Consider the following 131,906-nt stretch of genomic DNA (forward strand, 5'->3'; position numbering starts at 1 on the left):
ACTTACGTACTAAATGAGTTCTTAGAATTGGTGACTTCCTATGGGTCTTTGGGTTGGGCCTTTCCAACAACTTACTTCTCCTTCTCCTACGTTGAGGGCTTAATTATTCATATTTTTCCCCTGCCTCCAGATTGGCTCTTTCTAAATATTTACTTTGTAGATAGACTTGTATACAAACAAGAAAGCTTCTATCATGGAGTTTATTAGGTTGGCTTCAAAGATGCATGAATCACCGAAGCTGTGAATAATCCATTGTATAAACTGGGGTCATCATATGGAAAAAAATACCTGTTTGGGAAGTCCAATTGTACATAATTTGAGCTGTTACACATCACAGTATTTAGTTCATTGGCTTCCAGAAAGAAAGAGTTTTCCATTTCCCAGATAATTCTATTCTATTCTATTCTATTCTATTCTATTCTATTCTATTCTATTCTATTCTATTCTATTCTATTCTATTCTATTCTATTCTTCTACTATCAATTGAAGGTTTTATTAGTCACTCAGAAAATAATGGGGAAATAGTAAACTTTACAGAATAAAGAATAATAGAGTTGGAAGGGACCTTGGAGGTCTTCTAGTCCAACTCCTCCTCAAGGAGAAGACCATATAACCCCCCCCTCACCACAGGCTAACATGTCTGTCCGGCCAGAAGATGAATAATTGTCTGCCATATCTATTCATCTCCATCCATTGACTTTTATTTCCCAGAGCTAGAGTGGGGCTTTGCTAGCAGTGGTGGCTCTTCCATCCCAAGGACTGGCCCATAGATTTCCACTGCTCTCCTCTCCTCTGCCTTCTAGACATCGACATGTCAGGCACTGGATCCAGCTGTTCCTCCTCTTCCTCATCAGCCACCTCCAGACCTGGGGGCTGTTTACTTTCCCTCTGAGGGCTGATGGACAGCCCAGGCTCTGCCTGCCTCCCTCCTCCCTCCCTCCCCCCCTCTCTTTTTGACAGCTCCATTCCCTCTTCCCCCTTGGAGCTCTCAGGTTGTCTTGATGCTGGCCATGACTCCCACGTTGCCTCCTCCTCCTCCTCCTCTGAATCAGCTGGAGCGGCCAGCAGCCAACATGCTACAACACCAGTGTTGAATTTAATCAGGTCCTCGAAGCCACCACCACGCATGACTTGCCTTTCCTATGTGCTAATTTTTAGCAGAGCCGTATGGTGTAATGAGGAGAAGAATGATGAATGCACCGACAGACAGCTTCCTGTTCTAAATAACTTTATGAACCTCTCAAGGCCCTGCCCCTCCCCTCTCTCCCTTCTTTTGCATCTGGTGGCTGGTGATTAATGCGGGATAATCAAATGAGAAATCATTCAGACAGCCAAAGGTCTGGTGACCACAACATGGTCCACTGCCTGTGACTGAGATTAGGAGCCTGGATGTGTAAATCACAACCGATGCTAATCAACTCCAGATGTATGGATTCTGATAGGTCACTTGGAGGAAGATATTCGCAGAGATTAGCCAGCAACTAAGTGGTTGGGGGGAAAAAATGAAATTCAATTTTGTTTTCGGGTTGAAAAAAGATCTAAGGAAGGCTAGACAAATTTGGAATAAGCTTACAACAGACAATGAATGATGTTGTTGATTTATCATGCACACTGTGGAGCATTGCTATTCTAGATTTAAGTTCCACTGATTAATTGTTCTCACTGTCAGGAAATTTCTCCTTAACTCCAGGTTGCTTCTCTCCTTGATTAGTTTCCATCCATGGCTTCTTCTCCTGCCCTCAGGGGCTTTGGAAAATAAGTGGATCCCCTTTTCTTTGTGACAGCCCCTCAAATATTGGAACATTGCTATCATATCCAGTGGTGGGATTCCATTTTTTTAATACCAGTTCTATGGCCGTGGCTTGGTGGGCATGGCAGGGGAAAATCTCCATTCCCATCCCACTCCAGAGGGAAGGTTATTGCAAAATCCCCATTCCCTCCCCACCCCACTAACCTGCTTTCCAGCTCCGTTCTCCTGTGCAGGGCAACCAAAGGAGACCCAGCCAATCAGCTGAGACTCAATGGGAGGCAGAGAAGAGATGGGGGTGGGGCCAGTCAGAGGTGGGATTTGCCAGTTCTCCAAACTACTCAAAATTTCTGCTACCGGTTCTCCAAAACTGGTCAGAACCTGCTGGTCATGTTTCCCTTAGTCACAAGATGTGGTTTTATTTTCCATTTAATCTTTTCATTTGCTTGTTTGTTTTTGCTTACATTTTAAATTTGACAGAAAGAAGTTCCTGGATTAACTCGCATCCGTTAGTGGACATTGGCTGTTCTAAACAATGAAGAGGCCAGCATTCAACATTTTAAGCACTGCTCAGATCATTGTGAGGTCTAAAAAGAAATGCACTTCTCAAATGTACTTCTTTTCTTTCTCTCTCTCTCGTTGCTGTGATGATTTGCAACAGGACTTCAGGCACCCATTCTCTGCAAAATCGGATAGTGACTGAAGTCTCACAAGATCATGTTCCCAGAAGCTTCCAATCTCCAGACCGAAAACAGAGGTGGTATCCAGCAGGTTCTGAGCAGTTCAGGAGAACCGGTAGTGGAAATTTTGAGTAGTTCAGAGAACCAGCAAATCCCACCTCTGACTGGCCTCACCCCCATCTCTTCTCTGCCTCCCATTGAGTCCCAGCTGATCGGCTGGGTCTCCTTTGGTTGCCCAGCACAGGAGAACGGAGCTGGAAAGTGGGGTAGGGAGGGAATGGGGATTTTGCAGTAACCTTCCCCCAGGTGTTGGGAGGGAATGGGGATTTTGCAGTATCCTTCCCCTACCACGCCCACCAAGCCACTCCCACAGAACCGGTAGTAAAAAAAATGTGAACCCACCACTGACTGAAAAGCATTTGAGTGGAAACTTCTCTAGACCTTAGAACCATGATCTCATAAGCTTTCAGGATTCAGGAGCCACATTCAGAAAATAGGAGTGAAAGCTCGTCTATCTTACTTACCTTATTATCCAGGTGAATGGATAAAGCCAGGTACAGTTGCAGGAATTGGGTTTTTCTAATCTAATGAAAAGAAAGACCAGGGGTGACATGATAGCAGTAGTCCAACATATGAGGGGCTGCCACAAAAGGAAGAGGAAGATCAACCTATTTCCCAAAGCATCTGAAGGCAGGACAAGAAGCGATGGAGGAAAACTGAAGAAAGAGAAGCAACCTGGAACTCAGGAAAAATTTCCTGACATTTAGAACAATTAATCAGTGCCTTCAGAAGTTGTAGGTGATCCATCACTGGAGGTTTTTAAGGTCCCTTCCAACTCTGTTATTCTGTTCTGTTCTGTTCTGTTCTGTTCTGTTGTTCGTTCGTTGTTGTTCGTCGTTCTGTTCTACTCTACTCTACTCCACTCCACTCTACCACTCCACTCAACTCCATTCTTTCTATTCTTGGTTTTCCATTTTCTGTTATTTTGTATTTTGTATATTCTGTTCTGTTCTATTCAGAAGGAACTTTGTGTGGTTAGGCTATAAAATTATGGCTGCAAATTGCTTCCCATTTATCCATGTAATGCACCATTTTTGAATTTGCCAGAACACCAGAAAGTCAGAAAAAGTAAGAAATGAATTCCTTCCCTTATAGTATTAATTTTTCTTTTAAAAATGTGGATTTTTTTTCATTTAAATGAGTACTTGTAAATGTCTTCTTTTAAAAAAACAACAACACATATTTGTAAATGCAGATTTATTTCATCCAGTTGTGCTCCACGCATTTCAATTTCATATCAAAGCATTTCCCATAGGGATTCACGGAGAATTGAATTCCTGAAGCATTTCAGTCCTGACTTGTATCAAACTGCCACTCTTTTCTTCTAGAATGTGCGTCCAAATGTTACAGCCGTGTGATTTTATATAATAAAACCCATCTCAACTCAGTATCATGAGAAAATATTGTCTTTGGGTTCAAATGACTCTTCCTCCAGATCCCTTTATAACTTTGCAACTTGTCAGCTGAGTTGACTTTTAAGTGAGCTAATGCCAGATGAGCTGGGCAGAAATTACTAAGAAAAACAACCCCAAACATTTCATTGTGGCTTTTCTTTCTTTCTTTCTTTCTTTCTTTCTTTCTTTCTTTCTTTCTTTCTTTCTTTCTTTCTTTCTTTCTTTCTTTCTTTCTTTCTTTCTTTCTTCCTTCCTTCCTTCCTTCCTTCCTTCCTTCCTTCCTTCCTTCCTTCCTTCCTTCCTTCCTTCCTTCCTTCTTTCCTCCCTTCCTCCCTTCCTTCTTTCCTCCCCTTTTCTTCTTTTTTCTTCTTCTCTTTATTTATTTCTTCCTTTTCTTTTTTCTTCTTTCTTTCTTCTCCCTTCTCTTCTGCCTCCTCCTTCTCTTCCTCTTCCAATTCTACTTCCTCCTCCTCCTCCTCTTCTAAAAGATTAACAGAGTTGGAAGGTACCTTGTAGGTCATCTAGTCCAACCCCCTGCCCAAGCACCCTACACCATTTCTGACAGATGGCAGTCCAGTCTCTCCCTGACAGCTTCCAGTAATGAAGCTCCCACAACTTCTGAAGGCAACTTCTGTTCCATTGGTTGATTGCCCCCTTCCTCCTCCTTCTCCTCCTCCTCTTCCTCCTCCTCCTCCTCCTCCTGCAGGAGGTTAGACTAGAAAACTTCCAAGATCTCCTTCCAACTCTGTTATTTCTCCCTCCTTCAGTTTAAGGCAATTTCTCATGCTAGTCTACTTTGCAGGGTCCTAGCATTTGAGGGGCTGCCAAAAAGAAGAAGGGGTCAACCTATTTCCCAAAGCACCGGAAGGAAAGACAAGAAGCAATGGATGGAAACTAAACAAGGAGAGAACCAACCAGAGGTTTTATTCAGCAGGTTCTGACTGGTTCTGGAGAACTGGTAGCAGAAATTTTGGTTAATTTGGAGAATTAGCAAATCCCATCTCTGACTGGCCCCGCCAACCCCATCTATTCTCTTCCTTCCATCGAGTCCCAGCTGATCGGCTGGGTCTCCTTTGGTTGCCCTGCACAGGAGAACGGAGCTGGAAAGCAGTTTTATTAAAACCATTTAATAAAACTTATTAACATTATGTTAAGCAGGCTTGAAATCCTGCACTTTGGATTGGCCCTTGGATAGCGAACTGGGATTGGTCCTCACGGAGCAACCTGATTGGCTATTAGTTTAACATCTCTCATTGGGCAAAAGTTAAGCATTTGGACACAGGTCATTGGTTAACAGGTCAGTAGCTAGCTCTATAAAAGGGCTACTGCTGCCCAAGGGTTTTTTTCTCATCTTTAATAAAGAGTTGAAGTTCACTAAGTCACTGACTCGCCTCAATTACTTGCACCCATGCCCAGAATATAACAGGGAGGGAATGTGGATTTTACAGTATCCTTCCCCTGCCGCAACCACCAAGCCACACCCACCAAGCCACAGAACCGGTAGTAAAAAAAATTGAATTCCACCTCTGGAACCAACCTGGAATTAAGGAGAAACTTCCGAACAGTGAGGACAGTTATCCAATGGAATGGCTTTCCTGCAGGAGTTGTGGGATCTCCAATGCTGGAGGTTTGTAAGAAGAGACAGGACCACCACTTGTCTCCAATGGTCTAGGGCAGGGATGGATTCAAAAACTTTTACCCCCGGTTTGGTGGGCGTGGCTTGGTGGGCGCGCTTTGCATGTGTGCACACACTTTGCATGCATGTGCACACCAAGCATGCATTTTGTGCAGGCACAGAGGCGTTCCAACTCACTTCCTGCAAACCTACACACTCCCGGTCGCTTCAGCAGCTGCCATGTGGCACTTTGCTGTGCCGCGCAAAGCAGCTATGCTTCAAAAGCAGAAGACAAAGGTGAGTAGGGGAGCCCAGGCAGGTGGGTGGGCTCATCGCCGCTACCCGCTTGGCAAAACCGGGCCAAACCGGTAGCATACCACCACTGGTCTAGGGTCTCCTGCTTGAGCAAGGGGTTGGACTAGAAGACCTCCAAGGTCCCTTCCAGCTCTATTCTGATTGACTGTAGCCCTCCAACCCCACGTTTTGCAGTTTCTGAGCCTCTCTGACCCAAAATCAACAAAGCAAACCAAAATCAACAACCCACTCCCCCAAATGTCTTATTTTAAAAACAAGACATCTTCCAACTTTCTCCACCAGAGTCTCAGCAGAAGAATCGCCACCCACAAAACCAGTCCCCACGCCAGACATACTTGCAGTCAGTTCCAATGCTGGCAATCGTTTCTTAACAAAGGCCTGATGTTTTTTGTACCACCCAGCTTTTCCAGTGGGTGCACGCATGTACCAAATTCCAGAGAGTGACAGCTGCAGCCGCTAAGGATAGTTCACGTTGGCCAGTAGCATCCTCATGACCCACACGGATCAGATACGCCTTGTTGATAACTGCTTGAAACATGATGCCTAAAAATAGTTCTGTTTCCAGACTCTACCGGACATCTGGAAAAGCTCTGCAGTTTTGGCCTTTTGCTGCTCTGCGATGGTGCTCCCTTCTAAACAAAGACTCTAGACTCTAGACTCAAGAGTATACATTGGTGTTTGGTTTTTGTTTTTTTTCCTTGAGGCTGTGTGTTCTCAGCCAGAGATTGGGAGAAAAGACATTCAGTTCATCGAGCTTTTAATCAATGTCATAAAGGGATGTAGAATGCACCTATCCAGACAAATAGATATCTCCACTGAGCCATGGTGTTGATTGACAAGGACCAGTAAGGCAGTGGTGGTAATAGATGGAGCTAGGCCAAGTGATAGCAAGTCTATTAGATTGTGTGTGTGTGTGTGTGTGTGTGTGTGTGTGTGTGTGTGTGTGTGTGACGTGCGCGCGTGCGCGCATGTAGATAGAATAGATAGATAGATAGATAGATAGATAGATAGATAGATAGATAGATAGATAGATAGATAGATATTTAGATAGATGAAAGATAGATAGATAGATAGATAGATAGATAGATAGATAGATAGATAGATAGATAGATAGATAGATAGATAGATAGATGATAGATAGACAGAGATAGATATTTAGATAGATAGATAGATAGATAGATAGATAGATAGATAGATAGATACTGAACATGATAGATAGACAGAGATAGATATTTAGATAGATAGATAGATAGATAGATAGATAGATAGATAGATAGATAGATAGATAGATAGATAGATACTGAACATGATAGATAGACAGAGATAGATATTTAGATAGAGATAGATAGATAGATAGATAGATAGATAGATAGATAGATAGATAGATATGATAGATAGATAGATAGATAGATAGATACTGAACATGATAGATAGACAGAGATAGATATTTAGATAGAGATAGATAGATAGATAGATAGATAGATAGATAGATAGATAGATAGATAGGCAGATAGACGGATGGATGGATAGATAGAGAGATAGATAGATATAGTTAGATGATAGATAGATAGATAGATAGATAGATGAACATGATAGATAGACAGAGATAGATATTTAGATAGATAGATATTTAGATAGATAGATAGATAGATAGATAGATAGATAGATAGATAGATACATAGATGATAGATACTGAACATGATAGATAGACAGAGATAGATATTTAGATAGATATAGATAGATAGATAGATAGATAGATAGATAGATAGATAGATAGATAGATAGATACTGAACATGATAGATAGACAGAGATAGATATTTAGATAGATATAGATAGATAGATAGATAGATAGATAGATAGATAGATAGATAGATAGATACTGAACATGATAGATAGACAGAGATAGATATTTAGATAGATAGATATTTAGATAGATAGATAGATAGATAGATAGATAGATAGATAGATAGATAGAAAGAATAGGATATTCTATCTATCATTATATCTGCAAAATGGACACGATACATAATGTCATAAACATAGATATGAATACCTTTTATTCGTATCCATTTCATGTATTAATAACCATGTTTATACTTATATTTGTTGCCTAATACATGCTCGACAAACAAAAAAATAAATAAAGAATAACAGTAGTTGAAAAGAATCTTGGAGGACTTCTAGTCCAACCCCCTGCTTAGGCAGGAAACCCTATACCATTTCGGGCAATCTCTTCTTAAAAACTTCCAGTGTTGGAGCATTCACAACTTCTGGAGGCAAGTTGTTCCACTGATTAATTGTTCTCACTGTCAGGAAATCTCTCCTTAGTTCTAAGGTTGCTTCTTTCCTTGATTAGTTTCCACCCATTGCTTCTTGTTCTATCCTCAGGTGCTTTGGAGAATAGCTTCTTTGTGACATCATGATGATGATGGTGATGATGATGTAGGTAGATTGATGATAGATGATAGATAGATGATAGATAGATAGATAGATAGATAGATAGATAGATAGATAGATAGATAGATAGATAGATAGACAGAGGGAGACAGAGAGAGATAGACTGAGATAAACAGACATAGATGGATGGATATAGAGAGAAAGACACAGAGAGACAGAGATGATAGATGATAGATAGATATAGATAGATAGATAGATAGATAGATAGATAGATAGATAGATAGATAGATAGATGATAGATAGATAGATATATAGATATATACTATAGAAGAATAAATGATAGATAGGTATAAAGATATGATAGAAAGATAGATAGATAGATAGATAGATAGATAGATAGATAGATAGATAGATAGATAGATAGATAGATAGATAGATGATAGGTAGATGATAGATAGATAGATGGATAGATGGATAGATAGATAGATAGATAGATAGATAGATAGATAGATAGATAGATGATAGGTAGATGATAGATAGATAGATAGATAGATAGATAGATAGATAGATAGATAGATAGATAGATAGATAGATGATAGGTAGATGATAGATAGATAGATAGATAGATAGATAGATAGATAGATAGATAGATAGGTGAGAGAGAGATGAGAAAGAGAGGGGAGAGAGACAGAGAGAGATAATAGATTTAGTCAGATGGATGGATGAGTAGATATAGTGCAGTCTATGCAGAGAGGCCCCAGAGACACTTCAACCATAGTTGTAAGATGCAGATTGCACATCCAAATAGCTACCTTTGTGTACAGGAACATCTGCACAGTATATGTGCTAGACTCTCTCAAATCCGATGGGAGATCCCACCAGAGGGCTAAGTTCCCCATCCAGGCAGACAGGCAGGTACTAGCCAATCAGAACAGAACAGAACAGAACAGAACAGAACAACAGAGTTGGATGTAGCCATGCCAAGTGACAGCAACATCAGAAAGAAGAATTAGGAGAAACTGGAGAAGGACCAGGGACTGAGGGAGCAATTAGAGAGGATGTGGAAGTCTAGGCCAAAGTAGTCTCAAGGGTGGTAGGAGCACTTGGGGGCTGTGATTCCTAAACTGGTAGAAGGGGTCCAACAGATCCCAGGAATGACATCATGGTTCTCTGTCCAGAAGGGTGTAGTGCTAGGAACAACTGAGATATTAGTACAGGGGTCTTCAAACTTGACAGCTTTAAGACTTGTGGACTTCAACTCTCAGAATTCCTCCTCCAGTCATGTTAGTTCAGGAATTCTGGGGGTTGAAGTCCACAAGTCTTAAACTTGCCAAATTTGAAGACCCTTTATACTAGTAGAAGGAAAACTTGGGAAACCATAAACCATTCCTAGGAGTGAGAAGGATATTGTTTATATAGAGTGCATACAAGAATGTCTTCTGTCAAGGTAGAACGTGAAGATAGACTTTCTTCTAACGATGAGACATACATCTGTACCTCCTCCTTTCTCTTCCCCATAACAGAACAAGCCAGGTAAGTGAAATCTAAAGCAAAAAATATAGAAAGTTTTGAGGTAGGTGAGTTTTAGATGATATATGGGAGAAAGAATGAGTTCTAATTTTTCACGGTGGTTGGGAGGTTAATTCGGGTTGTCTCAGAAGACCAAAACTATTCCTTGATTTTTTGCAGGAAAACAGATTGGTTTATTTCTCGGCCAGATTGATACGAGTTGGAGGGAGTTCGCCCATCTCTAAAAAAGAAAAAAAATACAGATTTTTCCCCCCCTTCATGTAGACTTGTGTAGATAGCAGCTGTTCTTCTGAAGGCAAGGACCTTAATGGAAAGCTGTCCGCTGTTTATATAAAATTGACAGTTCCTAATTCAGTATCACTGCTCTATCCATTCGTTTGATTTAGCCAAGGAGGGAAAAGGTGGATTGGGAATTCCATATCTTGGAAAGATTTCAACCACAGACTAATTTTGATACACTTCAATCAAACAGTTCACCCACAGGGATAGAATTTTTTTTTTCTTTTGTTTTACTATAAAATACTTTAAAGTACAAAGCTATCTTGTAGCTCCTGTGCCTGGGAATAACTCCCTTTTAAACTCAAGGCAATCTGAGCTGTAAGAGAATTTTAGAAAATTACCCTGGAACACAAAAATCGAACAACAGTAAATTTAATTGTATTTTTTTCCCCAAAAGGTGGGACATTCAGAGGACAGCTGCTAACGCAGATCCATCCTGTAGTCAAATAAAGCAGCAAAAATGAAATAAAATCAATTCTGTGTCTTTTGCTATCAACATCATTTTTATCCCATCGAGTAACTCGGTTGGGATTTAATTTATGTGTTGGTGGATCAAAACTGGCGATTATCTGGAAGGGAGAAATTATAAAGAACAGGCTTAGTTTGATCTGACAGGAAAACAAAGCAAAATGTGCAGGAATCATGAACATTTCCAAAATTCACAATGAGGCAATACCTCTGTTTGGTCCTCTGATTGTCTGATTGCTGGAGATTCGCAGGGGTTCGGGAGAGCCCCATGCTAAGATTCTGTGCAGTTTGGAGAACCCCCAAATCCCACTCCTGGCTGGCCCCGCCCACCCTGCCCCACTCCTCACAGGAGTCCCAAAGCTGCCAGTTTTGGATGCAGGTAGGTGCAGAGCATGTGCAGAGGCTTGGGGAGGCTGAAAAATGGGCCTCCCTGAAGTTCAGAAAGGCCTGAAATGGGCCCATTTCTGGCTTCCAGAGAGCCTCCGGAGCCCGGGGAGGATGTTTTTGCCCTTTTGGAGGCACAAGGAAACCTCTGGAGCCCAGGGAGGGCAAAAATCCCCCCCTCAGTGGTGCAGGAGGCTGACTAGACCACACCCACCATGGCCATGCCCACCCGGCAACTGGGCAGCAAACCGATTGCTGGGATTTTTGAATCCCACCCCTGGCCTTAACAACTCTCAGAAAGAATATGTCATGCCCCTGGTGGAGACTGACTCTGAAGGGAGAGGAGGAACAGCCAACAGGGAGTGGAAGTGTGGCTCCGGAGGTTGTGGAGGAGGCTGGGAAAGGGCAGAGGCCGGCTGGGCAGTCAGAGGAGGACCCAGGCCCATCCCTATCCATCCTAGGGCACGCAGGGAGGAGAGGATAAGGGAGAGACCTGGTCTACTCAGGAGGAGAGGGCCTTGATCCTCTTCATGGGCTGCAGCTGTGACAACTGAACAAGAGGACGGACATGCGTATGAGCGAGCGCTGGAAACAAAGAGTGGAAATATCTCTACTTTATGGTTCTTCTCTGAGTTTGGAGCCTTCCCAGTGTGTGTTATCTGTGGACATCCTCCAGCCCTTATCTTGCCTGGTTTGTGTTGCTTTTTTCCTTCTTCTTGTAACTGTTTGTGTGGGAGTTTTTTGTCTTCCATCAAGAATATTCGGAGCTTGAAGCAAAGTGAAGGAATAAAAAGGGGCTTCACCTGTTTTCTGTGACTGTGTTTGTTTTGTATCCCACCCTGGGTCATCACAGAATACTAACAACCAGGTGGCTGCAAAGGAATATAAATCCTTCTACCTTCTACCATTCAGTTAGAACTGAAGAAGCTTCTTGGGTGGGAAGTGAAATGTCTTCAAGGAACAAAAACGAAAATCCAATTGTTTTTTGAAAAAGCACCTTTGGGACAACCATGACCTGGATGACTGAGAATCTCTGTAGAGTAGACAGTACAGGGATATAATGGGTCAATTTCCATTTTGGAAGGTATTTCCTTCTGTTCTGGAAATTTAATGTTAGCAACAAATCTGACAATCTGTATACATTTTGTGCTTTCTTTTTTAGCTTCAGTAACAGGTAGAGAAACAGATTGGGATGAATTTAAAGATTCAGAGAGAAACCAACAAATGAGCCAAAACACTGACACCTTCACCCACCTCTCCTCATATATAGAATCATGACATTAAAAATCTTTCAGTTTTGTTTTCACATTTTTTTGGGAATATGTAATTTGGTTTGTCAGCCTTGGTTTTTTTTTTTTGAAAGAAAAGGTTAACATATGTGTATACATGGGGGGATAATACTCCACATTTATCAATTTTGGCTTGCTTTAGGTACACATGTTTTGTAGCTACTTTCCCTAACATAATGCATTTTTATAGACTTTAAAACAGTTTGCAAACTTTTCCCTAACGTATGTAAAAAAAAAAAAAAAAAGACCAGCTCAACAGCACTGCAATATTTTGAGAAAGCAAACTCTGAATATTAAACAAATTCTAAGTTTTGAACTAAATATTAGTGCAGAGATGAAAAATCAGGTAAGAATTCAGCTCCATGAGTAAGAGATCCTTTGCAGGAATGATTATAATGAAATAAAGAAAAACAGGAAGAAAGAGAAAGACAGAGAGAGGAGGGAAAGAAAGAAAGAAAGAAAGAAAGAAAGAAAGAAAGAAAGAAAGAAAGAAAGAAAGAAAGAAAGAAAGAAAGAAAGAAAGAAAGAAAGAAAGAAAGAAAGAAAAAGAAAGAAAGAGAGAAAAAGAGAAAAAAAAGAAAAAGAGAGAGAGAGAGGAAGAAAGAAAGAAAAGGAAGGAAGGAAGAAGAGAAGAAAGAAAGAAAGAAAGAAAGAAAGAAAGAAAGAAAGAAAGAAAGAAAGAAAGAAAGAAAGAAAGAAAGAAAGAAAGAAAGAAAGAGAGAAAGAAAGAAAAAGAAAGAAGAGAGAGAAAGAAAAGAAAGAAAGAAAGAAAGAGAGAGAGAAAGAGAAAGAAAGAAAGAGAATGAAAAGGAAAGAAGGAAGAGAGAGAAGAAAGAAAGAAAGAAAGAAAGAAAGAAAGAAAGAAAGAAAGAAAGAAAGAAAGAAAGAAAAAGAGAGAGAGAAGAAAGAAGAAAGAAAGAAATAAAAGGAAGGAAAGGAAGGAAGAGAGAGAAAGAAAGAAAAAGAAAAAGAGAGAGAAAGGAAAGGAAGGGAGAGAGAGAAGGAAGGAAGGAAGGAAGGAAGGAAGGAAGGAAGGAAGGAAGGAAGGAAGGAAGGAAGGGTTCCTGATTTTTATTTATTTTCACCACTCAAGAAACAATTGTCCGGTAAGAGAGGCAGCATTTTTAGGTATTTTACCTCTTCTGTTTTGAATCTGTACCCTGAATTTTTGTATATATCTCCAGTGGCACTGAAGGGTAACACTTGATATAGTAGATGAACCGAGATGTGGTCCACAAATGCTTACTTTAAAATAAATCTGTTAGATGTCAGACTGCCAGGCTTTTGAAAAAATAACATGGGGTTTCTTTTCCTTGTCATTCCCTGTTTCCTTTTCTTTCCTCCCAGCATTCTCTCTACTTTATTTATGCTACTTTAATTCACCATGAATTTATTTTTTTGTTCCTGTTGGGATTTTTTTCCCCCAAGCATTCCCTCACGATCAAAATGATTGAAGGCAAGGCAAGGAAGAATGGATGGAAACTCATCAAGGAGAGAAGCAATGTGGAACCAAGGAGAAATGTCCTGACATTGAGAAAAATTAATCAGTGGAACAACTGGCCTCCAACTTCCCTCTCCTTCCTTCCTTCCTTCCCTCCCTCTTCCTTCCTTCCCTATTCCTTCCCTCCTTCTCTCTTCCTTCCTTCCCTCTTCCTTCCTTCCTTCCTTTCCTTCCTTCCTTCCTTCCTTCCTTCCTTCCTTCCTTCCTTCCTTCCCTCTTCCTTTCTTCCTTCCTTCCCTCTTCCTTCCCTCTCCTTCCTTCCTTCCTTCCTCTCCTTCCTTCCTTCCTTCCTTCCTTCCTTCCTTCCTTCCTTCCTTCCTTCCTCTTCCTTTCTTCCTTCCTTCCTCTTCCTCCCTCTCCTTCCTTCCTTCCCTCTCCTTCCTTCCTTCCTTCCTTCCTTCCCTCTTCCTCCCTCTCCTTCCTTCCTTCTTTCTTCCTTCCCTCTTCCTTTCTTCCTTCCCTCTTCCTTTCTTCCTTCCTTCCCTCTTCCTCCCTCTCCTTCCTTCCTTCCCTCTCCTTCCTTCCTTCCTTCCTTCCTTCCTTCCTTCCTTCTCTTCCTCCCCTCTCCTTCCTTCCTTCTTTCTTCCTTCCCTCTTCCTTCCTTCCTTCCCTCTTCCTTTCTTCCTTCCTTCCTCTTCCTCCTCTCCTTCCTTCCTTCCTCTCCTTCCTTCCTTCCTTCCTTCCTTCCTTCCTTCCCTCTTCCTCCCTCTCCTTCCTTCCTTCCTTCCTTCCTTCCTTCCTTCCTTCCTTCCTTCCTTCCTCTTCCTCCCTCTCTCTTCCTTCCTTCTTTCTTCCTTCCCTCTTCCTTTCTTCCTTCCTTCCCTCTTCCTCCCTCTCCTTCCTTCCTTCCTTCCTTCCCTCCTTCCTTCCTTCCTTCCTTCCTTCCTTCCTTCCTTCCTTCCTTCCTTCCTTCCTTCCTTCCTTCCCTCTTCCTTTCTTCCTTCCTTCCCTCTTCCTTTCTTCCTTCCTTCCCTCTTCCTCCCTCTCCTTCCTTCCTTCCTTCCTCTTCCTCCCTCTCCTTCTTTCCTTCCTTCCTTCCCTCTCCTTCCTTCCTTCCTCCTCCCTCCCTCCCTCCCTCCCTCCCTCCCTCCCTCCCTCCCTCCCTTCTCCATTACTGTAGGTTTTCAAGATTGGACAGCCACATGTCTGAAATGGCATAGGGGGTCTCCTGCTTGAGCAGGGGGTTGGATTAGAAGACCTCCAAGGGTCCCTTCCAACTCCTATAAACCTATTAATAGTTTAAGAATAATCCAGTGTCCGTCTGTGCTTCACTACATTCAGCACTTGGTTCCCACTCAAGCCCACTTCACTACAATCAGGGGACATCTCCCTCCTTCCATGGCCGCAGTCCAGCACATGGGTGGGATCGGTGATTTGGTGATTTGGTGAGTCACACATTGTGTCTGATTCCTCTGTTGGAATCGCCTAGAGGCCTCCATGAGCAATAATGCTGAAGATCCATGGCGCCTTGAAGCAGAAACCATGGGAAATGAGTAATAGTGCAAAGTGTAATTTATAGGATGCTCAGCCCTCTCACAGGGGCTTCAAAATAATATAAAAATAATAAGAGAATAAGAGTTGGATGGGACCTTGGAGGTCTTCTAGTCCAACCCCCTGCTCAAGCAGGAAAGCCCATAACATTTCAGACAAATGAAAGAAAACATACAATTTCCAAATCAATAACAACTCTGAATCTACTTGTCCTTGAACTTTAAAGGAGGAGGGGGGAGGAGAAGGAGAAGGAGGAGGAGAAGGAGAAGGAGAAGGAGAAGGAGAAGGAGGAGGAGAAGGAGGAGGAGGAGGAGGAGGAGGAGAACTCTTGACTATCTGTAGCTTGCAGATGGCTTTCAAGGGCAGCCCCACCAAGAATGAATTGTAGAGTTCAGAGTAGGCATGTTTTCTTTAAAGCACCAAAGGAACCCTTACTGAAACTCCAACTTTCCTCCTCATTCTTGGTTGTGTCTGAGCCATTTTGCAATATGCCGTCCATTGTGACTCGCCCCCTACTCACAACAACGATGGCGTTCAGTCAATGAGACGTTGCCTAAAACCTGTTTGAATGGGAAAGAGTTAAGTCATGTGAAACCTCCCTTAAGTATCCAGTACCTTTGAATCACAATCATCCATCCTATTCAGTGGGTTTTTAGGCCTAAAAATAGAATTTCAGTTCTGGGATCACTCTGCCTTGGTCTTCCTGTTTTGAGAAGTCTAAAGTTAAAAGTTAAATGTTCCTGAAACAGAATTTTGAACTCTTTACTCAGAGTGAGGAAAACCATATTTTCAATGTCAATTTATTTCCCAAAGCACCAGAAGGCGAGACAAGAAAGAATGGATGGAAACTAATCAAGGAGAGAAGCAACCTGAAATTAAGGAGAAACTTCCTAACAGTGAGGACAATTAACCAGTGGAACTTCTTGCCTCCAGAAGTTGTGGGTGCTTCATCATTGGAGGTTTATAAGAAGAGATTGGACAATGAAATGGTATAGGGTCTCCTTCTTAAGCAGGGGGTTGAACTAGATGACCTCCAAGGTCCCTTCCAGCTCTATTCTGATTGATTGAAGGTTTCTTTTCATGCTTGAACAATATAGGAACAAAATACTGCAAATACAGAAGAAAAACATCCTGAACATTCTCCCCACTTAAAGTAAGATTTAAATGCTTGCAAAAGGAATGTTTAAGCAGTTTATCTAAATATATTTAAGTAATCTGAGAGAGAGAGAGAGATAGAGAGAGAGAATTTTTAAAAATTAATGTTCAATAGTTCTACCCAACAAGGTATTTATATAGATGGAGGTCATTTATTCGGAATTACTTTGTTGATAGGTAAAATATTGAGGAAAAGCAATCTGAATAAAATGATCATTAAGCAAAGGATATTTCAAGTTTCTTTGTTATTGTATAAATTTGTCATCAGTGCTATTTCCCTCATTGTAAATACCATTTATGGAAAGAAAAATATACTTCCATTTTCCCTTATTTTACCAAATTTGGCATGTAATCATTAATAGTGAAACAATTTCTTATGTTGCATAGCTTAGGAAAATAATTATCTGCACTAGAATTATTAACTAAAGGTAGATAAATATTGTCTTCTAATTTCCTTTTTTGTAAAAAATGAACCAAAATGTTTTACTAGATGGATATCACCACCAGAGATGTTAATATGTGCCAGTTTAATTATAATCCTCCCATGCAGTCTAGAAAGATTTATAAGCATGAAATTTGAAGAAAGTATATTTGGTCTGTGAACAATTACCATAACTTTTTGATAAGTCATCAGAATGGATCGAAAGAAAATGTATACAAAAAAGGAAAAAAAACATCTAAAATGACTCACTGTTGAATTTCCTCTTTTCTGATGCTTTTTTAAAAAGTCCCTGAAGAAGTTTTTCTGCATTTGATAAAGCTGCATTTTTAGGATGTTCTTCTAATTTTCAAGGAAGTGATTAAACATCAGGCTCTTCCAATGTAATTACAAATACATTAATCTTCTTGAAGGCGTAAAATCTCATAAACTTTGGAAACTATGGTTCCTATGCACTATGCAAGATCTACAAATTCTATGCAAGATCTAAAGGCCAAAGTTTTTCCAAAGTGTATGTAGAACTTCTACACCTGATTTACTCCAGCCATATCATGCGTGCAAATTAATTGGAGAATATCTTATGAATATCTTCATAAATGACTTAAATGAGGGAATAGAAGGGAACTTATCAAATTTGCAGATGATACTAAGCTTGCAGGAATAGCTAACACCCTAGCCTAGAAGATAAGCTCAAGATCCAGATGGATCATGACAGACTTGAACCCTGGGCACTATCTAACAAAGTGAAATTCAGTGTAGAGAAAAATTAAGTCTTACCCTTAGGCAAGAAAACCAAAAGTACACATATAGAATGGGAATAACCAGGCTTAATAGCAGTAACTGTGAGAGGGATCTTGGAGTCTTAGTGGACAACCAATTAAATATGAGTCAACAGTGTGCGGCGGCAATCAAAAAAGCCAGTACAATCCTAAATTGGATTAACAGAGGGATTCAATAAAAAAAAAAAAGATGTTGAGACTCTAGAAAAAGTGCAGAAAAGAGTGACCAGGATGACTAGGGGACTGGAGGCTAAAACATACGAAGAATATAATAGAATAGAAGTCTTTATTGGCCAAGTGTGGCTGGACACACAAGGACTTTGTCTTGTGCAAATACTCTCAATATACATAAAAGAAAAGATACATTCGTCAAGAATCATCAGGTGCAACACTTAATGATAGCCATAGGGTACAATAAGCAATCAAATCATACTAGGAAACAGTCAATACAAATCATAAAGATACAAGCGACAACATTACAGTCATACAGTCACAAGTGGGAGGAGGTGGGTGATAATAGTAATAGTAATGCAGACTTAATAAATAGTTGGACAGTGTTGAGGGAATTATTTGTTTAGCAGAGTGATAGCCTTCAGGGAAAAACTGTCCTTGTGTCTAGTTCTGGTGTGCAGTGCTCTATAGAGTCGTTTTGAGGGTAGGAGTTGAAACAGTTTATGTCCGGGATGTGAGGGGTCTGTAGATATTTACACAGCCCTCTTTTTGACTCGTGCAGTATACAGGTCCTCCATGGAAGGCAGGTTGTTAGCATTGTTTTTTCTGCAGTCCTAATTACCCTCTGAAGTCTGTGTCTGTCCTGTTGGGTTGCAGAGCTAAACCAGACAGTCATAGAGGTGCAGATGACAGACTCAGTAATTCCTCTGTAGAACTGGATCAGCAGCTCCTTGGACAGTTTGAGCTTTTGGAGTTGGCGCAAAAAGAACATTTTTGTTGTGCTTTTTTGATGACGTTTTTGATGTTAGGTGTCCATTTTAGGTGTTTGGGTTCAGCTCGACCATTAATATTGATAGCAATCTTTTACATTTCTATTTAAAACATTTCCATCTTTTAAGAAACATTTCATTACCTAATAATATCAGTTGTCATTCACTTTAATCACCTATATTTCATATTTTACTCATTACTATCTTTAAACAGAAAACCAAAACAATAATTATTAACAGTAGTCAATAAAATTATTCTTCTTATTCAAATTCATCCTGTCAACTGATATTAATTTCATTCAAAATCTTTCATGTTTCTTTTCAATTATATACTTTTTAAAAATCATTGAGAGCCTTATTCTGTTATCCTTTGTTTCATTTAATTACTAACAGTCTTAAAAAGCAAAGTAAACCCCGCAATCTAGAAAGCTTGCCCCAAAATGTATTCTTTCTGTATAAAAACTGATTATTGCACTAGATTGACTCAAAAACTCCCCTTTTTCTTTTTCTCTCTTTCTCTTGGGCTGTCATTCCAGAAAAAAAAAACTTGCTGCCTTTATGTGAAAATAAGCTAAAGCTGCATCCCAAATTGCATCATTTGGATCAACTTTATAACTGTGGATAACACCTGTCATTTGAACATAACATTTTCAGCTAAAAACCCTTGACTGAATATTTAAATTTGTATTTGCCACTGTGGAGCTCTTGAGGAATCTGTAAACGGTATTAAGTTTCTTCTTAATATAGTTATATAGTCTCATGTCATTTCCTCTTGAGACTGTATATCAAATTTGGTTTATACTATTTAGGTCAGTGGGTGCCATCCTCACAGAGGTGAACAATGTTAAAATTTAAATTTTATTCAGTATTTTCTTTTTGAGAATTTTTTTCAAATTTGGTTTATTCTATTTGGTTCGTTGGGTCCCTTCTTCCCGGGGTGAATGTTATTTCTTTTCTTTTCTTTTTAAATATGACAAACACAAGAACTTAGAAATGTAACATTGATTCAGGCAGGTTTTTCATTTCATACTACAGGTAGTTCTTGATGGATGACCATTCATTTAGCAACTGTTTGAAGTTACAATGGTGCTAAAAAAAGTGGCTTGATCCCATGGTCACATGATCAAAATTCAGGCCCGTCAACACTGAGCTACAAATATTCCCTTCCATTGGTATGACACATGATCGTCAGATGCTTCAGAAAGCATGCAATTGTGAGAATTTTGCATCCAGGCAAACCTCATCCAAGGAATACTGATACTATTACCTGGTTGAGTAATAAAGCACCTGCAGAAAAACAATCAAGGTCAGAGAGCACCCTCAAATCCTAAAAATGATTGTATGTGGTCTGCTGTAATACAGGTGGCGGCCATGAGATGGCATCAAAAACATATAGGAAACTCTCACTCGATCCTAAAATCCATCATAGAGGTCATTCAGGTTTTTGCAGTTATAATTATGTCCTATACTGCAAAGTTGAGTGGAATTCCTTCTTTCCTTCCTTCCTTCCTTCCTTCCTTCCTTCCTTCCTTCCTTCCTTCCTTCCTTCCTTCCTTCCTTTCTCCTCCTCCTCCTCCTCCTCCTCCTCCTCCTCCTCCTCCTCCTCCTCCTCCTCCTCCTCCTCCTCCTCCTCCTCCTCCTCCTCCTCCTCCTCTTCTTCTTCTTCTTCTTTCTTCTTCTTCTTCTTCTTCTTCTTCTTCTTCTTCTTCTTCTTCTTCTTCTTCTTCTTCTTCTTCTTCTTCTTCTTCTTCTTCTTCTTCTTCTTCTTCTTCTTCTTCTTCTTCTTCTTCTTCTTCTTCTTCTTCTTCTTCTTCTTCTTCTCAGCCATATCCATCATCAGACATTGGCGATCATGTTGGGGATCATGTTTCCTTCCTTAAATTAGATGAAATAGCTGGAGGGGAAAGGAAATTATGTTTTAAACAAAGAGAAGCCAGAAAAACAAAATCAATTTAAAACAGGTGGTTTTGCGGGCAATTTCTGCAGCTGCTCTTCAATTTCCAAACAGAATACAAGAATTCAAGAGTGACCACTGCTGCCAGCCACTACAATGTGTTCAATTCAGTTTGAATATATCAATGAAATTTCATTTTATGCATACTCTTTCTCATTCCCACAATCACCAATAACAGAGACTGCATAAATTAAAGTGCTAAACGGCTAGCTAGAGATGTTACAAAAAAGTCAACTAATTGGCCATGACTTCCCGCCTTTAAAAAAATGCACCCCTCATTTCATTTATTTATGTTACATTTATTTATGTATTAAACTTCTATGCTGTCCACCTCCCTTATAAAGCCAGTCTAGGCAGCTTATGGGTTATAAAAAGGCAAACAGGTAAATGAGGAAACTGTTAAAGCTACGCAGCTTAAAAATTTTAAAACTAAAGAAAAGAACAGGACTAAGAGACAGATGGCATAAGGATGAGATCTTCTAACCGGTCAGCCTCCTTCAGTGGGGAGTGTCCACTGGGGCTCCAAGCAAACCAACAGAAAGCAAGCTTTGATATCCTTCCAGGAGGCCAAAGGGATAGGAGAAATTCTTATTTCCGGTGAAAGAGTGTCCCATAGAGATGGGGGCCATAGCAGAAAAGGCTCTTCTCCAAGACCCTGCCCACTGGAATTTCTTACTGGGTGGGGTCCATAGGTAGCCTCCTCCGCTAGTGCAAGTAGGGTGGGCTAGTCCCATTGGAGCAGTGGTGGTATTCTACCTGGTTCAGCCTGGTTCAGCCAAGCTGATAGCGGCGATGAGCAGCGGAGACTGAACCGGTTCTCTCTGTCACTCTGCTGTTGAGCCCACCCGCCCATCTGGGCTCCCATACTCACTTTTATTCCCTGCTTTTGAAGTGCTGCTGCTTTGCACAGCACAGCAGAGTACCACGCGGCAGCTGCTGAAGCAACCGGGAGAGTGCAGGCTTGCAGGAGGTCAGTTGGAATGCCTCTGCGCCTGCGCAAAGTGTGCATTTGGCACCCATATGCATGCAAAGTGTGTGCACATGTGCAAAGTTCCCACTAAGCTACGCCCACCGAAACAGGGATAAAAATCTTTGAATCCCACCACTGCATTGGAGGGAGGCAGAGGTGGTATGCTGCTGGTTTGCACCGGTTCTAGCGATCTGGTAGTGCCAGTCAACAGTTGGCCCCACCCACCTACCCCCACCGTTTCCTGTCCTTTGTATTTCCTTTGTTTGCAGCTCAGCTGACCAGCATGGCAGAGCAGATTGCCATGCCTCAGCTGTTTCACTCTCCAGCGCTGAAGGTAAGGTAAGTTTTCATGCTTAAAATTCCACTTTTTAGAATGCTCCATGCATGTGCAAAGCACACGCCTACAGAATCAGGAGTAAAATATTTTGAATTCCACCACTGGAGGGAGGGACAACTTCTCAGGTACTCTAATTTTAGCAATATTGGTAGCATTTAGACTTATATACCTCCCCATCATATTTTACAGCACTCTCTAGTGCAGGGGTGTCAAACTAGCTGCCCGTGGGTGATATGTGCCATGTACAGGCCATGCCCACCGCAGCTTCATGAAGGGGGAGAAAACATTGTGAAACATCATGTGACAGCAACATGACACCACAAGTTTGACACCCGTTGTCTAGTGGATTTAAAAAGTAGAAGCATGATTTGCATATAATAACAGTAACAGTAACAGTAACAGTAACAACAACAACAACAACAACAACAACAACACTTCCTAGGTCCTTGGTTAGGACTCGAGCTGTTGAGCTACCAATTAGACCCAAAAGCTCTGAATCTCACTAAAGATTAAACAATAACAATAACATAATACTTTACTGTCGTTGTATGAATATACACAGTATGCACATACAATGAAATTCATATAACACCCAGAGACCAGACCCAACGCACACACACATATGACAATCCCCAAACATACCCCACCCACCAAGGTTCCCCACCTCCTAAAAACACACAAGCATCCACACAACAGACCAAGAAATACTGTCCAATAGCTCACTGATGCCGCCAACAATCTGGATCCTCATTTTACCAACCTTAGAAGGATGTAATTTTGACTCCATCTTAAATCCCGTCAGGATCAAACTCCAGGCTGTGGACAGAGTTTGCCTGCAATACTTCACTTTAACCACCAGGGCTCTTTCACAAGGTAGGAAAGTCTTTCAAAGTTTTGTTGTGGCTATTTTGATATATATTTTTTTACTCCCACCAGATGATGGGTACCCAAAAAGACAACATTAGCTCTAATTTCACAGCAAGCAAAGGCTTCAGGTATTCACCAAAGCACCTCAGGGCAGGACAAGAAGCAACAGGTGGAAACTTAAACAAGGAGAGAAGCAACTTAGAACCAAGGAGAAATTTCCTGACAGTGAGAACAATTAATCAGTGGAAGAACTTGCCTCCCAAAGTTGTGAATGCTCCAACACTGGAAGTTTTTAAGATGAGATTGGATAACCATTTGTCTGAAGTGGTGTAGGGTTTCCTGCCTAAGCAGGAGGTTGGACTATAAGATCTAAATGGTCCCCTCCAACTCTGTTATTCTATTCTGTTCTGTTCTGTTCTGTTCTGTTCTGTTCTGTTCTGTTCTGTTCTACTCTACTCTACTCTACTCTACTCTACTCTACTCTACTCTACTCTACTCTACTCTACTCTACTCTGCTTCTATTCTATTCTATTCTATTCTATTCTATTCTATTCTATTCTATTCTACTCTACTATTCTATTCTATTCTATTCTATTCTATTCTATTCTATTCTATTCTATTCTATTCTATTCTATTCTATTCTATTCTATTCTATAAAAAACAGTTCCCAGTAATTGAAAACTGGTACGAAAACCAATCATTTTTACATCTCCAGATTTTAGCTTTTATTTATTTTATTTCTTTAATTTTAAAATTGATTTTACTGATGTTCATTGAATTTGTGCTGATAATTGCAGTGGCTGGGAACTGTTTTGAGAAGTTGCTTCAGGAATCCACTTTGGTTGTTCAATCCCAACACACTCCCTGATCTTAGCAAGGATTTACGGCATGCCTGCTTAGAGATGTGAGCCAATTCAGATTTGGGAAACAACCAGAGTGAAACACTGGGATAATAATAATAATAAAAACCTAGAAAGCCAGACAGGAGGAAAAAAAATAGCTTCATCTCTTTTGATTCTAATAAAAGTTTGTTAGGGTATCCTCTCCCTTTGCAATTAATGAACAAAGCTTTTTTTTTTCAGTCATAAAATATGTCTTCATAATCTCATTTTGATTTGGCAAGAGGAACGGAAGAAGGAAAAAAAAGAGATAACATTGTTCCACCAGGATTTAGCTGTTATCCTTCCCATCATAAAGAAGTAACAGAGCTTCTGGTGTGCCATTAGATCTTTTTTTTTAACAATAAGCCTAATAAAGTTGATGGTTTAATCAATGTTGGTTTTGTAAGCTCAGCCAAAGCTATGAACTAGATTTGTGGGGTTTTTTTTTTACATGTATGTACCTTCGATGAAAAACATTCTCAGGCAACTTTTATTTCATATCTGTTCTTTCTTTCTTTCTTTTTTTTAGGGAACGTAGCTGGTTTTGAAAGCTGCCTTAGGCCTCGTTAAATCAGATTCCAGACACCACAGAGCATCTTAAACAAACTTACATCGTAGTTTCCATCCTCCAACAGCTGTTTTGGGTGGGTTTAACTGTTCGTGCAGACATGGGAAGGGTGGAGGAAAAAGAGACATTTCACCAAATAGAGAACAAAGGCCATTTGCTCTCAGAGATGAGCTCAGAATATGAAAGTTTGGGTTAGATTAGATGCCAGTTTGCCTGCTTCAAAAGAGAAAGATTACATCTAACAGTAAACAGCTCCCCTGAGGTAATAATAATTTTTAAAAAGCTGAATTTTACGGGGCCAGTGGGGTGCGCTTTCAAAAGCATTTTTAAAAATATTTACAAAATTTGCTTTTATTAGAGGGGCATGACCAGCCTTGACAGAATGATTAACCTAATATTAGAATGTGCAGAAATTAACAGGTTAACCCTTGCAATTAAAGAGAAGGAACAAACTGAATATTATATGATAGGGGACCTATTTTATCGACGGCTTGAGAATAAATATGAAAATTAGAAAGTAAAGAAGATTAGTGAAATATAAGAAAATATGTTAATAGAATTAAATATGTTAATATGAGGATTGTTGTAATAATTAGATATCATATGCATAACAGTATACAGTTAAGAGAATTAACACTAGTATAATGAATAAGGCTGTAAACTTCAACTGTTATTGCACAAGAAATTTGTACCCAAATGACACACTGTTTTAATGGAAGATTGATTGTTTGTATTAAAAATAAATTTATATTTATTTAGTGTATGGCATATTAGACTAGCAGTGAGAGGGGTGCAGTGATCTAGGCTTGGAGTTCTTGCCTCACAATCAAGAGGCTGTGAGTTCGATCCTCGGTAGAGGCAGATATTTCTCTCTTTGGGCACAATGCTGTACAAAATTCCGCATTGGTGACAGGAAGAGCATTAAGCACTCTGCTAGTTCCATTCAGTTGCCAATACTCCACCCTGCAAGGGATTATGGGGTCATTAATAGAAAAAAACATCAGACTAGCAATGCATGTTAAGAGTTCACCTAGATAAGGAAACCATAACAAAAATATCAATCTTAAAAAGATCTATGTTCAAATACCAGTGTCTAGAGAGACGACCTAACCATTGAAGCACAGTTTCATTTATATTTTTTTTAAAAAAAATCAGATACTGGACCGGTATCTACCCTTAGTTTACAGTCATGTCACAATGTAATAGAGGTCCTAATTTAATTCTAGAGGGTAAGGCATTTATCTCTGTTTCACCTAAGGCAAGGAAGTCTCCCACAGCCAAACAAGGCCGATTGTGAGCCCTTTTAAATTTAACCTCATTTTTGTTTTTATTTTCAGACAGAGAGCAAATCAATCATCTAATCCAGTTTGGCCGGAAGCCTACTTCGTCTTAGTTGTGTTCCGTACCGTTGCCAAGATGGTGCTTAACTCTAATCTGATCCTGTAATTCTAACTAATCCATGGTTTGGTAAATCAGAGAGAGAGAGTAAAAGAAGACATACAGGTAGGCCTTGACTTACAGCCACAAGCGAGCCTAAAACATCTGTCAGCAAGCGAGGCAGATGTTAAGTGAGTTTTGCTACCTTTCTTGCCACAGTGGTTACATAAATCACTGCAGTCATTTAGCGAGCGACATGGTTGTTGTGTGAATCTGACTTCCTCGTTGACTGTGCTTTTCAGAAAGTTGCAAAAGGAGATCTCGTGACCCCGGGACAGTGCGACCGTCATAATTATGAACCAGTTGCCAAGCATCTGAATTTTGATAATGGAATAACACAATTGGAAGGTGTTGTAGAGCGGCGGAATAACCTGAGGCAAACACGGAGCGAACTTCAGCTTTTACTTTATTGTAACAATAAAGGGTTGCCGCGGCTGCCGCGCTAACAAGGCAGCCAGCTGGCGGACAACAGCTGATGCCGTTTGACAGCTCCCTTTTATAGCCGGCTGTCAAACGGCATCAGCCAATAGAACGGTCCGTGTTCCCGCTGGAAACACGGACCGGAGTGAAGACTTCAGCTCAGTCTTTTCTGAACGCCACAGAAGGAATCTTGGAGATCTCCTAGTCCAACCCCCTGCAAAAGCAGTGTTAAGGTATTAAGATTTAGAAACTAACCAGCAGAGAGTAGCTGCACGATGCTGTGAAGTCTGGCTGGTGTAACAAGAGTGATGCAGCAGAGTATGGGTATTTCCCTTTAAGGCTGGAGATTAAAATTCCCCTTAAGAGGTGTGTATATAAAGGCAGCCATTAGAGGGCATGGTTCTCTTTCCTTGTGGCCAGTATTCAGTGCAGAAGTTCTCCTTGTGTAAGGAAGAAGAAAAGCTTGCTTGGAAAGGTATTTTGCCTACCGTGTGCATATTGTCTGTATATACCTATCGTATATTAAGCCACTGTTAATGTCTAAGTCTCAGTGTACTATGTGTTGCTCCTGGGTTATCTCACAAAGATAGTCACACTGCCAAATGCTCCAACAAGCAGGAGATTCTATATTATTTGAGAGAAGTAGCTGTCCAGTTTCTTCTTGAAAACCTCTGGTGATGGAGCATTCACAACTTCTGGAGGCCAGCTTTTCCACTGGTTAATTGTCCTCATTGTAAGGAAGTTTCTCAATAAGAATAAGAATAAGAATAAGAATAAGAATAAGAACAAGAACAAGAACAAGAACAAGAATAAGAATAAGAATAAGAAGAATAAGAATAGAGCTGGAAGGGACCTTTGAGGTCTTCTAGTCTAACCCCCTGTTCAGGCAGGAGACCTTCTACCATTGCAGACAAATGGCTGTCCAGTTTCTTCATAAAAACCTCCAGTGATGGTGCCAGCTTGGAAGCCAAGCTTGGAGGGGGACTTCAAGGAGTGGTGGAAAATTACCCACAACAGCATTCCTTTCTCAGAGAGTCAAGGATATGTTACTGTGCACCTGGCCATAGTCTCCAGTTGGAACGAAGTAATGATTGAACCACGTGATGAACAATTGGGTGCAGGGGTTGGATTTTGGTTTCCCTTTGGGCTAAGGAAAACCCAGAAAGCTCAGATTTGGGTTTTCGTCAGATGTGCCAATATGCATCTCTAATAAAATGGATCTTTGAGAAGATGACAGTCTCAGAATCTTTTAATTTGAAGGTTGTTACTTGGAACGCTGACATATGGAGCACCCAAACTTCTAAAAGCAAACCATTATGGGGATTGTCATGCCCCTATTGGTGTCTGAATCCGAGGAGGAAGCTGAACAGCTCACAGGGAGTGGGAGTGTGGTTCCATTGGCTGTGGAGGAAACTGGGGAAGGGCAAAGTTTGACTGGACAGAGCAGGGAAGAGGTAGAACAAAGCAGAGGGAATTCAGAGGAAGACCCAGGCCCACCCCCTCTTCATCCTAGGGCACACTGGGAGGAATGGAGGAGAGAGTAACGTAAGTTGCATGGCTTATGGGGGAGGAAAGGGCCCTGATTCCCTTCATTAACTGCAGCTGGGAACACAGTTTATAAAAAGGCAAGCTGCATGCAGCAAGCTGTTGGGAGCAAACATGACTTTCTTGTATCATAATGGCTTACCTGTGTTCCTGGTGTCTTCCCAACTGTGTGAGTTTTGCTGTGCTTTCAAGTCTGAAATTCTTGCTCCTGCCCCGCCAAACTAATTACTTCAGTTTGGCTTGTTTGGACTTTAAGTTACAGTTTGTGTTTACCCTGTTTTGGACTTGATTCTCTGCAGCCAAAGGCTGTTCCTGGGAGAGTTTTTCTCCAGCCGAAGGTAACCTGGGCATTGGGGGCAAAGTTGGAGACAATAAAGGGACTCCTACTGATTATCTGACTGTGTTGCCTTTGTGCCATGCCCCGTGTCATCACAGGGATGTTGCAATGGTTGTAAGCATGAAAAATGGTCATAAGTCGCTTTCTTCAGTGACTTGTTGTAACTTTGAAGGGTCAATAAATGAATGTTAATTCAAGGACTATCTGTACTGGCAGTATTGATCATGAATAAGTAGATTAAAGACATTACCTACCATCGGCTCCAAAACTTTGCCTGATCTTGAAAGCTATTTCCCTAGTCACAGATTATCCTTTTACTGAGCATATTTTAGTAGCAAAAAAGTTAAAGGGAGACTACTATTTATTCCAAAACTGTCCTGAGCCAATGGAGAAACTTGTGTTTAACTCTGAATTAGTGCCACGAGACCCGCAGAGCGTTTTGATAAAAGACACACTGGAGTGCAAGCTGTCTTTGAACTGAAACAGAAACTCAGATGAGTTTTAAGCCTGGAATTCTCATTACTATACTCACAAACGACCTCCCTGCAACACCCACAAACATATGTGGAGAGGTGTATGTTATATGCACCGAAGGTTTGCTTTCTTTGTGTGAAGGCCAACAAACCGCCACAGCTATGATTTACCCCAAAATTAAAAGAGACTGTGTAGACAGAAGTCATGTATGTTATTTGCTAGGGACTGGTCTGGTGGATTCCTTAGTTTTTCTAAATGTACTTTTTCTCAAAGGATTAAGAGCCGTGGGGGTGCAGTAGTTAGAATGCAGTACTGCAGGCTATTTCTGCTGACTGCCGGCTGCTTGCAATTTGCCAGTTCGATTCTCACCAGGCTCAAGGTCAACTCAGCCTTCCATCCTTCCGAGGTCGGTAAAATGGGGATCCAGATTCATCATCATCATCATCTTCTTCTTTTAATGATCCCATAATCCCTTATGGGGTGGAGTCTGGGCAACTGAATGGAGCTGAGAGTTTAGTGGCTGGATGCCCTTCCTGTTGCCAATGCGGAGTTATATTCAGCAGATATATTCTCACTGTGCCCAGAGAGAGAAATATCTGCCTTTACCTAGGATCGAACTCACAGCCTTCTGATTGTGAGATGACAGCTCCACCTCTAAGCCACTGCACCACTCAAAATGAGGACCTATATCTGTGGTGGCGAACCTATGGCACGCCGGCACGCAAGCACTCACCCAGAAAATATTTATTGTGTATGCGCGTGCACCACATGCCTGACCGCTGATTGTCGGGTAACTGGAGTGCATGCACAAGGGCACAGCGATGAGTAGAACACACTCGCACATGCCCAGAAGCATGTGGCGCATGCGGGAGGGCCGTGCGCACATTCACTGAAGTGCGCAGTGTGAGTCGCATGGGTTGCACAAGTTCCATGTGCATGCACAGAAGTGCACAGTATGGGTTGTGCAGGTTGCGCAGGCTTTGCACTCATGTGCAGGAGGCATGGGGGGGCCACACACATTGTATTCTGGGTGATGGCATGTGAGAACGAGCAGGCAAGCATGCGCACAATTATCGACATGGGAGCCCCAAAAGGTTAGCCACCACTGACCTAGATTGCTGGGGGCAATATGCTGACTGTGTAAATTGCTGAGAGAGGGCTGTAAACACTGTGGTATATAAGTCTAAGTGCTATTGCTATTATGAAACTTGATCAATCAGAATAGAGTTAGAAGGGACCTTGGCCTCGTTAGAGTTCCCTTGGCCTTCTAGACCAGAGTTCCCCCAATTTTTCCAGCTATGTAGAATGATGAAGGAGAGGAGGAGATGGTTTGCACAAGCCAATTTTTGCCTCATTTTGTGACTTTTCTTGCCACAGTTGTTCTGTGAATCATTGCAGTTGACAAGTTACTAACCTGGTTGTTAAGCGAATCTGGCTTCCCCGTGGGCTTTGCTTGTCAGAAGGTCGCAAAAGGGGATCATGTGACACCCCCCCCCCAGGTTGCAAACAGTCATAAGTATGAACCCATTGCCAAGCATCTGAATTTTGATTACATGACCATTACCAAAGTCATCAATGTGAAAAATGTTCACAAGTCACTTTTTTTCCACCAGTTTATTGTATGCCGGTGCTCTCTACACAAGAATCTGAACTACTAACAGTCAAAGCAAAATGGCGGCACATAAGAATCAATGGAATTCAAAGTGGGCTGGACTAGAGGTGGTATTCAGCTGGTTCTGACCAGTTCTGGAGAACCGGTAGTGGAAATTTTGAGTAGTTTGGAGAACCAGCAAATCCCACTGGCTGTTTGGCTGGGTCTTCTTTCGTTGCCCTGCCCAGGAGAAAGGAACTGAAAAGTAGGTTAGTGGGGTGGGGAGGGAATGGGATTTTGCAGTAACCTTCCCCCTGGAGTGGGGAGGGAATGGAGATTTTAAAGTATCCCACCACCAAGACACGCCCACCAAGACACACCCACAGAACCGTTAGTAAAAAAAATTGAATCCCACCACTGGGCTGGACTTAGATTTCTTGTCGGCGTGAAGGGACTCGAGACAGATGACATGTTTGACCTCTCTTTCAGGTTCAGCCTGGTCATCTCCTACATCTTTATTTTAAACCTGGATTGTTTCTGCTTCTCCTCTCACTGATTTGGGGTTCAGTATCATACCAGGCTTTCCCTACCAGAAATTTCCACATCACAGGGGGCTCTGAAGCAGGACTGGTTGATGCCTGAACTGTAAAACCTTCCAGCTACTATTTCTCTCTTTTAATCACCCCAGCAATTTGCAAGAAGGATTTAGGACACTGCATACTGCAATGAGATGTTCTCATCTTCCCACTCATAATTGCTTTCTCCCAAAGGAGTATTGCAGATTAAAAAAAAAGATCAGGGTTTATTAGGGTTATTTTATTATTTTATTTTATTATCTTAATTATGTGTCAGGTGCAGACTGACACAGTTTAAACTAGCTAGTACACTGTTCTCAAGGGGAAAAATACATGCTAATGCTTATATACGTTCGCTCAAAATAAATTAATAAAGCTAATCCCATGTGTGCAAGGTTTTCAGATCTTCAGATTGACTTTTGAGTTAACATTGCTTTGATTTTCAAAGAGTTTGATTCCCATGTTGTTGTTGTTTATTGCTGTAGGTCATCACATTAAAAAAAATAAACATGCGATGGAATTTCAAAAGTAGTTTATTTTTCTGTACATTTGCAGTTCTAAGCCACCGGGAAGAATTGTAACCCAAAAACCCTACCCTTAATCAATAAAATTAAATCATCACCCCGGATTGTGAACAATTCTTTTTGTCCTTATGGAAACTCACCGGATATAAGCAACCATTTGAGTTCATCTTAGATCTTATATGGTTTAAACCCCTGAACTAAATTGAGTATGTCTAGTTTAATGGGGGAGGAAGACTAGGGGTGATATGGTAGCAGGGTTCCAATATTTGAGGGGCTGCCACCAAGAAAAGGGGGCCAATCTATTCTCCAAAGGATTTGAAGGAAGAAGCAATGGATGGACATTCATCAAGGAGACAACCAATCTAGAACTAAGGAGAAATGTTCTGACAGTTGGAACAATTCATCAGTGGAACAGGTTGCCTCCAGAACTTGTGAGTGATTGAAGAGTGGAGGTTTTTAAGATGAGATTGGACAACAGAATAACATAGTTGGAAGGGACCTCAGAGGTCATCCAGCCCAATCCCCTGTTCAGGCAGGAAACCCTACACCATTTTAGACAAGTGGCTGTCCAGTCTCTTCTTGAAAGCCTCCAGTAACAAAGTTATAGCCATGCGAATCCTAGGACGTAGGTAATAGGACAGATGCAGAGGTGGTATTCAGCCGGTTCTGACCAGTTCTGGAGAACTGGTAGTTACATTTTGAGTAGTTCGGAGAACCGGAAAATCCCACTTCTGACTGGCCCTGCCCCCCATCTCTTCTCTGCCTCCCATTGAGTCCCAGCTGATTGGCTGGGTCTTCTTTGGTTGCCCTGCACAGGAGAACGGAGCTGGAAAGCAGGTTAGTGGGGTGGGAAGGGAATGGGGATTTTGCAGTATCCTTCCCCTGCCATGCCTACCAAGCTTTGCCAACCAAGCCAGGCCAGAAGGAAATGTCTCTTTTTCTGCTGTGTGAAAATCCAGTCCAGTCTAAGTTCCGTATTCTTCCCTCTGCATGCATAAAAGATGTTCCCAATGATTTCCACACACACACACCCTACTTGGCATTCTGGTTAGCAAAACAAGGATGCTCAATAAATATTGCCTCTGCAAATGACGCCCACCAAGCTACAACCACAGAACAGGTAGTAAAAAAATTTGAATCCCACCACTGGACAAATGAGAAGGATAATAAGTAATACAGCCCTACTAGACAATGTTGTTTAACACTGCCCTACACAGCCCTACTAGATTAGTTGTTGAACAGAGTGATAACTCACTGTCCTTGTGTCTAGTTGTTCTGATGTACAGTGCTCTATAGCGTCGTTTTGAGGGTAGAAGTTGAAACAATTTAAGTCCAGGATGTGAGGGGTCTGTAGATATTTTCACAGCCCTCTTTCTGGCTTGTTCATTTTACACAGGTCCTCAGTGGAAGGCAAGCTGGTTGCAACTGTTTTTTATTTTTCCTGCAGTCCTAACTGTCCGTTGAAGTCCGTGTCTGTTCTGTTTGGTTGCTGGGCCAAATCAGACAATTGTAAAGGTGCAAATGACAGGCTTCTGAATCGTCTTTAAAATAAAAGGAAGGTGGTTTAACTTTAAAACAAAGGAAAGCAGGCCAGTACCCAAGGCATTGAAACAAAACAGCAAGTACACGAGATGCCAAACTATGTTGACTTAGCAAGTGTTGGCACAGGAGAGAGATGTATAGCCAATGAAACTTGGCTGGCAAAGCAATTGCTCTACCGCACAGGGCCATCATGGAAGCCTCAAAGAGTCTACGCACAGCTCTGGTCAAAGGCTGCACATGGATCTTATAAAGTCTACCACCTGGCTCTCACGTTACCATAAGTGCTTATGGAATAAACATGAGAAACGAGGCCCCATGCCACTTCAAGACAGGTTTCCACCACATAAAACAGGGCAGCCTTCTGGAAAAGGAAAAGAAAAGAACTCCAGCTTTTAAATGGTTTACTGGAGATGGATAAAGTAAAGGTAAAGGTTCCCCTCGCACATACATGCTAGTCATATGTGTGAGGGCCAGCTCTCTGTCTGAAGACGTCTCCGTGGTCATGTGGCTGGCATGACTAAACGCCTTTGAAGGCACACGGAACGCTGTTCCCTTCCCACTAAAAGTTTCCCTGTTTTTCTACTTGCATTTTTTACGTGCTTTCGAACTGCTAGGTTGGCAGAAACTGGGACAAGTAATGGGAACTCACTCCGTTACGCGGCGCTAGGGATTTGAACTGCCGAACTGCTGACCTTTCGATAAACAAGCTCAGCGTCTTAGCCACTGAGCCACGGCGTCCAACGGACACATTTGTTCAATTTGTTTCTGCATCATAGGAGCACCGAAGGAGGTGGGGCAGTCTTAAGTGGCTGACCTTTTCCCCAGCGGCATGAAAAATATGCTTTCAGCGTGAAGCAGAAAATGATTTTACAGGGAGGAGAATCTATGGGTAACGCTCTTGAAAACAGGCAGGCATCAAAAGTTCTTCAAAGCCAGGTTTTCAAAATCCCAACATTACAGGGTTATTGTGCGGGAGATTATCACACTCTAAAAGCATGTAGTGACATGAAAGGATGTTTCAAGTTTTTCCCAAATGACTTGCTAACGTATCCCCCTTCTTATAGCATCATGTTTCTTGTTCTCCTGTAATATTTTTACTTATCCAATTTAAACAGCCTGGCTGTTCATACTTGATAAAAATATTCTAGGTTGAACATTAAAAAAAGGTGTCTGATTAGAGATAGATAGCTAGATAGCTAGATAGAAGGTAGATAGAAGATAGATAGGTAGATAGATAGGTAGGTATGTAGGTAGGTAGAAGATAGGTAGGTAGTAAGATAGATAGATAGGTAGATAGATAGATAGATAGATAGATAGATAGATAGATAGATAGATAGATAGGAAGATAGGTAGACGATAGATAGTTAGATAGATAGATAGATAGATAGATAGATAGATAGATAGATAGATAGATAGATATAGATAGACAGACAGACAGAGACAGAAAGACAGACAGACAGACAAACACACTGTGAATGGATGGAGATAGATAAAAGAGAGAGAGAGAATGAATAGAGATATGGATGAAGATATGGATAGAGATATAGAGATATATGTGTTTGTATGTGTATCTATCTATATTATTATATCTATTGAAAGAGGGGTCAAAGAGGCCAACTACACTAATATTGAATTTTTAGTTTATTGTTGTTGTGTATTTTTTGCATTTTGCATAAATTTATAAATCACTTGAAATTATTTTTGTATAGGAGATAGCATAACTCTATTAATACATTACCTTATCAAGATTTTCAGGTCATTCTTTCTTGACACACTGCCTTTATATGATAAATAAAGGACATATCCATTTTTTCATAAAATATTTTATTCATTATAATAATCAATATACAAAAATAGCAACTTTAATGGCTAAGGGATGCCTTTACTTACAGAATTATTATAAAGTCAGAGCTGTTGTTTTACTACACTTCTAAAGAACACATCAATAATCAATTTCTATTGGAAAGACTCAAGGGAAAGAGACTATTATTTACAGCACTAAAAAACTGGAGTAACTGTGAATAATAATTTCTTAAAGAAGTAAGATTCTTTTCTCTGATGGCCAACATTCATGAATCATTAATCATACATCACTTTTTTTTAATATGGCTAAATATATATGAACTGAACCTACCTAACGGATAACCTATTCTAATTCCTAAGCTAACCAAAGTCCATTTATTTATTTATTTATTACCTTAAATGACAGTTCGGTCTTTTTAAAACACTTTCTCTCCAACTCTGGTGCCTAAACACTAAGAAGAACAGATAGGTAGTAGTGATTAAGGAGGGGAAAATAACAAATCAAGCCTGAAACAATTTATGCAGGGAAGGTTCCATCCTCAAGACACATCAAATCCATTTCATGTAAGGAATTACAGCTTTAACCTTGAACAAGAAGTTTGCACAGTCCCCCTCAATGATCCCAGGTTTGCATGTTGGTTGGTACAATTGGTGGCTACAGTTTTCTGTGCCAGGCAGTAAGTGGCAAAATGCCTTTTCGTAGGAAGAACTTCCATCCATGTATGACCAAAATGAAAATGAGTGTTTTCAAATTTTCTCCTAGGTATCATCACCATCATTTTCATTTAACAACCTCATAATCCCTTGCGGTGTGGAGTCTGGGCCACTGAATGGAGCTAGCAGGGTGTTTTAATGGCTGGATGCCCTTCCTGTCACCAGTGCGGAGTTTTGTTCAGTAGATATATATTCCGACTGTGCCCAAAGAGAGAAATATCTGTCTCTACCTAGGATCGAACTCACAACCTCCTGATTGTGAGGTGAGAGCTCCACCGCTAGGCCACCTCACCACACCAAATGTTCTCCTAGGCATAACTTGTTCTAATTAACAGTCCTTGCGGGAGGCTACAGAATCATGGATGCTACAGCAAACACGGACATGAATCCATGAAATATCATCCTTTCCCTCTTTCTTTTGTTTTTCGGCATCGTCGTTTCCAAATAATAGGAGTCAGGAACAATAAAGAGTCTCGTTTTTACGTAATTTGCTTCTTGCTCACTTACCCAGGAGGACAAAGTGAGGGGTGCTTTAGGAGGCCACCAAGAAAATCGGGGAGGTCCAGGTTGAGAATATCAATAGCCCTTAGACTTATATACCGCTTCACAGTGCTCTCTAAGTGGTTTACAGAGTCAGCCTCTTTACCCCAACAATATGGGTCCTTGTTTTACCCACCTTGGAAGGATGGATGGCTGAGTCAACCTTGAGCCTGGTGGGATTCGAACTGCCAAATTGCAGGCAGCAGAAGTAGCCTTCAGTACTGCACCTTAACCACTGTGCCACCGAGGCACTTCTTATTTTTCCCAGTGATCTTTCACAAAATCCAGGATAGCAGCTCAGCAGAAGGGAGAAGTTCGCTCCAAAAGAAACCTCCTGAAGTTGCTGATGGATAGAAAGAAAGAGTAGCATGGATGGAAGACACAATGAAGGATAATGCTCCTTTGGCAAGGTAGACAATGGAGTGTTTTTGGTTGGGTTATCTCCAAAAGCTGATGATTCTTCTGGCCAGGGAGGGGAGTTTCAAAAGGATTTCACAACGGGACTCTGAATAACAGAGAGTCCTTGATTTAACTAACCGTTTACTTAGTGTGATCATTCGCTGAAAAAAAGATACGTGTTCTTATGACCATTGCATATCCCCAGGGTCATGTCATCAAAATTCAGGAGCTTGGCCACTGGTATGGATTTATGACAAATGCAACATCCCAGGGGTCATGTGCTCACCAACTGCGAGACCTCCAGCTGGCTTCCTGTTGTCCAAAGTCAAAGCTGGATTTGCTTCATGACTGCAGGACTCACTTAATAACGGAAGTGGTTCCCTTAGCAAAAAAAAAAAAATGGAGAAGACTCAACTGTCTGCTGAGCCACGAAATTTCTAATCCCATCTGTGGTTGTAAATTGAGGATTATCTGAAATCGTTTAAATTAAAACAAGGGAAAAATCACGGAAGTGATGCATGAATTCTATCTGTAATCTGTAATTTGCAGAAATCAAGCATCTTTCTTTCTTTCTTTCTTTCTTTCTTTCTTTCTTTCTTTCTTTCTTTCTTTCTTTCTTTCTTTCTTTCTTTCTTTCTTTCTTTCTTTCTTTCTTTCTTTCTTTCTTTCTTTCTTTCTCTTTCTCTTTCTCTTTCTCTTTTCTTTCCTTCCTTCATTTTCTTTCTCTTTCTTTCCTCTTCTCCTTCTCCTTCTTCCTCTTCTTTCCTTCTTCTTCTTTCTTTCTCCTCCTCCTCCACCTCTACCTCTCAAGAACACACGACAGATTGCAAGGATTAGTGATGGTTTGCAATTGTCAGAAAGAACCTAGAATCATGTATACTTGGGATTTGAATATTACGTGCTTTTGAATATTTCTGGGCCTCAGAGCTGCCTGAACTGAGCAAGTACACAATAACTGATGCATCTCAGATTAATCTGTTGCCATATATATATATATATCTTTGTGTGTTTGTGTGTTTGTGTGTGTATATATACACACTCCCTGCAATCTCAAGGACACACATTACATTTCTCCACATGACAGTATATTAGAAAATGAACCCCAGAAGATGTTCCGAAGTGCCAGAAATTTTACAAGTAGTCAGATCTATAAAGTCACTGTAATGAGACTCAACTCATAGCAAATATCCTACGAAGCCTTACACAATATATAATAATACCCCTATACATATTTTATATATAAATTCATATTGTCTTCTGCCCCGCAGAAGCTTATAATATTTCAGAATATTATTTTTATTACACTGAGCAGAAAGGCATATACATAATACATAATGCCTGCACATATTACGGAGAATACATAAACCTTGACAAACAAAAAAATGCAAAACGAATTACATTTATAGTGTCATGAATATTCTTTTCATGTACATCATACAAATATATACAATTTGAAGAAGAAATAGAGAAGCAGAGAGGGAAAACATATGCAAAATATCTTACAGTTTGGAAAAGTGACAGTAATTTACCCAAGTTGAAAAAAAAAACCTGACTAAAGCAAAATCTTGGATTGGATTATATTCTGGTTCAGAGCTGGAAAACATTAAATTAACATTAAAGATTGGAAACACGACTTTCATTAATCCATACCCTATTTTGCATTTGATGTATTTTAGTTCTCATAAAATTCTGGATATGTCACCACATAATTAATTACAAGTCCTTTGAACAAAAGGCCAGCAGAAATACACAAAAGCCTTATAGAGCTGATTAGTTGATATTTGTCTGCCTGTTCTGATCTTAAGAAGCTAATATAATAGAGCATCCATTTACTAGGAAGTTAGTGTAATAGGTACAACTGAACTGAAAATTATGGAACTTTCACACATTACTTATAGAAGTGCATACTTAAAACATATTTAAAACGTGAATGCAAGAACGACATGGTGTAAAATCCATGTATTATACAGATTCTTGCATAAGAAAACTAAAGTTAGCAATGACTCTCAATATACAATTGAGAAAACAGGAGTTTGTTTCTATACAATAAACGTTTGTGTGCTTTTAAAATCTGGATGTGGTTGCAAACAGAAGTAAACACGCTGCTGAAGAAAACACATCACAGCTCTTTCAAACTGTAACACGGATGGGTTTTTTAAATTGCTTTTTTTAAAAAAATACAAGCCAATATCTGACAGTTCATTCGATGAGAAAGAATCCTCAGATTTAAATCTTGAAAAACGAAAGATGGAAAGTGCAAAGATTTGTGTCACATACAATTGCATCCTTTGGAAAGGATTGGCTGTGGATTACAGATAAAAAATGTACTCTTATTTTTATAAAATTAGAATCAAAGATCAGAATCTTGGAGGTTGAAGAAATGCTAATTCTTAATAAAGAATAAATTTTACTATGCTCCTTTCTTTAAGCCCTTCCCTCAATCTGGACCCTTAAAGTCAAATCAAGAAACATCAAACCGGGAGGAACTAATTTCTAAATTCTAAATAATTCTCATTTTAAAAAAAGATCAAAGTATTTTATTTTTTGCTAGATTAAAATTATCCATGATGGCTTTTGTTGGGAAACATGAATATGAATTAAGGGTTTTAGATTAGGACCAGCATTCACGATCTGCTGGAATTTTAAAGGGAACAGCAGATATTGATGGAATCACCATTTCTATGAGATAATTTGAAATTTCTGTGCCCAATATTATGTAACAGGGTGATCAGCTCTTCAGAAAACTCTCTACCATTCCTTGCTTTTTCTCCCATGCCAAATCCTAGGTCTGTACTCAAATTTAGAACTTCCGTGGGGAAGACTGTCAAATAGGAAGGAGTGTAGGAATGAATGAGGGAATGAAGTGAACTAATAATATTTTACAGCCAAAAAGGTCAGAGATAGTGGCGGAAACATTTAGAAGGCAAAGTTGTTTAGAAAATTAACGTTCTAGTGGAGAAGAAGCAGTAGCTGAACTTAAAAGAAATGAGGTGGAGTGAAATTATAGGTCCGAAACAATAAGAGCAATAAGATTTGGCTTGAAGGAAACAATACACTTGGTCTCAAAAGAAATCCTTTAGATAAGCCTCACTAGATGTTTGTTGTTTTCACCCTACTTCCTAATGGTGATTCTTCATCCGTGTGTGTCATTGCATCAGCGAAGAAGGATATGGCTTTCAAAGTAAAAATGACCTTGGACATAGAGAGGAGATAGACATTATTGGCTCATCACCCAACCCAAGTTGGTATACATTTATGGACTCCTCAAGAAAAACTACATTCTCTTTGTTGGGATAACTTTCACTCTCACTATAGAATGGACTTTGTGAATTAATTGCTCAACCGGGTCACACATCCAGAAAGTGTCCAATAAAGGAATCCAAGCTCAATGAAACAATATACGAGATAACATTGTCCCTGACTTATGTACATGTTTCATGGCATCTTAAAGATGAGTTCAGAGCTGGGTGTAGGAAAGGGACAATTCTGCAAATTTCATGGGGTGTTTACGCCTATTAACAAGCTCTCCTAACCAGCAGCCTAGAAGAAGAAGAAGAAGAAGAAGAAGAAGAAGAAGAAGAAGAAGAAGAAGAAGAAGAAGAAGAAGAAGAAGAAGAAGAAGAAGAAGAAGAAGAAGAAGAAGAAGAAGAAGAAGAAGAAGAAGAAGAAGAAGAAGAAGAAGAAGAAGAAGAAGAAGAAGAAGAAGAAGAAGAAGAAGAAGAAGAAGAAGAAGAAGAAGAAGAAGAAGAAGAAGAAGAAGAAGAAGAAAAACCTGGGCTAAGTGTAGAAAATGTGCATTTATCCGGCCACCATGTTAGCAGATTTCGCTTTTCCTTTTCAAGTATATTCAGGAAATAAGTCACGGCGTTCGGCTTACCCCACGCAACGCAGCCAGAGGCAGAATGGGACAAGAAGAGCCACAAACATCTATTAAACTTGACTATTATCAAGTTAATATTTGATGGACGACCATTTTGTTTTTCCCAGAAAAGTCCAAATTTTCTCAATGCAATTTCCCACTTTCCTTCAGTGTCCCTAGAACTGGCTTTTTCCACCACCCCCTTGGTGGGGTTCTTCAGCTATGACCTGTATGTCATTAAGATCTTGTGTATCCATTTGGAGTAGTAAGCCACCTTGACGAAAATCCCGGGCCGTTTGGGAACTGCACATCCTCGTCCAGGGATAATCACTCCCACTACAATCTTGATTCTATTCTGTTCACAGACCAGTGGGCCACCGTAATCCCGCTAGTAAGATAAAAACAAGACAAATTGCATCGATGCATTTATGGAAGAGAGATTAAGACGAGAAAAACTAATTGTAAAACAAGGAAGGACTCGCCTGTAGTATGTATAACAGTAGCATAAGAACGCTTGATGGCAAATTAATCTTGATAATAGATTCTATTCTATTCTATTCTATTCCATATTTTCTATTCTATTCTATATCCTATTCTTATTCTATTATTCTTATTCTATTCTATTCTTATTCCATTCTCAATAGATTCTATTCTATTCCATATTTTATATCCTATTCTATTCTATTCTATTTTTTCTATTCTATTTTCTTTCTATTCTATTTTATATACTTTCTATTCTATTCTATTCTTATTCTATTCCATTCCATATTTTATATTCTATTCTATTCTATTCCATATTTTCTATTCTATTCTATTCTATTCTATTCTATTCTATTCTATTCTATTCTATTCTATTCTATTCTATTCTATTCTATTCTATTCTATTCTATTCTATTCTATTCTATTCTATTCTATTCTTTTTCTATTCTATTATTATATTCTATTCTTATTCTATTCTCAATAGATTCTATTCTATTCCATATTTTCTATTCTATTCTATTCTATTCTATTCTTATTCTATTTTCTATTCTATTCTATTCTTATTCTTATTCTTATTCTATTATTCTTATTCTATTCTATTCTCAATAGATTCTATTCTATTCTATTCTATTCTATTCTATTCTATTCTATTCTATTCTATTCTATTCCATTCTATATTCCATTCCATTCCATTCCATTCCAATTCTTATTCTTATTCTTATTCTTATTCTATTATTCTTATTCTATTCTATTCTCAATAGAGTCTATTCTATTCTATTCTATTCCATATTTTCTATTCTATTCTATTCTATTCTATTCTATTCTATTCTATTCTATTCTATTCTATTCTATTCTATTCCATTCCATTCCATTCCATTCCATTCCATTCCATTCCATTCCATTCCATTCCATTCTATTCTATTCTATTCTATTCTATTCTATTCTATTCTATTCTATGAGCTGTACTGGCACAATGGAGAATAGAGTATTGCAGGCTACTTTTGCTGACTGCTGACTGCCAGTGATTTGGCAGTTCGAATCTTGCTAACTCAAGGTTGATTCAGCTTTCCATCCTTCTGAAGTCAGTAAAATGAGAACTCAGATTGTTGGGGACAATATGCTGACTTTGTAAACCGCTTAGAGAGGGGCTGTAAAGCAGAGTGAAGTGGTATATAAGTCTAAGTGCTATTGCTATTGTACCTCACAAGTTCCACTGCCGATGCTCTCAGCTCGAGCGCACATTTCGGATTCCTTCAGGACTACGTTTCCTCCAAAATCTTGAATGCAGCGTTCGTTCCCCATCATGATCATATTTGCTTCCTGAAGTTGCCCATCAAAATTTCTTGCTGTAATTTTGAAGAGAAATAACTGTTCTTTACTCCATCTCATTGATTGATTGATTTGGGGCTATCAAATCATGGTCAACTCTTAGAGACCACAGAGAAAGAAATTATGATGATCTATCAATGTCCCAAAAGATAATACTTTCTCTTATGCACACTCTACTCCCATCCATGACAAGGCAAGGCAAGTTCTATTGTCATTTTTTGACTCTGAGCACACTGGCCCACATTAAAAATGAAATTCTGTTGCCTGCTCTCAAAAGGAAGCATATATCTACCCATATACATACATTACAGACATATACACTTGCTACGCACACACACACACACATACGCACACGCACGCCTTTACACATATTATGTCTCTCTCTGTGTGTATCACTGTCCATTTTGAATACATAGCAGAAAGAGGGAATTTGAGAGTTCACAAGCTTGACACTATATGGAATGAAACTATGGCTGAATCTGGATGTTCTGCTTCAGATACCACAAATCCCCCTCCCAGAAGGTAACAAGGAAAAGAGGTCATGAAAAAGATGTGCAGCATCCCAGACAATCCTGTGGACCCTGCTCAAGCATCCCTTATACGCCATGCCTTGGATAGAAGGAAGTGAACTCCCAATAATATTTTCTGCTGTCCTCACCACTCTCTGCACCGCCTTCCTGTCTGAAGCAGTAATGCTTCCAAACTAGACAGTAATGCAATGTGACAGGATGCTCTCGATTGTCTCTCTACAGAAAGTGGTAAGTACAGGAGAAGGAAGGAAGATGTACTTTTATCATCATCATCATCATCATCATCCTCTTCCTCCCCCTTTTCATCTTTTAATGACCCCATAATCCCTTGCGGAGTGGAGTCTGGGCAACAGAATGGAGCTGAGTGTTTATTGGCCGGATTCCCTTCCTGTCACCAATATGGAGTTTTGTTCAGCAGATACATTCTCATTGTGCCCAGAGAGAGAAATATCTGCCTCCACTTAGGATCGAACTCACAGCCTCCTGATTGTTAGGCGACAGCTTCACCTCTAGGCTACCGCACCACTCAAGATGTACTTTTCTCAAGTGAAAAAATTCTGATAGAAGAGGAAGTGATTAAGAAAATAATAGAATGTGCAGAAATGAGTAAATGGACATTAGAAATTAGAGAGCAAGAAGATTAAGAATATTATTAGATATGGGATTTATTTTATCAATGGCTAGATAAGAAAATACAAAAAAAGATACATTATAATATAAATATAACATAATAGTAAAGATAAGACAATGTAATGATATGTTACAATTGATCACAATGAAATGAATGATATTATGAACTAGGCTTTGTAAAAGTTGAGATTTGCTTGAAAAGGATGACGTGAATTTGTAATAATAATGACCCCATAATGACCCTAATAATGATTTGATAATAATATAATATATTATGCATAGTTGATCTATATAATATGAATTTTAATTTAAACTCAGAAACTGTTGATATCTGCACAAAAGATATGTACCAACCGATACACTATACAATGGAAAGATGGTTTTATTTGATGTTTTATGTTTGTATTTGTCAATGTTTGTTGTCAAAATTAAAAAAAAAATTCTAAAAAAAGATATACTTTTCTCACATGACAGAGAAAATGCAGGTGCTGCTATGCCCACTTCACCAGTGTCACAATGTTGAGCAACCAAGCCAACCTACCTTGTCACCTGCTGTACAAATGAACACATCATTTACCCTGGCCCGATCAAACCCAAAGTTAGTTCAAAGAATGATCGCACATATTTCATCGCGAAAGTCTTATGTGATCAGAAGAAAAATCATTCTAGGCAGCTCTTGTAGATTTCAGACAAGGTCTTGATCTGATTTCTGGGTCCAACAAACAAACTAGGATCTGGGGGAAAGACGGTCTGTCCCAAACTTGAATTACTTACTTCCTGTGTGTCCCCATCCATAAACACTGCACGTGATCCCATCTGGAATGGTGCAACCAGAAATGGGCAGGCGGATAATAGCTACGGCGTTATTGCTTACTGCAGGTCTAAAGAAGAAGACATTTATGGGAATAAGTAGGCAAATGTAACATATCTTTTCAAATCAGATGAAGACATCAGATTCTTATGATGCATTGCATAGCCAGCCAGGTGGTAAGACTGGATTTGGGATTTTCATCCTCTAATCAAGTTCTTCCCAAGGACCTGGGATATGCAGATATGGATGTTACATGGTGTTACAAGGTATTGTTGCAGGATGTAAGATGCAAAGGGTAAACACCTTTCCTTCCAGTAGCTGGCCCTAGTTGCTCAACCAACAATCCAGAGCCCTACTGTGATAACCTGGGGCGTGGCACAAAAGCAACAAAGTGACAAAAGTAGGTAAAAGTTGGCCCCCAATGTCCAGTTATCATCGGCTGGAGAAAAAACTCTCCCAAGAACAGTTTTTAAAGGGAAGAAATTAAGTCTGAACCCAAAGTACATATAAATTATAAATAAAAATCAACACAAACCACGCAATTAACGAGACAGGACAGGATAAGGAATTGCAGACTTCAAAAGATAACGAAACACACACAGATGGGAGGATGCCAGAACCCAGATAAGATTTGACAAGCAAAGATAATTCACACTTTACTTCCAGCAAGGTGCTGTGTGCAAACACCCTTTTTAAATCCTGTTTTCCCAGCTGCAGCTAATGAAGGGAATCAGGGCCCTTTTCGCCCCCCATAAGCCATGTTGCTCCCTTCTCCATTCTTCCCTGTGTGCCCTAGGATGAAGAGAGGGTGGGCCTGGGTCTTCCTCTGAATGCCCAGCCGGACTGTGCCCTTCCCCAGTTTCTTCCACAGCCACCGGAGCCACACTCCCCCTCCCTGTCAGCTGCTTGACCTCCCCCTCAGAATCAGATTCCACCAGGGGCATGACACCTACAGTCCATTGTTCACCAGATGTCCAGAATGGGGTCTATGACAATTCACCACAGCCACCTTGCTACAGCCAACTCAGTATGGCCATCTCGCAAAGAGCCAACTTGCCATGGACAACTCACCGCAGGACAATTTGCTGCAGGACAAGCGTCACACTAATATCAAAGAAATGATGGAATAGAATCATTAAGGAAAGGAGGGACAAAATGAAAAGGCAAAAATTAAAATATTGTTTTATTTATTTTAAATAATTAAATTGAATTGTTAAATTGTCCCATGGCAAGTTGTTCCATAGAGAGTTGGCCATGGCAAGTTGTCCCATAGCTAGTTGGCCATGGAGAGTTGGCTCATGGCTGTGGTAAGTTGCCCATGGCAAGTTGGCTGTAGTGAGTTTGATGCAGCAAGTTGTCCCATTCTGGTCCAGGAATTCCAACATTTAGTGCAGTGCTTGTTGATCTGAGTGACAACCGAGTGAGTATAGGTGGCGGTAATTTACATCTCATCATATTTTTTTAAAGGAAAGGTGCTCTTTGTGGGATTCCTCTGATGAGACTTGTCCAGTATGATTGAACCTCTGACATAGTTCTCATCCTTTTCAGAGCACACAATCTCCCCAAGCACATCAACGTTTGCAGCAAAACTCCAAAAGGGATAATTATTAGACCCCAATGCAGGCCCATCCCTTCCAGGGACATTATTACATTAGGATGCCAAAGGTATCTATGGAGGAGGAGTATTCAAAAAGGCAAATCTTCCATTAACAGAATAACAGAGTTGGAAAGAGACCTTGTTCCAATCTTCTCAAGCAGGAAACCCTATTCCACTCCAGACAAGTAACTGTCCAATCTCTTCTTAAAATCCTCCAGTGATGGAGCACCCACAACTTCTGAAGCCAAGCTATTCCACTGATTAATTGTTCTGTTAGAAAATTTTATCTTATTTCTAGGTTGCTTCTCTCCTTGATTAGTTTCATCCATTGCTTCTTTTTCTTGCCTTCAGGTGCTTTGGAGAATAGCTGGACTCCCTCTTCTTTGGGGCAGCCCCTCAAATATTAGAAGCTATTATATCATCCATAGTCCTTCTTTTCATCAAGCTAGACATATCCAATTCCTGTAACCGTTCTTCATATGTTTTAGCCTCCAGTCTCCTAATCATCTTCATTGCTCCTCTCTGCATCCTTTCTGCGATGGTGAGTGACAATTTGACTTTTTGGACAGACCTGGACAACACTCTTTATGATTGCGATGGTGAGTGACAATTTGACTTTTTGGACAGACCTGGACAACACTCTTTATGATTGCATGCAACTTAAAGCCTTCAGCAGCCTTCAGTAGCATGGTTTCACCCTTCCATTAAATCCAACAAACAGAGAATTGCCTATGAAATATTAGCGTAACTTCAACCCACCTGGAAAGCTTCAGTAAAACTATATCCGATCCTTCAGGCCCGTAGACCAACTGGGAAATATTTAGAACTTGCTTATGCTTTTCTTCATGAGCTCTTTCCACATTATGGATACCAAGCCAAGCCTGATAGTCTTTGAGGTTATGCCTAAAGAAAGCAAACATAATTGGATTAGGGGTCAATAAAAAAATAAACCAGGATGGAAGATAGATTAGATAGGCTCCCCGCCACAGACTGCTCATTCTGCTTATTTGCTTTGTCGTGATCTATTTAGATAACCATTGCTCAATTTAAACAAAGGTAGCTTAAGCAGGGGTCAGTTCATTCCCCACCCCCAAACAAAATAAATCACTGAAATCATAAGGCTGTTGCCATATTTTAGTCTCCCGAAGTGGAAACTGGAACTATTCCAGCAGTTCACGCTGTGAAAATGGTGCCATCTGGACTAACCTCTTGGGTTTTCACTCTGAACAGACCTTGAACTATAACAACACCAGTGCGAATAGTTTAAACCCTACCGTTATTGAATAAAAATGTGTCCAGTTCCTAGATCGAGCTTCAACCAAGAAAAAGGAGACTTGTCTAGATATGGGTTCATCTAGAAAAGCAGGACATTTCCAAGAAAATTCACAAAAATGTGACCCTCACAAGACCCTCATATGATGTGACACACACACACACGACCCATCACTAGATTCTCACTTGATGTGATCCTTCCATCACAAGACCTCCTGCCCACATGAAGCCCTTATCAGCAGAAGAACACCGACACTGGCCTCCCCTAAACTCCCCTGAAGATGTTACCTAGCCAGGTAATAAAATGTTCAGAAACCAACCCACAAGCTTGAAGAATGAACCTCCACTTTCGTCCTCCACCCAACTGCAGATATTCACCACCATCACAAACTAAAATAACGGTTCTCTACTCAAATGCTCTGAATAGTCCAGAGTTGCATTGTATTAGAACAGGGGTGTCAAACTCGATTGCATTGAGGGCCACACCAGAGTTGTGTTTGACCTTGGAGGGGTCAGGTGGGCATGGCTGAGGTGGGCATGGTTAACTCGGCATCACTTATCGAGGCTCCGTTTTCAGCATGATGGCCTCCTGCAGCCCTCTGCCAGCATGCTGCCTGCCTGGGCTCTGTTTTCAGCTATGATGGCCTCCCCAGGCTCCATTTTCATTGGCAGAGGGCTATAGGAGACCATCGCGGCCAAAAATGGGACTGGGGGGACCACAGGGGGCCTTCTCGAGTTCCATTTTCACTGGCAGAGGCACCGCGGGCCGGTCCTTCGCTGTTTCCAGGGTGCCCACATGGGCCAGATCCAAGCAACTTGCGGGCCAGACTTGGCTTGCAGGCCTTGAATTTGACACCCCTTGTTCTGACCCAAACCCTTGTCCAATAAAACAAACTTGAACCAAAGGGAACAGAAACCTTTTAATGATTCTTACGAATCCCTGGTTAAAAGGCTGCTGCAAACTAATTAACTTTGATAAGCACAAGCCTCGCCAAAACTGTGCGAGGCTGCCAAGAATAACAGATAAGAAATATTTCACAACACAAGAGTCTTCCAATGCCAACTGTAATGTCCACAAGGCTGAGTTTCAAAATGTCTTTGCTTCCTGCAAAGAACGTCCGATTCACAGCTGGCTTTTATCTTCTTGAAGGAGGGGGCATTACCTTGCAGCCTTACTCCCGAGTCACCCATGCTACTGCAGCTTCTCTTTCCTACAAGCAGTCCTGCATGCACGTGCACTTGGCACAGGCCCCTCAGGAACCTCTTCATCGCTGCTGCCAGCCCCCACAACCTCTGAAGGCAGCAGTCCACTCCCTAATGGTCTTAGTCCCTCATCTGAGTCCTCGCTCTCCTCAGCCATCCGCACCTGCTGCCAGCTAACCACAACACCCCTGTTATAAAAGTTGGGAATAATTTAACCTTTATCCCTCCCTTCCCACTGCCTTTTTTTTGCGATGTCAGAAAACCAACATTTCTACCCAGGGGCCAACTGTAAAAGGTGGGATCCTGCTAGAAGATCTTATAAAAAGTGAAATAGATACCGAGAGAGGAAGCACTGTTTGGCTGTTAGGACCCAATCCTCTTTCACCAGTGAACCGCCACAGAAATGTCTGCCCCTGCTGGAGAAACCAAGGAATGAACAATTATTTGGGGGCCAATCTGCTTATATGAGCTTCCCATTTATATCATGCAGTAGTCCTCGATTTACAACCACAATGGAAGCCAAAATTTCTGTTGCCAAGCAAGACGGTTGAGTGAATTTTTCCCCATTTTATGACATTTCTTGCTACAGTTGTTAAGTGAGTTGCAGTTGTTAAGTTACTGACGTGGTTGTTAAGTGAATCTGGCTTCCCCATTGACTTTGCTTGTCAGAAGGTCACAAAAGGAGATCACATGACCCCGGCACATTGCAACAGCCATCAATATGAGTCAGTTGCCAAACATCTGGATTTGGATCCCTGGGGATGCTGCAATGGTCATAAGTGTGAAAAAATGGTCACTATGTGACTTTTTCAGTGCCGTTGTAACTTTAAATGGTCACTAAATGAACTGATGTAAGTTGAGGATTACATTTTACTTTAGCCACTGATGGAAGCAGATTTTGCTTGGACATGTCTAGAGGAATGTAAACAATACATTGCTTATCTGACAGTCAACCAAGAGGACAATTGTAATGTCCAAAATTTTAAGGTGGCATTGCTAATTCGGGTTCATGGACAGGAACTAGGCAATACCCAAGACAATAAGTTGAGAAAAGATTGCAATGGTCCACACAGAGACCTGAGAAACAATCCTTGAATAGTTGTTCCTCAAGACTGAACAATTGGCTTCTCGAATAAAAATGCAAAGAATTTTAGTTGCGACACAATCAAAAACTGGCATTTCTAGACCTCAAAAAAAAAAAAAAAAATCATCTGATGCATAATTTGTATTTTGGTTTTGATGACCATGGAGGGAATCAACCAGGGGTGGGATTCCACCGGTATAACAACCGGTTCGGTGATCGCATGCTTCTAGCGCGCGCACGCTTCCCGCACCAAACACACTAAACGCATGCTCCATCTGCACGCTCCATATTTTAAAAAGCTCTTACTGTCAACTAAAAAATACTCCTTTGGGTTTTTTAGTTGCCAGCAGAAAGGGAGTGGGGGAAAGCAGTGCATTCCTTAAATGCTTCAGATAATCGCCTTGGCAGACGAAGCTGTTGGTGCGCAAAATTATTACTGGTTAACATGATTGATGACTCTTGGCTATGGATGTGTCTCATTGGAGAATGTACATCCAGAGGGTGGGGGGAAAACCAGGGTCAAGGGTGAAATGAATGATGTGTCAGAGAAACAATGTGATCGGAAAGAGTAAGGCTGGGTGAGCGGGCCCACATGCTTGTTGCAGCGAACCGGTTCACTGCCAGCTGATCTTCGGAGCAAGGGGTTCATCCGAACCAGTCCGAACCAGTTAGAATCCCACCCCTGGAATCAACATAGAGAAGAGAGCTATGCCTCGGTTCTCACCTGTCTTTCAAGCTGACCATCCATCCTTTATCGGGTTGTGTTGGGATCCCATTCACGACTCGTAGGTGCTTTGTCGAAGCACAAGGGATGATGGGAACTGGAATATTGATAATTGATTAGGGGGTTACGTAGAATCCCCAAATGAAAATTCACCACTTTATAGAACTATGTTCAAACTTCTAAAAGCTAATAAGTAACCAAAGACATTTGGTTATATGCATATAACATATACATAGATTATATATTCTGTAAGCCTTTAACCCAGGGGTCTTCAAACTTGACAGCTTTAAGACTGGTGGACTTCAACTCCCAGAATTCCTCCTCCAGTCATGTTAGCTCAGGAATTCTGGGAGTTGAAGTCCACCAGTCTTAAACTTGCCAAATTTGAAGACCCTTGCTTTAACCATTCCAACGACTCCTGTATTAAATTGTCTAAATCAAAACTAAACCAAAGAAAAAGATAACCAACGATAATATACCTAATCTTGTTTAGAGTTTTCTCAATTACACTGGGTTCCATATCTTCTTGTTTATTGGACTAATGTAAAGGCCACTTAGGGTTAGATCCATAACCAAGTCCAGTCATAAAAAAAATAACATATCATCATCATCATCATTATCATCACCATCAGCACATTGTAATGGCATTGTTGATTGAGTCATGATGTCATGATTTACTAAGTTTTTATCTGTGATATATCCCAAATATGTTTTTTTTTTCAAAAGGCAACTGGACTTTGTTTTTCCTTGAAGACGTTTCACTTCTCCTCCAAGAAGCTTCTTCAGTTCTGACTGAATGGTGGACGATGAAAGGATTTATATTCCTTGAAGTCATCTGGTCATTAGTACTCTTTCTGAGAGTCATTGGGACAGACAGATGGACAGACAGACAGACAGACAGACAGACAGACAGACAGACAGACACACACACACACACACACACACACACACATATATATATATATATATATATATATATATAGAGAGAGAGAGAGAGAGAGAGAGAGAGAGAGAGAGAGAGAGAGAGAGAGAGAGAAGAGATGATAGAGAGAAAGAATGAAAGAGAGAGAATGGCAGGTAGGTGGCGAGAGGGAGGGAGAGAGACAGACAGACAGAAAATGGATGGATGGATGGTTGAATAGATGAATGGATGGAATCTTCTTGGGACTGCTGAAAAGGACTGTCATCTAAAAGGAGATATGTGGTGTCATCTCTCTCTCCCTCTGTTGAGATAGACCTTTTGAATCTTAATGTAGATGGCCTCCTTGACCCCTCTTTCAAACCAGCGATCCTCTCTGTCCAGAATGTGGACTTTCATCCTCCACCATCCAGCCAGAAGCTTCTTGGATGAAAAATAAGGAAAGTCCAGTTGCTTCTCCAAAAAAAAGCATCTTTGGGACAACCATGACCTGGATGACTTGAGAATCTCCATAGACATTCATCTATGAGATTGTGTCATTATTTGGGTCATCATTCACCACCCCTCCCAGACAACCTCATCATGAAAGGTTCTGATTACTTACTGTCTAAACTGCTCATCATAGAAACTGGTTCATTGTCACCTAAAAAGACAACACAATGCAATCACGTTGAGATAACTTCATTTAATAACAAGAAACATATCATGCAAATGAGAGCTCTCTACTGCCTTGTTCCGTGACAAACATTCAAGAATCCCTCCTTTCATCAATACAGGTAGTCCTTGACTTATGACCACAATTCAGCCCAACATTTCTGTTGTTAAGCGAGACATTGGTTAAGTGAGTTTTGCCCCATTTTATGACCTTTCTTGCCACACTGGTTAAGTGAATTATTGCAGTCGTTAAGTGGATCTAGCTTCCCCATCGACTCTGCTTGTTGGAAAAGGTCGCAAAAGGAGACCCCTGGTGATTGTCATAAATCTGAGTCAGTTACCAAGCACCTGAATTTTGTTGACGTGACCATGGGGAAGTTGTAATGGCCATGTGTGGGGTAAAAAATGGCCATAAGTCACTTTTTTTTCAGTGCCGTTGCCACTTTGAATGGTGACTAAATGAAGTGTTGTAAGTCAAGGACTGCCTGTCTTTGGACAAACATTTACTGAGAAGAACAATCTGATTTGTTTTGTTTTTTTGGTTTTGTTTTAATTTGGTTTGTCAATTGCTTACAAGATAATAGGTATAAGTAAAAACATAGTTATGAATAAGAAAAATAAAAGGAACAATAGGACAGGGACTGTAAGCACATTGGTGTGCTTATGCATGCCCCCTACAGACCTCTTAGGAAAGGGGTGAGGTCAACAGTAGAAAGTCTAAGGTTAAAGTTTTTGGGGTTTGGGGAAGAAACCACAGAGTCAGGTAGAATATTCCAGACATTGACCACTCTGTTGCTGAAGTCGTAATTCCTGCATCCTCCTTCATCAGTGCCCAAACCATTTCGAATGACACTGTTGCAACTATTGCATCTCTGACTACTAGAAATCTCTTAAATAATCCCACAACACTTTAATTTCTCCTTTTCAGATTATCAAGTTTAGATCCTTCCTACTATAATGTCAATCATGAAGATTACCGGAGGAGTAACTGTTGGCGCAGTGGTTAGAATGCAGTATTGCAGGCTAACTCTGCCCACAGCCAGCAGTTCAATCCTGACTAGCTCAAGGTTGACTTCCCTCTTTCCAAGGTCGGTAAAATGAGGACCCAGACTGTTGGGGACAATAGGCTGACTCTGTAAACTGCTTAGAGAGAGCTGTAAAGCACTGTGAAGCAGTATATAAGTCTTAGTGCTATGGCTATCTCTGCCAAAGTGGCTCAGTTGTTAGAATGCAGTATTGCAGGACACTTCTGCTGACTGCCAGCTGTCAGCAGTTTGATTCTCACTGGTTCAATGTTGACTCAGCCTTCCATCATTCTGAGGTTGGTAAAATGAGGGCCCTTATTGTTGGGACAATACACTGATTCTGTAAACCGTTTAGAGGGGGCTGTGAAGCGGTATATAAGTCTTAGTGTTCTTGCTATCTCCGCTGCAGTGGCGCAGTGGTTAGAATGCAGCATTGCGGGCAAACTCTGCCTGCTGCCAGCAGTTCGATCCTGACTAGCTCAAGGTTGACTCAGCCTTCCATTCTTCCGAGGTCGGTAAAATGAGGACCCGATTGTTAGGGGCCATATGGTGACTTTGTAAACAGCTTAGAGAGGGCTGCAAAGCAGTGTGTAGTGGTATATAAGTCTAAGGGCTGTTGCTAAATTACTAGCTGCTCAGCTGTTTCTCCCCAGTGGACAATCTCAGAATGTGAATATTTTAAACTCCCTCATGGAGAATCTCAGAATGTGAAGGGGGATTTGCACAACAAATAGCAGTATTGTTTGTCCAGAGCCACTTCAAACAGCAGTGATGTCAAAATAACCACAACATGATGTCACAACACAAATGCTTGCTTATTTTCGTCCTTGTCTTATGTCGATCAACAACCACTAGGCATAATTCTTATCATTGCAATGCCTTTTAATTAGGCGATTCCAGCTCCTTCGGAGTGACCCAAATACATACATCTAGATATACGACAGTAGTCCCAAGGCATTTTAGGATTGCTGGTGTAGCACCAAGGGCCGTGAGCATCGTCATCTGGATTGCGACAGTAATTTTTCTTCACCTTGCTTATATCTAGGTCTTTATATATAGGGAGGTGCCTAGAAGGGGAACGAAAAAACACACACACAGCCCTAAGATCCCCACTTTTTCAGAAGCATACACGTTATTGCAGAAATGTATACCGTATAATCCTAACCGTGGGAGAAAGAACTGGGAGGCAGTGTGAAAAGATGAATCAACCTAGAATCTCAACGTAGCTGCAAGTGAACAAAGTCCAACCTCTCCTTGAATTTGATTGGCCTTTATTTAACTCGGGTTCAGACAGTTAGTTGAGAAGATTCCTAGGCATAGGCTATTTGGCAACCATCAATTTAATTGGAATAATTAAAATAATGTTAATGTCCCACCTCCTCTTAATTTTTAACTTTTTAAAAAATATCTACTGCTTTATATTTTAGCATTTTATGGTATACCATCCACAGTCGTTCTTTGAGAAATGTGGAAAATTAGACAGACAGACAGACAGACTGCCAGATAGATAGATAATGATAGATAGATGGATGGACGGACAGACAGACAGACAGATAGAAGAGAGGGAGGGGGAGAGAGAGATGACAAAACTGCCAATGATAGCTAAATAAATGGTTCTTGTGAAAAAATGTATGTCAGGCATAAAGAATCAGGTCTATTCACAGGGTTGCAGCATAGAAGATTTCTTCAAGCTTATACACAAGAATCTGGTCAGCTAAAATTCAATACTAAATTGGTGCCAGATAAGGGTCAACAGGATCCAAGATTCAAAGTTGGACTTGGAGCACATGTGGAAGCGCCATAACCCTAAACTGCTGACATTCTTCACTCCACCCTCAGCTCTGCCTGCCTCTTCTCTTACAATTTACCTACAATTGGAAGCCTTTTATGGACTTTTGCCAGGAAATAAGAAAAGTCAATTTATAACATAATGGAGTTGATGATTGTTAAAATTTAGGTGGGAAAAGATTTTCCCTCTTTTGGGGGGGAAATAGACAGTGTATTGCATGTTAAACTAAGAGCTGAAGGTGTTTCTTATATCCTTGGAAGAAGAAGTTGGAAGTAACTCTTTGTATATATTTTTGTTTTCCTTTCTTCTTTATATCTTACTGCCCTTCTATTTCTACCTCTCCTTTTCCTCTTTATCTCTCTTCCTGGTTATTAGTTTATTCTAGTTTTCATTCATACATTTTTTTAAAAAATTACTAGAATTATTATGAAAACAGGAGTATACATGTTATCTAATTCACAATGTGGTTATTCAATGAACCTGGTTGGGTTTTGAGACAATCTTAAATAAAAACATGATGCAAATCTATTTGTAAACCCAAGAACCGCAGAAGCCAGAGAAATGTCAGAGGAAAATTAGGACAGAAGAAATAGAAATCAAGAGTGACAAAACAAGCCACTTGTTGTATAACCATGAACTTTAAAAATATCTATTGAAATGCAGATGTGCACACATTTTGTGCTCTTTGAGATGGAAAGCAATAAATAGCAAAATCCTTCCCCACAAATAAAAACCACTTTAAATTAAACGCTTCTACCAAATAACCCTGCAGAAGAAATTTATGATGTCACTTCTCACATTTGAGGCCAAGATGTTATGATTGGGGGGAAAATGCATGTGTCTTAGAAGTGAGTGTGTCTTGGTGTGAGTGTGGTGAAAGAATTGTGAGTTGGCTTTCATAAGTGTACTGGAGAAACTCACAAAAGAACATTGTGTATTCAAAAGTGAATTTATGTAAAGGTCAGCCCAGCTGATCATCACATGAGGAAGGAATAGCTTTGTGCCAACCACATTCAAGAAGATGGTTGCATTTAATTCAGAGAAACCTGGATTCCAACAAAGCTAGTTCTGAAATAAATCTGGACCAATCCCTGTCTCTTAATCCTGGCTTGTCACAGAGGAATGATCAAATAGGATGTAGGAATCTCACCTGCTTTAGCTTCCTTGCAGAAATGCTAAACTTTACTGCAATAAGCAAGCCAGGTGTGATACACAGCCTTGATTTAAAAAGATTCACCTATGAAATCTGACTCAAAAGAGGAAATGCAGCATGGTGGATTCTAAAGTTCTTGCAATGTTTTAATGCTCCTTATTGTTCTCATTGTTTTACATTGCTTTTTAAGATTGCAATTTTAATACGTGTTTCTGAATTGTGAGCTGCCCTGGGTTTTTTGCTGAGATGGGTGGCTATAGAAATCAAATATAGATAGATAATAGATGACAGACAGACAGACAGACAGATATGATATGATAGAGATAGATAGAGATAGATAGATAGATAGATAGATAGAGACAGACAGACAGACAGACAGACAGACAGATAGATGATAGAGACAGAGAGAGAAAGAAAGAGCGACAGATAGATGGATGATAGATAGATAGATAGATAGATAGATAGATAGATAGATAATAGACAGATAGATAGATAGATAGATAGATAGACAGACAGACAGACAGATGATAGACAAACAGATAGATGAGAGAGAGAAAGAGATAGATAGATAGATAGATAGATAGATAGATAGATAGATAGATAGATAGATAGATAGATAGATGGATGGATGGATGGATGGATGGATGGATGGATGGATGGATGGATGGATGGATAGATGGATGGATGTACATACCTTCTTAAATCTTGGATGTTTTTATCCCACATGGAGCAAGTCAAGCCGAACCGTGTCTGGGCTAAATTGCCCATATAGTTTGTCCCATTCCCTCGGAAACAATCTGTGTGTTTTGGTTTAAAAGAAAAATCAAGTTAGTTAAGAGAAACCCTTGTATTATCATTGCTGCCATTTGAGATACAGAAATTCTTTCTGGATATTCCTTAACTCAACTTCGAAAATGTTTACATTATAGAGTACACCTTACCTTGTTCAAGTTAATATAGCATAGAAATACAGGTCGATTGATACTTTAATAGGGCATATGAATGAATGTGTAAAAATCCATAGGCAGATGGGTTCAAGTGAGGTCAGAATAGCCGAATAACAGAGTTTGAAGGGACCCTGGAGGTCTTCTAGTCTAACCTCCTGCTTAGGCAAGAAAGACTAGACCATTTCAGACAAGTGGCTGTCCAATCTCTTCTTAAAAACCTCCAGTGATGGAGAAGGAAGGGAGGGAGGGAGGAAGGGAGGAAGGAAGGATAACAAAATAACAGAATTTGAAGGGATCTTGGAGGTCTTCTAGTCCAACCCCCTGCTCAGGCAGGAAACCCCATACCATTTCAGACAAAGGGTTGTCCAATCTCCTCCTAAAAACCTCCAGTGATGAAGCACCTACAACTTCTGGAGGCAAGTTGTTCCACTGGTTAATTGTTCTCACTGTCAGGAAATCCCTCCTTAGTTCCATAGTCAGGGGTCACCAACCTTTTGGACCTCAGGGACCACCAAACTCATAATTTTAAATCCCACAGACCAGAGACCGTGGGAAAATCCCCCCAAAAAGTCTGCAGGAAAATCCCCCACCCCATTTTCCTACCCATCGATCATTCTTAATTTGGGATCGCAGGATACTGTCTCCAGCTCCATTCTCAGAGGGAGAGAGAGAGACTTTTGGCTTCATGCAAGGAAAGCAGCAGAAGCAGCAGAAGTCTTTCTTTCTCTCCCCCAAACTTCACCAGAAATGAGTCTTTGCCGGCACAGCCTCTTGGAGCAGGAGGCCTTGCAGGGTTCCAAAGACTCATTTCTGGAAGAGTTGAGGGAGACAAAGAAAGACTTTTGCTGCTTTCCTTGCGTGCAGCCAAAAGCAGAAGAAGAAAGAAGCAGAGAGAAGCAGCCTGGTGGCCAGGCCAGGCACATTGGGTGAGTGGGGCAAGTTCTCCCCCTCCGACCTTCCCCCCTCCCCTCACTAATTCATGTTGTTCACAATGCAAACACCACAAGCCTTATGTTCCCACGCAGCCTGGATTAATTGCTTTGGAGGTGACATTTCTCTGCGGACCACCAAAATTTTCTCACAGGTTGGTGACCACTGGACTAGATGACCTACAAGGTCCCTTCCAACTCTGATTATCTGTTATCTGTTACCTCGCAGCATTGCAGTGCCTGCTACTTCTGGAGACAAGTCATCCCACTGATTAATTGTTCTAGTAGTTGATGAATAGATCTGGAGCTCAATAAATATGTCCCAAGATATTAAATAAATAATCCAGGAATAAGTAAGTGACTTCTTCTTGCCATCTCCTGCAGATAGACTGGAGATGTTTCAGTTTAAATGGTAATTCTGCTGACTGTGAACTTGACAAGGTCAGCCAATGCATTAACGTATTTGAAATCTGCCAGTGTATCTTCAGCACTGCAGTTTAAATCCAGATGTTCTCAGCACGCTGCAGCAGAAACGGAGGGGTTTTCAGTTTGTAGGAGTGCCTTTGCTTATTTGTTAAAACCCAGAGACCACCAGCTAGATAAAAGAATCCCTTGAGTCAACTTTGGCTCTTGATGGCTTTGTAGGCAGGTCTACGAAGCTTTCTTGGCATCACTCCAAAAGTGAATTACCCATGCCTCCTTCCACAAATTTTTATTTTTAAAAATGTTACTTTGGGTTTGGGATTTTAGGATCTCCCCTGAAAGTAGCTAGGTCTAACTCTGCTTAACTTTTTCAACATCAGTCAAGATTTGGGTAGATGCTGCCATCAGCTATCACTAAAAAAAATAAAGATTCTATAAAGTTTCTCAAACTTGGGAACTTGAAGCATTCCTCGGGATGCTGGCTGGGAAATTCTTGGAGCTGAGGTCTACACATCTTAAATTTGCCAAATAAAGGAATACTCCTTCCTTTCTTCCTTCCTTCCAAAATAAAATGCAGATTGAAAACTTTTCTAAACTAAAAGCATGGCCCTTCCTTCCTTCCTTCCTTCCTTCCTTCCTTCCTTCCTTCCTTCCTTCCTTCCCTTCCCTTCCCTTCCCTTCCTTCCCTTCCTTCCCCCTTCCCTTCCCTTCCCTTCCCTTCCTTCCAAAATAAAATGCAGATTGAAAATTTTTCTAATCTAAAAGCATGGTCTTCCTTCCTTCCTTCCTTCCTTCCTTCCTTCCTTCCTTCCTTCCTTCCTTCCTTCCTTCCTTCCTTCCTTCCTCCTTCCTTCCTTCCTTCTTCCTTCCTTCCTTCCTTCCTTCCTTCCTTCCTTCCTTCCTTCCTTCCTTCCTTCCTTCCTTCCTTCTTCCCTTTCTCATTCTTCTTCCTATAGTGGTTAGAATGCAGTATGCAGACTAACTTTGCCCTGCTGTTAGGAGTTTGATCCTAACTGGCTTAAGGTCAACTCAGCCTTCTGTCCTTCTGAGGTCAGTAAAATGAGGACTCAGATTATCGGGGGCAATAAGTTGACTCTGTAAACTGCTTAGAGAAGGCTGTAAAACATTGTGAAATGGTATATAAGTGGTATTGTTATCCCTCCCTCCCTTTCCTCCCTCTTATTCTCTTTCTCATTCTCCTTCCTGGTGGCACAGTAGTTAGAATGCAGCATTACAGGCTAATTCTGCCAACTGCCAGCAGTTCGATTCTGACCGGCTCAAGGTTGACTCAACTTTCCATCCTTCCAACCTTCCGAGGTCGGTAAAATGAGGAGCCAGATTGTGGGGTGCAATAGGCTGACTCTGTAAACCACTTAGAGAGGGCTATAAAAGAACTGTGAAGTGGTATATAAGTCTAAATGCTATTCTTATTATTTTAATTTTTTTCTTATCTACGTAGCAGGTGTTACCTTTTTCAGTGGATGTATTGCATTTTGGTATCTGGGAACAATCTCCGATCCGAATATTTGGATTGGTCGTAAAACACCAGGGTACCTCAGCTCCATCTGGGTTTCGGCAATAGTTCTCTCTCAAATCCCTGCAAAATAATAATGATAATAATAAGACAATAAATGTGCTAACATATGTCTGGCAAACTGCTGTGTTTCTCCCCCATAAGCAAGAAAATTTATTTGATAACCATGTCACTAATTTGGTTTTGCAGAAAAAAAATGAATGTGTTAAAACAACAATAGCAAGTGCACACACACACACACACACATTTTTGTAAAACAGGAAATTCCAAATGCTAGACAGCTACTAAAATTATTTCAATTTGTAGTAATCTGGGCTTTGGCAACATTGACAGAAATAGTTCCATTTCATACATTCGTTACCAGAAACTGTAAAACCAGTGCTGCCCAAGATGCTTGCTTTAAAAAAAACATTTCTGTCTGAGTTCTGTATCCCATCTGACTCTTAATAGATGAGGATTTTATTTTACTTTATTAGTTTTTTACATGTAACTCAAGGCGGTGAACACTTCCAATATTCTTCCTCCTCCTGTTTTCCTCACAACAACAACCATGTGAGGTGGATTGGGTGGAGAGAGAGAGAGGGAGTGGCCCAAAGTCACCCAGCTGGCTTTCATAGCTAAGGCAGGATTAGAACTCACAGTCACCTTTGATTGGTTCAAAGATATCCAGTTGGCTTTCATCTCTAAGGCGGGACTAGAATTCGTGGTTTCCTGATATTTAGTCAGGTGCCTTACCCACTAGACCACACTGGCTTTGTAAGATAGATAGATGATAGATAGATAGATAGATAGATAGATAGATAGATAGATAGATAGATAGATAGATAGATAGAGATACAGATGATAGAGAGACAGAGAGATATAAACTATAAAAGATATAATAGACAAAGCAAAGGAAAAAAAGGGAAATACATAACATAATGAGACACCATGAACAACTAAATGCCAAAAAGGTGTTCAAATAAAATGATTTTGACCGATTTGTAAAATGCAAGGAAAGTGGGATCACCCATACTCTCAGATGGCCACCATAAAATGGCTTGTTACTTTGTCCCGTGAACTTCACACGCACAGGTAGTCCTTGACTTACCATGACAATTGGGCCTAGAAGTTCCATTTGCTATGCAAGGCCAAATGAATTGCACCCAATTTGATGGCCTGTTTTTGGCCCAGCTGAACAAATCACCACAGTCATTATGTGAATCGCGTGAATGTTAAGCGAATAGGGCTTCCCCAATGAGTTTGATCACATGACCTCAGATATTGTGCATTGGGTTAGTTCAAGGACCAGTCATAAATCACTTTTTCCAGGGCCATCCTAATTTCAAACACTTGCTAAATAAAGGATTGTATGTCAACGACTACCTATATTCTCCCCAAATATCCAGTTTCTCAGGTCTTACACTGTGTGGCATTGCTTGAGATGTCTACGTGCAAGAACACAAGCAAACAGTCAGTCAAGGAGACCCAAACTCATTGGTAGCCTCACATTGCAATGAACAAGGACATACATTCAATTTTGCAGCTGCTAAGATTGTCAGAAGAGCAGGGACAAAAACAGCCAGGGAAGTGATTGAAGCCTGGAAAAGAGGCCTCTTGTTAACAAGTCAACGACTGCTGATTTACCACCAACTTATCAGATACTTAAGAGACAAGGGCTTGGCAGCCCAAGGAAACAACAGCAACAGCCAATCACCAACCATCAACATACCAGACAAACCAAGAAGAAGGCACCACAACAATAAGACTCACAGAATAGCCCAAAGCACCTATTCCAGTAGAGAGACATTCTCCAAGGATGGGCTCCAGCATGAGTCCAAAATCTTGGAAGACCAAAACTCTGGTCCTGACGACCAACCCAGATTGGATCAACATTATCCTGGAACACGTATATTTTATTTGCCTTCATTCGTTAATATGCCTATGGATTTGTTTTCAAGATAACCAGCACTAGGAATGGAGGCTACAACAAGAGCAACTTAAGAACCAATATTAGACTTTCAAATTTCTAGGCTCTATCATGTCACAAGACCAAAAATGGACACCTAACATTAAAAACATCATCAAAAAAGCACAAAAAATAATGTTCTATATGCACCAACTCAGAAAGCTCAAACTGCCCAAGGAGCTGCTGATCCAGTTTCTACAGAGGAATGATTGAGTCTGTCATCTGCACCTCTATAACTGTCTGGTTTGGCTCTGCAACCCAACAGGACAGACACAAACTTCAGAGAGTAAATAGGACTGTAGAAAAAACAATTTGTTCCAACCTGCCTTCCATGGAGGACCTGCATACTGCACGAGTTAAAAAGAGGGCTGTGAAAATATCCACAGACCCCTCACATCCCAGACATAAACTGTTTCAACTCCTACCCTCAAAAGAACGCTATAGAGCCCTGCACACCAGAACAACTAGACACAATGACAGTTTTTCCTCAAACGCCATCACTCAGTTAAACAAGTAACTCCCTCAACACTGTCCAACTATTTACAAAGTCTGCATTACTATCACTATTAATCTTCTCATCACTCCTTATCACCCATCCCCTCCCACTTGTGATTATATGACTAACTTTGTTGCTTGTATCCTTACAATCTATATTGACTGTTTCCTAATATGATTTGATTGCTTATTGTATCCTATGACTATCATTAAGTGTTGTACCCGATGATTCTTGACTCGACTTTTTTCTTTTATGTATACTGAAGGCATTTGCACCAAAGACAAATTCCTTGTGTATTCAATCACACTTGGCCAATAAAGTATTCTATTCTGTTCTATGCTAATTTTTGGCCTATTGCAAAAACTTGGCCTATTCCATGCAAACTTCAATCACATCTAAAACCTATTAACGCCAGCTGTCAGGTTTACACTACCAAAATAAGCTCCCAGCTATTGTTCTGAATGGATATTCGTATTACATAATCAGACCCTGAGTTTTTTTCATTAATTTAATTAGGAAAACAGACCCTATTGTACAGAATATATGCCTTTAGAAACTTTAACCCTGTGTTTCCCAAGTATCTAATCTTCGGGGGGATCTCCTTAAAAAAAACTCTCTGGTTATATTAAAAAGTCTCAAGCTCTGGAAAAACGTAAATATGGCTGTCCATTTCCCTCCTGTTGAATTTCAGTGGAGCTTTTCATTTTGAAAGACTGTTTGGTCATCCCTTGAAGAGAAGTTGGTTGGTGTGAGACTGTTCCCAACATCCCATCTGCCCATCTACACTTCTGAAGAAATTGTAGCAGAAAATCTATCGAGATTGGAAGTCATAAGGATAGATGGACATTAAAAATAAAGGACAAAGAAGACACAGAATATTACTTAACATGGAATAGATTTCATGAGTGGTCAGAGATAAGAGGTAGAAATTAGGCAAAGAAAGATTACTGTTATGTACGAATTAAATATAAAGAGGGTTTACAGTTATAAACATGTTGATATAATTTACATAATTATAAACAAGAATAATATAAAGAGAAATCTAGTTAAAATGACTTTGTTACACTATTATTATTGTTATTCGTATACATGTTAATATCTCGGTTTGTATTCTTCTTGATTTTTTTTGTAAATGATATGTCCTGACAATACACTGTGTTCAAAATCTTTATGAATAAAAATAAAACATATACTCCAAAAAAAGAGGAAGTCATAAGACCCCACCAGCTTTCAACTCTTTTATATATTGATTACTTGAGCTTGATTTTTCTTTATTTCTATACCCAAGACATTTTTTTTTAACATCCTTGGAAAACACAATTATCATGAAACTGGGAGCGATATTGTAGTGTTAACATACATACATACATACATACATACATACATACATACATACATACATATATTATTCAACTTTGTTCAAGTATTTTCCCATGTCATTCTAGTTATGCTTTTAAAATTGTAGTGACGTTTCGGCAGAATCTCATCTGCCATCATCAGGCTTGTGTATTGGGTATGTCTGTGCATCAGGCTTTCGCAGCCATTTCTGTTTTAAATATATATATGTGTGTGTGAGAGAGAGAGAGAGAGAGAGAAAGAGAGAGAGTGTCTTCCAGCATAGCTCTGGAAGGCCTCGATCAATTTCAACCAAATTTTGGTACACAGATGACGTACTCTCTGGAAACAAATATTGTAGGGGTAAGACACCCCTAACACCCCTCGGGGTGTGGGGGTGTGCCTTAAAATGGCTTCTACTGTACAGCACAGTGAACTTGCCATGGTAACAGCTTCACAGTTCTCCAGTTCTCCACAAGGGGGCTCCCTCTCAGCCCTCCAAGGAAACGTCAGGTGATTGGCCAAGTGCAATAAAAAATATGAAATACCAACGTAGACAAGAAACTCCAGAGGAGAGGAATAGACGACTTGCGATGCTATGCGAGAGACAGTACAACAGTGTGAGTCCCGACTACAGGATATTCCTGTCTAATACAGGATTGGGATAAATAAATACCTGGGCAATGCCAGGCTATTGGCTAGTTTTTGCTAAAAATGCAGTCCAAAATACTATTTCCAGGTTTCTAAGAGAGCCCAACAAAGTCAACTGCCTGAGCAAAACTAGAAGACCAAGACCCTACTTTCCTTTTTGCATGGTTCCAAGAGGTTTCTGAGGGGGAGGGAGGAGATTTATAGGGGATAGACACATACTAATAAGTACAATTTATGAAATTTGGCTTACTATGATGAGGAGGAGAAACCTTCTTAGGTTTGTATATACTTTTCTTGAAGGCAAAGCGTTACACATACTTGGCAGAACTCTTGAAATTGCTCATTCCAGTCCTCCATGATTGATTGAAGCAGGACAGTGTTCAGAGTAAAAGCCAGAAGACTGCAATGAGACTGTTATATCCTGGTTTGCTTTGCACATTTAATCTGAAAGTAAGGTCTACATGGAATTTACCAAGCAGAACACAACCCGGTGAAAAGGATCAAATTTTGTGACCTGAACACCAGGCTGTAACTCCTCGTCATCAATCTAAAATCTGGTCTTCAACTTTCTAAGAAAATCTCCACCTTATGGCGTGAATTATTTCCTCAAACCAATCTGAACTCCTGCTGACATGATATTTTCTTGGCAACTGGTACCATCCAGTGTTTGTTCAGGATTTTGTCCCTTAAAAAAAATATCCCTATAATTCAGAAATTTCCTGCTGGTGGGCCTTCCTTCAAATATTAACCAGGTCTGGCTATGTTTCATTTTCTTAGGATCAGTCAAGGTTGATTGAGTTTTATCGCTTGTTCTGGATATTTTTTTTAACAATTATATTTCACAGTTCTATGTTTTGAAAAGCTGCACAAACTCCCTTTGGAAATTATTCACAAAATTGATTGAGCTGAATTCCAGGGTAGTAGGACAAAAGTTTAGTATAAACTAAATACAGTGGTTGCATCATTGTATATATTGTATACAGTTGTCTACATAGGTTGTATAACTGTATCATTATTACCATCAATTAACAATGGTTTGCTAAAAGAGCAAACGCCAAAACTTAGCATCTCTCTTAACACCCAAAATGGAAAAACAGGAGGAGGAGGAGGAGGAGGAGGAGGAGGAGGAGGAGGAGGAGGAGGAGGAGGAGGAGGAGGAGGAGGAAGAAGAAGAAGAAGAAGAAGAAGAAGAAGAAGAAGAAGAAGAAGAAGAAGAAGAAGAAGAAGAAGAAGAAGAAGAAGAAGAAGAAGAAGAAGAAGAAGAAGAAGAAGAAGAAGAAGAAGAAGAAGAAGAAGAAGAAGAAGAAGAAGAAGAAGAAAGCAGCATCACTTCTTATTGACTTGACTCATATTTTGAATGATAATTTTCTTTCTATTTTCTTTTAGGTGGAATGAAGTAATTTTTAATATTGTTGTTGGACCTAAAGTGGTGTCTTCCTGTTCTTAAGATTTCTGAACTGGCAGAAGTGAAGATAATTGCAAATAGACTTCCAGCTATTTTTTTTTTTTTTTTAGGAAAACAGCAGACCTACAGAGGAGCTGCAAAATCAATGAGACAAATTTATCTTGAACTGTTTTTAAAGCCTTCCTACATAGAAGAGTAGGAAACAAAATTTGCAAGACAGAGCTGAGCATCAAATATAAGAAATTAGTATAATTAACCAAGAATGAATATATTCAGGATGCAAAAAATAATAATTATAATAAAGCCCACCCCAAACCAGTGCAGCGCCGTGCCATTCATTAAAAACAAACAAATAGGACAGCTTTTAATCAAATGCTTAGGTTTTTTTTTTTTAAATGAGCATACATTGGAGAATTAACACCATAGATGCAGCTTTTATTAAAAAAAATATTTTTATTTACAAAAAAATCTAGAATCGGACAGCAGACCCTCCATCAGGTTTCTACAAGACCAGTTTTTGAAAGTTTCCATGCCATCCAATATTTACTCCAACTCAAAAGTCTTTGTCTGCAAAATTCCAACTGCAACTTGCTCCCATTTCCATCTTCAACGGCGAAGTTTAACTTTCCAAATTCTGATGAATCTTGCATTTCAAAGAACAGATGGAGATTGCTAGCTCTCAGTAACATCGCTCCTCTTGATTAAGGCATTGTGAGATATTCAAAATCCATTAATATCTCTTGCATCAAGAGGAGTGTATTTTTATTTTCATGATTGCTGCTAACTCCACTGTATTCAGCCCCATTGGAAACTGGTGATGAGGTCTGCCAATGGAGTAGCTGATCAACATCTGGACATCATGTTCCATGGAAGGATGAGAAGATTTGAATGTAAGTCAGATTGTGACCACCAGGTCCTAAGATCTTCATTGAGGATGTAGACTGATGGCCAATGTTAAATTGTACATCCTGGGGGAAAAAAGAAATTAAAGCACAATAACTCTTGACTAAATTTCCCCGATTGTATGAAACTTGAATTAAAAATACTAGAAATGGCTAACACTGATGATGTTGCCTAGTTGGGTAATGAAATGTCTGCAAAAACCCCACCAAGGACACCACACTTGTCATCCTCTTCCTCCTCCTTTCCCTTCTAGCACTGATGATGTTCCTGGTTGGGTAATGAAACATCTGCAAGAAAACAAGTAAGCTCAGAGACCCCCAAGGTCACCATAGTCCTCCTCCTGCTTTCCACCTCCTGTTACTTCCCCCCTCCTCCTCTCCTCCTCCCCTCTTCCTCTCCACAAACATCACTCCCTTCTAGCACTGATGATGTTCCCTAGTTGGGTAATGAAATGTCTGCAAGCAAACCACCAAGCTCAGAGACCACCAAGGACCCCACAGTCCTCCTCCTCCTCCTCTCCCTTCTAGCATTGATGAAGTTACCTAGTTGGGTAATGAAATCTCTGCAAGAAAACAACTAAGCTCAGAGACCACCAAGGAGGACCACCCATAGTCCTCCTTCTCCTCCTCTTCCTGCTTTCCAACTCCTCCTCCTTCCCTCCTCCTCCTCCTCTCCTCTTCCCCCCTTCCTCTTCACAAAAATCACTCCCTTCTAGCACTGATGATGTTGCCTAGTTGGGTAATGAAATGTCTGCAAGAAAACCACCAAGCTCAGAGACCACCAAGGACCCCACAGTCCTCCTCCTCCTCCTCTCCCTTCTAGCATTGATGATGTTACCTAGTTGGGTAATGAAATCTCTGCAAGAAAACAACTAAGCTCAGAGACCACCAAGGAGGACCACCCATAGTCCTCCTTCTCCTCCTCTTCCTGCTTTCCACCTCCTCCTCCTTCCCTCCTCCTCCTCCTCCTCTCCTCCCCCTCCTCTTCACAAAAATCACTCCCTTCTAGCACTGATGATGTTGCCTAGTTGGGTAATGAAATGTCTGCAAGAAAACCACCAAGCTCAGAGAGCACCAAGGACCCCATAGTTGTTATCCTCCTCCTCCTCCTCCTCCTCTCCCTTTTAGCACTGATGATGTTATCTAGTTGGGTAATGAAATGTCTGCAAGAAAACCACCAAGCTCAGAGAGCACCAAGAACCTCACATTGCCTGTCCCCTTTGTCAAAGAAGCACACCTTCACAAAGTCATTACACATTAAGCCTCACTTACCCACAAGCAAGATTCTGGTCACTCTGATGTCCTCCTGAAGACTGAAGATAGGGAGAGCGAATCCTTTCACAAGAACCAGCCAATCAATTTAAGTAATGAAGAAGGAAGAGCTGCAGAAGATCCTGGTTCCACACAACAAGAGCTTCTAGAGTAGTAACAATCCTAATTAGGAGGGGGGAAGAATTGATGGTGGAGCTTCCACCGTTTCACTTGACTTATCTGCAGGTGAACAGATGTGACAGAATGAGTCCACTAAGCAGCCAGTGATGGGGGAAGGCAAAGCTGCAGCTTCTTCCAAAACACGGAAAGGTGGAGAAAAGATGTCCAACATCAGAAAAAGAACACGTTTCTTCACATAGCTCTTGTGCAACAGCTCTCCCAGCTGGAGTCCACTGTGGGAATGTTGGTCCAAATATCTGCACATACATACAGCCACCATATTGCCATTTACAAGGCAGAGAGGCAAGGTGGCCTAGTGCTGAAAATGCTTGCCTCCCACTTGGGAGGTTGAGAGTTCAATCCTAGGTAGAGACAGACATTTCTCTCCCAGGGCACAAAGAAAAAAAAATCTGCTGTCAACTCCACTTAGGTGTCAGGAAGGGCACCCAGCCAGCAAATGCTAAGCTCCATCCAGTCACCCCAAATATAACCCCAAATTAAGGGATTACACAGTCGTAAAAAGGAGATGTATTGCCATTTACAAGACATACTACAAGAAGTCATCTGCTCAAGGAACTTATCAGACAAAGATTCAGAGAATACAACATATTTCTGCCGATATTATTGCCCTACCCCAAATAACCCACCAAGATTGCAAATTGGACTGCTCACAAATCCATAATGTTAGAACACAACACAAGAAACAACTGTGGATCAGCCCCCAAATAGGTACAACACCTAGAGAAGATTTGTATCCTATAGCACAAATGACATATCAATTTGGGTTTTTATTCCCATAACAACCACACTGATTTCCTTAACCAATGTGGCAAAAGGATTTGTCAGTGATATCACCATTGCCCGGAGGATACCCAGTTTGGGGTTCCTTTCATGTTCCTATGAAGTTGCCCACTGAAATGGTGCCCATTAATCTACTTGTAGTCGCCCACTTTTGGACTGCTGAGTTAGCAGGAGCTGGAGTGTGTGATGGGAGCTCACCCCACCTCACAAAAGCAACGGGTTTCGAATACAAGCCAGATTGGCAGCCCTGCGTTCTAACCTCGTGAGCCACCACACTCTGTTTGTCAACTTGTTAAAGAAGTGTGTTGACAGAGAATTGCAAAAGACATAATAGCACTAATGTCTGCCCTTTGGGTTAGAAACCTTATGTGATGACCCGAGGCGTGACACAAAAATAAGAAAGTCCCAAAAGTAGAATAAATTCCCTTTAATGCCTCCAACTTGGCCCCAATGTCCAATTATCCTCGGCTGGAGATCAAACTCTTCAACAGTCTATGAAGGGCAGAAATGCAGTCTGAACCCAAAGTAAAGATAATTAGAAATAAAAAACTCAACACAAACCACACTGAAGTAATTAACACAGCAGGCCAGGATGATAAATTGCAGACTTTCAAAGGATAACGCAGCACCCACAATTGGGAGGATGCCAAAACCCAGATAAGCCTCGACCAAGATAATGCATGCTTTGCTTCCAGCAAGGAGCTGTGTGCAAATGCCACACTTATATCCTGTACTCCAAGCTGCAACTAATGAAGGGAATCAGGGCCCTTTTCTCTCCTGTAAGCCACGTTGCCCCCTTATCCGTTCCTCCCTGTGTGCCCTAGGATGAAGAGGGGGTGGGCCTGGGTCTTCCTCTGAATGCCCAGCCGGACTGTGCCCTTCCTCCGTTTCTTCCACAGCCACAGTCCCACTCCCTGTCAGCTGCTCCATCTCCCCCTCAGAATCAGACTCCAACAAGGGCATGACACCTTAATGGTTGTTCTCCATATTGAGGTCGATCACTCTTATCAAAGTTGTTTTACTCACTTGCACTTAAAGTTCTCCCGTGTGAAGTTATGTTGGTGAGGCACCTGAGAGTCCCACCGCTGGCATTCAATCCCACTCCAGATGGTGTTCACGGTACCCCGGTAGCCTTCTCCTTGTCCTTGTATGCACTCGGTTGTTTCAATAACCGCCGAGGAGCTGCGCACCACATTCTGAGCTAGGAAAAAAAAAATAGGACAACAATTGTTTCTTTTTGATGAGTGGTGCGGTGGCCTAGAGGTGGAGCTATCGCCTCACAATCAGGAGGCTGTGAGTTCGATCCTAGGTAGAGACAGGTATTTCTCTCTCTGGGCACAATTGGAATATAACTGCTGAGCAACGCTCTGGTGACAGGAAAGCCATCCAGCCATTAAACAAGTTCTAATTAAGCTGCTCATGCTTAGTCACAAGAATCTAGTCAACTAACCATTGCCACTAAATTGGTGCTAGTTAAGAGTTAATGGAATTCAAGAGAGATGGACTTAGGCTGTTTGTGGTTACATAGAGATTCTAAACTGTTTCTTCCCCAGTCTCTGCCTGTCCTTCTCCTACAGGTAAGCAGGGATGGGGGGGGGGTTCCTTCCCTTTCATGACCAGCAGTTTTTCCCCAACAAGACCAAAAAAATCTAGAAGGAAGCAAAGGAATGAGATGCAGCCCAAATAATTTAAGAAGGTATTGTGTGCCGCTATAGAACAGTAATAATGTAGGTATCAGGGTTCCAATTTCCCTAATTAAATCATGAGCCTTGAGCCAAGCTTCAAAAGAATCCAAAAGATTTATTAGGAGCAACATGTCCAGCACTAACCCGTATGAAGCCAATTGTGGCACATGTAATTTACTATTACCTATGACCCTGTCCCCCCCACCACCTCCCTGGTTGTGTCATCAATCAGATTCTCCAGCGAAACACATTCACGGGCTGGGTGTCACATTGTCCAATGAAGGATTTTCAAAGGCAGAAGATCCGGTAGCCTAGGCCACAATCTCCACAAGATAAGCATGGAATGTGCTTCTGGCTTTCATCTGCCACACTGCTCCCTCAGGCCTTTCCCCCCCTCCTTCTTATGGCAACTCAGAAACAGGCATAGGAATGCTTTATGAGTTGACAGTAGGTGGTCATCTCAAAGAAACAATTCTCAACTCTCTGTTTTAACTTTCTGTGATGACCCAGGACAAGGCATGAAAGCCACACAGCCAGCTCAGAGTTCAAACTCCCCTTTAATGCTCTAACTTTCCCCCAGAAACCCCCACATTATGCAAGTCCCAGAGCAAAGTGCACAAACATACACCCACACAGCAGCTGCTGGCTGTAAGTAGTCCAGCAAAACGCTGTTAGAACAACGGCTTCAAGGCAGGAAGTCCAGCAGGGCAAAAGAACAAGGAAATGAATCCATGAAGCAAGAAAGAAGCAATGAGTCCATTAAGCAAGGGAAAAGGCTAGATATCAGCAATGGCACACAAAACTCCACAAATTCAGCATTTATCCCAACAAATGGCTCTCCCCACAGTGTCTCCTTAAGTCCTCAGGTGTGCCTTGTGAAGAGGGGTGGGGAGCTCTCCTCCCAAGTTGTCAGGTTGGCCTGCACCGTTCCCGCCTTCTCTCCATTCTCCTTGCTCGGGGATCAGGAGGGGATGGTCCTTGCTCATCGCCTGAGCTCCGTCGCTTCTCATTTCCACTGCCTGCCCTCTCTCAGTCATCCTGCCCCCGTTCCTCTCTTCTGGCAAGCCATCCCAAGCCAGAGGATCCCGGGGCTGCCTCATACTGCTCCTTCCCGCTTTCCTCGGAAGGCGATGAGGCTGCCCCATTGACCTCCATCTGCCCCAACTCCTACTCGTCCTCCTCCATGGATTCAGGCTCCGACAGGGGCAGGACCCTGTTTGTGTTTTGGGGGATTAAGGACTCCAAATGTAGGAAGTTAATGGAATTAAGTGCCTGTTTGAGAATAATCAGTACCAAATGTTTAACTGGCCACACGGATCAGCATTTACATGTGAAGCAAAGGAATCCTTCAGGAGTAACATTTGTGACCATAACCTCAATCCAACACAAAGCAAACATACTAAGCCTTTCTCTCTCCCTTGAGTTGAAAGAAATAGACTGTTCAAAATCAAAGTCCTGAATTCCTGTTTGGGTAACTGCAAAACTTGGATCTGTGTCATATGGAAATAACTAATCAAAGAACTCCTTGAAATTAATATTCCGAAAGAGTGATTAAGCTACTATTTATGCGCGTGGAAGAATGGCCCAGCTTCTGCAAGATCGGATATCAAAAATTCTCCGCAGAGCAGTTTCTTTGGAAGAAGCAGCCAATTTCCTGGAGTAAAGATCTTTTTGGAGCATGCTGTAGTCAGTCTTAGAGAAGGTTTATCAGGGAATCCTTGAAAATGAGACTTAGAAAGAGAAGTGTTCCTCAAATAGGCCTTAGCTGCAGTTTCTCACAGCTGAAACATCACTGATCATTTAAAATGTTGATAGAACCAAAGGCTCTGCATATATAAATATCAGAATAAGCCTTAATAATATATAATTAGAATGAAGTAGTCAGGGATGGGATGCTGGGGGTTCACAGGGGTTCAGGAGAGACCCTAGCTAAGGTTCTGTGCAGTTTGGAGAACCCCCCCCCTCAAATCCCACTCCTGGCTGGCCCCGCCCATCACTCCCCGCCCCTCCCAGGAGTCCCCATGCGGCCATTTTGTATGCAATGCAGGGCATGCACGGAGGCTTGGGGAGGGCGAAAAATGGGCCTGCTGGAAGTTTGGGAAGGCTGGAAATGGGCCTGTTTCCAGCTTCTAGAGAACCTCCGGAGTCCGGGGAGGCCATTTTCACCCTTCCGGAGTCTTAAGGAAAGCCTCCGGAACCCGGGGAGGGGAAAAAACACCCCCCGCTGTGATGCAGGAGGCCAACTAGGCCCCACCCATCATGGCCACGCCCATCCATCAACTGGGCAGAGAAGTCTTTGCTAACATTTTTGAAGCCCATCCCTGGAAGTAGTTGAAAGTAAGGAACGAGCAGAAAACCTGCTACAGTTTCTTGTCCTGCCCTCGGATGCTTTGGAGAATAGCTTGTCTCCTTTTTCTTTGTGGGAGCCCCTCAAATACTGGAAGACGGCCATCATGTCACCCCAAGTCCTTCTCTTCACTAGACTAGCCATGCGCGGTTTCTGCAACCATTCATCGTATGTTTTAGCCTCCAGTCTCCTTATCATTATTGTTGCTCTTCTCTGCACTCTTTCTAGAGTCTCAACATCTTTTTTAATAGTGTGGTGACCAGAATATACTTTACACACAGCCATCAATGGGGGGGAATTATCAATAAAAAGCAAATCTTGCTACAGAGTAGGATTGCAGCCTCCTATTGCTATGTTAAGGAAGCGCACTGGCTCCTCTCACGTGTATCAAGTCACTTTGCACCATATTGATGCTTTCCTGAGGCTCAGTTTTATCTTTCCCCAAATGCTTTATCACGGTGGTTTTGCATAATTTCCTGCCAAGATTGTTCAGCCTCATTTCCTAAGGAGAGTTCATGGTGAAGAATGATCTGTGTGCTTAAAGCTTCTGAATTCCCAACTCAGTCTGCAACAGGAAGAATAAAAAATAATTCCACCTTGATTCTCAAGAGTTTACAAGATCAACATATTTTTAGGTGAAATCTATTCTTCTGGAGTTTTAAATGTCTCCTTTCTTTCTTTTCCTTCTCTTCCTCTTCCTCCTTCTCTACCACCATGATTATTTCTCCTTCTTCCTTCTTCCTCTTCCTCTTCTTCCTTCTCCTCCTCCTCCTCCTCCTCCTTCTTTCTTCTCCTACATCTTTTACTTTTATTGTTAATGCTGCCACACTGAGGGGAAATTTGCATGCAACTTTTGATTTTAAAGACTCCTTGCTCACAGAGTCCAGAAATGAACTTTGCAAAGTATCTACAAATTTCTTCTTTTTTTCTTTCAAAAACTCTTTCAAAAATTTGAAAGTCTGTAATCAAAGCCTGCTCCCTTTTCTCGTGTATGAAACAGGGCTCCAATGACATAATGAAGGCTTCCATTTTGACTTTTTTGACTCTCCCCTCCCATGGATGTTCCTGTCTATATCATCTGTTTCCTGCAATAGACCTGGTTGGGTTACTCTCCTTGTTGCTACCAAAACTGCCTGCTCTTTTAAAATTGATTCTGCTGCTGGACTTTTAATAGATTCCATTTTGCTGCTAGTTATCTGGAAGGTTCATTCCCCAAAATCATTTTAACAATAAATTAACAAGGCTTATTAATTGAACAAAGTTCTATTCTTCCAGCACCCATGTGATTCAACATGTGTTGAGTAGAGTAGAGTAGAGTAGAGTAGAGTAGCGTAGCATAGCATAGCATAGCATAGCATAGCATAGCATAGCATAGCATAGCATAGAATAAAATAGAATAGAATAGAATAGAACAGAATGCAGAAAAGAATAGAGTATAACAGAATAGAATAGAATAGAATAGAATAGAATAGAATAGAATAGAATAGAATAGAATAGAATAGAATAGAATAGAATAGAATAGAATAGAATAGAATAGAATAGAATGCAGAAAAGAGTAGAGTAGAGTAGAGTAGAGTAGAATGCAGAAAAGAGTAGAATAGAATAGAATAGAATAGAATAGAATAGAATAGAATAGAGCGGCTTGGCTCCAAGTAAATGCCTGGTTGGGGTGTGTTTGAGCTGGAGTTTTCAGGGGGGATCTGTTTGTGCCTCCAGCTCAAACACACCCCAACCAGGCACCCAGATGAAACCTAGCTTCCTAACAAATGATAGTCATCCATTTACTCGGAGCCAAGCTGCACTAAAAGCCTCCAATACAGGAACACAATGTTGCCAGCCAACCAAGACAAAAAAAGCCACAAAACAGACAGAAGATATTAGAAACACCAATCAAGCAGAACACAGCAAACTCCAAGACCAAAAAACACAGACCAAGACTCCCAACCAATCAGGATGAAGAAAAAACCATTCTGGCACAGCAGTAGGCTAGCCCCAAATTTAAAACTGAAACAACTGTAAAAGTCTGACTCACAGACGAACACAATACAGAAGCCTGATGATGGCAGATGAGATTCTGCCGAAACGTTGCTACAACTTTAAAAGCACAACTATAATGACATGGGAAAATACCCGAACAAAGCTGAATACCATGTAGGTACCCGCGAAAACTTAAGAATAAATATAAATATAAATATAAATATAATATATATATATATATATATATATATATATATATATATATATATATATATATATATATATATATATATATATATATATATTTGTTTTCTTAAGTTTTCAACTATACATGTATGGCCTTCAGCTTTGTTCACCACGACTATGACATGGGAAAATACCCGAACAAAGCTGAAGGCCATACATACATACATACATACATACATACATATTCATTCTATCTGTCTATCATCTATCTATTCTCTCCTCTATCTACGCATCTATCTTCTATCTATCTATCTATCTATCTATCTATCTATCTATCTATCTATCTATCTGTCTATCTATCTATCTATATCATATATCTATCATCTATTTGTCTATCATCTATCTATTCTCTCCTCTATCTATCATCTATCTATGTATCTATCTTCTATTGATCTATCGATCTATCCTCTCTTTCATCTATCTATCTATCTATCTATCTATCATCTATCTGTCTGTCTGTCTGTCTGTCTGTCTGTCTGTCTGTCTGTCTATCATCTATCTATCTATCATCTATCTATCTATCATCTATTTATCTATCGTTGGGGAACTCTGATCTAATTTATATGGCACCACAATTACAGAATATTTGTCAGCCAATAAAATATGAAAATGTTAGAAAATACAAAAGCATATACAGGTGTGGATAGTGGACATGGCAATATCTGAGGACAGCAGAATAGAAGAGAAAGAACCGTGTGTGTGCGCGTGTGTGTGTTTGTGTGTGTGTGTCACAAAATACAAAGACCCTCAAATAGAACTAGGAGAATGTTTGTGGCAAAAGAAAGCCAAGACAGTACCAATAGCAATAGGTGCCTTGGGTACAATCCCAAAATATCTGGAGCACAACTTCAGTACCATCGGCATTGACAGATTCGCCATCAGTCAATTGCAAAAGGCAGCTTTTCTTGGAATAGCTTACATCCTGTATCAGTCCTTTTAATACCATCGCACAACACCATCTGCCTTTGCTAATCCTTGGGAAGGCCTCAATAGGTGGATAAAAATACCAAATGTAGCCTAAAAATCTGGCTGATGGTCAGCCAGAACAAAGTTCTTTAAGAACGAGTTGCTCAAATACCGAATATTAACAAACATGTTCTTCCTAAGCACAATGACATGTCATAAGAAAAGGATTTATTCATAATGCAGGTTGTTCATAAGGCCTCTTATAGGAATTAACATTGAAAGAGAAAAAAATGGAGGCAACTGCAGGATCACGGTATAAAAACACATGCTGAAACTCATATGTATCGCATTAAAAAAAGCTCTTAGTTTGATCGGTTATCGTGTAGAAGTTAAACACTGAAGTACATCATATCCAGACATCTTAGAAATGTAGCAGGTGTTTGTGTTCCCAAGAGAAGTCTTCCAACTTCAGTTTACATGTTAACAGCTAGCATAAAAATAACACCTGTTAGACAAGGTATGTAACAATTGCTTCTCAGATTCTTTTTTTAATACTTCCATAACTTGTTGATAGATGGCATAGGAAAATTCAGCACTTGCTGGATAGATACAAAGCTGAATCGAGGATCTGGCATTCTGGTTTGTTCTATTTTAACCAAATAACAGAGTTGGAAGGGACCTTGGAGGTCTTCTAGTCCAACCCCTGCTCAAGCAGGAGACCCTATACCATTCCACAAAAGTGGTTTTCAAGTCTCTTCTTAAAATCCTCCAATGATGGAGCACCCACAACTTCTGCAGGAAAACTGTTCCACTGATTTAATTGTTCTAACTGTCAGGAAATTTCTCCTTAGTTCTAAGTTGCTTCTCTCCTTGATTAGTTTCCACCCATTGCTTCTTGTCTTTCCTTCAGGTGCTTTGGAGAATAGCTGGACTCCCTCTTCTTTGGGGCAGCTCCTCAGATATTGGAACCCTGCTATCATGTCACCCCTAGTCCTTCTTTTCTCTAGACTAGCCAAACCCAAATCTTGAAACTGGTTTTTATATATATTTAGCCGCCAGGCTAAAATTTCAAAAGTATCTGAATTCCTGGAAGCCATCTGTTAGATCTGGAGGAGTGGGCGCAATAACGGAGATGAGGCATCTATAGTGACTCAACTCTTTAATAGTGACTTCAGAACAGAACAGAACAACAACTTGGGCAGCAGCAGCTCTTTTTATAGAGCTGGCTGCTGTCACAACCAATGAAATTGAATTAACCGCTCTAAAAGCGTCCAATCAGAGACGGCCCACTGTCAGCCAATCAGGTCAGCCAGAGGCGGCCAATCACGATTTGCTTATCCGCGGGCCAATCAGAAGTGCAGGATTACGAGCCTGCTGCTGAAGTAAAGCTAGTATGATTATTGATGAATGAGTTTACTTAGTTCGTAACACCATCAATGATTTTTTCTCCTTTCCAGAAGACTGGGAACAGCTCACCATTATTATAAACCACTCTTATGATGTAACGTTTTAGGGAAAGCTTTTAAAGACAGTTTAAAGGGAGGCGGTGGCTAAGTGGCTAAGACACTGAGCTTGTCAATCAGAAAGGTCGGCAGTAGCTTCTCTCCTGCATTAGTTTCCATCCATTGTTTCTTGTCCTGCCTTCAGGTGCTTTGGAAAATAAGTTGACCCCCTCTTCTTTGTGGCAGTCCCTCAAACACTGGAAGACTGCTGTCATGTCACCCTTAGTGTCAATACAATGTAAACATCATAGAAGACAAGACTTTACAAAATTAAACCTGAGTCATCGTGCAATCCAGCATAGTCCTTGTCCCATTGTCATTGCTGACATCTGGACTTTGGAAAAAATAATCTTTCAAGGAAGTGGACTGATGTTAAAAAAACAACAACTTTCAAGCAAGGGGACTCACCGCATGTTTTAATTGAGCAAAACTCCCAGGGGGTGTTTGGGTCAAGGGTGTAACACCATGGCCTCGGTTTACCATCTGGATTTCGGCAATAGTTATCATCAAAGCCTTTGTCAGGGTATCTGCAAACCACACCAACAAGCATGTTAACCGAGACAGCTGCCAGGAGAAGACAAGCAGATACAAGATATATTCCCCCTTCAATGACCTCCAGCCCAGAGAAGAATAGATACAATGAGCCTCTGTGGTGCAGTGGTTAGAGTGCTGTACTGCAGGCCACTTCTGCTGACTATCGGCTGTTCAAATCCCACCAGGCTCCAGGTTGACTCAGCCTTCTGTCCTTCCAAGGTGGGTAAAATGAGGACCCAAATTGTTGGGGGCAAGAGGCTGACTCTATAAACTGCTTAGAGAGGGATGTAAAAGCACTATAAAGCGGTATATAAGTCTAAGGGCTATTGCTATTTCTACATTCCCTCCCAATGACCTCCAACCCAGAGAAGAATAGATACATTTCTCCCCCAATGACCCCACAACCCAGAGAAAGTGTCCAAACACATGAGCTACTGAATGACCAGGGAGACAGGAGGCTAATGGCTCACGAAGAGATCCCTCAACAGAAATCCTATCTTGACTAGTAGGACCTCTTTCCATAGGATGTAGACCATCTGGGGGTGAGGTCAAATCTGCTAATTGGTCATTCTGACATGATAGCCTTAATTGGTTTCCATCCAAGGGCCCAATTAAGTGTGAGCAATGTAAACATTTCATGATATGGCAAACTCGTTAAGCCAAAGGGATCGTTTAGTTCAACAGCCCTGGGTTCAAAGCTATTTCCAACAAGCCGGGTTCTATTTTTAGGAGCCAGCCATTATTCCAAGGTCATACCCTCATTTCCAGTCACTGCAGGGAACAAGTTGAGAAGAAATTAAATTTCCCTTTGCCCTCCTGTATCTTGTCAGGGTTATTTTTTATTTTTTTTTGAACCCTGCTTCTAATTACTCTCGATATCCTTTCCCTAGTTATTTGTGAAGGAAATCAAGAGGTGGCAGACTTAACAAGACCGTGGTGAGATTCTTGTATGAATAGCTTTCCATTATTCATTCAGAACTCCTTATTTGTTGGTTTTACGTTTATTATTTCTGGTCTGCTGGCAGGAGAAGGTCTGATTGGATTTAAACCATCTTTGACTGGAGCCCTTTCAAAATTTCCACTGATGTGGTCCTCACCGGATGATTAAAATCTAATTTACAATTAGCCTACTGGAGAAAGTTCTTTTTATTCTCAAGGGTCTTTAAATAATATATATATATATATATAAAACTTATTTGAACACTGCAGAATTCTTTTTCCTTTTAAGAGATGAGGCTCAATATGATTATTTTTCCTTGGAAAGAAACCAGGAGGAGATGGCATCCTCTGACTGGATCTCTGTGGAGCGGCTTGCCAACAGATGTTATGAGTGCTGCATCACCGGAAATTTCTAAGAGATTCGACAGCCATTTTTCTAGAATGGTATAGGAGTCTCCTGCTTGAGCAGGAGGTTGGACTAGAAGACCTCCAAGGTCCCTTCCAGGTCTATGACTCTACGATTCTTTTCTCCGAGAACATTTAAGCAACCAAAACAGCTGTTTTTATCCAAATCTGCAGATGCCAGTGACATCACCAATAGACTTAAGAGGGCCCAATTGCAACACACAACCCAGCTTCACCTGCCCAGCTGTGTCCTTGGGGATATTCCCCCCCCCCAATCTCTTCCCGCAGATTATTCTTCCCTAATCTAATGCAGCAAATTCTACTTATCGACTTTTGTGGTTCAACAGCAAAGCTTTCATAGGAAGGTGTTTTTCTTTTTTAATCGGCCTTCTAAAAGTCATTCTTGCTCAGCCGTGGGGGTCGAGAGAAAAACAATTCTTTGCCCCGAGGGATCCTTGGTGCCCTCTGAGCTTGGTTGTTTTCTTGCAGATGTTTCATTACCCAAATACTAGGAAGTATCAACAGTGCAGATGGGTGCTAGCACTGATGATGTCACCTAGTTGGGTAATGAATTATCTGCAAGAAAATAACCAAGCTCAGAGGGCATCAAGGATACCACAGTTGCCATCCTCCTACTCCTCCCCTTCCTCCTCTTCTCCTTTCACTTCTCCTTTCACTTCTCCTTCTATCTCCTCCTTCTCCTCTCCACAAACCTCATTCCCTTCTAGAACTGATGATGTTACCTAGATAGGTCATGAAACTACTATGGCTTCCAAAGCTGACACATCTGCAAGAAAACAACCAAGCTCAGAGAGCACTAAGGATCTCACAGTCTCCTCCTCCTCCTTTTCTTGCTTCCATTTGTGCTTCTATCTCCTCCTCCTCCTCCTCCCCTTTCTCCTTCTCCTCTCCATGAACCTCACTCCCTTCTACAACTGATGTTCTTACCTAGCTAGGTCAAGACACACCTGCCAGAAAACAACCAAGCTCAGAGAGCACCAAGGAGCCCTAATCTCTAGTCTTCCTATTCTCTTACTGACTCTCGTTTTGGCCTTCATGGCAAGTAGAAGAGGGACCTGTGTCCTTCATTAATGACCCAGTCTGCTTTTGAAGTAGGTGGGGGGAGTTATAAATAAATAAATACAGATTATTCCATTTGGCCGGAACTTCTTGTAACTTTCATAAGCAGAGAATCCAACATTTGACAAGATGAAAGTGCAACTATTTCTACAGAGATTTATATAAAAAGTAAAGCTCATTAATCATGAGAGTTATTTCAGTTTCTCTGATAAAGTGCTTCTTTCAAGTTATTTTTAAGTTCTCCGTCCTGAACCTGTCTGTGAATACCCTCTTTCCCTTTATTTTATTAAAATCCAGCTACCTGAATAATGATTTGCCTCCCTGCCTTTAATTAGGCTCTTCATGGGTGCCAGCTTAAAAGAGATTTCTTTCTGGTGTACAATTAATATTAACTGAAAATCTTTTTTTAAGATGGAGGTATGGGAGGTGCCTGTCTCAAATTCTCTAAGAGAAAATGGTATCAAATAAAATTTAGCACGGGGTGGAGTTCATAGACTTTATGAGATGACACGAATCAATTAATAAAACAACTATAAGGGTTGATGATCATTAGCTTGGGCTCGTCTTTGATGGATGGAAATGTATGTAGAGATTATTGGGACATCACCAGTCATCTCCCTGACAGACCTTTCAGAAAACTTTACAAAACAAGGGGTCCTTTAGTGCTCTCAGGGCTTGGTTGGTTTCTTGCGGACGTTTCATTACCCAACTAGGTAACATCATCAGTTCTAGAAGGAAGAGGGGTTTGTGTGGAAAAGAGAAGGAGGAGAGGAAGAGAAGGACTGTGTGGGGTCCTTGGTGCTCTCTGAGCTTGGTTGGTTTCTTGCAGACATTTCATAACCCAAGTAGGTAACATCATCAGTGCTAGTCACTAATCATATTAGTACTGATTATGTTCCCTAGTTGGATCATCTGTGAGAAAACCAACAAGCTCAGAGAGCACTAAGGACCCCTCATTTCAAACCTGAGCTACAAAGATTCTCCTTTATGAGAGAATATTTACAAAATTAATCGATAGCTTTACAAAATAATATTTCTGGTCCAATTCCTCCTTCTATTTACTCTCATGGTGAAAGTCCATTTCTTAGTATGGTTGAAAGAGCTGGTTTCAAGCTTGATTTGGGACCTGCATTTTCATCTAGTCTACGTGCTGTTCTCAGAGATCCATCATTAAACATTCAACCAACTCAAAGGACATTTTTATTGGTCCCAGTTATTGGATCAGTTTATCAATCAGTGTTCGTTTAACTTTCCTAATAGGGGATTTTCCATAAAGCTTCATTGATGTTTCATAAGCATCCTTCTTAGATTCTGTTGAAACTAAGTAAGATTTGCTATATATATATTATTTCCTCTTTTCATTCTTTACTGGGAAGAATGTCAGGATTCCGGCAGTTCCCCCAATTAAATCATGAGTCTCGAGCCAAACTTCCAAAACTTCAAAAGGATTTATTGGGAATGGCACTGCCTGAGTGTAGTCGATTCTGAGACACATCATTCATTGTCACCCTTGACCCTGGTTTTCCCCCACCCCCTGGGAGTGCTCTTTGGTACTCCATTGCTTTAATTTCCTAAAATGCCTAGGTGCCAAAAGTCAAACATCATTCTGTTTTACAGATGTATAAAAATGGGAAAAGAATTAGCATTTTTACTTCTCTGGACGAAAAGGATGTCTATGTGGTCTCTGAAGGTCCCAACGTTGACATTCTTTGCCTGTTTCAGTGTGATCCATTGGACCTCGGTAGCCTTCGCCATTGCATGTCATGCACTCAACTGAAAAGCAGAAAATACAACAATCTCACTAAGATGATTGGGAAGGGAAAGGAAACGTGGGGGAAGTGGGGGAGGAAGGAAGGAAAGAAGGAAGGGGAAGGAGAGACAAGGAAGAAAAGACAAGGAAGGAGAGAGGGAGGGAAGGAAAGGGGGAGGGAGGGAGGGAGGGAAGAAGGGGAAGGAGAGACAAGGAAGAAAGGGGAGGGGGAGAGAGGAAGGAAGGAATGGGAAGGAGAGACAAGACAAGGACAGAGGGAAGGAAGGGGGAGGAGGGAGGGAGGGAGGGAGGGGAAGGAGAGACAAGAAAGACAAGGAAGGGGAGAGGGAGGAAAGGGAAATGGGAGGGAGGGAGGAAGGAAGGGAGGAAGGAAGGGGAAGGAGAGACAAGGAAGAAAAGACAAGGAAGGGAAGAGGGAAGAAAGGGGAGGGAGGGAGAAAGGAAGGAATAGGAAGGAGGGACAAGGTAGAAAAGACAAGGAAGGAGAGAGGGAAGGAAGGGGGGAGGAGGGAGGGAGGAAGAAAGGAAGGAAGGGAGGGAGGGAAGGTGGTTTTTATATATATTTGAGGAAAGAGCTCCCAATTTTGAATATCCCACTGCTCCAAAATACCATTGCTTTATTGTCAACCTACTTTCTCTGAGTTCTCACTCCTCTTTTGCTTACAGAAGAGACAAGGGAGAAGCAAAACAAACACAACAGGTTTGTTCCTTATTATTGGTGTAAACCTATTATTCAACTCTACAATGTAATTTAAAAAAAAAAAATCACGACGCGATACAGAGTTGTAGAGTTGCGGAAAGTAAACCCAGAGCAGAACGGGAGGAGTAACCGCTAACCTAACGTTCGTGACACCCAACCTCTGGCAATGTTTTCCCCGTTACCCGTTTTCAGCCCAATCCGAGACCTGGCGATCCCAGCAGCCGGAGCATTACCTTCCGAGCAGAGAGGGATCTTGCAGACTTCGTGGCGTGTTTCTGGATCGCTGGTAAAACACCAAGGGCCCCCTTCTTCTCCTCGTGGATTGCGGCAGTAGTTTCTTTGAAGATCTTTACCTCGATAGCTCGAAGGTAAAAAGCTAGTTTTAAAATGATAATCATTACGGTATAAGAGCATGCACATTGGGCTCTGACCCTCTCCAATTTCATGTTAATTTAACGGTCTGATTGTGGGCTTCCTCGCCCCATATAGTTTATTTTTTTTTTTTTTAAAACAAGTTTTATTAAAAGTTTCAACAACAAACAAATCATTACATATTGAATCTTTCCCTGTCTTTCTACAATAATTTCCCCAATATTCTCATAAAACACAAACAAACACAAACAAACATAAAAAAAATCTTTTAGTAAAGTACCTTGGCCCCAGTTACCTCTCTTTGCATGGGCTAAAATAATAGCACATATCACTCTTCACATTTCTATCTTATTTAATCCATCTTAATTAAATCATTAAATTTGTATCTTTTGCCCATTCAATTATCCCTCTATCTCTTCTTATAATAAAAAAAAATTTCTCCTGAAATCACTAATCAGAGTATGATGCCTTTCTATCCTCCCCTAAGTTAGTAAAATTAACATTCAGCATAACAAATACCCAATTTGGTTCTGCTTGGTACATTCTATCCACCAAAAATGTTTAAATACATTGTATCCTCCTTTCCTTCGATATTTTATTACATTTTAAAAATCAATCATTATTAAAAACTTCAACATTTTAATTTCTTATTAAATCTTAAACCATTCTAATTTACTATTTCAAATATAAATGTTACAATACCATCTTCTGTACCTTAGCAGAATCTTTCTTACAGAAAATTATATTTCATCCTTTGTCTCTAAAAAAATCCCTCTTCTCCCATCCAATTTTAAAGCTTTGAGGCTTTTCTCCGCCTTTCCCCTTTCTTTCTTCCCCCACCAAATCTTCCTACCCCCCCTTCTTCTTCTAACCTCTACCTTGCTGGGATCCCTTCTCTGTTGTGTTCCCTTTTTCTCTTGTTTGTTATCATTATATTTACTTTGCATCATATTTTTCTCTTTCTCAAATGTTTTTTTAGATCTTAAGTCCTTCATTTTCCTTGCTCTCTTCCTTCCTTCTTCCTTAGATAAGTTTTGGGATTCAATGAAGATGGCGTCTTCGTCTCTTCCTTGTTGTTCTTCTTCCGTTTCCATCTGTTCCATTGTCTGTTGGTAATTGACCAGCGCCATTTCTAGAAATAGAAAAGCTTTTTCCATGCCATCTTTGCAGGCTGCTTTTGTTTGCTCATATTCATCCCTCAGGTCTTCAAAAAGGAAAGCCATTATAAATAAATCTTTTCTTTTCTTTATTCCTCTTTCTTCTTACACCAACCAAATATTCCGAGAGAAAGGCAAAACAATCCCAAAATCCACAATCCTCAATAAATCCAAGCAAGCCAAAATTCCCCCTTCCTCTTCCAGGGGTGGTATCAAACAAATAAAAAAAAGAATCCAAGTCTATATTTTAAAGCCTTATTAAGATTGTATTTCTGTCCTCAAGTCTTCAAGGCATCTCCTCCAACAAGATCCAAATTAATATATTTTCTTTATCCTCTCCCTTCCGGCTTAATTCCGTCGGGAGGGAGAGTAAACTTTCCCTTCAGCACCTCAAAATAGCCGCTTTTTTTTCTCTTGTGGAAGAAATCATCAGAAAACCATCTTTTCCAGGAATTAAATTAGATAAATCTCAAAGCCCTGGGTCGACCAAGAAGAACTTTTACTTTCAATAACTTTCTCTTCTTCCTCCTGCGCATACTTGCCCGGCTGTCAACTTCTTTGTGGCGGCCATTACGGACCGCCGCTGCACCGTCCTGGTAACAGGGGGTTCTGCCGGCCAGGAGGGGGTCTGCAACACCCCAAACCCTTCCTCCGGATCCCCTTACCTTCAGCTACCCCTGCAGGGCAGCCTTGCTCCGCACCCGTCCGGGTCGGAGCCCCAAAACGCTAGCGCGGCAGGGATCGCGCAGCTTCGCGAATCCCTACCGCTCGCGAAGCCGACAAACCGGAAACCTCGCCCCATATAGTTTAGATAGATCATGTTTATTGTCGTATTTTTATTGTGAGCGCACTGGCCCAGATTAAAAATAAAATTATGTTGCCTGCTCTCAAGAGAAAGTGTGTATCTACCCAAATTCATACGTAATATACAATGTGTACAGTACATACATAAATATATACCTGCAACACACACACACACAGATTGAGAGACTCCCAATTGAAATATTCCATCTGACCTCTCAGGAAGGATCTAGTACAACTTGCCGTGGCCATCTCACCATGGCCATCTCACCATGGCCAACTCTGCATGGCCAACTCACTATGGCCAACTCTCCATGGCCATTTCACCATGGCCAACTCTGCATGGCCAACTCATCATGGCAAACTCATCATGGCAAACTCAATATAGCCAACTCACTACAGGACAACTTGCTGCAGGACAAGAAGTGGTGAAATAGAATTATTAACGAAAGGATGTGTCAAGGCTGACTTGTAAACTCCACAACATAAATGAAAGGAGGGGCAGGGGAATGCTTGGAATGTATTGGGAGCTGAGAGGGACATAAGGAATTTATTTCATCCATTTGCAGGCTGAGAAAATCTTGCCACTTCAAGGCCATGGGATGGGAACCTTCTGAAGGCGCAGACTGTTTACCCAAAAATAAAAATAACATATTGGATTGGTGGACAATGGACATATGGGTGGCCCCCATGGTATAAAGGGGAAATTGACTATGCTGTTTCTTGCGCGAAAACTTTAGAGCTAGCTTTGCTTCTTCTGTGCTTGTACGGATCTATCCGTAAAGTTCTACTCTTGGTAAAATAATGTCCCTGGAGTTTCTTTTGCTGCATATGCCAATGGGACGGTTGACAGGACACTAAAGGAGGGACAAAACAAAATGGGAATGACAAAAATAAGAACAATTTTAAAATTATTTTAAAAAATTAAATTGAAAATTAAGATTAATTAAGTTGAATTGCCGCACGGCAAGTTGTCCTGTAATGAGTTGGCTGTGGTGAGTTGGCCACTGTGAGTTGGCTGTAATGAGTTGGCCATGGCAAATTGGCCAAGGCAAGTTGGCCAAGGTTAAATTATCCCAGTCTTTGGAAATATCTATTCTTGTTTTCAGTAGGGTCATAATTCCCATTTTCACTAGTGAAGTCAAAACAGGATGTCATAAGGTTGGAGTGTCTTGGAGTTAGAATATTGCGTATGCACACTTTTAATCTTTCCCTCCCTCCAGTATACATAGACACAGATTCATGTTCACATATAACATTTAGAAATTAACATTTAGAAACCATACTAAAGTTCTAGAGCAAAACAGTAGGCAAAATGTTTAGGATCTGGGATTTAAGGAGTCATTTTTATTTACATGTCATTCTAGAATTGCACATAATGTGAACAATATCTCTCCTAGTTTGCAACGTAGAGGCCTAAGGCACTTTATAGGTAGTTGATAGGCAGAAGGTATCGTAATAATTACTTTATATTATCAAATTGACACTATTTAGAAAAAAATATCTCTAATGAAGTTGGATGAGTCCTACTGCCATGCAATAGGGGTAAGGGAATTTCACTCCCAAATAACATCTAATCTCAGTCAGTTTAGCTCAATTATGGTCATAAGTAGAGGACTATCTGGATTAGGGGAATATCCTGTTTGTAGCAAACACCCAGATTATGCTAAATGTACTATCCTCCTTCAGCCTTGCCCAGAAAAAAAAAATTGTAATAAATTCATCTGAAGCACCAAGGACCAATTATAAGTCATCTTTTCCAGTATTGTTGTAACTTCAATCATTACCTTTTAATGACCCCATAATCCCTTGCTGGGTGGAGTCTGGGCAACTGAATGGAACTGAGTGTTTAATGGCCTTTCCTGTTGCCAATGCAGAGTTATATTCAGCGGATATATTCTCAACATGCACACAGAGAAAAATATCTGCCTCGGATTGAACTCACAGCCTCCTGCTTGTGAGGCGAGAGCTCCATCTACTAGGCCACCACACCACTCTCTTGTGGTAACTTCAATGAATGGTTCAAGTCAAGGACTTCTTGTATGTTCCTGTTCTCATGCCATGAAACATGTGTTAGTCAGCTTTCTATCACACTTCAACACAACCATAGAGGAACCCAAAAAGGGAAGAAGATGGCAGCCATCGAGGGATCACCCTCTTGACTTTTTACAGCCATCCTCCCAGCAGGCACCTAGGATCATCTTCCATGGATTTGGCCATTCAAAGAACCATCATTGTTGGAAAAGGCAGGGTTAATCCCACCAATCTTACCTGTGTTCGTGAGGTATGGTCGAATTCCAGGCTTGGCATTCGATCCCACTTTTTGTGACTGATATGTTTCCCTTGTACGTTGCTCCTTTCCCAATAATGCAATTTCGAACATAGTCTGTTAGAATCAATGAAAACAAAGCCAAAAAGAAGGTGAACGTTTTCTGAAGAGCAGGTATACAAACTTAGCAGGTGATCGATGCCTTGAAATGTCTGTTTCAATCGATTTCTGATAAGGTTACCTAGTTGGGTTATGAAACGTCTGCAAGAAAACAACCAAGCTTAGAGAGCACCAAGGACCCCACAGTCCTTCTCCTCCTCTACTTCCACCTCCTTCTCTCTTCTCCTCTCTCTTCTTCTTCCTCCTCCTCCTCCCTCCTCTCTCCTGTTTCCTCCTCCTCTCTCCTCCTTCTCTTTCTCTCCCCTCTTCTCTCCTCTCTCCTCCCCCTCCTCCCCTCCTCCTCCTCCTGTTTTCTTCTCCTCTTTCCTCCTCCTCTCTCTTGTTTCCTTCTCCTGTCCTCCTCCTCTTCCTCCACCTCCTCCTCTCTTCTCTCCTCCTCCCTTCCTCCTCCTCCTCCACTGAAGTTGTCACCATGGCGGATAAGGAAACATCTTCAAGAAAACAATCAAGCTTAGAGAGCACCAAAGACCCCACCGTTCAACCCTGAGCGACAAATAGTCTGTTCTAATAGTGGAATCAAATAAGCTTCCATGGGGACAAGGAAAACCCTCCTCCCCTTCCACTTTATCCATAGCCCACAGTACCACCTGCTTTGCATAATCACATGAAACTCTTGTCCAACAAAAAAAAAATGTCTTAGCTCTGTAGCATCCAAGTTAGCCACTTACATACCTTTCTTTTCATAGAGAATGAATGTGTTGTCATGTTTTTTCCTGACTCCATTTTCTAGGCTAGTAAAAGATAACCAATGGCAACGTTTGGCTGTTTTGTCAAATGCAAAAGCCCTGGATAGAAAATAAAATAAATTGCAGAGTTAACTTCTACAGGAATATATGGTTTTCATTACCACCATAACTAGAGGGGAAAAAATCTCAAGAGACTAGATAAAAGTAAGTTAACTTCACATAAAGTCTTCTTCCTTTTCCTCTTCTTCTTTTTCCTCTTCTTCCTTTTCCTCCTCTTCTTCTACCTCTTCTACCTCTTCTTCCTCTTCTTCTTCCTCTTCTTCTTCCTCTTCTCCTCCTCTTCCTCCTTCTCTTCTCCTTCTTCCTCCTCCTCTTTCTCTTCTTCTTCCATCTCTTCTCTTCTCTCCTCCTTTTTCTCTTCTCTCCCTTCTCCCTTCTCCCTCTTCTTCCTTTTCCTTTTCCTTTTCCTCTTCCACTTCTCTTTTCTCCTCCTCCTCCTTTCTCCCTTCTGCCCCTTCTCCCTCTTCCTCTTGACTCAAGAAGATTAGCATTTTCATTGTGAGTCAAGTTTGATACAGATAAATGTAGGATCTTACTAGGCCAATAAGATTTTGCTGTGTTCAAAATATCTGGAAAAGTTACGGTAGGCCAAGTAATTCCAGATCCATCATCGCTTTGCTCAGCCGATGATAGCAGCCTGAAGCCTACTTTCTTTGAATAAAAGATGTTGCACCTAATAGACTGAGAAAACACAACTTGAAGAATGTAAACAAGCTTTTTTGTTGGGCTTCCGTCCAGCTGGACCCAGTAGGAAGGACTGTGCTGATGAGAATATAATTTATGAGCAGGGGAGGTCGTAGTGATTTATCATCAGGAGTTTTGAGTTTGATTCCAAAAATGATTACATGGAAAGGAAATAGGTTTTTTTTTTGTTTTAAGAAATTCTGCACAAGAGTAAGCTGTGTGGGAGTAGAAAATGTTACCAACAATTGGTAGAGTCTTATTATTCTTCACTTCTCTGGAGTCTCAACCAATTAAGTATCAGTTACATCACAAACAACTTCTAGATGTAGCCCAGAATCTGTCATACTCAAGAAAGTTGGAGAATCTCAAGCTTTTTATCCACCCCCTCATGAAGTCAATACTATAAGCAAAGAGTTTTGTTAACTTCCAGTGGATTTTTTTTTTTCAGAACAAAGCTATGCGCTTCGTTTTCATTTTTCACCACGAAACACTTGAAAACCCAACATTTCCAACACTCCATGCAAGGGAACAAACATTGCTCTGAGATCTTGAAAATCCAAGAGTTGTCCCACTACACACACACACAAACACACACACAAGATAGCTTTGAGGGTGGAAGTTTGTTCTCCAAGCTTGTGGGTTGATTTCTGAACATTTCGTTACCAAGCTAGGTAACATCTTCATTGGAGTTTAGGGGATGTCGGTGTTCTTCTGCTTATAAGGGCTTCATGCAATGAGTAGGTTTTGTGATGGGAGGATCATATCAAGTGTCGGGCTTGGAAGCCATATTTTACTTGGAAGCTTTGAGACTGCCACATTCAGTGTCTGGGAATTTGGGAGGGGGGAATTTCACAGTGGGGTACAAGATGAGACACAACAACATTCTTTCTCAGAAAGTCAAGGACATGTTGCCCTGCACCTGGAGGGGAGTGACTGGAGGGATGTCTCCAGTTGGGACAAAGATTTGATTGGGCCATGTGATGGACTAATGGGCGCAGGGGATGGATCTTTGATTTCCCTTTTGGGAAGGGAAAACCCGGAACTATCAGATTTGGGTTTTCCCAGATGTGCCAACTCTGATAAAATGGAACTTTGAGGGACTGATTGATGTCTCAGAGTTTATTGGTATGGAGTTGGTTAGTTGGAATGCTGACATCAAGTGAGAATCTAGAGATGGGTCTTGTGTTGGTCACATCAAGTGATGGTCTTGCGATAGGTCAGGTGTGGGTCACATCAAGTGAGGGTCTTGTGGCAGGTCTTGTAGTGGGTCACGTCAAGCTTCAGGTGTGGGTGTGTCAAGTGAGGGTCTTGTGATGGGTCAGATGTGAGTCATCAGTGAGAGTCTTCTGGTGGGTCTTGTGGTAAGGAGAGTTGCCCCTTTTGTCTTAGCTGTTCTTGCCTTCTAGCAGCTCTGCGCAAGTACACACTGGGAACAGGCTCCCTTTGTTCCTCTTCCTCACTGCTGCCAGATTCTGAAGGCTCCGGAGTCAGCACATAACTCCCAGATGGCCCTGGCCCCATCCCTGCATCGGATGCAGGACCCTCATCCGAGTCCTCCCCAGACTCCCATACTGGCCCATGTTCCTCCCCACTGCCTGACTCTGCTGCCATCTCCACAGGCTGCCGGCGAACCACAACAAAAAGCAGAACCATTAGATCCCCCCCTCCCCCCCCCAAATGCAACATTCCTTACCTGCAAATGAATAAAAGTCCTTTACTTCGGCTGCATCTCTTGGCACACTGTTCTGTCGTATTTAGCAGCTTCGTTTTCACTTTCAGTGCCTTGTCTATCCTTACTAATGAGGTATCGACTGTTTTCTGGTAGTCATGGAGGGGATTTCTTTTCCCTTTGTTTTCTGCAGACGGAAATGACAAACACACCCGTCTAATTCCACCGTTCCAAGAAAGCCAACCTGATAAGGACAACTATATACAGGGAGTCCTTGAGTTACGACTACCATTGAGCCCAAAACCTATGCTGCTTAGTGAGACATGTGTTCAGGGATTTTTGTGCCACGTTATGACTTTCCTTGCCACTGTAGGTTAAGTGAATCATTGCATTTGTTAAGTGGGTCACATGGTTTTTAAGTGAATCTGGCTTCCCCATTGACTTTGCTTGTCAGAAGGTCGCAAAAGGGGATGGCATGACCCCCTCAAGACACTGCAACCGTCATAAGTATAAAGTACTTGTCAAGCATCTCAATTTTGATCATGTGACCATGGGGATGCTACAAAGGTCATTAGCATGAAAACCGGTCCTAAATCACTTTTTTCAGCGCCGTTGTAACTTCGAAAGGTCACTAAATGAACTATTGTAAGTCAAGGACTGCCTATATAAATATTACAATGGGGATTCTGATGTCCATTGTGTTCGTAAGTTGTAACATTAATAACATGACTCAAGAAGTGTTTTGCTCTCACTGGCACCTGGGAACAGGTAATTTGTATTTTAGACTGCAGTTTGTAGGTTTTCCAGGGAGAGGGAGAAAAGCTTGTACTGCAAATGTCAAGTACAGGAGAAATCAGGAAAGTCAGACAGTCCAATTGAGTATAATGGTTTAAGGTTAAGCCCTCTACAAGAATCTTGCCAACTAACAGTCCAGGGGAATGAGCGGCAGATAAGAAAGGCATTCACAGTGGGCTGTAAATACTCCAACACTGGAAGTTTTTAAGAAGAGATTGAACAACCATTTGTCTGAAATGGTCTAGGGTTTCCTGCCTGAGCAGTGGGTTGGACTAGAAGACCTCCAAGGTCCCTTCCAACTCTGTATTCCATTCCATTCTATTCTGCATTCTATTCTGCATTCTGTTCTGCATTCTGTTCTATTCTATTTTGTTCTGTTCTATTCACTTTTCCTCTGTTCTGTTATATTATATTCTATATTCTGTTCTATATTCTATTCTAGTTATTCTATTCTATTCTATATTGTATTATATGTTCTGTTCTAGATTCTATTCTATTTTCTATTCAATTCAAGTCTATATTGTATTCTATATTCTGTTCTGTCCTATTCTAATTCTCTATTCTCTATTCTATTCTATTTTATTCTAATTCTTTATTCTTGATTCTATTCTATTCTAATTCTCTATTCTATTCTTTTCTAATTCTCTATTCTATTCTAATTTTCTATTCTCGATATTCTACTATTCTATTCTAATTCTCTATTCTCGATTCCATTCTATTCTATTCTATTTTATTCTATTCTATTCTAATTCTTTACTCTCTATTCTATTCTCTTCATCTCTTGCAGACATTCAGGGACTCGTGACTGATGACACATTTGATCCCTCCCTCTGGCTCAGCCTGGTCATCTCCTACAAAGAAAAGCCCAAGAGTTCCCCTTGAATCATTGTACTTAAATTGCAAAATAAAACAAATTAAGTCACTCGTTAAATGCTGCAACTCTGTGTGGGTGGAATGAGAGACAAAAGGGAAGTGGATGTACTGGACGAAGGAAAGTAGAGACAATTGGTTCAGGTTTGAAACAACTGCCCTTTTTAATAGTAAAAGTGTGTTTAGCACATAATTCAAAACTTCTGTGGTGTCTAACCTATTCCAGGTGTGTATGTGTGTGTGGAAAACCCCTACCATCTCTTACCTCTGAATGCTAAATTAGGATAAAGATGAATCTGACATCTTAACGGAAAAGTTTTTTTTAGTTGGGACCATGAATGAATGTTTAACTTCCTTCCTTCCATGATACCCCTCAGAAATCTGCAGAAAAATCTTGACTGTTCTCTGAAAAACCACAGAATTGCAACTCAACATCTATGAAGATTCTCACTCATCCAGGTCAAGGTGGCTCTCAAAGTCGCTTTTTTTCAAGAGGCAACTGGACTTCCTTGGTTTTGCCTTGAAGATGTTTCCCTACTCATCTGAGAAGCTTATTCAGTTCTGACGGAATGGTGGGGCATTTCAAAGCAGAACTGAAGAAGCTTCTTGGATGGGAAGTGAAATGTCTTCAAGGAAAAAAATTAAGGAAATCCAGTTGCCTTTTGGGGGAAAAAAGTGCTAACAAAATGAAATTCAATATAGAGAAATGTAAAGTCTTACACTTAGGCAAGAAAAACCAAAAGTACACATATAGACTGGGTGAAACCAGGCTTAATAGCAGTAACTGTGAGAGGGACCTTGGAGTCTTAGTGGACAACCAGCTGAATATGAGCCAGCAGTGTGCAGCAGCAGCCAAAAAAGCTAATGCAATCCTAAATTGCATTAAAAGAGGGATACAATCAAGATCAAGGCTAATACCACTCTATAAAACCTTAGTAAGACCACACCTAGAGTACTGCACCCAGTTTTGGTCACCACACTATAAAAAAGATGTTGAGGCTATGGAACAAGTGCAGAGAAGAGCAACCAGGATGACGAGGGGACTGGAGACTAAAACATATGAAGAACGGTTGCAGGAACTGGGCCTGGCTAGTCTAGTGAAGAGAAGGACCAGGGGAGACAGGAGAGCAGTCTTCCAGCATTTGAGGGGCTGCCACAGAGAGGAGGGGGCCAAGCTATTTTCTAAAGTGCCTGTAGGCCAGACAAGGAATAATGGATGGAAACTGAGCAAGGAGAGATTCACCCTGGAAATAAGGAAAAATTTTCTGGCAGTGAAAGCAATCAACCAAAGGAACAGAAGTTGCCTCCAGAATTGTGGGAGCTTCATCCCTGGAAACTTTCGAGAAGAGACTGGACTGCCATCTGTCAGAAATAGTGTAGGGTCTCCTTGGGTGGAGGGTTGGACTAGATGACCTACAAAGTCCCTTTCAACTCTGTTAATCTGTATCTAAGTACCTTTAGGATTCTTCAAGATCATCTTAACACAGCATCTCAGATAAAAGAGAAAAAAACCAGGAGCTTACTTGTTGGATGCTTTTGGAAAATATATGTTTATGTTCGCATGAAATCCTTCAATAGAGGATTTATATCCAAAAATATTTGTTAGACAATTTGAAGATCACTGCGCTATTTTATTTCCTTAAAAGAAACAATCCTACAGAGCCTTGGAGATATTGAGCTGAGTTTTGGCATCATTGATGTCCTTTATAGGATTTTTACAGCTTTCATCTACCTCTGCCAACATAAATGAAGCCGATACAGATTTGATGTTCTTTCTTTATAGCCTAGGGACCAATTTCCCCCCTCCAACTGAATCCCAAAGCACATCAGATCAAATCAAATCAGATTACCTTTGAATTTCAAACAGCCAACCTCAAATCAAAGCGTGTTCTTCTTTCCATCCCCGAAGCCCAGCTGAAATCAAGTTAGTGCTGACTCAGGTTTTCTTAGCATCTTACGGGTGGGAATTTCTTTTTAACAAGACCACAGTCAAAGAGAAAGTACAATTCTTTTCCCCATACACTGTTGTTCCCAACCCCCAAACAAATCTTCTCTTAAGTTCAAAGTATTTATTTGAAAAAACCAGGAAGTAGAGGGGAAAAAAAAACCCTCCAGATATAAGAATTATTTGACTTTCCCTCTGAAATGGACAACTGCTATTTCTAGGGTGAAAATAATTTTGGGCAAAGACATCATTTTCTCTGAAAATAAGACCCGGTCTTATATTTTTGGGGGCAAATAAGCACCAGGGTTTATTTTGTGGGGATGTCTTTTTTTTCACATACAGGAAGTGGTGAGTGTGGGGCTGACGAGAATGCTGCTACCGCTGGGCTGATTCTCTCCACCGGTCCCTGCCTGCTCGCCGCCTCCTGTGCTGGCCATGCCTCTTCCCCCCGGTCTGATGACGATCTTCACTAGGGCTTATTTTGGGGGTAGGGCTTATATTAGGCACATGCTTAAAAATCAGTCTAGGATTTATTTTTGGGATAGGTCTTATTTTTGGGGAAACATGGTATAAGGAGAATGGATCTGACTACATGAGATTAATTTGTAAGATTTCAGAAGAAGTACTGATTTGAAAATCATACTTCTGTAGAGAGCTAGCACCCACCCTTCTCTTAGAAGAATGAAATATACTAGGAAATATTAAAGAGGCAGAATATTATATTTTCCCTAAAGGAGAAACATATTTCTAAAGACATAAACTCAGAGCCTCAGCTCCCTGATCCACCCCCAGCAGATATTTTGGTGCCAATCTATCTAACAAGACAAAAGCCTGGGCCAGCTTACCTACAAAACAAAAACATTTTCACCCTCAAGACATAATAGGATTAGCCCTCTACCCATCTCTCCACATGGCACCTGGGAAGATTGCATCACTCAGCAAGATTCAACCAAGCCTGGGACTCAAGACAACCTACAAAAGTTACTCCTGCATGACCCCATGGGAGTCTGACGACCAATCAGAATACAAGCCCTTGCCACAGGAACAGGAAGCTCAAGGTCAAAGCCCAAGAGAGGGTATAATTCTCTCTCTTTCTCCCTCCCTTCTCTCCCCCCCTCTCTCTCCCTCCCTCCCTCTCTCTCTCCCTCCCTCCCTCCCCTCTCTCTCTCCCATGTGCTCAATTGCCCAGGACCTCAAACCATGTGGTCCTGTCCACCATTAAACCATCTTTCTAAACAGTCTCCATGTTTCCAGTCTCTTTTTACCCACTTGGAACAGAACCCAGAGGGACGTTTCTTCCAACACTTGCAAATTCTATTTTCTGCTGTCTCCCCAAGAGATTACCTTCAACCTGTCCTTCACTAAAATAAAGGCATATGCCCTCAGGAGGGTTTGTCCTTATGACAATAAACGCAACCAAGAACGACCGGCAATTTCCAAATAGGAAAAATATCAAGCACCCCCCCCCCAAAAGGAGCCATTTCTTTATGGTCTTTCCTGGTTTGCAGTGAGGATCTTGGGGAGATTGAATCGATTGCATTTTTGCAAAGAAGCTGCAAGAGATGTTCATCTCAAAGCAACTTCAAAAACGCCCAAAATATGTCATTCATCTGCTCATTAAACACACCCTTGTTTCTCTTCTTCTTCTTCTTTTGCAATCATTCCTTCCTTCCTCTAAAGAAGTGCCACTAGTAAGAAGCCAAGTGTGTGTCAGAAGTAATCAGATTTCAACACAAGTTTCCTAGAAGGATTTTTAAACAACAACAGCAAAGGAACAAAGCCCTGAATCACTTGTATCATTGCTCTATTATTATGTCTGACTTGAACCAAGGCAGCATTATATCGTTAGACGCCAAAAGGCAACACTGAATCATAACTCAGCACCACAACATACCTTGCGTGTTGCGTCAAAAACGGAAGTCCTCAACATACCGCCACAACGGAGCCCAACATTTCTCTTGTGAAGGAAGACATGTGCGAAGTGACTTTTGCCCCATTTTCTTGCCTTGGTTGTTAAGTGAATCTCTGCAGTTGTTAAGTCAGCAACACGGTTCTTAAGTGAACCCTGTTGACTTTGCTTGTTAGGAGGTCACAAAAGGGAATCAAATGACCTCTGGGACAACCATCATAAATATGAGTCACTTGCTAAGCATCTGAATTTTTGATCACTTGATTAAGGGGATGCTACAAAGGTGGAAAAGTTTGAAAAATTGTCGTAAGTCAACTTTTTTGATTGCCATTGTATCTTGGAATGTTCCACTAGTTCATTGTGCTTATTATTAGGAAATTTCTCCTTAGTTCTAGGTTGCTTCTCTCCTTGGTTGGTTTCCATCTGTTGCTTCTCGTCTTGCCTTCTGGTGCTTTGGATAATAGTTTGACACACCCCCTTATTTGTGGCAACCCCAGAGATATTGGAAGACTGCTCTCATGTCACCCTTAGTCCTTCTTTTCACTAAACTAGAAATACCCAATTCCTTTTTATGTGATGCAAGTTGGCATTAGCGTTGTTTGTTCAGATATGTGATGACCCGGGGTGTGGCACAAAGCAACAAAGTCACAAAGGTAAAGTCCCTTTAATTCCTCCAACTTGGCCCCAATGTCCAGTTATCATCATCTGGAGAAAAAATTCTCCCAAGAACAGTTTTTAAAGGGAAGAAATTCAGTCCGAACCAAAAGTACATCTAAATTATAAATAAAAACCAATAGAAACCACACTGCAGCAATTAACTGGACAGGACAGGATAAGGAATTGCAGACTTCAAAAGATAATGAAACACACACAGTTGGGAGGATGCCAGAATCCAGATAAGACTTGACAAACAAAGATAATGCAAGCTTTGCTTCCAGCAAGGTGCTTTGCACAAACACCTTTTATATTCTGTTGCAGCTAATGAAGGGAATCAGGGTCTTTTTCTCCCCCATAACCCATGTTGCTCCCTTATCCGGTCCTCCCTGTGTGCCCTAGGGTGCAGAGGGGGTGGGCCTGGGTCTTCTTCTGAATGCCCAGCCAGACTGTGACTTTCCCCAGTTTCCTCTACAGCCACTGGATCCGCACTCCCACTTCGTCAGCTGTTCACCTCCCCCTTGGAATCAGATTCCAACAGGGGCATGACAGGATACTTCTGAGTCACAGTCTGGTTTTGGATTGTTTGGCTGTTGTTACTGCAACATGGTCTGATTTCTTGTGAGTTGGTTGGTTTCAACTTTGTTACTGTGTAGTAGGATGCCCAATTGTTCATTTTCAGTGCTACCTTCAGGTTTAATGGGGCCTCAGTTCTTTCGTTCTCAGAGACTGGTAGACTGGACTGATGTCAATATATCTGTTTATTCACATTGGTGGCTTCGAGGAATTCTCTTTCTCACTTTAATTTTGCCTGGGTTACAACTGTGGTCCTAATTAGATCAAATTTATGTCCTTCTGAATATTTGTGGACAGATGTGAGGGATGGTGGATCATGTCTTTTGAGGCAACCAAATTGCCAATCTCAGAGCTCAAACCAACAGCCCATACCCAATTCCAGCAACCATTCTTTATGTTTTCGCTGTTGCGGCCCACCAGAGGCCAGCAGAGCTGGCAGCAGACTCAGACAGTGAGAAGGTTGGGAAGGAACATGGGCCAGTCCTGGAGTCTGGGGAAGGCTCTGATGAGGGCTCTGCATCAGAGGCAGAGATGGGGCCAGAGCCATTTGACAGTTATCAGTTGCCTTCAGATTGGACATCAGTGAGGCAGAAGAACAGCTGGAGCCTGTTTCCAGTGTGCGCATGCAGAGCTGCCGGGAGAAGGGAACAGCTAAGGAACACAGGTTGACTCGGGAGTAAAGGCTCAGATGAATGGTGAATGGCCTCTCCCATAGGGAATAAAGAGGAGCGAATGGGAGTGGTGTTTATAGGAGACAATTAGTTCAATTCATTAGGGTGAAGATCTGTTCCTGACTCCTTGTCAATTATTTTCTGCTACAGCGTTGCGCTTGGAAGCTATCGGCCTGGCAGCTCTCCAAAGCTGATAAAGGTCTGTGGTTGTAAATCACTCTTGAAAGACTGTTTGCCATGAGTTTGCTGGATGTGAATGAGAGGAATTGACATTAGCCTAAATAAATGGGGTTTCATTGGGACGAGGAGTCTGCTTCGTGGTTTTGGGCAGCCTAGGTCAGGATATTCACCTCTGGTCCCCTAAATCATCTTTGTGGCTCTTCTCTGCACTCTTTCTAGAGTCTCAACATCTTTTTTTTTACAGCGTGGTGACCAAAACTGGATGTTGAACTTAGCTGATCTCAGAAACAGCTAAGCAGGCTGAGATTTGGTTTTATATTTGCAAGGAAGACCCAGAATAATAGACTAGCCTGGGAAGTAAAATATATCCTAAAAGAAAACAGTGTCAAGACCTTTTCCAGATCATTACCCCCAGCCCTAATGAACATACCCATGAATTTAACAGGAGCAGAGCCGAGGGAGAATTTATCTTACATGCATCAATGATGTATTTAACAGGAATGTTCTCAGCCTTACGGATTTACTTATTTTCCTTTTTCTTGCATTAAAAAATGACCACATATTTCTTTCAGAGGCACTTCGGAGATCTGGGAGGCTCTAAACATTCATATGCACCTTGACTATATATTTTTGTGTGTCAGGAAATTAATATTTGTATCATTAAATGCACCATTTTAAATCAACGAGGCTGAATTACATCAGGGCCCCACTCCTGAATAAATCTGCACAGAATTATGACATCATCCAGCCCTTCTCATGCTTCTAGGACATACACACACACACACACACACACACACACACACACACACACACACACACATATATATATATATATATATATATATATATATATATATATATATACACACACACACACACACACACACACACACACACACACACACCAAACATTTCCTTTGGGCACCAGATTTATTTTGTTTTGTTTTGTTTCAGAAGAGCTTTTGACAACTCCCCTGCCAGCCCAACAAAGTAAACTAGACAAAAAAAAAAAACAATGTTGGATCGGTCTGGGTTATTTGTATTGTAAAGCTGTAGAAGCAGAATTTTGCAAGTTTGAAGGTGTTCTTTCTTTCCTCACTTTAGTTTGGTGTGAATGAGGGTAGGGCTTGTCTGAGAGGCTTTCTGGTGTTGCATGTGTTTGTGTCTATGGAGATTCTCAGTCATCCAGGTCTTGGTTGTCCCAAAGGTGCTTTTTTCAGGAGGCAACTGGATTTTCTTGTTTTTTTCTTTTGAAGACGTTTTGCTTCTCACCTGAGAGGCTTCTTCAGCTCTGACTGGATGATGTGGGATGGAAGGATTGATACTCCTTGAAGGCAGCTGGTCATTTGCATTCTTTATGAGAGTTGTTGAGCCCACTTGGAAGTTTATTTGTAACTGAATGGCGGGGGGTGGTGAAAGGGTTGATGCTCCTTGCAGGCAGCTGGTCATTTGCATCCTTTTAGAGAGACGTTGAGGCCACTTGGAGGTTTATCTGTGTCCTCGGGATCACCTGAGTGGTGCAAATGGGTATGGAGCCTTCTTGGAACTGCTGAAAGGACTCTGTTGTAGAGTGGAGATCGATGATGTCCTAGTCCTCCCCCTTTGTTGAGAGAGATGGACATAGATGGCCTCTTTGACCCCTCTTTCAAACCAGCAGGTTCTCTATCCAAAATGTGGACTTTGCTGTCTTCAAAAGGATGGCATCCTACTTTTAAGTGCTTAATCTTGTTCTGATGGGTTTGTTCTCCGATGTTGAACAACCCTCCCTCAAGAGAGGGGGAAGGATATGACATCATCTATCTCCAGACTATAACACAGCTCCTTTCATCAGTTCCAAGAAGGCTCCAAACCCATTTGCACTACTCAGGTGACCCTGAGGATGCAGATAAACCTCCAAGTGGCCTCAACAACTTTCTAAAAGTATGCAAATGACCAGCTGTCTGCAAGGAGTATCAATCCTTCCCTTCCCTACCATCCAAGTCAGAGCTGAAGAAGCTTCTCGGATGAGAAGCAAAACGTCTTCAAAGAAAAACCAGAAACTCCAGTTGCCTCCTAAAAAAAAAGCATCTTTGGAACTTGTGTTCATGTCTTAGTGCATAACAGGTGAGACATAACATGTTGGTATGATGTGGTACAGCCAAAAGATCACTAGAATTATTAGGGTGAACTGACTTATCTCCAAGGCTTCAGATATTTGCCTTGAAATAGCAATAATAATAGCATTGAGACATATACAGGTAGTCCTTTGCTTAGTTCATTTGGTGACCATTCAAAGTTACAATGACAGTGAAAAAAAAATGGCTTATGACCGGTTTTCACACTTACAACCATTACGGTATTCTTCTGGTCATGTGATTCAAATTCAGTTACATGGTAACTGGTTCATATTTATGATGTTTGCAGGATGTTTGACGACTGACTCACATTTATGACATTTGCAGTGTCCCGGGGTCACGTGATCCCCTTTGGTGAATCTTCCAACAAGCAAAGCTGTGATGACCTGGGGCATGGCACAAAGGCAACACAGTCAAATAAGCAAGAAGAATCCCTTTATTATCTCCAACTTTGCTCCCAAATGTCCAGGTTATCTTCTGGCTGGAGAAAAACTCTCCCAGGAACAGCCTTTCAATGGAGAAAATTAAGTCCAAAACAGGGTAAACACCAACTGTAACTTAAAATCCAAACAAACCAAAGTGAAGTAATTAACTTGACAGGGCAGGAGAAGGAATTGCAGACTTGAAAGCCCAGCAAAACACACACAGTTGGGAGGTTTCCAGGAACACAGATAAGCCTCGATGATACCAGATAATTCACGATTTGCTCCCAACAACTTTTCTATGAGCAGCTTCCCTTTTTAAACACTGTGATCCTAGCTGCAGCTAATGAAGGGAATCAGGGCCCTTTCCTCCCCCGTAAGCCATGCAACTCACATTGCTCCCTTCTCCGTTCCTCCCTGCATGCCCTAGGATGAAGAGGGGGTGGGCCTGGATCTTCCTCTGAATTCCCTCTCCCTTGCTGTACCTCCCCCCTGCTCTGCCCAGCTGGACTGTGCCCTTCCCCAGTTTCATGCACAACCAATGGAGCCACACTCCCACTCCCTGTCAGCTGTTCGGCCTCCCCCTCCGAATCAGATTCCAACAGAGGCATGACAAAAGCCAATGGGAAAGCCAGATTCACTTAACAACCATGTGATTCACTTAACAACAGTGGCAAGAAAGGTCATAGAACAGTGCAAAAGTCCCTTAACTCAGCAACAGAAATCCATTGGACTCCATTGTGGTTGTAAGTCAAGGATTACTCATATAAAAAGTGCTAATTCTACGCACCGTCTTGATTTTTCTTGAAATTATCTAAAATCTCAAGACACACCAGAGCTGCAGATTACATTTTTCATATGGCTCAAATCCCAATAGATATTTATCTACAGAGAGAGCGGCTGCCTAGCCAGTAGCCTTCAGTTAATGAAGCTTAATCAAGCAGGCTTTCTGTTTTTAATTAAGAAAAGAATGTCAGTTGGTACTTTGGCTCATTCTTTATCACACGAGAAAGCTGATCCGTTTTAACCAAGCCGGGTTGTTGTGGTTTTTTTGTTTTTTTTTTGCAACAGATGGATAATTCAAAATCCAATAACTTGAAATGGAATGAATCATTCAAATCCCCACAGCATAGATTTTACAACGTATCGTACATTGAAAGGCAACTTCAGATGAATCTCAGCTACCTTCATTTTCCTGGAAAACAGTTGCAAAAACACCAGAGACAAAATACAGAAGATGCATGAAATTTGTCAAAGAGTTTGCATTTTAAAAAAACAAAACACTTTTTTATACCTCCAGGAAATAGATCAGGGGTCGGCAACCTCTGGCTCTAGAGCCGCATGTGGCTCTTTCATCCCTCTGCTGAGGCTCTCTGTCACTGGTCAGTGCCATAATTTTGAGAGGACCTTCTGGTTGGGGGAGGGGGGAAAGCACAGCGTGCTAGGAGGAGACTCTATGGCAAAGGGTGGGTTTTCTGGTTGGCTCCACAATTGATAGGGTTTTCTGTTGGGACAGGTAGAAGGTGTTGTAGTTCGCCGGCAGCCTGTGCAGACGGCAGCAGAATCGGAGAGGAGGGAAGAACGGAGAGAGATCCAAGAGTTTAGGGAGGACTCAGACAAGGGTCCTGTGTCCAATGCAGAGATGGGCCAGGACCATCTGGGAGTTGTGTGCTGATTCCGGAGCCTCCAGAGTCTGGTAGCAGTGAGGCAGAGGAACAAGGGGAGCCTGTTCCCAGTGTACGTGTGCACAGAACTGCTAGAAGGCGAGAGTAGCTGAAACAAAAGGGGTGACTCGGGAGTAAGGCTTGGAGGTGATTGCCCCTCCCTAAGGGATAAAGGAAATGCAAAGGTAGAGAAACCTTTGCAGGAAGCAAAGTCGTTCACTCTGTTCGGATTCAACCTTGAAAGTTTGTGGGGACTTTGTACTCTGTTTGGCTTGTTACAGTTAATTTGGCTCTTTAGTTATTGGCAGCAATTCAAAGGAGAGAAAGGTGGGTGCTTATCTCGAGGGATTGTTTGGGACTCATTACAGGCTGGGAATGAACATAATATATATTGACTGTTTCCTAGTGTGATTTGATTGCTTATTGTACCCTATGACTATCATTAAGTGTTGTACCTTATTATTCTTAACAAATGTATCTTTTATGTATACTGACAGCATTTGCACCAAGACAAATTCCTTGTGTGTCCAACCACACTTGGCCAATAAAGAATTCTATTCTATTGAAATAAAACAAGAGTTGTTTTAACGAAGTGTGTGCTTAATTATGGTCTCAGGAAGCTTTGGTCAGAACAGAGGGAAAAGGATGCTGTGGTAGGAGGAGACTCTATGGTGGGGGAACTGGACTTCTGGTTGGCTCCGGAATTAAATGGTGTGGCTCTTTTGTGTATTTAAGGTTACTGACCGCTGAAATAGACACTGCCTGGAATTTATAGGCTGCAACTGGGATCCAAATCTTATTTTGTCTGTTTATTGGATAGACTTTTAAAAATAATAACAACTTCATGGAATTATGCTGCTGTTTTGGGGTGATGTGTCTCTAACTAGTTTTACACTATGAGAGACAACCTGCAATTGTGTTTTTTCCATCTCATATCTGCCTTCTCACCCAGCAAATCCTGGTTTTACTCTTTTCTCCCAAAAGATTGGCATCGTACAAGGCAGAGAGGCATATTGCATTCTGCAGTTGGATGTAGTCTACATTCAAAGCTTTCATCTTTTCTTATATATACAGGACCTGTATCCTGCACGAGTCAAAAAGAGGGCTGTGAAAATATCTACGGACATCTCACATCCCAGACAGAAACTGTTTCAACTCCTACCCTCAAAACAATGCTATCGAGCACTGTACACAAGAACAACTAGACACAAGGACAGTTTTCTCCATGATTGCCATCACTCTGCTTAACAACTCATTCCCTCAACACTGTCCAGCTATTTACAAAGTCTGCACTACTATTACTGTTAATCTTCTCATCATTCCTTATCACCCCTCCCCTCCCACTTGTGACTGTATGACTGTAACCTTGTCGCTTGTATCCTTATGATTTTTATTGACTGTTTCCTAGTATGACTTGATTGCTTATTGTACCCTATGACTATTGTTAAGTGTTATACCTTATGATTCTTGACTTTTGATGAATGTATCTTTTCTTTTAGGTTCACTGAGAGCATTTGCACCAAACAAATTCCTTGTGTGTCCAATCACACTTGGCCAATAAAGAATTCTATTCTATTCTATTCTATTCTATTCTATTCTATTCTGTTCTGTTCTGTTCTGTTCTGTTCTGTTCTGTTCTGTTCTATTCCATTCTTTTTTTAAAAAAAGCAAACTTTATTGAATATACAATTAAAATAAATTAACAAACACATACACAACATAGAAAAACAAAGAAAACAAAAAAATGAATCAAGGGCAATTCCATTATTGACAGTTTGTGGTTCCTTCTTTGTTATCATTATTGGTGTCATATTTACAATTAAATCTTAATGCGAATATATAGTTACTACCAGTGTAGCTTAATCTCCTTTATAGTTTAATAATGTTTACTATTATATTATCTATCTTTGTTCTATCCAATTGTACCAACATTCCCAACTCTTGTAATATTCTGTTGATTCTTTATCCTTAAGTGCTAGGGTCAATTTATCCATTTCTGCACAGTTTACTATTTTCTGAATAGTTATTTCCTCTGCTGGAATATCAGCTTGTTTCCAACATTGTGCAAAATCTAATCTAGCTGCAGTAAGTATGTGTAATATTATATATTTAGCTTTTTTTGAAAATTGTCTATTGCATATCCCTAATAGGAAGAATTCTGGTTTTAATTCAATCTGCTCAGCAGTAATTTCCTCCAACCATTTTTTGATTCTTCGCCAGTATCTTTGGGCCTCTGTACAGGACCACCACATATGATAGAATGTTCCGTGCTTCTTTTTACATTTCCAGCAATTCGGATTCATGTTAGGAGATATCTTCGCTAATCTCGAAGGAGATGCCTTCTGTAAAACATTTTATAGGTATTTTCTTTATATGTTGCTGATTTTGTGATTTTATTATTCCTGGTCCAGACCTTTTCCCATTCTATTAAAGTGATGCTACATCCTATGTTTCTACTCCAAGCTATCATATTGCCTTTGACTATTTCCTCCTCTAATTCTATCTCTAGTAGGTAGTTGTAAAATTTGGTTATATTTTTTTTGTCTGAACCTAGTAAGATTTTATCTAATTGTTGTGCTTACTCTAGATTCCAAAAACTTTCTTATCCTGTCTATATTTATTTTGTATTTGGAGGTAAGCCCACCGGTCAATTCATAGCCCTTGTTCTTGGAGATCTTGCCATGATTTTAAAGTTCCTTGTGCATCCAGTAGGTCTTTATATTTTATCATCTTGTTAATATCCAGATTGTTTGGATGTATCATCGCCTCCATCATTGAGATCCAAATCGGAATCTTTAGATAGTGTTTTTTCTTTATTTTATTCCAATTAGCCAATAAAGAGTCTCTAATTACGTCTGTGGAAGTAATTCTGTTTAGTTTTCCCCATGTCCATAAGAATGCATGCCACCCCCTCTGTAGATCATGGCCTTCTAGAAATAATATTCTTTTATTCGATAAATTTACCCATTCTTTCAACCAGGGTAAGGAAACTGCACTGTGATATAGTTCCGAATTTAGGAGTGCCATACCCCCCCGCTCTTCACATCTTGCATTGCTTTTAAATTTATTCTCATTTTTTTTCCCTTGCCAAATAAATTTTGCTATTATCCTGTTGAGTTCCACAAAGTATTTTTTATGTATTTTTATTGGTATTGTCTGGAACAAATAAATAAATTTAGGAAGATCTATTCTATTCTTATTGTACCCGATGACTATTATTAAGTGTTGTACCTGATGATTCTTGACTCTTGATGAATGTCTCTTTTCTTTTAGGTACACTGAGAGCATTTGTACCAAGACAAATTCCTTGTGTGTCCAATCACACTTGGCCAATAAAGAAATCTATCTATCTATTCTATCTCTTCTTTTCTTCTTCATGGAAGGAGTTATTGTGCAGGAAAATAAATCAGATCTTGGCTGGAAAAAATAGTTTGTTGTTGATTGCATTATTTTGTAGCTTCTCAAACTTTCAGATAAAACATGCCAGGCTCACTGTTAAATGAATACAATTGCTAAAAAAAGAGAGAAAAGAAGCAGACTTGCCAAAGCATGAATAAAGTATCAGGCCTTGAGGATGTGCTTTTGATCTTTTCCTAAGTTTTCTAATGATGAGAGAGAGAACAGATACTTCTTGACTAACAACAATTCATTTAGTGACTTGTAGATAAACAGCACTTGAGCAATTTTTTGGCACATCAGCAAAAGCGATCCAGGGTTAAAATTCAATCCTTGGGGATCTGAACATAGAAATTCTTCCCAGATGCATTTTTTAAAAATTTTCTACTCCCGTTCCCATCTTTGCCGAGTGCGTTTTTTGTTTCTTTCTTTTTTTGCTTACAAAAAAAAAAAACAACAACAACCAAAGCCTGGCAAAAGTTAACATGAAAAGGTGGTGGATGGGAATTTGAATAGACAAGATGAGTTGCACTTTCTACTACCAACACAGAAGGACTTAATAAAGATGTTAGCTCACCAGATCAGTTTCCCAAACGATATTATTCAAACAATACACAGCCACAATCATGCATAGCCAATTAAGCCTTGGAGGAGGGAAGGGTAGAGGGAAGGGGATGAATAACCAAGTATATGTTCTATCTTTTCTAATATGCAATTTATGGAACACGGTGGCTCAGTGGCTAAGACACTGAGCTTGTCGATCAGAAAGGTCGGCAGTTCAGCGGTTCGAATCCCTAGCACCGCATCATGGAGTGAGCTCCCGTTACTTGTCACAGCTTCTGCCAAACTAGCAGTTCGAAAGCTTGCAAAAAATGCAAGTAGAAAAATGGGGAGCCTTTTGGTGGGAAGGGAACAGCGATGCATGCACCTTCAAAGGCATTCAGTCATGGCAGCCACATGACCATGGAGACATCTTCAGACAGCGCTAGCTCTTCAGCTTTGTAACGGAGATGAGCACCACCCTCCAAGAGCCAGAAACGACTAGCACGTATGTGCAAGGGGAACCTTTACCTTCAATATACAACTTTAGATGGAGCAAGCTTTGTGTTCATATATTAAATATGTGTTTCAAAATGGTTTAAGTCCTTCAACAACAGCAAATCCAACTGGTTCTAAAATTGGTGGAAATTTGTGCACATTCCCAGATTGCCATAAAATTTGCACTCCCCTGCTTTAAAAATCTGTCCCCAGTAAACACAATTGGATTCAGACATCAAGCTATGGATGAAGAGAATTAAGGTCCTTTCTATCTAACTTCTTCATCTCACATCAAGAAGACCAAGAAAAAAAAATGAATACAGTATATACAAATCTTTTGCCAGTTTCACATTAAACATCTGCTAGTAGTCCTTGTCTTACAATGGTTCATTTAGTGACCATTCAAAGTTATAACAGCACTGAAAAAGTGACTTTATGACTGTTTTTCACCCTTATGACCATTGCCTCATTCCCATGGTCAGATGATCAAAATTCAGACACTTGGCAAGCAACCAATTCATATTTATGATGGTTGCAAGTGTCACCTGAGGTCAGGTGATCAATTCTGATGACCTTCTGCCAATGAGGAAGCTAGATTCACTTAACAACCATGTTATTATGGTAGTTGCACATCTGCAATATCAAGCGTGGGTGATTTTTTTTTGCCTGCAAAAGTGATAAAATTAGCGGACCAAAGGAACACTGTGGATATAATTTATTTGGGTTCCAGTAAGGCATTTGATAAAGTAGACCACAACCTCCTACTTGATAACATAGAGAAATATGGGTTAGACAGCATCACCACCAAATGGATTCGTAACTGTCTGACCAATTGCACTCAATGTGTAGTCGTCAATGGAACTGCATCTACATGGAGGGAAGTATGCACTTGAGTACCCCAAAGGCTCTGTTTTAAGCCCAGTACTCTTCAACATCTTTGTCATGCCCCTGTTGGAGTCTGATTCCGAGGGAGAGGTGGAACAGCTGACAGGGAATGGGAGTGTGGCTCTGGTGGCTGTGGAAGAAACTGGGGAAGGTCACAGTCCAGCTGGGCATTCAGAGGAAGACCCAGTCCCACCCCCTCTTCATCCTAGGGCACGCAGGGAGGAACGGAGAAGGGAGCAATGTGAGTTGCGTGGTTTATGGGGGAGGAAAGGGCCCTGATCCCCTTCATGGGCTGCAGCTGGGAAAACTGTTTAAAAAGGCAAACTACGCATGGCAAAGTTGCTGGAAGCAAAGTGTGAAATTATTCTGGTTTGTCAAGTCTTATCTGAGTTTTGGCATCCTCCCAAGTGTGTGTGTTTCGTTATCTTTTGATGTCTTCAATCTCTTATCCTGCCCTGCCTCATTAATTGCTTCAGTGTGGTCTGTGTTGGTTTTTTTATTTATCATTTATATGTGCTTTGAGTTCGCACGGAATTTCTTCCCTTTGAAAACTGTTTTTGGGAGTTTTTTCTCCAGCCGATGATAACTGGACATTGGGAGACCAAGCTGGAGGTATTAAAGGGACTATGCCTATTTTTGTGACTTTGTTGCTTTTGTGCCACACCCCGGGTCATCACAATCTTTATCAATGATTTGGATGAGGGGATAGATAGGGAACTCATCAAATTTGCAGATGACACTAAGTTGGCAGGAATAGCCAACACTCCAGAAGATAGGCTTAGAAGACACAGATGGATCTTGACAGACTTAAACATTGGATGCTATCTAACAAAATGAAATTCAGTGGTGAAAAAAATGCTCACCAACTTCAGACAGTTCCTTGTCCATGAATGGTGAGGAAGTTTGGCTTCCATAAGGCTTTCCTACCCCTTAATATTAAAAAATAATTCACCTGGTTCACATGGCCTGGAAGAGGGAAAGAAAGTGGGAATAGAAAGGTTGAGTTCAAAAGTTGGCTGGATCTGGCCAGGCTCTGCAGGCAAGAAGAGAGAAAGAAGAGAAAGAAAGAAAGAAAGAAAGAAGTAAGAAAGAAAGAAGAAAGTAAAAAGAAAGAAAGAAAGAAAGAAAGAAGAAGAAAGAAAGAAAGAAAGAAAGAAAGAAAGAAAGAAAGAGAAAGAGAAAGAAAGACTAAGCAAAGTAAAAAAAAGAAAGAAAGAAACCTGTCAATGAATACTTCAGCTTTAACCATAAAAGAAAGAAAGCACCAAACTTGAAGAAAGAAGCAATAAAGAAAAGTCTCTTCCCAAACCCCAAAACTTTAACCTTAGAGATTGACCTCACCCCTTTCCTAAAGCATAGCACCAAACGTCCCTGTCCTATTGTTTCTCTTATTCTTTATTTTCTTATATGTACCCATTTCATATATTCACAACTATGTATACACTTGTAATTATCTTGTAAAAAGCAAATCAAATAAATAAATAAAAAAATAAATAAAATAAAGAAAGGAAGAAAGAAAGAAAGAGAAAGTGAGAAAGAGAAAGCAAGAAGGAAGGAAGGATGAGAGAGACAGGGAGAGGGAGAGAAAGAAAGAAGGAAGGAAGGGAGAGAGAGAGAAAGAAGGAAGAAATGATGAGAGAGAGAAGGAAGGAAGGGAGGAAGGAAGGAAGGAAGGAAGGAAGGAAGGAAGGAAGGAAGGAAGGAAGGAAGGAAGGAAGGGAGGAAGGAAGGAAGGAAGGAAGGAAGGAAGGAAGGAAGGGGGGAGAGGGAGAGAAATGTATTTCTGAATTTTCTTGCCTGCAGATCCCGCCCAGACTTCCTCACCATTCATAGCTAACGTTTGAACTCAACCTTTCTATTACCCCTTTTCCCCCTGACACCCATGTTTTGGTTCGATGCTTTTCAGCGTTTGGAGAATCATTAAGTTGGTGAGAGCAGAGAAGGTCCCTTTCCACAGTTTATTTCCAACATTCCGTTGGGTTTGGAAAGAATAACAAGGAAACGCCACAAAAAAGGGATTTGATCACAGTGTGTTGCAGGAAGTTCAGGTGCAGCCATAAGACCGGTTTCCTCTCTCCTTTTGAGGGCCATCAACTTTGTCATATTTATGGAGGAAAGGACCAAAGGACATTGTTTCTCAGTGTCCTCTGACACCTTTCCTTTTCCCACTTCCCACTGTGCAATTTATTAAGGAGAAGCAAGGTGAACAGCTACCCAGTACAAAGTATTTATGTCAACATCTGCCTGAAATCCACACTGTATAACGGACATTAATACGATTTAGCAAGTCCAGAGGTATTTCACGAGAAGAGTACTACACTCCTCTGCTCGCAATAGAATACCTGGTGCCACCAGGCTCAAAATTTTGGACCTAGACAACTTAGAACTATGCCGCCTGCGGTCTGATCTAAGCTTAGTACACAAAATTGTTTGCTACAAAGTCCTACCTGTCAACAACTACTTCAGCTTCAACCACAACAATACAAGAGCACACAACAGATAGAAACTCAATGTAAACCACTGCAAACTTGATTGCAGAAAATACAACTTCAGCAACAGAGTGGTCAATGCCTGGAATTCACTACCTGACTCTGTTGTTACATCCTCAAAACCCCAAAACTTTAACCTCAAACTGTCTACTGTTGACCTCACTCCATTCCTAAGAGGTTTGTAAGGGGGCGTGCATAAGCGCACCAGCATGCCTACAGTCCCTGTCCTACTGTCCCCATTTATTTGTACTCATTTATCATGTATATATTTATACCTGTTTATACTTATATGTTTATATGTTATGTTTATACATACTTGTTTTCTCATACATGCTTGACAAAATAAATAAATAAATAAATAAATAAATAAATAAATAAAATAAACATCAAAGCCAGCAAAAGTATTCAATTGGGAACTGAGTAGGTTCAATCACTCAATCAATTAGATCATGTATAATTGACAGACTGGATTTTATTATAGATTTTAATTATTCATTACTTTATACCAGAATTTTTAATTGTATATTTACTGAGAGCGTTTATTTGTTCTGGACTCTGGTCTAAGACTGCAATAAACTGATTGATTGATTGATTGAGTAGCTTCTGTCTAATGAAAAGAAGGATTAAGGAGTGACATGATAGCAGTCTTCCAAAATTGAAGGGCTGCCACAAAGAAGAGGGAGTTAAGCTATTCTCCAAAGCACCAGAAGAAAGAATGGATGGAAAGTAATCAAGGAGAGAAGCAACCTGGAATTAAGGAGAAACTTCCTAATGGTGAGGACAATCAACCAGTGGAACGGCTTACCACCAGAAGTTGCACTGGAGGTTTTTAAGAAGAGACTAGACAGCCACTTGTCTGGAATGATATAGGACAGTGGTGACTAACCTTTTTGGACTCCTGTACCAAAAATTGTGTGTGAGCTTGTGCTCATGCGCTTGCGTGCCGGCACCCAGAAGGCATGGCGCATGCCCTGCCTACGCCCCCTGCGCATGCATGTGCAATCCCCCCTCCCCCACCACCCCCTTGCCTGCATTGTGCCCCCCAGATGATTTTTGGCTCATTTGAGGCCTTTTTCGGCCTCCCAGAAGCTTGAGGAAAGCTTCTGCAGCCTTCGCAGCCAAAAAATGGCCCCGTTTCGTCACTTCCGATATTTCTGGAAATACAGGAAGTGATGAAACGGGCCTATTTTTCAGCCTGCAAAGACTTTCCTCAAGCCTCTGGGAGGCCAAAAATCAGCTGGGAGGTGCGCCCATGTGCAGTGAGATAAGTTTGCTTGTGGCTCACGTGCTGGCACAAATGGCTCTGTGTGGCACCTGTGGCACACGTGCCATAGGTTCGCCATCACGGATATAGGATCTCCTGCTTGGACTAGAAGACCTCCAAGGTTCCTTCCAGCTTCCATTCTGATTAAGCTAGCAAGTTCGCCCTTTCTGTTTTTCAGACAGGGTCCCAAGGAAACACCGAGCTGCTTAAAACTATGGGATTGGTTCCTCAGTCAGAATACAGGTAATCCTCAACTTATGACCACAATTGAATCCAACATTTCTGTTGCTAAGTGAGACATTCGTTCTGTGAGTTTTGCCCCCATTTTATGACTGTTCTTGTCACCTTTGTTAAGCAAACCACTGCAGCTATTAAGGGAGCAACGGGTTTGTTAAGCAAATCTAGGCCTCCTCATTGACTTCGCTTGTCCGAAGGAAGCAAAAGGAGATCACTCACTTAAGAAATGTCTCACTTACAAGGAAGTTCAAGAATAAGTCAGAGAAATGTTGGAAGTGTCATCAGATACCTGGATCATATTATCATATATGGTGGATGTGTGTGGAAGCCAAGAGATACTGGACTAAAATTCATCCATGGCTTGGAAAAATGACAAAACAGAACATAGATTTGAAACCAGAGATATTTTTATTGGGTATCTTGCCTGAAGGATACAGTAGAGAATTGATATATTTAATTATAAATGTGTTAACAGCGGCTAGAATTGTATTTGCTATAAATTGGAAGAGTGAAAAAAATCCGATAGAAGAGGAGGTGATTAAGAAAATGATGGAATGTGCCGAAATGAGTAAATTGACATTAGCAATCAGAGAGCAAGAAGATAAAGAATATTACAAAATCTGGGATCTATTTTATCAATGGTTAGATAAGAAAATAGAGAAGTAAAATGAGTTATAAAAAAGAAATTGTGTGATATGCAAGATAATATAATGTAAAGATATTATATAATTGAATATAATGAAATGAATTGTATGTTCTCAGATTGGTTAAAACTAAGATTTGCTCAATAAGAATTATGTGAATTTGTAGTTGAGTCTAATGATGATATAATAATAATACAATATAATACGATATAATATGTATAGTTGATTTATGTAATATGAATGTATGTTTGGAAGGGTAAGACTGTTGATATTATGACATTGCACAGAAGAAATGTGCCAACCAACACGCTGTATTTTGGAAGATGGTTTTATGTTGATATTTTATGTTTGTGTTTGTTAGTGTTTGTCTTTAAAAAAAATAAAAAAAACTTTAAAAAAAAGGAAATGTCTCACTTAATAACCAAAATTTTGGGCTCACTTATTTGGTTGTAAATCAAGGGCTATCTATCTGTACTAGGAAGCATAATTCCATAAAGAGTTAACTCCCCTAGTAGACTTAGGGTCAGGTTTCTGTACTATGATGGTTAAACTGGTATACAATTTTATTGCTCTCAGGAAGTAAATATTCTGGGTTCAAAAAGATGTATTCCAAGATAAATGTGTGCAAGATTGTTGTCCACACTATCTCCTCTTTGTGTCCTGTGCAGAAATAAACTGCTTTCGACATTTGCAAAAGTCAGAATTTTTAAGGCAAGTATGTTGTGTTGTTCTTTGCACCTGCTGGAAACTTTTAACAACACACGACAAAATGTAGCACGTTTTGTACATTTTATACTAACGAAGGTTTTCAGGTTCAAATTCCTGGTCTGACATTTAATTCCAAGATAGCCTTGCATAAATTGTTTTGTGACCCTAATCTACCTCAGAAAGTTCACATGAGGCCACAGTATTAATCCAGGATATTAGAAGGGAGGGAGTTTGACCGGTTTTGATCCTTATTTATTTAACTGATCAGAGACACTTAGAAAGAGGAAAGCGTTCAAATAGATATTAATAAAACTTGCCTCTTAGGTGGATTATAACCTGCAGAGTTTTGTCATGTGGAAAAATAGAGAGGAAACAGTTTGCAGAAGAAAAAAGAAAGAACACACACACACATATACACACACACAAGCTCTATACCCATGCTTCACTATGAAACTATGTGGTTTGGCTTAGTTTTTGGGGAGGAAAATAAGGGGGGGGGAATTCTGCTTCTGCCTACCAGCATCCATCAGTAGGCATCTGGATAGTGTCCTGTCAGTGTGTGAGAAAATTGAGGGCTGTTTGGAAACTGAAAGAGTATTTGCTATGTGAGCAAGGAGACAGCAAGGAGCCTGGGCGTGGCTTAGCTTAACTGTTCTGTACTAAAGCTGCTTGGTGCTGTGAAACTGCAACTGAAACTCCTCTGTTTGTGTTTTGCCTTTGGAAGAGATTTCTTTTCAGGTGGGGAGGAGGAGTAGAACTCCTTAGCATAAGAGTGTGTTAATAATAATAATATAGGAAATATTAATGCTCTAATGGCCATTTTGAAGAATCCTTTCTTAGCGAGCCCCTAGAAGCCAAGAGGAACATACAGGCCAAATTTCAAGTTTGTAGGCTTTACGTTTCTGGAGATTTTGTGATGATGTGTGAGGGGTATTTTGCAGATAGATAGATAGATAGATAGATAGATAGATAGATAGATAGATAGATAGATAGATAGATAGATAGATAGATAGATAGATAGATAGATAGATAGATAGATAGATAGATAGACAGACAGACAGACAGACAGACAGACCAATTTGCACACATATTTCTAACAATTTAAGGATGTCCACTTTAGGCTGCAAAAATCCAGATGTCCACATGAGGGCAATGAAGAGAGATAGAAAACTGCCAGTTGTCACTCTGGACTCGTTCAAGGTTTTGCAACCCAGATCCGATGGCTAGACTACATCATTTAATTGACTGTATTAAAAGGAGTTTAATTCAAACTTAAGATAAATTGTGAGCATGTATTTGGTTAAAGGGGTGTTTTTCCCCCTGCACTGGAGCTAAATATAAATCTTACTGTCGGCTGTAGAAAATCCAAACCTCTATGGAAATATGAAATGATCGCTTTCTACAAAGCCAGTAACAAATAGAATCACCCATCCCGCAGCAGAAAACTTCTAAATGGAATTTGATTTATACATTTATTTAATTAATGTCTGTAGCCATCCACCTCAAGAAAGAGTTGTAACTGAGATTAAAGAGTTGTAACTGAGATTTAAAAAATGGTTTGTTTTTTTTAAGAGGAGTGGGTGTCATAGCATCCATAATAGAAAAATAAGAAAATCAGTTAGGTGTTAAAGGGTGGATTCAAATTGTACCCACACCTTTACTTAAGTTAAATGCTATTATTATTTCCTTCAAAAGGAGGAACTAAGACTGAAACAACATCCAAGGGATCCAAAGAAAATATTGTGCCTCAGATAATGTTAATGATGGCATTGCTTAGATGGCGAAGTTATTTGGAAGGGGACAGAATGAAAAAATGGAGAAAATCCCAGACCCAACCTCGTCATTGATAGAATGTATCTGCCACGGGAGTGGAAAGGTAAAAGGACAAGCCTGCTCTAATATTTTGAATGGATATATATTATGACTGGAAAAATTACTGAAAATTGGAACAATATGAGCAGCTACAGTTTTCCCGATGTGTAAACTATATTTTTATATAATGTTTGCAAGGGTAACAGTAAAGTTAATCAGTACTCTTGATGCCTTCAGAGGTCAATAGTAGGGAAGATGCCTAGACAAGTTGGGTGACATGCAAATCAATCAGATAGACAGATAGATAGAGATAGACAGAGACAGACAGACAGACAGACAGACAGACAGACAGACAGACAGACAGAGATAGACAGACAGATAGAAATAAGATAGATTGACAGATAGACACAGACAGACAAATAGATATAGACAGAGACAGACAGACAGAGATAGATAGACAGATAGATAGAGATAGACAGATAGACAGACAGATAGATAGCTATAGATATAGACAGATAGACACAGAGATAGACACAGACAGACAGACAGAGAAAGACGGAGATAGACAGATAGAGATAGACAGAGACAGACAGACAGATAGAGATAGATAGACAGACAGATAGACAGATAGATAGAAATAAGATAGATTGACAGATAGACACAGACAGACAAATAAATATAGACAGAGACAGACAGAGATAGATAGACAGATGGAAATAGACAGATAGACAGACAGATAGATAGCTATAGATATAGACAGATAGACACAGAAATAGACAGACAGACAGATAGACAGAGAAAGACAGAGATAGACAGATAAACAGATAAAGATAGATAGAGGTAGATACAGACAGACAGACAGTCAGGCAGGCAGACATGGGTGGGTGGATGGATATGTCAGTAAGTCACTAAGTCCATAATCAATAGATAGATAGATCAATAGATTGACAGATTGATAGATAGGTCAAGAGATAGACAAATAAATAGGTCAAGAGAGAAAGAGAGAGAGAGAGATTGGTAGGAGAGTAAGTCGATAGATCAATAGATTGACAGATAGAGCAAGAGATTGATAGATCAATAGATAGGTCAATAGATCAATACATAAGGAGAGAGAGAGAAATAGAGAGGTAGAGAGATAGGTTGACACAGAGAGATAGGTCAGTAGGTTGACAGATCAATAGATTAATAGACAGATCAAGAGATTGACAGATTGATAGATAGGTTGAGAGATAGAGAAATAGGTCAAGAGAGAGAAACAGAGATAGATTGGTAGGTCAATAAGTTGACAAATCAAGAGACTGACAGATCAAGAGATAGATCAACAGATGAGAGAGAGGGAGATAGAAATAGAGAGGGAGAGAAATAGACACACACAGAGAGGTAGATCAGCAGGTTGATAGATCAATAGAAGTTTTCTCTTGCCTTCTTGGATGTGATTTAGCTTCCCAATCAAGACCCCAAGCCTGGGATTTTCTCTGAGACTCCCATCCAATCCCAACTGCAGCGTTGCTCTCAAAGCACAGTCAAAAAAAGTCAAGATGGCAGCCATGACGGAGCAATGGAAATTCCACCTGTTTTTTTCCACATCATCTTGGCCACCGTCTTTACAATGTTCTTGATCATCTCCTGCAAACACCCATAACTAACCAAATCCAACCTTGGGGTTTTCTTTTTTCTTTTTTTGGAGCTTGATCAAGGTTGTTGAGATGCTTCCATCTGGTTGGCATCCAAGTCAAAGCTCTTTGGGGACCCCAAAGTCAACTCCCAATGTCTACTCCACAGGAACCTGTTTGTATTCTATTTATTTGTTGACATCTACATGTCGCTAGTGCTTTTGGGTCAGGAGTCCTCATCCCGCCCCCCCTACAGGAAAAAAAAACCTTCTTAATTTGACCTACAAAGGCAAAATTTCATGCCCAGCATTTAGGTGAGCCTTACTTGCTTCCTGTTTCTCTCTAAAGTCCTCTCAACAGATTTTTTTGGGGCCTCTGTATCTTGTCTCAACTTGATGAATGTATTTTTTTTTAATGTTACACTGAGAGCATATGCACCAAAGACAAATTCCTTGTGTGTCCAATCACACTTGGCCAATAAAAAAATCGGTTCTATTCTATTCTGTTCTGTTCTGTTCTGTTCTGTTTTAATTCTAATTCTAATTCTAATTCTAATTCTAATTCTATTGCTTTTCCATCTCCAATTCCAATTCTATTCCTATTCCTAATTCTAATTCTATTCCTATTCCTAATTCTAATTCTATTCCTAATTCTATTCCTAATTCTAATTCCAATTCTACCCTATCCTATCCTATCCTGTCCTATCCTATTCTTAATTCTATTCCTATTACATTTCCAATTCCAATTCCAATTCTACTCCTATTCCTAATTTTATGCCTATTCCTAATTTTATTCCTATTCCTAATTCTAATTCTATCCTATCCTATTCTATTCTATTGTCTCAACTCAGACCAGTGAAAAGGGGGGGGGGGGGAGAGACAAAGAATCAAATGCGCTTTTTAAAAGAAAGAAAGAAAAAGAAAACTTTTTTAAAAAGATGGGAGAGCTGCAATTCCCATCCAAGACCCTCAGGAAAAAATATCTCTCCAACGAGCGTTGCGCGTTTACACCTCGCTCCTCTCTTGTGTGTTCCTTTCTTGCCATTTGTCTGAAGTTGGGATCGGTCAGAGATGGAGAAAAAAAATAACCAACTCACTGGCTCCCAAAACCCCGGTCACGCACAAGCGCTGGAAGTCGCACCGGTAGAGTTCAGAGAAGTCGCCTGTCATAAACTCGGCTCGACACGGAACAATCCACCCGGCGCCAGCGGACAGATTCCCAAAGACCGGACGGGCGAGGGAGGGGATTTTTTGCTTCCTTCCCAAAGGGCTGAATCCCTCCCACCCATCCGCATCGGGAATTGAAAGCGGAGATTTTACCCAAAGCTGGCACACCAGTCGCCCAACAGCCGAGCGGTTTTGCACGTGTAACTGGCGCGCCAGCCTTGCGGGTTGCTTACACGTACAAGAGATAGATAGATAGATAGATAGATAGATAGATAGATAGATAGATAGATAGATAGATAGATAGATAGATAGAAAGGAGAGACAAAATAGATAGATCATAAATGATGGATCATAGGGAAGAGATACATAGATTATAAATCATAGAACATAGAAGATATAGAAGAAGGGAGAGGAGAGAAGGGTAGAAAGTAGGTAGATTAGATAGATAGATGATAGATAGATAGATAGATAGATAGATAGATAGATAGATAGATAGATAGATAGATAGATAGATGAAAGAGAGGAGAGGAGTGAGAATAGATAGATCATAGATGATAGATATGTGGATGCATAGTTGGAAAATAGGTAATAAATCATTAGATGATAGAAGATATAGAAGAGAGAACGTATAGAGGAGAGGAGATAGAAAAGAGGATAGATTTAGATAGGTAGGCAGGCAGGCAGAGGCAGGCAGGCAGAAAAAGAGAGAAGAATATACAGAGGATAAAGGGTAGATAGATAGGTACATATATCATAAATCATAGATAGATGATAGAAGATAAAAGAGAGAGAAGATATAGAAGAGCAGGTAGAAAGATCTGTCTGTCTGTCTATCTATCTACACACACACACACACATACACAAACACAACATTTGTAGAACGCACGCGCGCCTCCTTTCTGTTTGTATACACAAGCACACGCGGGGGAGTAACTGTCCGAGCTTGGTAACGTTTGCTTGCAGACGTTTTCATGACCCAAACTAGAAAGCACCGGTGCTCGTCGTCAGCGCTGATCTTAGCTTCGCTCGGGTTTACGAAACGCCTGCAAGAAAACCACCGAGCTCAGAGAGCACCAAGCACTCCGCGTTTCAACCCCGAGCTCCAAATATTCTCCTTTATCGGCACAAAGGCGCGCAACAGAAGTTTGCAAAAGGAAAACGAAGGCGCTTCTGCAAAGACCAGCCAGCCGTTTGGGGACGCGGCGGGGCGGGGCGGGGGTCTGCTTCAGGATTTTCTCCTGCCTCCCCTTTCCCTTTAAACCTGTCCCGGGAAGAGGCGTCCCACCGCAAACTTAACCCCTGCGCCGCCGGATTTTTCTTTCTCCCGCTTCTCCTCTTGTCCCGACTACAGCACCTCGCTTGGTCCCCCCCCAAAAAAAAAAACTGGGCGGGCAAGCAGAGGTCCAAGAACACACTTCTTGAACCCTGAGCTCGCCCAGTGAGGAACCCTTTTAAAGAGCCGCGCGCGGCGCGCAAACTTCCGCGTATACGCGTCTCTACGTCCGCAACGATACACAACATCCCTCAACGGTTGCAATATGCCCAAAGCCCCTGGAGGCGTTTTCCTGTAAACGCCCGGAGCGGCCAACCTCCCCTACCTCCTCTTCCTCCCTTCCCTCCCGCGGACACGCGTGTAGGCGTCTCCACGACCGCAACGATTTCATTCCGCCCAACGCCCCTCGCGGCGTTCTCCTCCAACCGCCCGGAGAGCCCAAACCTCCCCTTCCTCCTCCTCTTCCCCACTTCCCTTCCGCGTACACGCGTGTCTGCGTCTCCACGACCCCTCAATATCCCCCGACGATTGCATTCTGCCCAACATCCCTCGCGGCGTTTTCCTCCAAGCCTCCGGAGCCCCACACCTCCCCTCCTCCTCTTCCTCCCTTCCCTCCCGCGTACACGCGTGTGCGCCTCTCCACGACCGCAAAGACATCCCCCGACGGTTGCATTCCGCCCAACACCCCTCGCCGGCGTTCTCCTCCAAGCGCCCGGAGCACCCAGACATCCTCCTTCTCTTCTTCTTCCTTCTCCTCCTCCTCCCCTTCTCCTCCCACACTTCCCGGGTTACACGCGTGTGCGCGTCTCCACGACCAGCCCCTCGGCCGAGCGTTGGGACCCCGAGAGCGACGCCCGGCCGGCCGGAGATCAAACTAACCTGCCAGCGGGACGGCCAGGACGGAGTGGAGGAAGAGTCCGAGTGGCAACAGCTGGTGAGTCCACATGGATGGGACGGAGGAGGGGAGGACTGGCTACCTGGGGCCGGTGGCGAAGGGGCGGGAGGAGGGGGCTCTTCCCCCTTTCCAGGGGTCGCCAAAGGAGTCGGAGGCGGCAACAGAGGAGCCCGAGGGCGAGGAGCTGCTATTTATTGCAAGGAGCCCGGGTTTGGGCGAGTGAGTAACGCAGGAAACCTCAGGGTCCCAACTCCCTCTGACGGTAAGAAAGCGCGTTCGCAGCAGCGCTCTCCCCGCCTTCCCAGCCGGGGAGGGGGAACCGAGGGGCACAGGGACCAGCGCAGCGCCGACGGCCAGAGCCCACCTTTCCGGGGGGGGGGGTTGGTGCAGGGGTGGGGGGCGTCCCATCCAAGGCGGTGGGGAGAAGCTGCTCCGACCCGGGGACGGACGGACGGCAGCTCCGCTTTAGTAGCAGCTTCGAGGAGCCTGGAGGATTTGTCTTAAGTTAAAAAAAAAACTCCCTGAGCGCAGAAATCTAGCCCGTTAGAGCCCCGAATGGGTCGCTTCTTGGCGTTCTTTCCATCTCGGTTGAGAAAAGTTGGGTTGTTGGTGGAGGTTTCAACCTTCGGGCTTACTTGGGCGCTGCACCCCGTTTGGATCAAAGAGGGTGCAGCAAGGAGGCGCTTTGGGTTACCTGGGTTGGTTCTAATAGAGGTGATGGGGCCAGGGAAGAGAGGGAGGGAGAGATGGAGGGAGAGGGGGGAGAGAGAAGAAGGGAGGGAGGGAGGGAGGAAGAGAGAGAAAGGGAGGCGGGGAGAGAGAATGAGAGGAGGAGAGGGAAGAAGGGAAGGAGAGTAAGCAAGGGAGGGAGAAAGAGGAAGGGAGAAAGTGGGAGTGAGAGAGAGGGAAGGAAAGAGAGTAAGAGGGAGAGAGCAGGAGAGGGCAGGGAAGGAGAGTGTGGGAAAGAGAACAAAAGAAGAAGGGAGAGGGAGGAAAGAAGAGAGAGGGAGGGAAGTGGCGTAAAAGGAAGGAGGAGGAAGGTAAAGAGAGAGAGAAAGTGAGAAAGAGAGGGAGGGAGAGAGGGGGGAGGGAAAGAAAGAGAGGGAGGGAGAGAGGGAAGGAGAGAATGAGAGAGGAGGGGAGAGAGAGTGAGGGAAGGAGAGTAAGCGAGGGAGGGAGAAAGAGGAAGGGAGAAAGAGAAGGAGAGTAAGTGAGAGTGGGAAGGGAGGAGAGTAAGAGGGAGAGAGCAGGAGAGAGCAGGGAAGGAGAGCAAGGGAAAGAGAGAGGGGAAAGGAGGGGGAGAGAGGGAAAGAAGAGAGAGAGGGAGGAAAAGAGAGTAACAGAGATACTTGTCATGCTTGTTTGTTCAAAATTCTTCAGCCTCAAGTAGGCGCCATATCAGCCAAAGGAATAGCAACCATTCACACAGCTGGGTCAACCTGGGTATCTGATTTCACACAACTTACACAAAGCCACCCGAAGAAACCCAAAGATCGAACTTGGCCTATTATTTAAACACGGGGCCTCACTGAGGAATTTTATCATCTTGGCAGTTTTATTATCTCGAGTCTTCATTATACATAGGACACGCATGAGGATTGGACCCACCTATCATATATTTGTTTATTTTTTATTTACAGTTGCTTAGGTTTTTTATTTATAGTTGCTCGGACACTTTCAAAGAAGCTGGAAAGCATCAAATCGAGAACGGCGATAAAGAGATGATAATCCGAAGCCTTAAATTTCTTTTCTTTTTTCACCATCGGTTGAAAATTACTTTGTTCACCCCAAAGCCCATAACTGAGTTCTGCAGCAAAATATTCATTTTTCCCGCAGTCAAACCTTGCCTCCTGTTGATAATATGTGTTCTGACCAAGGCTGCCTGAGACCATAACTAAGCACATGCTTAGTTAAAACAACTCTTGTTTCATTTCTGTGCTGGGAATTATGTTCATTCCCAGCTCGTAATGAGTCCCAAACAGTCCCTCGAGATAAGCATCCACCTTTCTCTCCTTTGAATTGCTGCCAAAAACTAAAGTGCCAAATGAACTGTAAAAAACCAACCAAAGTACAAAGTCCACACAGAACTTCATGGTTTAATCTGAATAGAGTGAACGACTTTGCTTCCTGCAAAGGTTTCTCTGCCTTTGCACTTCCTTTATACCTTATCAGAGGGCCAATCACCTCCCAGCCTTACTCCTGAGTCGCCCCTTTTGTCTTAGCTGTTCTTGCCTTCTAGCAGCTCTGTGCACATGTGCACTGGGAACAGGCTCCCCTGGCTCCTCTTCCTCACTGCTGCCAGACTCCGAAGGCTCCGGAGTCAGCACCTCACTCCCAGATGGCCCTGGCCCCATTCCTGCCTTAGACACAGGACCCTCATCCAAGTCCTCCCCAGTTTCCCAGATTGGTCCCCGTTCTTCAACACTGTCCAATTTTGCTGCCGGCTGCACAGGCTGCCGGCGAACCACAACAATATGTCTCGTTATCTTCACAGTACAGGTAGTCCTGGATTTACAACAGTTCATTTAGTGACCGTTCAAACTTACAACGGCACTGGAAAAAAAAGTGACTTAGGGACTTAGTTTTCCACACTTATGACCATTGTAGCATCCCCCGTGGTCATGGGATCCAACTTCAGATGCTTAGCAATGGACTCGTCGTTATGACCGTCACAGTATCCCGAGGTCACTTTTGTGAGCTTCTGACAATGGGGAAAACAGATCCACTTAACAACTGTGCTACTAGCTTAAGAAGCACAGTAATTCACAGTAGGAAGAAGGGTCATACAAATGGGATAAAGACCCACTTTACAAAGGTCTCACTTAGCAACAGGGATTTGGAGGCTCAATTGTGGTTGTAAGTCAAGGACTTCCTGTATCGTCTTCTCGGATTTTTTGTTTTCGTCTTCCCAGGTTATCCTATAACCGTGATGGTGAACCTATGGCATGCATGCCAGAAGTGGCATGTAGAGCCATTTCCCCTGGCACACGAAGAACCCCACTGCGCATGCACACCCACCGGGCTGCCTGACAGCTGATTGTCAGGTATCCGGCGCGCATGTGCGGGGGTGGTGGTGCACGGGAGAGACGTGTGCATGCACAGAGATGTGCAATGCACACTAGGGGTTGCGCACGCATGCACAGATAGATGGCGCGGGGGGTGATCGCATGCACAGATGTGTGGCATGGTGAGGGGTGATCGCGTGCATGTGCAGATGCATGGCGGTAGCAGGGGAATCGTGTGGAGGCTGCAGGGGTGATCACATGCACAGGGGGGTGCATGCATTGCTTTCTGGGTGCTGGCATGCGAGTGCACGAGCGTGTGCGCAATTATCAGCATGGGAGCCAAAAAAGGTTTGCCACAGGGGTGGGAGTCAAATTTTTTAACAACTGGTTCTGTGGGTGTGGCTTGGTGGTAATGTGACCAAATGTTGGCCATGGCCAACTCATCATCACTCACATGGAGGCATGCATCTCCTCGCCTGGCTTCTCATGACTGTGGGGATGCTGCAACAGTCATAAGTGTGAAAAATGGTCATAAGTCACTTTTTTCAGTGCCATTGTAACTTTGAATGGTCACTCCACACAAGCAAAGTACCAACAAAGTAGGGATAAAAAACCCCAGAGACGTTCCTGAGAGAAGAAGTCTAGTCCTGCCAAGAATTTAATAAGGGTCAATAGAGAGGCAGTTTCTGTAAGCAACACCAGAATGTTTCCTTCCTGCCTTCCTTACAGGATTAGGCCAATAATTTCTTCTAACAATCGGTTCTCCAAACTGCTTAGAATGTTAACAACCGGTTCTACCGAATAGGTGCGAACTGGTAGAATCCCACCCCTGGTTTGCCACCACTATCCTATAAACTTGGATTTCCTTGAAATTTCCCATCCAATTATTAACCAAATCCAATGCTTTTTAGCTTTCTGCAACCTAATAAGGTGAGCTGGAGCTTGCCAGTCAATAATTTTATTTTTTTTAGCGCTAATTCCACTTATTTTGTTTTCTTTTTTAAAATTTTATTTTAATGTTTTGTACTCTTCTTTCATGCAAGAATACTGAAATGTATGTGCAATTTCCTCTCCCCCCCCAATTTTTTAAAAATGTGCATCTTTTCTACAAATCGAAAAAGGGTATGTTAATTTCCCACCGGCACAAATGTAACCATATTTTTTTTTTAACAATCCAAGAATCTTTTTTTCAATTTGAAATTTTCTTACCCTGTTTAGGTAACGCTGTTTATAAGGTTGTTTGTTTTCTTTTCTCATTTCATTTGTTACTGTTTAACTTTGTTTACTTTTTTGTTTATATTTCATTTTTTGTACCATGGAGGGGTTTTTGCTTTTGGCTCGGTTTATTGATTCGAGCACAGGCATGAAAAAAAATTAACCAAATGATGAAAAAGTTGTTTTTTTTTTAATTCTTTATTTCAAATGTTTGTTTGTTTGTTCGTTAGTTTTCTCCTGGTTTTGTCACAGACAGGGCAAGCGAGGACATAAATAAATATTGTCTTTAATTGGCTGGGACTCCAGAGACAGAAGGACTGACTTGAAATTTACAAAATCTCCCTTCAGGGTCTATGAAAGGCACAGACTGAAAACAGAAAAAGATAAAAAACCTTCCTTAAAGAAACATTAGAGATGCTGAACAGATTTTTCAGACAGGCCTCTCTGTTTCTTGTAAATCCCAAAATGAAAATTTTGAAGATTATATTGCAACATCCATCTGAAAATTTTCCCTCTGCTCCAAGAACTAAAATCCTCTAAATATGCTGAACTGATTTTACTTATAGATTTATTGGACACTGTTGTGGCCTGCCAGTGGCCAGCAGACTCGGAGAGTGAGGAGGTTGGGGGCGGAACATGGGCCAGTCCTGGAGTCTGGGAAAGGCTCTGACGAGGGCTCTGCATAGGAGGCAGAGATGGGGCCAGGGCTGTCTGACAGTTATCAGCTGCTTTTGGAGTCGGAGATCACAGTGGGGCAGAAGAGCAGCTGGAGCCTGTTCCCAGTGTGCGCATGCACAGAGCTGCCAGAAGAAGGGAACAGCTGAGGAACAAGGGCCAAATTGGGAGTAAAGGCACAGGTGGATGGTGAATGGCCCCTCCCATAGGGAAGAAAGAGGAGCGAAAGGGAAGTGGGGTTTGCAGGAGACAATTAGTTCAATTCATTAGGCTGAAGATCTGTTCATGACTTCTTGCCAAGTAATTGCTGCTACAGCATGGCGTTTGGGAGCTATCGGCGTGGCAACGCTTCAAGCCTTATAAAGATCTGTAGTTCTGAAATCTCATGAAAGACTGGGATTTTGCTGGAGAAGAATTACCTTTAACCCAAATAAAAGGGATTTTATCAGGACAAGGAGTCTGCTTCATGATCTTGGGAAACCTAAGTCAGAACAGACTTTCTGACCTCAGTTGTCATTCACAGCCAGCAAACATACACGGGGTTGAGAAGTGAATAGGTTCTACCGATTGGTGGGTTTCCCTGCTTTTGGGTGTTTTTGTGAAAGAGAGATTGCTTCTTACCCTGAAAGTCGGTGATGTGGATAACCAAAGTGGATTATCATATTGTGGTTTGGTTTCCGTTTGCCATAGAGCAGGGGTGTCCAACTCGATTTCATTGAGGGCTGTATCAGGGTTGTGTTTGACCTCGGGGGGGTGGCCATGGGTGGGTGTGGCTGGGATAGGCATGTCCATGGTGGGTGCAACACAGGAGTTGTGTTGAGGGTACCTGTTGTGGCCAAGTGCTAAGGAAGGATTTCCCTGAGAGCTTCCCTCACTCTCATTATAATCTTCCTTCCTTCCTTCCTTCCTTCCTTCCTTCCTTCCTTCCTTCCTTCCTTCCTTCCTTCCTTCCTTCCTTCCTTCCTTTCTCTTCTTTTTTCTTCCCTTTTCATTCTCCTTTCTTCTTCCTTCCCCTCTTTCCTTCTTTTTTCTTCCTTCATTTGTCCCTCCCTTCCTTTTCATTCCTTATTCACTCTTCTTCCTTCCCCTTCTTTATTTTCCTTCCTTCCTTCTTTCCTACCTACCTACCTTCTCTTTTTTCCTTCCCTCTTCATTTTCCTTTCTTCTTCCTTCCCCTCTTTTCTTATTTTTATTTCCTTGGTCTCTTCCAATCTTCTTTCTTTCTTTCTTTCTTTCTTTCTTTCTTTCTTTCTTTCTTTCTTTCTTTCTTTCTTTCTTTCTTTCTTTCTTTCTTTCTTTCTCTCTCTCTCTCTCTCTCTCTCTCTCTCTCTCTCTCTCTCTTTCTTTCTCTCTCTCTCTCTCTCTCTCTCTCTCTCTCTGTCTTCCTTCTTTCCCTTTCTCCTTTCCTGTCCCTTCTTGCATGCTCAAATGCAAAAGGTGAAGAAACATTTCTCCTTTTGCTTTATTTTTACTTTTTACTTTTTTTTATAGCTCTCCCTGCCATAGACTATCCAGAATCATTGGGATAAGAATCATTGGGATGTGATGAACATGCACATTGTTGAAATGGGGCAAGGTGAATTCTTCTGCCAAATTTATCCTCGTTCCAATTTTAAGACAGGCAGAAGGAAGAAAGAGCCAAATCTTCCTTATTGAAACTATTCTACTAACTGTTGCCCCAACAGGGCAATTATCTTCGCATCCCTGTATAACATCTTGACTTTTCAGCTTGGCAGCAAATAATTGGAGTCAGTTGCTCCTTTGAACTGATTTTTATTAAAGCCATTTTTCACAAAATAAAAAAAAATACAAGTGAAAAGAAAAAACAAAAGAAAAATGAAAGAGAGATGCAAAATGGAAAAGAGAGAGAGAGAGAGAAGAGGGAGGAAGGAAGGAAGGAAGAAAGGGATAAGGGAAGAAGGGAAAAGAAGGGAGGGAGGAAAGGAGGAAGGAAGGAAGAAGGAAGAAAAGAGATGGAGGAAGGGAGGGAGGAAGGGAAAAGGAACAAAGGAAAGAAAAAGAAAGAAAAAGAGAAAGAAAGAAAGAAAGAAAGAAAGAAAGAAAGAAAGAAAGAAAGAAAGAAAGAAAGAGAAAGAAAGAAAGAAAGAAAGAGAGGAAGGGAAAAGGAAGGAAGGGAGGGAAGGAGGAAGGAAAGGAGAGGAAGGACGGAAGGTCTTGCAATCTTCATGACAACACATACATTTATATTTCACCCTCTCTCTCTAAGGTCACATTATAATTTCATGCCTTCCATACTTCATTCTTTCTAACCATTAAACCTATAAGTTCATTTTTTTCTGCTTTCAGCAAAAAGAATTTCCAGTCACTAACAATATAGTTGTTACCTTTCTCCTATTCAAACAAGTCATCTCAACAAGTCCCACTGTCTTTACTGACCATTTCATATTCTCTCCATCTTTGCCCATATAATTTGCTGCAGTGCTCAGGTACAAAAAAAACAGCCTCGGCTGTTTTTTTACTCACCGGGATTGCAGTAAAAGGATAAGTATTGGAGCTGAAATGCTGAGTTTTCAAATGCTGCATGCACGCGCAAAATGCAAGTTTAGTGCATGCGCCCTCAAAGCGCGCGCAATCATTGAACCAGTTAACACTGGTTGAATCCCACCCCTGGATTGAACTCTCAACTTTCTGAGGGGAAGGCAACCATCTTCACTATTAGGCCACCACGCCATACATCGTTTTGCAAAAATTCTCTTTTACATGAAATAACCTTCATGTGAAATTTTGCATCTGATCTCAACCGCTTTCCTTCAGAGTTTCTGGGTGAATTTACCTATGACCCTTTTTCTTAATCTGTCCCTGCTTTTCCTACCCATTTTTTCTCTGAGGTTGGTAGAGATGAGAAGCTATCAAAGCTTGTACCGATGCATTTTCCTCCAAGGAGTCATTCCTTTATTAGTGGCAGGGGGTGGGATTCAGCCGGTTCACACTGGTTCACACGAACCGGTAGTTCCAGTGATCATTTGGCCCTGCCCACCCACTCCAGTGATGGCTAACTTTTTCGTTGTCACGTGCCAAAAACCTTAATGCTGTGTGCGCACGAGCTCCGCCCCCAGAGCATGCATGTGCAACTCCATGAGCATGCACCGCATGCCTCTGTGCATGCACATGCAACCTTCCTACATCGTGCGCCTCTGCACATGCATGTGTGACCCCCCCGCACGTGTCTCTCCCGTGCACGCGTGGCAGATACTTGACAATCAGCTGGCTGGTGTGGATGTGCACACATGCACAGTGGATCATTTCTGGGTGACGGCTCATGTGCCAGCAAAAATGGTTCTGCATGCCACTTCCAGCACACGTGCCATAGGTTCACCACCCCTGCTCTAGTCTGTCCTTTATTTCCATGTTTTGCAGCTCAGCTGATTCATGTGGCATAGTGGGTTGTCGTGCCTCAGCTGTTTCACTCACCGGGGCTGCAGCAGAAGATAAATATTAGAGCTGAAAAATGGGCGGTTTTGAAATGCTGCGGAGTGCATGCACAAAGCACACGTTCACCGGACCGATTGTTACACCGGTTGAATCCCACCCCTGATTCCCGGTCTTCTTCAACCATGTTGCAAGCAGCCTCTCTGACGTCCAAAAACCCTCTGCCAAAAAAAAAAAAAAAAAAAGGAAATTTGAATGGAAGTGAAACTCGTAACACTAGACTTGGCTAGGATGCAAAACAGTCGCTCTTTTCATTTCAAACACTTTCAGAATCTGTCCCTGATTCCAGCCCACATTGTAGCTGGAAGGAAATATTAATTAAAAATTAAATCAATTGATGAAATAATTAGAAGGAAGCTAAACATGGGAAAGACAGAGATGGGTGCATTTAGGTGGGTTCGCTTATTTTAGGGTTTGGCCACCTTAAACACTCAAAGAGCCATTTGGACCCGTTTCCAACACAAAAGAAAACACCGGGAGTCACAAAACACTTTTGACAACTAAAATGAAAGTAATATTGCATATATCGTTTTTTTACCTTTATGCTATGTATAAAAGTTTCTTCTGAAGCTTTTCTTTTCTTGCATTTATCCATGGTTGGCCTATTGGGGATTGAAAAACTCCATAAATTGTGTACCGGTGGGTATTGCACATTGGTGGTTGTGACATATATTTTGAGCATCAGGGAACTGCAGCAGAGGGGTGAAAGAGCCACATGCGGCTCCAGAGCAAAGCCCATGGAGGAAGCCAGATTTGCTTAGCAACCAAGTGACTAACTTATCCGCTGTGGTCATTCACTTAACAATGGTGGCAAGGAAAGTTGTAAAAATGGGGCAAAACTCACTGAACAACTGTCTCGTTTAACAACAGGAATTTTGGGCTCAGTTGTGGTTGTGAGTTGAGGAGTAATTCTATCATCCTTACTTTCATTTTATTGAATTTTTCTTCTTTCTGAAAAGACTCAAAAGCTATAAATTTCAACCTATATCCTGAGGGACCCCAATTACTTGCATTCCTCCACCGAACCATTTATACCTGCTTTTTGCTTCCTCTTCTGCGCATAATTGGCACATGGCAGAGCATTTCCTTTGACACATTTCCTCTGGCCAGTTTAGCTTTTTTAGAAAACTTTTGATTGGGAGATGCTTCAAATTTCTCTCGGAAATTGACTTTCTTTGTACATTTTCATGCGTTTATGGATCATATGTTTAGCCACCCCAATCTCCAAGGATCAGTGCTTTCAAAGCTGTTTAGAATTTCGGGTTTGAAATTTTTATTATATATATTTTCCCCCCCAAATTTATTCAGTTATAAAATAAAATACAAAATAAAATAGGAAGACAGGGAGGGGAAAGAGAAGCGAGAAAGGGCTGGAGAAAAGAAAAAAAAACATTAACTTTCGACTGTGGCAGTAAAATAAAGCATTAACAACAAACCACAACTTTGTTGTTGTTTTTTCTGTAGCAATATAAACTAGCCATTCATAAGACCCAAAATCATAGTTTCATTTTTTCTCCACCTCAAGCACAAAGTTCGAAAGTGGTTTCCATGGAGCAACAAAGGTACTTCTATTCCACTCTATTATTTGTGTGTGTGTGTACAGTATGTATGTGTTTGTGTGTGTGTGTATACACACACACACACACACACACACATACATATACATATATATGTATGTATACACACACACACACACACACAATATGCAAAAATATAAAGAGAAAGGAAAATAAAATAGGGGAGAAAAAGGGGAAGAGAAAAAAGTGTAGGGTAAAAGGAAATAATAATAATAATAATAATAATAATAATAATTAATAATAATAATAATAAAAATAATAATAATAATAATAACAACAATAATGATGATGATGATGATGATGATGATGATGATGTATTGACTTCTGATTCCTTTTTATGCAGTAGAATAAAATAATAACAGGAAACTTCTTACTTTTACATAATAGTGTGTATACCAGCCATTTCTATAACATCAAACCTGTCTAACCAGTGCAACAGCTTGTCTTCAGAAATTGTGGGTGCTCCATCACTGGAAGCTTTTAAGAAGAAATTGGACAACCATTTGTCTGAAATGGTATACATTCTGCTGCTTGAACAGGAGGTTGGACTAGAAGACCTCCAAGGTCCCTCCAACTCTGTTTACCTATTCTATTCTAATTCTACATTATATTCTACTCTATTCTATATTCTATTCTACGCTATTCTATATTCTATTCTATTCCTATTCTATATTCTATCCTATCTTCTATTTTGTTCTGTTCTATTCTATTATACAGTAATTCTAATTCTATATTCTATTCTATATCCTACCCTTTCTTCTATCCTATCTTTCTATTCTATTCTATTCTATTCTATTCTATTCTATTCTGTTCTGTTCTGTTCTACTCTATTCTATATTCTATTCTACTCTATTCTATATTCTATTCTACTCTATTCTATATTCTATTCTATTCTATTCTATTCTATTCTATTCTATTCTATTCTATATTCTATTCTTACTCTACTCTATATTCTATTCTATTCTATTCTATTCTATTCTATTCTATTCTATTTTATTGTATATTCTATTCTACTCTATTCTATAATCTATTCTATTCCTATTCTATATTCTATCCTATTCTGTTCTGTGCTATTCTATTATACAGTAATTCTAATTCTATATTCTATTCTATATCCTACCCTTTCTTCTATTCTATTCTATTCTATTCTATTCTATTCTATTCTATTCTATTCTATTCTATTCTATTCTATTCTATTCTATTCTATTCTATTCATCAGCAAAGCCCAAAATCAAAGTTTCATTTTGGTTTCCACCTCAAGCACAAAGTCCAGCAGCGGTTTCCAAAATAGAGTAGTCCCGTTACTCGTCCTTTTTTTTCCATCGAAGCAGTCGATTTGGCCACCTCTGCCAACTCCATCAAATTTTGTGGCCATTCGTCCATTGTTCGAATCAAATTGTTCTTCCATTTTTTGTGCACGACATAATCTTGCTGACTCAAAAGTACTTCAAAATTGTGGTGCAACTGCCATTCGCTCTGCAGAGCTTCCTTCTTCAAAGGTCACATTTGCTCTACTTCTTAAATTATGCTTACTCATTTGCCCAAAAGAGAAACGCAGCTCTTTGACCTTTATTGATCTATTTTTTTAAAAAAATAATAATCACTTTTTAAATCACTTTTTAAAAAACGCTGTCGATAGATACATGTTTTTTTGTAGATGAAAAGGTTCACATGGAAATTATTCAAAAGCCCTGAAAAGTATGTTGGATATTGTAGCTTGTTTATTTTTATTTTTATTTTCCTAATCAATCTAATTGATTTTCAGCATCATTGGTGCAGATAACAATCCTGAAACTTTCAGGTGGCACATAGTTGTCTACATGACTCCATCGCTAGAGGTTTTTAAGAAGAGATTGCAGAGATTGCCTGAAATGGTATAGAGATTTGTGCCTGAGCAGAGGGTTGGACTAGAAGACCTTCCAAGGTCCCTTCCAACTCTGTTATTCTGTCATTTCCTCTTCTGTAAAACATTCCTTCAGTCTCTACAATCTCAGCCATTTATTTGGTCTCCCTTAATTTCCGGTGGCTCAGTGGCTAAGACGCTGAGCTTGTCGATCAGAAAGGTCGGCAGTTTGGCGGTTCGAATCCCTAGCGCCACATCACAGAGTGAGCTCCCGTTAACTCGTCCCAGTTTCTGCCAATCTAGCCATTCAAAAGCACATTAAAAAAAAATGCAAGTAGAAAAATAGGGACCCCTTTGGTGGGAAGGTAACAGCATTCCGTGTGCCTTCGAAGGCATTTAGTCCTGCCAGCCACAGTGTTGAGGTAATTCCCTGTTAGGAGAATGAGCGCATACAGGGAGACATATTTGAGAGGAGTGTTTGAATAATACACATACAGCACACAGATACACTGTACAGTAAATGTAGGTTTTTACTTCCAGAAACGTTAAGCAAAGTCTAAAATAGGCAGTCCAAAGTCATTCACAGGTAAAATCAGTCAGTTTTCATCCAGGGATAATCCAAATATCAAATTCCAGTGTCAAAAACAGTTCAGTATCAGACTTACATTAAATCCAGTAATATCAGTCAATTAGAAGAAATGGAGCAACGGCAATACTTTCTAACAGAAGGAAACAGAGATACACTCACACTCTCTTCTGAGACTCAGACTAAACAACCCAGGTTTCTGGCTCCATCTTATGGCCGTTTGAAAAACCACACCTAATTACAGTTTTTAGCATGCTCTTAAAGAGACAGTATTAAAATGTCTATCCTGGTTTATATATTTCTAATCCAAATACCTGTTAGGTGACTCATATTCCTCACACACATGACTATGGAGACATCTTCGGACAGAGCTGGCTCTTCAGCTTTGTAATGGAGGTGAGCACCACCCCCTAGAGCTGGAAACGACTAGCACATATGTACAAGGGGAACCTTTACCTTTACCTAATTTCCTAGTAATCCATCTTAACTAGGAGCTTCCAACGAAACCATGAGGATTTCAACCTGATGTGAACATAATCACCCCATTGTAGAACCGCAAGC

General features: G+C 41.1%; 1 protein-coding gene across 4 annotated transcripts; it reads right to left on the minus strand.

The window, feature by feature from the left end:
* Positions 1-39,875: 39,875 nt before the first annotated feature.
* HGF (hepatocyte growth factor) lies at positions 39,876-119,272 on the minus strand. 4 transcript variants are annotated; one of them, XM_087967847.1, is made up of 18 exons: positions 118,979-119,272; positions 89,799-89,961; positions 87,348-87,460; positions 86,498-86,612; positions 82,130-82,272; positions 81,078-81,198; positions 76,876-76,994; positions 68,831-69,005; positions 58,771-58,898; positions 55,697-55,799; positions 52,988-53,127; positions 50,986-51,024; positions 49,463-49,559; positions 47,993-48,067; positions 45,939-46,082; positions 43,546-43,652; positions 41,483-41,628; positions 39,876-40,190 (listed from the first exon to the last, which is right to left on the minus strand). In XM_087967847.1, the coding sequence occupies exons 1-18, from the start codon at positions 119,043-119,045 to the stop codon at positions 40,023-40,025; spliced, it is 2,163 nt and encodes a 720-aa protein (XP_087823973.1). In that variant the 5' UTR covers positions 119,046-119,272; the 3' UTR covers positions 39,876-40,022. The 4 variants fall into 4 exon arrangements, with proteins under 4 accessions (XP_087823973.1, XP_087823972.1, XP_087823974.1 ...); XM_087967846.1 differs by having other exon boundaries at positions 39,883-40,190; positions 47,993-48,070; XM_087967848.1 differs by having other exon boundaries at positions 39,883-40,190; positions 47,993-48,070; positions 82,130-82,257; positions 118,979-119,258.
* Between the last annotated feature and the right edge of the window lie 12,634 nt (positions 119,273-131,906).

Source organism: Notechis scutatus, chromosome 6 (genome assembly GCF_049901735.1).
Source record: "Notechis scutatus isolate UNSWTSFEM ecotype Mainland chromosome 6, rNotScu1.2, whole genome shotgun sequence".
NCBI classification, from domain to species: domain Eukaryota; kingdom Metazoa; phylum Chordata; class Lepidosauria; order Squamata; family Elapidae; genus Notechis; species Notechis scutatus.

Coding starts and splice junctions, on each gene's coding strand:
- HGF (XM_087967846.1), bottom strand. CDS start 119,045: ATGTGGACTCACCAGCTGTTGCCACTCGGACTCTTCCTCCACTCCGTC. Junction 81,199..82,129: donor GATCCCTCTCTGCTCGGAAG/GTAATGCTCCGG, acceptor TCTGCTTTTCAG/TTGAGTGCATGACATGCAAT. Junction 46,083..47,992: donor AAACAGTGCTTCCTCTCTCG/GTATCTATTTCA, acceptor TGCTTTCTTTAG/GCATAACCTCAAAGACTATC.